Source organism: Aulonocara stuartgranti, assembly GCF_965226115.1.
Source record: "Aulonocara stuartgranti genome assembly, chromosome: 3".
NCBI lineage: Eukaryota > Metazoa > Chordata > Actinopteri > Cichliformes > Cichlidae > Aulonocara > Aulonocara stuartgranti.
Window position 1 is genome coordinate 50,285,744 of NC_138941.1, and position 121,896 is coordinate 50,407,639.

A 121,896-nucleotide genomic window follows, 5' to 3' on the forward strand; every position below is an offset into this window, starting at 1 on the left:
TAGTGTGTTAGCGCAGTTAGTTCATTAATGTGTTGGCCGTCCAGCCCCACGCACGGGGCGATCCGCGGTAGCTCGTTAACGGAGATTTGCCGTGTTGTGGCGTTAACGTCATTTCAGATTAACGCTGACAGCACTAGTGGGAACGCAACGAATATGACCGCACATTTACTCCGACATCATTCTAGTGCAAAGACAAGTGGAAGCAGTGGAAGCAGACTGGGATTAGCACACATGCTACAAACTTTACCCGAGTCATTTAGACAGCTGTTAGCACATGATTCTCCTTATGGGGACCTGATATGTTTAATATGCTGCTGAGAATATAGCCCAGAAGAAGCGTATAGTGTAGCTTTTATTTTGGAAAAAGCCATTTCTCTGTAATAAACTCTCTTTTCCAAAGATGAGTAATTTCTCGATCAGATAGATGTATTTTTTTATTACTTTGTTGTTTCAGCAACATTAAATTTAAAAACTGTACTTTTGAATTAAAATATATATTTATAATTTTAATAAATGACAAATTAAAAAAGCATGAACATTTTTTTTTGTATCGAAAAAATATCGAACCGTGACACCAAAGTATCGAACCGAAGCGTGAATTTTGTGTATCGTTGCACCCCTAGTAAATATGTATAATCTTTATTAATATGACATTTCCCAGAGTTTCCTTCCCTAAAAACCATCTTGTCCCTTTTTGTCTAACAGTGCAGTGGCTGGGTGGATGGGAGGGTGGAGAAAGAAATGGCTCAGAAAGTGACACAGATTTCTCATTTTTTTCATGATATTCTGCTCAAGCAACATAAATATATATATTTTATTACTTGTTATTTAGCAGAATATAAGCCTAGTTCAGATGTGGTAAGCACTCTTATGATCCAGCAGCGGTAGCACGCTGGCAGTCCGTGAATGGCCCTCTACCTGCACAGAGCATTTGTTGTTGATGGAGGTAGTGTACAAAGTGTGCATTACAAGCTGAGTGTGGGCCCCTCTTTCTTGTGCTGTTGTTGATTCGTCAGCCAGCCTCGGAGAAAAGCTGAAGTGAAAACAATAAAAAGTCTCGACTGCACCCCCTGTCTGTGCTTAACTTACTTTCATCTTAGAAATAGTAAATTAGCATGGCTTAGCTAGAATTTATTTGCAATACATCTGAAAGAAAATCTGCAAGGTATTCATATTCTTTGCTTGTAGTATGATCACACAGAGGAGGTGCATGGATATAATAAAGGAGGACATACAGAGTGTTGGTTTGACAGAGGAGCATAGTAGGGATAGGGATAGCTATTGCCGGTTACATGTTATTACACGTTATTACAGTTATCACATCAGTTATTACATCATGGTTAGTTACTTTAAATAAAATCCTGTCAGCAGACACACGGCAGAAGAGAGACATCTGCTTTACTGTCAGCTGTTTGTCGGAGTGCCAACCTATAACATTCCCAAGGAATATTATATCCGCTGTTATCCTGAATCCCTGACACTCCCAACTTTTTACATTTTAGGGACATCTCAAGTGGTGTAATTCAAAAAGAAAGACCATGCAATAAGGCCAGTCACAGTAATATATAGCATGTCTGTTCCTCTAACAGGGACACATTATTTTTCTTTATTATATTTCTTTTGCCAACATTAAAAAAAGGAGCAGTGCCATTAAATGGGCAGCTAGTGTTTGCTGAAGAGCTATGAGGGTAAACGAGCAGTTGAGTCACTGGGGTATCTAGGACAGAGTGGTGAATGCTGTGAGTTCTTGGAAAAGTCTGGCTTCCTCATGCTGTCCAAAGACTGTGGCTGTAGGTGTGAATGTGTCGGACTGGTGATCTGTGCAGTACACCCTATGATGGTATAGATAGGCTGAAATAGCTAAGTATTTTAGTAAAGGGATGCATGGGTAAAGCTGCTGTTGTATAAGTAAAGGAGCAAGCACGCTGACCAGCTAGCAACAATTTTCAGCTACTGGAAAGCTCAAGTTCATAAAACTAGTGTTCTATTTTGAGGCTGTGCAGCTACGTCCTTCGGGCACTTTGGGACAAGCTCAAAGGAGTGAAAGAAAACTGAAACATAATGCATTTCTCCATGCGGAGGTGTTTGTCAGATGAAAGCTACCTCCTGTGAGCTGGCTTAGTAGACTGTGCTTTGCTCACTAAGGCATCTATGCAGAAAAAATATTGACATTACCCACACTGCACTGGGAATGACAGGCAGCTGAGTCCCTTCAACTTAGCATCACGCTAGCTCCCGTCGTTGGCTAGCGTCTGGTAACCTTTGGCTTGCCTCTTGAGTCAGCTGGTGTATCCAGTTGGCTGAGAAGAGAAACCAAAAGAAATGTCTTCATTTTCGGTCTAATAGCTGTCTCTCTGCCTGCCAACTTCAGCTTCATCTAAACATCATCCAGATTCCCACTGTTTGTTCCTCGTCTTGGCTGTTATTCCAACCCTAATGAATCCTATCATGTGTTAAGCTTTCGGTTAAGTCTTACAAAAAAAATTTTAAGTACGCATTCATCCCAGTGCAATTGCACTGCTTCTAAACCCTGTATGACTGTATCTGGGTGTTATTTCAGCTTGTAGCAGCCTGACTCGAGCTGACCTTGGATGTAATGATGTATCTTGACAAATGGGGCCTGGTCAGCTTCCGACCCCCAAACTAACGGAGTCATTTAGAGATACGGTTTCACATAGATTCTGGCATGGCTGTACTGGGATAAATCTGCATCTGCATTGGATAGAAAACAGACTATTTCACTGTGGTCCTCCATCACAATCTATTTTGGTGAGGAAGAGCTGAAATCAGAGCAATTTTACAAATGAACACTAAACAGGCAGTTAATGATAGCATGGAATACAGGCCCTGGCTTATTGGTTGATTGAATTGTTTAATTGGCTCAACTGCTCTCAGAAGCACTACCTTAAGATTAGCACTCTTTGAGTGAAACTCTGTTGATAACATTTCCATTTCTGCAGCTGCTATTAAAACTTTAAAACACTAGTGAAGTTTTTGGAACAGTATTTTTTCATGGACAGATTTATCCAGAAGTCCATGTCGGTCAGTGTATTATTGAGCAGCAGAACTTCTTTAATCTATGACAATGTAATTGCACATTGGCATGGTGTAACTAGAGGATGAAAAAGTGCTACCTTGAGTCTCTAATAGCTGAACCATAGAGAGTAAAGGAGGCACAGCGCAATAAAGCAGAACAGAGCAAGCACGCATTGACCCTCCAATGTCCTCTTTTAGGCAGATGGACAAGTCATTAGAGCAAGTTTTTCATTTCTGTCTATTAGCCTGCCAGTAGTTTCCTTTCAACTGTGGCCAGTGGTATAAACTTTCAAAGGTACAAAAATATTGGTATGTTAAATTTATATTTGTCAATAAGAAAAATAATAACCCACGTCACAGTAAGTCCACAAGGTGAAAGATTATCGTGATTGCATAAATTTGGGTTTCTGTGGCATATGCCGCTCTAACCCTTCCTTGCCCTCTGTCTCACATGGACTAATCATCAGGGACATGGAGACATCTTCATATCTGTGTTTTATAGCCCGTGTCCTAGCCTGCCAATAGTTTCATCTCAACTAAAGCCAGCTTCCCACTGTGTCTTCTGGACGTTCCCCAGCAGCATGGTTTCCACCCCAGGGCCAAACCAGTCCTAACCAGGGCTTAGCTACTCACCATTTATCCCAAGTTACTCCCTTCAAAACAACATTTCTGGGATTCTCTTTGCCTCTGTTTGCCAAGATGTACATTTTGCCAGTTTGGCTTCAGTTTTAAACGACTGATAGTACAGAGTATGCTACATGATCTGCATTCTGCCATTTCAGCGCTTTGAATGTTTGGCAATGACAAGCATTTTGTCAGATTTCCCAATTCCCACTGTAATTTTCCAATAATGTTAGATCCAGAGACAAAGAGGAGTTGAAAAGGGTGCAGAGAGAGCTGAGGGGACTGATAAGGAATGGGAAGGAGAGCTACAGGCAGAAGATGGAGAACGAGCTTCAACAAAACAACGTTGGTGAAGTCTGGAGAGGCCTCAGAACCATCTCGGGCCACAAACAGCAGAACTCTCTGCCTGGGAGGGATGTGAGGTGGGCAAATGAACTGAATCATTTCTTCAACAGATTTGATTCAGCCATGAGGCAGTCTGCAACATCGGCTGCAGACTCACCCACCCCCACTGCTGCTGTTCCACCTCAGACACTTCACACCTCCTCTATTCACCCTGCTCACTCCCCCCCACCCCCAACTGCAGCATCCAATACACACTCAACACAAGGCTCCAGCCTGTCTCTCTCAACCACCCAGGTTAGGAGGGAACTGAGGAGGATTAATGGCAAGAAGGCAGCGGGTCCAGATGGCATCAGCTCGAGGGTCGTCAGGTCCTGCGCGGACCAACTGTGTGGGGTGGTGGAGCACCTCTTCAACCTGAGCCTGAGGTTGGGAAGAGTCCCACAGCTCTTAAAAACCTCCTGTGTTGTACCAGTGCCAAAGACTTCACGCCCCAAGGACCTCAACAGCTACAGGCCGGTGGCTCTGACATCCCACCTGATGAAGACCCTGGAGCGGTTGGTCCTGGCTCAGCTTCGGCGCCTAATAAGCTCATCACTGGACCCACTTCAGTTTGCCTACCAGCCTGGCATTGGAGCGGATGATGCCGTCATTCACCTCCTACATTGTTCCCTCGCTCACCTGGAGACCGCTGGAAGCACTGTGAGAATCATGTTCTTTGATTTCTCCAGTGCCTTCAACACTATTCTTCCCTCGGTTCTAAAGGACAAGCTGGTGAACTCTGGAGTGGACCATCACCTCACTACCTGGATCCTGGACTACCTCACCGACCGACCACAGTATGTGAGGACTCAGGGCTGTGTGTCGGACAGGGTCGTCTGCAGTACGGGGCCCCCACAGGGAACGGTTCTGGCTCCGTTCCTCTTCACCATCTACACTGCAGACTTCTCCCACAATTCCACCCAGTGCTTCCTGCAGAAGTTCTCTGATGACTCTGCAATAGTCGGCCTCATCACTGATGGGGACGACAAGGAGTACAGAGGTCTGACCCAAGACTTTGTGGACTGGTGCCAGCTGAACTACCTCCAGATCAACGCCAGTAAAACCAAGGAACTGGTGGTAGACTTCCGCAGGCACAAGCATTCTCCACTGCAACCACTGAACACCCAAGGTATGGACATTGAGGCTGTGGACAGCTACAGGTACCTTGGTGTTCATCTGAATGACAGACTGGACTGGACTCATAACTCAGACGCCCTCTACAGGAAAGGGCAGAGCAGGCTGTACCTGCTGCGGAGACTCAGGTCGTTTGGAGTGGAGGGCCCACTCCTGAAGACCTTCTATGACTCTGTTGTGGCTTCTGCTATCTTTTATGGCGTGGTCTGCTGGGGCGGCAGCATCTCTGCTGGGGACAGGAAGAGACTGAACAGGGTGATCCGAAGGGCCAGCTCTGTTCTAGGATGCCCTCTGGACCCAGTGGAGGTGGTGAGTGACAGGAGAACGGCGGCTAAGCTGTCATCCCTGATGGACAACATCTCCCACCCCATGCAGCAGACTGTGACAGCACTGAGCAGCTCCTTCAGTGGGAGACTGCGGCACCCACGGTGTGGGACGGAGAGATTTCGCAGGTCTTTCCTCCCCACTGCTGTCAGACTCCATAATAAAGACTTTAGCTGATCAAGCACACACATCCATACATATGCAATAATACTAAGTGCAATAATCCTTTCTGTCATCGTTGTATTTTTACTCAGTTGTATATAGTATTTGTATCTGTATTCTATTTTTATCTTATTGTATATTTATTTTATTTTATTCTACTGTATATAGTATTTTATTTTATTCTATTCTGTACAGTTGTGTACTGTATTTATTCTTATTGTATTCTAATTTTTGCCTCATAACTTTTGCACTGTCCACTCCTGCTGTGACAAAACAAATTTCCCACGTGTGGGACTAATAAAGGTTATCTTATCTTATCTTATGTTGTATTTATTAGGTATGTGAGCAAATACATAAGGGGCATTGTAGAAACTTCTCTTTCACCCTTGAATTTGAAAATGATTCATGCATAAAATACTAAAAGTACAGAACCTAGCCCTCAAAATGCCATTTTCCTCTTGTCTCAACTTCTTTATGACCAAATTAGATGTCAGATATACTGTTATAAAGCATTGGGAGTTTGCCTTGTAATCGGAAGGTTGCCGGTTCGAGCCCCGGCTTGGACAGTCTCGGCCGTTGTGTCCTTGGGCAAGACACTTCACCCGTTGCCTACTGGTGGTGGTCAGAGGGCCCGGTGGCGCCAGTGTCCGGCAGCCTCGCCTCTGTCAGTGCGCCCCAGGGTGGCTGTGACTACAATGTAGCTTGCCATCACCAGTGTGTGAATGTGTGTGTGAATGGGTGAATGACTGGATGTGTAAAGTGCTTTGGGGTCCTTAGGGACTAGTAAAACGCTATACAAATACAGGCCATTTACCATCATTTTTTTATATCAACATATTTTAAAGAACAGCAATTATGCACTGCAACTGATTTTACAACCGAAATCTATTTCACTTGCACATTTAGTCAAGAAAAGGAAGACACAGCTACAGTCTGCAGTCCTCAGATGTTTTAAATCAGCCCCAGTCTATGGTGGCTCTAAGTGTTCAAGTGTACTGCGACTCAATAAAACACCAGCAAATTGAAAAATGCTGCAAAAGCACACAAAGCACAATGGAAGTCACCTATTCCTCTGGGAAGAGATTTAGACTAAACAAGTCAAAAACCAACAGATTAAAAAACAGGTTCTTGTGAATGCGATTGTGTTTGATAGCTCGAAAAGGTTTAACAAATTCTGAAAAAAAAAAACTTGTAGGGCTGTTCATGTTAACAAACCATTCAAATTTGCCTGGCAATCACCGAGGTCTTCAAAGTCAACTTAATGATTTATTGGTTTAACATTGACAAAATGTATTTTAACAGTGTGATTCTTACAGGTGTGGTTTGTATTGTCAGCATATAGAAAGCATGAGATAAAGATTTAAAATATCATGTCATATTTGACCTCTGACCTCTCCTTCAAGCTCAGTAAATTGATCTGGAGAGCAAAGTGATAATAATGCTATATAAAGATATTTAGAGCTATATTGGATTTTTATGGTCACTGTTTGTATTGACAACATAGGCATAAAAAGAATGATATACGGGGATTTTAAATATCACATTATACTTTGCATTCAAATATCGTGTCACCTTTGACATCTGACCTCCCTTTTACAGTTCACATTTCATTCAGGCTAAAATGAAAATGTGTTGTTCAAACCTTTTAAAGAACATTTAGAAAGAACATAGAAAACATAGAAAATAAAACAGAGTTTATGCAAAAAAGAATACTAATCCCTTGAAAGTAAATACTGCAGAGAGAGTGCGCTGCCTTGGCGGATGTTTGCGCTCTCAGAGTGCTTGGAGTTCTGTATATACTATCTCACTGTGTTTAGTCTTTCGCCATCAAACATAGAGCTGCTTAATGGTTTTTCATTTTTTGTGAGCATTTACAATAAAAATGTCTTCTTTTCTAATTTACACTGATATGAATCCTTATTTGAGGACAGCCTTTGAAATATCACAAATCTGTGTATCTAATTATTTTTTGTAGTATTTCTCTTGTAGACTGAACAGCTTCTGCACTGAATGCAAATCTATAATGTACAGATACAAAACTCTACCATATGAAACCGTGTCAACACAACATTTCCTCTGTGGTTGAAAACGGTGAAAAAGTACAACCGTTCTTTCCATACACTGCCAATCTGTTGGAAAACAAAACTCTCTTGCCAGCAGCGTACTTTTGTTTTTTGCCACGAAAACCTGAAGCCCACATGCTAAAAAATGGGCCTTGTTCCAAAGAAAAGTTTATTTTGATGCCATACTCATGTAAAAATGTCACCACAAACCCAGTGAAGCTGAAAAAAGCTCCACAGAAATTTCAGTTCTGAATAAAATAGACATACTTCGAAAGTTTCCGTAGAACAGTGGAAAAGGCCTGGACTTCTCATTGTCCCCCCGTGCACCTCCCTGATCACCCTTGGTGGAGGCTGTGACCACGGGGATTAGCGGCTACCCCTTCTAAATGGGCTTCACAGTCAGAAACACTCCCTAGTCTGGGCCACACTCTGGCTAGACCATTCTGTCCACACTGTCTCCACCTCTTTTTATTCTCCATGTATTTATCTGTACTTGAATCATATTAAGTGTAATAACATTCAAACAACATAATTCAGTGTCCGTGTGTTTGGTATGAATGGCATTTTGCTGTGGTTGATGCTTCAGAGTCTGATGGGCCTGCTGTATATTACTTCCAATCAGTTTGGCTTTAGTTCAGTCATTTTGCAATCTGCCCACAACCTCTGAACTTCAGGTCCTCATCATGACTTGACTGCTTTAAAATATGCAGGAACCATGAGATGGTATGTTACACTAATATCTAAAATGTGGCGGCATCATGGTCACTTCCTTATTTGGATTGTTCTCCTTGCTCGCTGGATGACACTGCTGTTGGACTGTGACACCATCACAACCAATCAGTGACTGGAACAATATCAGACAGTCAATCAATTACTGAAACTTATAGGCTCTCGTGATTGGGGCCCGACCAATCACATATTTGGCAAATGTGTCCCGTCTGTATCACTATCTTGTATACTTCTCCCTTTCCCATTTACAATCAGTCTTCTTTGTTGTTGACATCTCTTTTTCATTCCACACTTTCATCAGCATCCTCACTGTGTTTATCTTTCTTTTGCTGGAAACAAAAAGAAATACCTGTGAAGAGAGAGAGATAGAAGAGGAGATATGAGGACAAATACTGGTCTAGCCTTTGGCTGACCTCCTGAGATTCCAGCACAGAAGTTTAAAGACACCATGGGATTATTATAGCACCCTCTTCCTCTGTATTGATGTCACTGGAAAGGAACACTCTCCCTCCTCTTTAAACATTTCAGTCCTGCACACAAACATACAGAGCTGTACACCTACACTTATCCTCTAAACACTAACTGCATGGCCCCTGTTAGTGTCTCTTCATCTGTCTTGACTCGAGAGCACCTACGGGCCAGTTTGAGGTCACTTGGGCCAGCAGCTTTTTTTGCCAGAAAGAAGTTTAGATATTCCCAAGTGAACTGCTGCACAGGGCTGGTGCATTAGCTTCTTCAAAGAACTGCTGACAACCAAAACTGAGGCAAAATTGGGTTTTGGGTCATTCTCTTTTCACGAAGAATGGTGTAACATTTTTTGTATTGTATAATTTCCATAAACTTGCAATTTTCTGTGCATATGTTCTCATTGTGCCTGCATAAGTATTCCAACTTCATTCCACAATTCAAAGGCAAGCATAGTATAAACAAACTATGCTTGCACTTTTATCTGCATCTCAGCGCTTTCTAACATTCACACGCTGATGTGACTCCAACAGTCTTCCCTCTCAACCACCTGAGCAACATGATTGAATGATGTTTCCATAGGTATGAATGTAAGTGTGCTTGGCTGTCTGTTTCTCTGATTTAGCCTTGTGATGAATTGGTGATCTTTCCAGGGTGTACACCAACCTTGACCCCATGATAGTTGGGGAATAGGCTAAAGCCTACTCCATGTATTGGATAATTGGCTAAGTGGATGGATGGATGAATGGATGGATGGATGGATGGATGGATGGATGGATGGATGGATGGATGGATGGATGAATGACTTGGAGTAAACAGAAAATAGTAATTTGGGTGACCACAGCATCGCATAAACTCTGTACATTTTCAGAGAGTGTTTTTTTTTAAGATACATTGCAGATAGACTTTGCACCAGTTCTTCTATGGATTAAGCTTTTCTGTCTTGTGTTTCATGAAGGTATACCATCAGCTAGGCTATGTAGGCTTTTGAACCAATATTTTAGAGTGTTTCTAATAAAGTCTTTGCTGGGAACCCAACATGATGGATTTCTAGCTTTCAGCTAAGTAATCTAAGACTGACTTTTATTTGGCACTATTCAACTTCATCTGTTTATGTTTGTTTTAACTTGGTGTTAATTTACCTTTAGCCACAAGGACAACCTTGTTAGGATTAGGAAAAGATTGTTCTTTGGTTTTTAAAAGGAAGCTTTTGCAATGTTAAACACATGTTAGAAAACAACACTTTCTAGGCTTCCCTGTAGGTGTACCTTAACTCTAAAATGAAACTATGTGCAACTTGTACAAACGACCTACTGTTGAGTCTTTTGGGGGCAGAAGGGCAGTCCACTCTAAATGGTAGTTCTTGTTTAGGGTCAAGCGCGCCTTATGAATGCTGATTGCTCAATCAGGAAACATATATATGACATATCATGTCATATATTGCATGACATGATGAGATGCCATATGACATGACAGCATCCTCTTTTAGTATGTTTGTCTTTCCATTTACCTTTCAGCCATCAGACTAATCCTTGTTCACTTTGTTATAGTTTGACACTGGTGCAGGAATCCTTCCGGTCTAGAGCCACCCCTATGACCAAAGCAGAATGAATGACAGTATTACATACTAAAATGACTGTGCGGAAGGGCAGCCAAAAGTCAGATGTCTTAGTTTACTTTGAGTTTATACAGTGACGTGTCATTGTGCCTCACAGCAAGCCCAAAGCAGACCTGTAATCTGCAGCGTGTCACACACACATGCCGAAAAACACGTAGGCTGAGTGGTGAATGACTACAGCGAACGCAGTGCCAGCAAAAGGTCACTGAAAACACACACACACAGACAAACATGGGATTTTACCCTGGATTCACACCATTCCCATCCCATAATAGACATGACACTATAACATTTGTGCTGCCATGGTAACAAGGCAAACCTGAGGTCAGTTAGCAGGATGTTTAGCTGGGGTTTCATTGACCACACAATTGCACACTATTGTGTGTGTGTGTGTGTGTGTGTGTGTGTGTGTGTGTGTGTGTGTGTGTGTGTGTGTGTGTGTGTGTGTGTGCACATGCATTCAAAAGCTCAAAATGAAATCAGGTGTAGTGGACTGAATGACTGAACTAAAGTTTACATGTTCATGTTTGTGTCTGTAGGAGTCATGGCTTGTTCATTTCACTGGTAAAATACACACCAAGACAAAGAAATAACAAACACTTCCAGGGAGCACAGTGATGCGGAACAGGAAAAAAGTCTGCACAACAGGTTTTAAACATCTTTCAGGAAACTTGTGTTAATTCGGAAATACAAAACAGAGAAGAGTTAGGGATAGCGCTTCTTTGAAGTCCAGGTTAGCCTAAACATTTCAGTTGGTTTGGTCCGCATCAACATTCAAGTTTCCTGAAATGACTCATTTGCGCCATCTATTAGAAATGTGACATATCAAAGTCACATTTCCATCAGTGAGTCACTGTGGCACATAAAAGTCATCATTGGAAGACCATCGTGTTCTGAAGCCACACTCAAGGACTCCATCTTGCTGTAACTTGTACATTTCTGTTATGTTTGGTATGAAATAATTAGGAGTACACATTTAAAAGAAAGAAGGGTGAAAAAAGTCAAGCAAAAGAAAAGGTTAGAAAATCAAAGATAAAAGGATGAAAACATGTTTTAGACAGACCAGGAAAGGTTTCTTACATTTATTTGAACAGAAATTAATATTTGAAATGACGAAATGTGTCTTCCTCAAAAAACATGAGGAAAATAAGGTTGGGATGAATGAACAAAAATATCTGACATTAATGTACCAGCAACCGCTATTCTTTTTGTTTATTTTCACTCTAAACTCTAATCATATTTGTTCTTCTTAAACATGACCATATCTTGACAAAACAATATAAACTTTTTTAAATCCTCTTTATTTTGGCACTGATAAATTAAGGACAGTACAAATGACAAAATTGCATCACTTTAGCAAAGTTAGCAAGCCACATGCAAAAACTTTGGGACTTTTCTGGACCACATACTGTATGTACTGTCATGTGAAAAATTAAGTAGACAGTTATTGCTTCTATAGGAATTAAGTGTATAAGTAAGTTGCAGCTAGAATCTAGTAATCAAATGCATGTAACTGCAAGTGTAAGCACCTCTGTAAAAGCTAACACAATGCCACAATCTTCCCATGAGTGGGAAATACACTGGAAATACATTCCAAGTTCAGACCAAAAAACACCCAAGAGCAATATCTCAGACTCTGGAGGTCATGACAGTACAATTAAAAAAATACTTAACAAGTAGGGCTTATTTGGATGGAGAAAGTCTTCTCTCTACAAAGAATATGGCAACACGCCTTAAGTTTGCAAAGTTACATATGTAGCAACATCAATTCTTCTGCAACAATGGCCTTTGTACAGACAAAATCGAAGCGGAGATGTATGACCACAATGTAGAGCACCACAAACCAAACACAGCATTGAGCACAAACACATCATACCAACTGTCAGCTCAGTATTGGAGGGGTGATGATTTGGGCTTGTTTTGCAGGACCTGTTGTAGTCACTGAGTCGACCATCAACTCGTCTGTATACCAAGGTGTTCTAGAGTCAAATGTGAGGCCATCTGTCTGAAAGCTAAAGCTTGGCCTAAAAAAGAAAAGAAAGTGTTGCAATGGCACCGTGTTAAGGTCTAGGTCTACTTTCAAGATTAGGCTTAAAACTTTCCTTTTTGCCAAAGCATATAGTTAGGGCTGGACCAGGTGACCCTGAATCATACAAGCTACTGAGAGGACTGCAGAGTTTCTTTCTTATATGACTGCAAAAAGATGTTGAATTATTATTTCTTTTACTAAAGAAATATATGTTTACTATATATGCTGTGAATTTTGAATGTCTTAAAACCCTGTGGTGCTAACTCATTCATGTTTTATTGCCAATTTAAAACTAAACTTTTTTATGCAATTGGAAAAAAAAAACTTTTTCAGATGTGAGGATTTGTGTCTCAGGGGCAAAATGGAAAAATCCTAAACCCTTCAGACTGTGTGGTGATGTTCATTACAGTTGTTGACAGTTATTATATGCTATTGATTGCCTCGTTTCTCAAAGTGTAGTGTATTTTATTAGTCTGTATGGAATATTATTCATTTGTCAGGTTGTAAAAGTGCATAATCATATTGCTAGGCCACTGCAGTGCATGAGTGTGTGTGCTCTTTTAATAAGTGCAAGCTAGTATGCTGGTTTTATTGGTCTGTGTGGAGTATAACCAATTGTCAGGTTGGTAAAAAAGCAGAAAAACATTCCAATTTGTGGTTTCCCATTATTAATAATGATAGAAGCAGTTGTTATGAATTATATAACGGCACTTCAGATGCCTTTAGGTTTTGGATGAATTCGTGTGTCTGTGGCTCTGATTTGGACATAGAGTTGGTAAACTCCACCTTCCTCTTGCAGCCTTATTTCTCAATAGCGCTCCTACTTTCTCTGATCTACTTTTTGCTTGACTCCATCTTTTCTTTCTCTTGGTTTTCACCCTACCTGGATTTTCTGTTTGAAATTCCTTTCTTGATTTTTATTGTCCACCTCTTGTCTTAGTAACCTCTGTTTTCCTGGTTGATATTCTATGGTTTTCCTTTCTTGTTGGTGTTTTCATAAACTATCAAACCCTTCTTTTTAAAATTGTTCCAGCCTTGATCCTTTTCCTCGTACTTCTCTCCCTCTTTTTCTCCCAGTTTCCATCCTCTTTTCCTCGGCTCCTTTCCTCATCTTCTCTTCATCCTTCTATCCCTCAATGTCTTTCCACAACCCCTGGCCATCAGCAGACTAGACAGACCACAGACATCATTACTGACATTCATGGTAATCAGCATTGGGAAAAATTACATTCATGATGGCGTTCCCAACATGCCTCCGTTAAATCACAAATTATTCTTGAAATTTCACTTTCCAGAATTCCCTCAGTTAACATGACGTGTTATTTCCTGACGGGAACACATGACGAAACTGACAGATATTTCCAAAACAGCTTTAAGAGCAAGCCTTCTGTGGTCACCGTATTGAAGGACATCAGGACTTTTCGTCCAAGGGGTTAGTGTGACACATAGTCAAGACACAAAAAAATTGGTGTGGTTACATTGGGGATCATTGACTCAGTAAGGAATGTTTAGGAGTGGTCAAAAACAAATACATAAACCTACTTTCTGCCTGTGACTTGGCACCATGAACAACATGGATCAATCAAAACATTTATTTATCTGGGCATGTGAAGGCATTTTGACTTTAAACACTTTTTTTAGTGTATGTAATTTAATGCAATCATTAATCTGTTTTCTTACAGCACATCTAATACTTGGTTCTAAAGTCCCTCAGCAAGATGCACCTTGATTAAATGCTTTTAGTAGCAGCCATATATAATATAATGGCATCATTCTTAATGGATATTTGATCAGTCTTCTAGGAAGACTTGGTAGAGTTCAGTCATTCCTCGGAGATTCGACTTCCAAGCATAGCTCACATATTTTGAATGGTTTTGTGGTTTTAAAAGGCCATTCCAAAAAGCATGAAAAGCATGTTTATCCACTCCACAACCAGCTTTTAATGGATGTTTGAGGTCATTGCCCTGTTGAAGCACCCACTGTGAGGTCATTTGAGGTTAGACGCCTTTCATTAGAACCTAAACTAAGTGGCAGCAGTCCAACCTTATCTCAACTGATCACCTTCCTCCCGATTGCATTTTATTTGTCCTTGAAGACAATTTCCCAATTTTAGTCAAGGTTTAAAGTGCTGATTTTGAACCATGGTTTCTATCTTGGTTAGCAGACTTTCAGTCTGTGGTAATGTAAAACGTGCTTGCTTGATAATAACCAGAAACACTGCAGCAGTGGTGAACTGCTAAAAGACATTTGTAACTTCCAGCAATGTTGAACTTATAATTTAATTCATTACATGTAAAATGCTGACTCTGTCTTGAATTTAGAAAAATCTAAAATAAATTCATAACTGTGAACCTCTTACCTGCCATGCTTTTCTTGGACATTCTTTGTAATATGTGCAGCAGTTTTAAAGGACACGCTGAGGGTGGCAAGTCTGTACAAGAGCTGGTACCAGCAGCAGCTGAGTCAAGTCTAGTACACAGGTTTGTGTGTATGTTTGAAAACGTCTCAGCAACAAGTGCATAAGTTAGGCAACAAAGTGAGAAAAGAAGAAAATTGGTCAATAAATGGTAAATGGCCTGTATTTATATAGCGCTTTACTAGTCCCTAGGGACCCCAAAGCACTTTACATATCCAGTCATCCACACACTGGTAATGGCACGCTACATTGTGGCCACAGCCACCCTGGGCCGCACTGACAGAGGCGAGGCTGCCGGACACTGGCGCCACCGGGCCCTCTGACCACCACCAGTAGGCAACGGGTGAAGTGTCGTGCCCAAGGACACAACGACCGAGACTGTCCAAGCCGGGGCTCGAACCGGCAACCTTCCGAGTACAGGGCGACCTCCCAACTCTTGAGCCACCATCGCCCATTAACCATCGCCCTTCAATAACATTATTGAAGTTGGATATAATTAATATAGCCATAAAATCATTCTGTAAAATATAAAAGCAGAAAATCTGAAAATTCGTCTTGTCAGAGAAGTGCCTCCATACGGCTGTTTTCTGGAGGCAGGGGTGCAGAGCCAATATGTTTTGAACTCTCCAATTTTATACGATTTGTTTGTTCATTTTCTAATTACAGTGTATGCTTGGGCATACCATTTGCTTGAGTTTGACATAATAGATCCCAGTTTCTGTTTCTTTTCTTACCAACAGTTGGTTTGTTGGTTTCTTTCACCCGAGACAGCCAAGTAGTTACAGTTTCCTTAGCCTTTAATGTGGCCTCAACTATTTAGGTGTGTCAGAAAACACTCACACAAGTTGTTTCTGGAACAAGGACATGAATGAAGTCACTGGATTTCAGTCTTCATTATATTATTTATGCATGTTTAAGTCATGCAGTATTATGTAAAACAAATGACTATAGCATGACTTTTCCAATATGGCAGTGACATCGATCCATCTTCTTTGAACTTTGCGAGACAGGTCTCTCAACAGTTTCATGGCCTCTTTTCCAATTTATGGCCTATGTACTTTGTTTTTCTTCACAAACGGCGAGGCTTATATAACCTCAACCTATATCTGAGCCCTAATATTCAAGCTTTCAAAAGTCACAAACACTTTCTGACATGTTATGTTGATTTAAAATGTGAAGTAATGCACCATGGTGAAGTGTTTCCCCCATACATGCTACCAAAAGATGAGCCAGGTTTATACACCCACTTTACCACTGGTATGTGGCGGTAGTTGACACACACAAAGAATAATAAGCATGGCCAGAGCTTCTCTGATTCACCATCCCCTCCCTTCCTGCTGCATTACTAGCTGCCACTCATCTTTAGCCCTTCAGTACTGAAGCACATCCAGAACAAGCAATTATTGGCCCGTTCTGTTGCTGTTCACCTCTATTGTTCAAAGATGGGCTTTTGCCCAGTTTAAATTTTGGCTGCATTTTGATTTCATACACTACCTGCTAATGGATGTCAAGTGGATATTAATGACACATTGTGGTCTGGAAACAGAAAAATAACAACTGTGACATGAGTTATGAGGATGGTGAATCATACGTTCTTTCTGTTCTGGTACACCACTTGCAATGGTCTCCACTGCTGACGTGTTCCTTCAGTATTTGTTCTTTGTTGTTTCCGCATCACCAATATTGACAAAAGTAAATTGTAATGTAAAGCAGAGCGCACGCTTTGCATTACTTTCTTGGTGAAGACAACTGGCGTCACTGGATGGAAGATTGTTCCAACAACTGTAATGTTTGGGATGTACTGAAACTCATCAAGGTTCTTTTTTATGACAGTGTGTAAAAAACCAAAAAAATAAGAATGCCTGAACTCTTTATAAGAATGAGTTCCAGAGCCGTATGTACGTTTCAGACTTTTGTCCACATAAAAATGTATAAAATAATAGCTAGCACAATGCAGTTCTTGAAATTCTGTTTTTTAGATGTTTGTTTTATTTGTTCCTGTATTTCATCCAGCAGTGTTGGGGATATTGTCAAAACTGATAGAATTATGAATGCAGGAAAGCACAGTCAGATTTTTATGCACCATGCGATGCCATTTGGAAACCATGTGATGGCCTGGCAATGATCCCAAACACACTGCCAATGCGGTAACACTACGAGTCATGGATTGGCCTCCCCAGAACCTGGACCTCAGTGTTATTGAAGCAGCATCGGATCAGCTCGGCAGAGAATAGAACAAAAGCACAGGCAGCATCCAAAGAAGAACTTTGAATGTCCTTCAAGAATCCTGGTTGTCAGGAGTAGTGTCGTGGATGAGAGAAGGAGGACCCAAATGCTGGACTCACAGGTAGGTAGGTGAAGGTTGGTCTTTATTGGCAACGGAGTGAACAAACAGAACAGGAGTAGGAAAGGGCTGGCTTGCTGGCTGGACGACTGACTGATTGACTGATTGAAGGACTGACCAACTGAAAGACTGAATGGCTAGCTGACTGAACGCAGGCGGAAACGACAACATAACATCAATGACACGACAAGGGCTGAAGGGAAGAGAGGGCTTAAATACATAGACTGATGAGGATGATAATGAGAGACCGGTGAGTACACAGCTGAACATAATCTGGCTAATGACACGAGACGAGCGGACACAGGAAAAGCAGGAAGTGAGAACATGGAAGTGGCAAAATAAACTGAACATGAACAAAACTGAAAACACTGGGTCACCGACCCAGGAACCCTGACACTGGTGAACTAATACTGAAGACTACTTAAAGAAATTACAATAAAGCTTAAAAGTTCAGGCTGTGTTGAAGAGTAAAATTGGTTTGTTATTTGGTATGACCAAACTGTTTTTGCCTTATTCACTGTATTTCCATGAATGCTGGATGGTTCAGTAAATTGCTGCACCTATTTCCCATTTCCCTAGCAAAATGTAAAGAAATGAAAGATTGACTCAAGACTTTTGCTCTGTACTGTTCATTTTACTTTGTGGTTCAAAATACCACAAATATTAATGTGACTCTTAAGTGATTATTAGTACAATATAATATATTAGTACAATATAGCCTATAAAAGTAATGAAGATGATGATGATGACAAAGTTTTAGAAATAATCAGCGTCATTCTCCACTTTTCGTGGGAGCGGTGAGGATCCGAATCTTACTACAGACCAGCTTCCTCCCGTTACACACTATGATGTCATTGACTAACACATTACCACTGGTGGATACATGTATATCACACATACCCACACTAACCAGATTTCATAAACACAAGCAAACAGAAGACAATCACAGTCTAAACCACCACATTCCTGATTCAGGGTCAGGGCTGCCTTTGGTGAGGACACACGAAGACTTTGGTGAAAACTCATTCTGGTCATTTTCTTGTCTGTGTGTGTGAGTGTGTGTGTGTGTATGCAGTGTGTCTGTCCCCAAGCTGTATATTTGAAATAGAAACCACTGCATATCCAGAGGACTACATCATTTGTATCTCATACCCACAATGAAAAGTTAACTGAAGTTTAAATAACCACTGCGGCTTCAGACATATGCACACACAACAATAGACAAAATACTGAGCGCTGTTCTTTTTTATACACAGGCGCACAAAAAACATTTAAACTGATATTTTAACATATTTTACAACCAAGAAGTAAAAGAAAGAAAATACAATATGATTTGTGATTCTGGGGAGGGATTTGTATGACTAAAGACACAAACTGAGGCTTTGGCACGCTACGATTTTCGTTCTCTGCAGAATTGTGAAGAAAAAACAGAAACACTGGAAAACATTCCCCGCACTGTAAAATGTAAATTTAATGCCTGTAATGTCTGCAGGGCCTGCATGTGTAATGACATATGCAACAATTATATTCTGTCCCAAGCATTCAATGTGCCGCATTAAATTCAGCTCAGAGTAAAGGCCTTTACACACTTGACGCGTAAAATTCAGACTCACCAATCAATCATCATGGCAAAACATGAAATGGACACGCCAGTCCACCGTGTACATGTCATGCTTTGCCACTCCAAAACGTGAAATGGACACGCATGCAGAAGTTGCATTACCAGCAGGGAAAGGTAATATACTGTATTTAAATTCACACTGTTGGTAGTGAGCAAAAAACGTATAAAGTAAATTCCAGGGTCCTTAATCACCTTAATCGAAAAAATTAAGCTCTAGGCATCTACATGTAAATGCGTTAATAATGTGTGTTTTAACATTTTCTGAAATTATTTCTCTGCCTCAGATGTGGTCCAAAGTCTGCCAACTAGACCTCAAACTGCCACAGAAATATGTGTGAAAGCAGCCGTGATCCCGTGACACAATCGCTTTTTCTTCCTTTTCTTGTATGATAAACATCAGGACCTGATCATCATAGCTTGATGTCTTGATGTTTGAGGACAAATTATTCACAAAACCACATCATTTCATTGTGTATACTTGACAACATTTTTGGAATTTGGTGTCACGTGCTCAATGTGTAAATGCTTTTAGTCCAAAATGGAGGATATTAACACAGTATACATAGTATATAAAGTATATATATATATATATATATATATATATATATATATATATATATATATATATATATATATATATATATATGCCATGCTATGCTATCTGAATATTATGTAATAACATGTTACTGTATGTACTTAATATTATATTAATGAAACCAAACATGAGATGATTCTCAATTGCATAACAAACATAGTTTCTGGGGGGATTTTTTTAGCGGTTACTTCATTATGTTATAAAAATCAAACGCAGGTTGGTAGAAGCTCCAACTGGAAATCCATCTAAAAAGCCTTCCTATGAGTAAGCATGACAAACTCTGGTGGTCAGTACACATCAGCACAGAAGTGCTAAGACAAATGATAGACTGAACACATTCACACACAGAAAATAAAGGTGTAGTAAAGGCGGGTCATAGAGGGGGATTTTTAGGTCGGTGAATCAGTCATTTGGATACAAGAAACTGGTTTTACGCAGTTTTTCCCATTACCCTGCAACTCTTACTGATGAGTGAAATAAGGGTTTGTCTCGCCCACCTTTTTCTCACTCTGCACTATGGTAAGATTAGAATCTTTAACAAAGAAATAGTTGTTCTTTTAGTTTTCTTTTTCTTCTTCCCTTTTAATTTCACGTAGCGAGAGCAGTGTCAGCAACACACACTGTGCTCTGACACCTGTATAAACGAGGCAGAGGTGCGTCGAGCGTGTGGTTAATCTGTGGCCGTTGTGGCAGACTATGTCAGTGAGGCGAGAGGTTAAGAAAACTACCCAGCTACGTCACAGACTCCAGTGAAGTGAAAAGAAAAGAATAATAGAGGTCAGAAGGGGTTTTTTGCTATCCGAGTAACCTTGTCGCATGACCTGATATTCTTGTGCTGGTATTGTTCTTACAATATAACTTACTTACAAAAGTTTGTTTTACTCCAGGACCACATCACGTTTTTTATTATTATTTTGATAATAAAGACTTGGATACTTCTGCAATCATTTACTTTGTAGGAGCTGTCAACACAATATGTCAAGAGGTACTGATTATGCTAACTGACAGATGGCTGACAGCAAGTAGTGAGCAAGCTTGGAAGTTTGTAAAGTTATATGTCCCACTTCCTTCCCAGCTGGACCAAGTGACAGCTTGTCTGGATGCATTCTAGATTTCCTCCAACCCTGAACCTCATAAGCCTAGAGGATGGATGGATGGATGGATGGATGGATGGATGGATGGATGGATTAACTGCATTACTAGTAGTAGTAAGTTCTTCTAGGAGTCCTGGTAATGACCCAGGTCAGTTATTTTAGTAGTTATTTTAAAGACTGAGCCTTAAAGATATATTGCAATGATCACAGAGACATCTGTCCACTATAATCGGAATCGCTCATTCCGAGTAAGCAATGACAGACCAGCAGGACTATGTGCACACAGGAGAGAGGAAACAGGCAGATAATTTCCCAGTAGGAGATGACTATAAACTAACTGCTATGTATAACAGCAGAAGTGGACAGAATCCCAGCTGTAACAGCAGTGATTTATGATTTAGCCTTAACTAGTATGTAAAATGGTATCAAGTCACAATATTTACCTGGCTCTTTACTTCCTTTTAAAACTTCTTTATGATTTTCTTTTACAAAAAAAATCCCTCAATTATTAAATCTGATCTTGTTCAGTGCACATATGATATAGAATGATTCACATATGTGTTTCATTTTTACATCTGGCCATAATATTTTGACTTTAAAATATACATATCCTTTACTTTTCTCTCCTCTCTCTCCCTCCCACTCACAGGAGCCACCCAGGTCGGCCTGAGGTGAAGTAAAAATCAACAGACAGAATAAGAGATTTTTCCATTTAAAAATTTATGGATGACTCCTGGTCATATATTTCAGTGGGTGAGTAGATGTGTTTTGGGGGTCAGTTAACAGAGTGACCCTGAAAAGTGCTGAGCTATAAATGTAACCCAGCATTTACTGTTTCCTTTTTCAAATTTGGTGTTTCTTTTTCTCTTCTTTTTTTTTCCTGCCTCACTTTTCTAAGTGTATTTCTCCATTTCTCTCCCCTGATTTCCTCCATTTTGTTTCTCTTTACCACTTTTTGACACTGACTGGATATGATATACACAAGTTTATATCTTTAAAAAACTCTTGAGGAATTAAACACTTGATGGCTTCTAATTAATAATTTAATTAACTGCAAAATGACATTGACACCCAGCAGTCTTGCTTTTATATGTGAATATAACCAACTTGCAACCAGTGAGTCCCTGTGACTGGGACCAATTGCAAGTGAGTTTCACTCATCAGTGGAGACTGCCCCAGATTGCAATATGTTGTCAGTTTTTCAGCCTTTTTGCAAACCTTCACCAATTTATCTAAGACTAATCCCATGCAAGAGAAGTTACATAATTGGCTGTCTACAGACTGCTTCCTATCAAGCAGCTGTTGCAGTATCTTTCCAATCAACTTGTTGCCCAGAGGCTGAGCTTGATGTATTTGTGCAGCGTCTGCAGTGATTGGATGCTGTACCAATCTACTATGGTGAGGAAAGAGCTAAGCATAAATGCAACGGCGTTAAAGTTGCTTACCGGTCACTTTAGGTTCCTGCTGTTACCTATAGTCACGAGCTCTGGGTAATACCTGAAAGAAATGAGGATTCTCCAAAATCTGGCTGGGCTCAGGCATGGAGACAGGGTGTGATGTTCGGTTATTAAAGAGGGACCGAGAGCAGAGCCACTACTCACACATCAGAAAAAAAGCCAGTCGAGGTGGCACCCAGAAGGGCCTTTGATCAGATGTCTCCTGGGAGAAGTGTTGTGGACATGTCCAACCAGGGAAAAAGCCCAGAGGTAGACCAGAACATGCCGGAGAGATTATATCTCAGTTTTCCTCTGGATCAGCTGTCCCCAACCCCCGGGCCTCGGCCCGGTACCGGTCCGTGAGTCGTTTGGTACCGGGCCGCAAGAGTTGAGGCTCAGGTATGAAATGTATGGTTTTCAGGGTTTTTATCGATTTTCAGCGTTATTTTGTTATCGTTTTTATCGTTAACTCTGTTTTCCTGGGTCTTTTCACGTGTGTTATGAATAAATCTTCTTTTTTTCAGTACCGGTACTAGTTTTATTTTGTTGTATTTATCCGCGACACCTTAAATACCGGTCCGTGAAAATATTGTGGGGCGCAAACCGGTCCGTAGCGCAAAAAAGGTTGGGGACCGTCAAGGTGGCTGGGGAGAGGGAGGTCTGGGCCTCTCTGCTTAGGCTGCTGCTCCCTGAGGATGTAGAGGATAGATGCATGGAGCTTTACCTTTTTAGCAGATCCAAAACAGAAAAGATAATTTCCTGCCTTCTCACCCTTATTCATATAAATGCAAGAGAAAAAGATAGTGAACCACCCATGTGTTGGGTGTGTAATGCTGTGGATCTATCAACACACTTTAAAGATCAACAAGACATCACTGGCCATTTATGTTGTCTTCACTGGATTTCTTGCATGAAATAAACTTAATGGATGACTGAATTTCAACAGGCTTATCTTAAAAGTGAACATTCTCTTTTGTCACTTTAAGAAAAAGTCGCTGAACATTGTTTCCAATCCCTCTGACAGCACCACACCTTTGTTTGTAACATGTCGATAAATGTCTGTGTGGTTACCATAGACTCCATGGGAAACTCTTTCTGCACTGTTTGGGCCTGCTTCTGTTCAGAGCTGCCGGGGTCAAGCAGAGAGTAAATGGAGATTTCAGCTTCTGATACAAACACAAACACACAACGGGGACAAGAGATCCAAAACACATGTGGGAGGAACTGAGAGTGTGCAATAACAAAGGACAACCTGTGCATTCTAGGAGTGACTTAGGCGACAAAAAGAGGGCAAAGACCACTTTCACATCATTAAAATCACATGTATCAAAGTTCTGCTTTTCCTGTACTAACATTTCATCTTTTTTTTGTATACAGCTGGATTGAAATCCCTGAATACATACACTCAGAATTCAACTAAATTCACTACACATGCTGATATTGTTGTGCACTGTGACCAATGGCCATCATATAACAGAATTAAGTGATTTCATATGCAGCTGGGACAGAAGCAATATCCACTGCTGTGCAGCTGAGATGGGACACAGCACATTAAATGTTAAGTTGCCTGTGTTACAGGAAATTAGGCACCAAAATAATGTGGACATGAAGTTGATGTGTTAATTTATGTCACAAGTTTGGAGATTATGCTCCCATTTTAATGTGGGTAAATTCTTTGCAGTGAGGTTGAAAAACATGCTTTGCCGTATTTTATTACTGTTAGATCATATTTTTCCATGAGTCTAATGCTGCTTCATATGCCTTTTCATTGAATACTTGTAATTTTGTGGTAGATTTTGGCATGAAAAGCATTTGGAGTGGACGTTTAAATTCAAAGATACTGTATTAGATATCGGCTGCTGGTGGCTGTAGGCCAAGAACATCAGTATCGGCCTTCAAAATCCCACAAGAGATCTGCAGAGACAGAGAGAGTAACTGATCTGTGTCTGTTTTCAGGTATTAGCCAAGCCCGAGGCCAAAGGGAATCCTCAGCCAGCTGCTGTGGTTTTGGATAAGGCTATATCCTGGAAAACAACACCGTGATACTGGCTGCGACGAAGCCCAGACAGATTTACATTGAGGGCAGAAAACTATTCTTGTCTTCAAACTGCCCGCATACAGCCACTGTTTTCACCAACATTTTTGTGATTTTTATCCCCCATGCACAGACAGAGTTTCACTATAATATGTTTGGTGACTGGTGGTAATTTCCTCTGCTTTCTTACCCTGACCTGGAAACAGACATCTTTTGTGCACTTTGTCTTCATTGGAACTAAAGAAGCACAGACAAAAAAATGAAGAAAAAAAATGTGAGAAAAAGAGACGAGCCAAAGGGAATCCTCAGCCAGCTGCTGCGGTTTTTGGAGAAGACTATTTCCTGGAATACAATACAGGGATATTAGCTGTTACAGAGCCCAGAGAGTCTTATACTCAGGGCAGGAAAACAAAACTTTATGCCTTTAGGCAAGCATGGGGACTGCTTTCTAGCAGCCACTTTGATTTTTGCAAAATATAAGATCTTGAGAATTATTATAGGTTGAGATAAGACATTAAGATTTTACAACTGATTGCTGATTGTAATTTCCTCCTCTGAGCTCTATTTGACTGTCTTGTTTTAATAAAATAACACTGGTGGCCGGCTGTGCAAAAGTACCTGATACATGTTTTTATTCCATGAATTAATCAACATCAAATCTGTAGCGAACTGTCAACAAGTTATGATCTTGGCTAAGTTTGTATTCTGGAATACAGTACAGAAACTTTTCCCACTGAAGCTGCATCATACATTGTGCAGAGAAGTCACTAAACGGATGAGCAGCAAAATTCACCAACACATATTTATGAATGATTAGTTTTAAGAGCTTGGTGACATAATAATTACTTACAGCTGTGCTAGCAAGGTAGTTGATTAAGATAATCTCTCTAAGATAGCTAGCTCTGTTGCTAACCTGAAAATTAGTTCACAAATTTAATGCAGTAGGTCTCCAGTTACTGGGAGAGTTGATGGTACAACTTAATTAATAATTAATTAATGTTGATTTTCATCATACCTGAAGGGTAGATGCTTTTATGTTTCAGTTAGTAGCTTTCGGTCTGGTGTTCCTCCAGGGTCTGTTATAGGTCCACTGCGTTTTACATTTTGCATGTTCCCACCTAGTGCTTACATAAAGAGACACACTATATCCTAACATTCCTATCTGGATGATAGAGAACTGTACCTGTTGTTTTCTTCTCATGATTTAACCACTGTTTAAATACTATCTGTATTGATAACATTAACTGCTGGATGTCTCAAAAGATTTTAGAAATGAATATTCATATTCATTGTTGTTCCATAAAGTCAGAGACTGATTGATCATATTTATCATAGTTTCAGATTCAGAAACCTTTGCATCATTTTGGACTGTGATCTTGTTTTTTTAATATCATATTAATAAGGTCACCATAACTGCTTTCAAGCTTTTAAAAAAAAATCAATAGTTCAAAAAAATTTTTATCTCAAACTGACTCTGAGAAATTGGTAAATGCATTTATATGAAGCATGTTGGACAATTGTAACAATCTATTTGAAGGATTATCAAAATCATCCAACAATTTCAGCCTGTTCTGAATGCAACATCCAGACTGCAGAAATTTGACCATGTAGCCACAGTACTGAAGCCATTTGATTGGCTCCCAGTTTACACAGAATTACCTGTAAAATCCTTCCTAATATTTCATAAGGATGACTTCCCCCTGCACCATTTTATCTCTCGGGCTATCAGGTACAGATCAATTATTCCCATGACTAGCTCTGAGTGTGCTAGGGATGCTTTCAGTTACTGTGTACTTGTTTTTTTTTGTTTTTTTTTTACTTTTTTTAATTATGTGTAATTATGAGTGTTAGCTCACAAGTGACCAAGTCTTCAGTCAGACAGGCCTAGAAAACATCAGCAACCCCTTGGCAACCTTGGGTTGATAGGGAAGTGATCTGTTCCAGATAACCATAGTTAAACATAACCATGGTCACCAGTAGTTTGCATGGAAGATGCTCTCGCCATCTACTCTCTGAGCTGTAGTGAAACTTGGAAAAATGTGGCACAACCTGGAAACGGAGAACATTTACCTTCTGGGTTATAGTTGTCCCTTGCTACTGCAACCAACACATTTCTAAACACACAGCTTTTACTTTGAAGGTACACATTCTCAGTTTTTGGCTCATTCTTCACAGTTTCCCTACCAATCAATCGTCATCTTCCGTGCAAACAACTGGCAACCAGGACAACCTCCTAGTGTCATATGAGGGCTGTGGGCGGGCAGCAGTGGTGTTATGGAGGACCCAAAGTGCAGACATTCTCAGGCAAACGTGAACTCAAACTTAGCTTTATTGCTGGATGGCAAGGCAGAACAGAAAACTAAACAAACTAAGAATACAGATAACTAACTGGCAGGCAGATGGCCAGACCACACAGCATAGGATGATGGTAGATCGCAACACAGTCAGAGGAAAACACAGAGCTTAAATACGCAGAGGGAGTAATCAGGGAATGAGAGACAGAAGGGAAACACAGCTGGGACAAATCAGTCCTAACGAGACAAGGGAAGCAAAACCAGATACATTAACATAGGACACAGACTTTCAAAGTAAAACAGGAAACATAACACAGAAACGCGGACTTGACAAGGGGATACAGTAGACAGAGGCGACAGAGCAACTAAGCAACACAGACAGAAACCAGAAGGCAGAACTCTAACAAAGAAACCAAAAGACTAGAAATGATAAATAATGGCAAAATCAAAATTACAATAATGAAAACTCAAAACTCTGGGTCGATGACCCAGGTCTCCTAACACGTGATGCAGCACTGTATGCCATGCTGTGACCAATTTTGTGCAAGCCTTCACCGGCCATTCTCATAATACACACTATTCCCTAGCAACCAATGACTGCCACAGGATCCCTGTTCGGTCTCTAGCCTGCGTGAGTAGCAATAGATTTCACAACAACTACTAAAGTCAAAGGAGCTTGCAAAGAAAAGTGTCTGGACTTCTTTAAGTTGCTTGAAGACGTTTCACCTCTCATCCGAGAAGCTTCTTCAGTTCTAAGGTCAAATGGTGGAGAGTCCCAGATTTAAACCTAGTGGGAGTGACCCCCCACAGAGGGACAAAAGGACCGCCTGATGATCCTCTAATCACCTGAGCCAAGGTGTGAAACTGGGTGTGGGTCCAAATCAGCCAGGGTTTCCTGTGAGTTCATTGTGAAACCTGGCCCCACCTTATCATGCGAATTTTGAGGTCTGTCGGTGTCGTAAACCACCGCCTCTGTTCAAAGATGGTCGCTCACAGTGGACATAGATGGCTTCTTTCACTCCTCTTTCAAACCATCTGTCCTCTCTGTCCAAAATGTGAACATTGGCATCCTCGAAAGAGTGTCCTTTATCCTTAAGATGCAGATGGACTGCTGAGTCTTGTCCTGTGGAGGTGGCTCTTCTATGTTGTGCCATGCGCTTGTGAAGTGGCTGTTTGGTCTCTCCAATATAGAGGTCTGGGCATTCCTCGCTACACTGTACAGCATACACCACATTGTTAAGTTAGTTGACCTTAGAACTGAAGAAGCTTCTCGGATGAGAGGTGAAACGTCTTCAAGCAACTTAAAGAAGTCCAAACGCTTTTCTTTGCAAGCTCCTTTGACTACGATGACCTGGATGACTGAGAACCTTCACAGACTGCTAAAAACCACTCACAACTGGTCAGGGATGACACGTTATTCCCAGATGGTCACCGTGGAGAGGCCGTAGCTCTAAATGTTATCAGCAGTGACCCTGATAAGTCAAGTGAATGATTTATTATATACTGGACACAATTACCGAATACTGCAATGAAGTCCAATAATGAAGTCTGCAGAAATTGTAGAGTTCACAATCTTCCCATGTTCCATCTAAAAAACCCATGCCGCTTTCATTGCCATTTCATTTCCAGATCATTCTAGAAATGGGACCTTCCCGGATCATTTTCATTTCTTTGGACACTCTTGAGAGGTCAGTGAGGTTTTGTGAACTTGACACTAGACATTTGGAAACACTGGAATCACGCTCATAAATTCTTGCAGCAATTTAATAGAAACAAATATGCTTCGCTATTTTTTTTTCATGAATTTACCACCAGGAATGTTATAATACTGAGACCTTAGTTTTCTCACAGAGGTATTTGGCATAATTGTCTAATTGCGTGTTATTTCCTTCGGTACAAAGCTACTTAATGAAACTAATTTGGACCCTTTTATGGAGCTTAGTACTAGTTTGGATGGCTTCTTTGTTAAATGTATTAATGTCACGTTGAAAATTTAAAATAACTGAAAAAACCAAGCAACAACAAAGACAGTTGAGAAAGTGGAAATATAATCCTGCCTCTGTAGGTAAAACCTCTTGTCTAATTAAACTACTTTACATCAATTGTTGCTATTAGGGGTAGTAAGGTTTAGTATAAATGATGTATAACAGTCTACATTCTTGAACCGGCTAAAGCACAAAGACGAATTTGCACAGTGGCTCACGGTAATTCCACATCTCCCTCCGGTCGCTGCTCTGTGCTCAGGAACGTCAGAGCAAAGCATCTGCAAGTTACAGATGTGTATTTGATTCCAGGTATTAGTCCCAACTAAATCCTAAGGGTCTACTGTGGGTTTGGATCAGGTTAAATCCCAGAATACAATACATCAATACTAGTGTGACCAACCCCAAAAAGCTGTACTAGTGAAACGTAAGATAATTTGATTTGATCACTGGCTCCAGCTCGAGATACAGGAGCTGTTGTAGTCATTTGTGATTTGAAGAATGAATAAAATACTGTGGAGGGAGGGTGTGTTTTGGCTGTGTTGTTTTTTTTTTTTTTTTTTTGGGGGGGGGGGGCTGCTTTTCCTTTCGACTCATATGTGTCCATCTCTGTATTTAACAGGTCCTAGATTCATAGGTACAATATGTCACATTGTATACTCGGTCAGACCGAATGTGTATTTTCTCATCGCTCATCAGGGTCAGTGCTGTCCTTGAAATACTCACAGTGAGTGGCAGTTGTTCGACAACTTTGCAAAAGCATTCACATGCTCTTTGCAGGAAATACAAAGTTTGCCTTCAGTCCAAACATCACATCATAATCCATCAGTTTTCTATGCGAGCTAGTGACGTAGCTGCTACCGTTCGCTCTGCAGTTGTGTTTTGTGATTGATGAGCTGCATTGTCACCGTGGTGCCGTTACCTCCCGAGTGTTAATGAAACGTGTGTACGTGTTAGAGAAAGGTGTGTACGCTTGCTTATCTGCATGTCGAGAGCAGTTTCTTCTTCTATAGACTGACATCACTTTGTTTGGGATGATGTTGTGTCTGTACACCCGGTGACCGTTGCTAGGGTCCTCTGCTTTGTCTGCCAGGCTGTGTATGTGAAGGAGATGGAGGGACAAACAGAGCAATATCACGCGTTTGTTAAATTTTGCGAGTAGTGATGCGTTTTTATGCAACGCAAGGTACAGGAACAGAATTGCGTGATATGTCTTGACGACTGAAAAACATTGCAAATAATTGACGTGCAGATAGGGGATAAATTCAGTTAAAAGCAGTGTTTAAAAATAGCAGCTATGGAAACTTACATTAAAATACTGATTGCAACCCTGTATATATTGGAATGTGCCAATTATGCACATTTATGACATTTACCTTAATAAAAGCTAAAAGAAAAAGTAAAGAGCAGATACATTTAATGTCATGAAAATACTAAAACAGAAAGCATATATAAATAAACAGAAAACTAAATATAGCCGTGAGTCTAGAACTTCACAGCTGGTGTGCCCTACACATGAGGGACAGTTTGATTTTAAAAAATTACTACCTTACTCTCACAGTTTTGCACACATATGCAAATATACAGTTACTTTAAACATTAAGTTGACGTCTCAACAGCTCCTTGAAGGGAGCTAAGAAAAGCACAAACATGGTGCTTTCCTATGAGGTGCCTGTTGAAATCCTTAATGCTTGTTCAATTCAGCTGCTCTGTTCCAGGTTTCACTCTTTATTTGCTCAGATTCATTTGGCGACGTTTCCACTGGTTCTCCACACATTTCTCATCCACTCTGCCTCAGCTCACCACCCAATCCCCAACTCTTTCAGCCCTGCAGTCATTATGATTTGTTTTAAATCTAACTGCAGTCACCTTTGTATTTAAAGTACTGTGAAAAAGCACTTGCCCACTACCTAATTTAATTTTTTTAAATATTTCCCATGCTTACATGTTTCAGATTATCAAACAAATTCCAATATTAATCAAAGATAACCTAAGTAAAGCCAAAATGCTGTTTTTAAGTGATGATTATTGGGGGGAAAAACTTTCCAAACCTACCTGACTCCTCTTGTTAAATCATAACGTAACTGCGATTGACCACATTTTTTCAAATGATCAGTCGCATCTAGCTAGCTATGTCTCATGACATTTGTGCAAACAGGATGTTGTCGCTGGGAAACAAGGTAAGCTGCCATTATTGCACTATTGTACATTGATTTCTACGGGGGTTAAAATGAAAGTTCTAGGTATAATGGTCTTCCTGCCCCCCACATCAGAATTCATTCCCTGATGAATAAATCCGTTTTAGTCAAATTCAACTGAGGGATCATTGTGTTTTATTTTAGAATTATTTTAAAAGGGGTCAAAATATCCACCCTCTGTGGTTCTAGTACTGAAGGTGGCTCTGGGAGCTCTTCACCCTCCACGTGTTTCTAGTTTTGGACAGCTAAAACAGCAAGACAACCAAGTTTTTATCTATAAGGTGATTTTAGGGCGATTTGCTCTACTTTTATTCACCTTTCTCCAATGGCTCTCCATTTTCTGTGTCCTACATAAAGTTGACAATGTTAATCTAACTTCTACTCGGTTGTTCTTTAGCCATATTTGTAGAAACATTTGAAAAGGTTTGCAAGTTTGTGTCTCCATATCTTTGCCTTCACCAATCTGGGTTGGGTTTTTTTGTTATGGCTATCTGAATGTGTTTTCATGCATTTATGGCTATCTGTTCTTAATTTAAATCATTGCTGTTATACAAATTTTTCCCTGAAGGGATCAAAAAGTTAAAGTGAAATGACAGGACCTAAACTTGTGTGTTTCTACACAGGCATCCGTATGCATTTATGTGTGTATGGGATGTGGTTTGTCTTTGCTAAATGTCATAGTTGAGTGACTGTGATAAAACATCTCTTAGCACAGCATTGATACTTATGACACATAGTCAAGACATCAGTAATCCATTTGTTACACACACACACACACACACACACACACACACACACAGATCTACTCACGGGTTTGTCATATTTTTCACATAAATTTTACTCACACAGTGACACAAATGTATTCGCACAGAGGTCCAAACTTGAGCACATGCACACACTCAAATACATGATGCATTTATTATGCAGGATGCATACACACATACTTTACTCACACACACACAGACACTCTTTCTGACCACAGAATGATAATTTGAAAAATACAAAACCAGAAAATCTTCTCTGCAAGGGGTTGTTCTTTTTTTCTGTCTGTAATCCTCTTTCTTTGATTTTTTTTCTTTCAGTTTTCTCAGCAGTCCTAATTAAAAGCACCTGCATCAGCTTCTTTCCTCTGTCTTTTCTCTCAGCGTTCACTCTCATGCCGTCTACTCCCTTTAAAAGTCAAAGAATGAGAATGAAAGAAAAATGGTTTAACTGTGTATGCATAACTGGGGAAATTGTATTTAACATATCCTGCACACACTGACACCTCGTCAGTTCTGAATAGAGATTACAGACCGAAAATAAAACCTAAAGATTAGTTTATTAGTTAAACTTTGAGTGAGAAGAATTAAAAAGTGATAAAGAAGAACTAACCCAAACCACACTTTGTGACAAAAGAATCAGAACAGTTTTATTATATGTATTCCAAACCACGCCGTAACATATGAAGGACTAACCTTTTTGTTGTGGATGGATCCTGCTGCCTGAACTTTTTTGTGTTTAGCATCTTCTTCCTTCTATGTTACGACATCTGTTTCTGGCCACTGCGGACCCTCACCTTTTATCGAGACCAATTTAATCCTCACTGTATATCTTCCTTGTGCTAATAAATTTGCATTTGCATAAACTTAAGTCTGTAGCTAGTCACAATGTAGCGGGCCGTTTTACATAAACAAACCCATTTAAACTAAACCTCCAAACAATGCTGATACTTGGTTTTCTTTTTTCATTTATGTATAAAGTTATAAAGATGCTGTTTCTTTTATAAACACATCAGGCAGAACATATATTACTGTAAGATTTCAACTAGCTTGCTAACGCTAATGCTAGCTTCTAACTCCGCTAAACTGTGCAAAATCCTTTTTTGTTATGGATGTCTGCACGTTATGTTTCATTGTAACACCCAGTAAAACAAACAGCCACACTGATTGTTTTACTGGACATACAATCATTAGGACCATTTTTAAAACTCAACATGTTCTGAAGGAACATTTAGCCCTTGAAAAGGCAAGAGACACCTTAGCATATGGACAGCAGAAACTATCACAAAAGTATCAGTATTTGGCAGTGGACATCAACTATGCAAGATATAGTCACAAAACTAGTGCAGTTCAGAGAGTGACAGGTCAAAATGAAGGTTGTGACTGGACCACATGAGTACTGAAGTAAATAGGGACAGCCAGTTAGCATTTAAATCACCCAAATGGGGTCCAAATAATACAGTGAAGATGGTTAAATAACAACCAATGGATGTATCTGAATTGAAGATTCAAGTCATATTTCAACTGAAAGACCTTAAAAAACTCAGCAGTTTTGTTGTGTTTTTCAATTCACAGTTGAAAAGTTCAACTTGGTGGATTCAACTAAACTCCTGAGTGAAACAATTGGTTCAAGATGTGACTAATACATTGCATATAGAGTACAGGAGATCAGTTGTTCTATGACTTCATGACCATGCAGGTTAGAATTGAAACTTGCATCATGTCAATATGCACCAACTCATCTGGTAAACTCTTATATAACTTTGTATTGTGCTATTTAGCATCTGGTAACCTTTGGCTGTCCTTCCCAGTCGAGCAGGGGGAATCTAAGTCACCGGAGGCAGAGATGGAAAGTGTGTTATAGATCACAAATGCAACAGGAACAACCTTGTTTACTTCTGCACTCCCATTAAATCTCGACCTTTCTGGTTCGTGACAAAGGTTTCCTCAGGATACCCAAACACACACAAAGCACCCAGGGACTGTTTTTGCAACGTGTCAGCGCACAGGATGCTCCCACTCTCAGAGTGTGTTTTCCAGCCAATGACAAATGAGCTTTTGATTGAATTCATCAACAACATGGCATCTGGATGAAAGATGATGAGATGGAGGGATGGAAAGAAGGGGGAGTGATTGAGGGGGAGGTCCAGTTTCTGAAGTCGGATGTTGCCCGAGTGAAGGTTGCGTGCCAAGGAAATAAAAAGAAAGAAAGAAAATTAGAGTGGGTGGAAGACAAATCTTCTGCCTGCCTCTCACTTTTCGATCCTGCTAACTTACGATCCAGCTACAACTCACTGATGTCCACTTAATTAATCGCCGCTGTTGAACTGACAATCGTACGATCAAACCAAGGATTAACTCTCTGACCTCGGCATGACTCGGGCTCCATCTCTGTGTTTGCGCAGCTTTTAGTTCCCGATTGTTTACAAGGAAACAAAAACTCCTGTTTTCGCTGTGCCATGTTGCATCTGTTTTGCGACCAACTTCAATGTTTGGATGAAGAGACGATTACTTCATTCATTGAATATGCATCCAGCATTTGTGTGTTCTGTACCTTTCAACATGATCCGTGGAGGCTGATTCATAGTTCAGAGTCATTGCATTCAATTAATTACACAAATAAGACGAACTTTTGATTCCTGGGGGAAACACAGGGGAAAGCAGAGAATGAAATGATGAATGTTATAAATTAGAAGTTAATTGGACAAGAGCATTCAAAGAGGCTGGTGAACTGCATAAGGACTGCTTTTCCTAAAGCTAACTTGGGGCCAGTGGTGATTTTACCTGTTTATAAAAAGTTGAAGTGCTCTGAAATCAATTTTAAGCATGTTCTCATTTCACTTCAGTGGATAACAATGAGTGCAACTGAGTTGTTTAAATCTTTTGAACAGAGTAGTGTAATTTTCTCCACCATTTCTCCTTGTGATAAACTTTAGTTTTTAGTGGTTTCTGGTATTATTTTCCGTCCATGCCTTCTGCTTCTGTCAGTATGTTTTGTGTTAGTCTTTTTAGTGAAAGAACTTTTCATTTCTTCTTGCTTTAAATCTGAAGGCTAGTTTTTACACGTGTGTGTGTGTGTGTGTATTTGTGTGATTTTACCTCCCAGCTATTGTATGCCACATTCCTTAGTAGTTTCCCCTGTCTTTGATTGTTTCTACTTTTACATTCATGGAGTATTACACGGTCTGATCTTGGGCTTAATTTGCTGGGATGTCCACTTCTGGTATCAACAGTAACTCTTGATCATTTTACACCTATGAATATTCTTTCTCACTGTAAAATGAAGGACTTTAAACTGTTTGGAAAAGTGCTTATAATTCAGATTAACAATCAGCAACAGTTGCTCCTCTAAGATCATTGATAAGATCTCTCCCTTTTCTTTGTGTTAACAAACACCTGAATGCTCCAAACCAGAAAAATGCCAAAACAGCTGCTTTTACAGAAGTGCTCACACTTGATGATCAGTCAGTCAAGAGCAGTCAAAACCCTCTTAATTCCAGTGGAAACAGCAGTGTTACACTTAGTTTTTCACACACTGCTTCTGCTTTTTGGCTTATTTGTCAAATAAGTAACAACATGATGTGATATATCATATTTTGTAGTTCATCTGAGATTGTATTTGTCTATTTCTCAGATTATTTCTGTTCTGTTATGACACATAAAACCTTTGCACTTAAAGACTGCGCACTTCCTTTTTAGCATGACTGTATGCAGGTAGGCCTTAAAGCTCAATTCCAGGTCATCCAACTCTGACTGCAGTGTTTGGTCCAGTGCATCTCAACACGCTTATATCACAGCACAGTGCATACATTAAAACTAGCGGATGTGTTCTGATGCGGTAGGGAATGAGCTAATGTGGAATATAGCTGCAGGGCTCATGGGAAAAATGTCAGATTTGTCCATCAACACATGATGATAATGACAATCCATCTGCAAACACTGAAAGGGTTCGAGTTAACCTACACCTGGAAAAGAAATTCCTGTATTGATATTCTATATTATATGTCAGCAACCAAATTTGTATTTATAAACCTCCCTGATAGAGAAGTAGTTCTCACTTTAAGCTTAGATTATTATTCTATTTATTTATTTATTTATTTATTTTAGCTTTAATGAATTGACACCACAATTAAAAAAAATAAGTAAAAAAAACATTCTTTGACAAATTTGGCTATATTCCACTCAACACAGTGAAGATGGTTTAAAACTAAAAATGAAAAAGACAATAAATGTCCTTAAGACCCTCCAAGGGTTTAAAGCAGTTAGACATCAGCTGCACTGGTCCTCTCTGCCTCTAAAAGTGCTCTATATTTAGCATGTGTGTGCCATTTATCTATTCTCTGTCCAGTTTGAACAGAGGTATCCTCACCTATTTCTCTAGCTGTTTCATCAGTAATGGGCTTTTTTGAACTATTTCAGAATAAGAGCCTCCCCCTGCTATAATGGAAACCTTAAAAGTGGGAATGTACTTGTTGGCGAGAATTCCCGCTTTCATCTAAACATGAAAGAAAAGAACTTGGGGTTATATGCTTCAGGGAAGCAGTAGCAGGCATATTTTACAGATCTTTCAGACATTTCCAAAGCCACATTTGATTTGTCTTGCAGTGGAGCATTTGCTGGGTCGATCATGGTAGGACCACAAATGGATTTCTATATCTATTAAGGGTATAATTTCTTCTCCATTCTTCACGCAGCTCAGAGAGATGTCCAGCACATGCATCCCTGTGAGGGCTCCTCATCACCAGGCGCACTGTTTATTTAGGAAGGCAGAGCGACTTCTTTAGTTATTTCAAGATATTTCCTTCTGATTAATATTAAATTCTGTCCTCTAATTTGATCTCCCTTAAATCATTGCCACATAAATCAGACAGAAAAAAATGCAAGTGTCGACAAGCACTGTTTTTTTTTTTCTTTAAAAAAATCGGTTTTCTAATTGAAAGTTTTAAGGTCTTCATGGAAAAGCTTGGATGAAAGCATATTCTCTATGTTTTAACTCATCTGAATTACATTTACATGTGTTCTGTTCAGTTTATCTATACGGGTATTTTCACTTTTCACAGACCAGAAGCGTTGAACCATGATCACATCGTTCATCAATATATTGTATTTAATAGAAAGAGAAAAAAATCCTCATCTACCACTTGCAACTGCTCTCTGCATACATTAGTAAAATCCTTCATGTATCCTCATCCAACTCCACAGGACTGACCTTGTTGGAATCGCATGCTGTTCCACATATGGTTTTCCACCAGTAGCAAAGTTCTACTTAGGGTGAGAGTGGAAAATTCCACCAGTAAAGCTCCACCGATAGGAGGAGTCTTCAGTAATCTCGACAGATGGAAGAGCCCAAAAAAATATCAACATTCATCAAATTCAAGACAAAAAAGACAAAGACAAAAAAGACAAAAATAAATCCTCAACCACAGATTACACAAATGCATCTTCAAAGACAAATAGTTTATGACCAAGAAGTAAAGTTTATTATTTTTAAAAAGAAGTAAAGAGCCAAATTCTTGATTAAGTGCGTATATTTAGCAGCCTGTAAAAGTTCCCTTTGCTTCCTTTGTCTGTTACCTCTTCATATTAAAGCTGTAATGAGATCAATTCCAAGGGCTTGTCATCTAGATGAGTTGCCATTATGAATGTCCATACCTATATATATGCCGTAATCCTAAAGGATCCTACAAGTGCAGTCATTCCAGTCATTGTTCAAATACAGACTAAGGAATTTGTTGATTCCAGTTCTTTAAACGAGTTTGATCTGAACTGATTTGTTTTTTGACAAAGAAAGAAACATCTCTGAGCTATTCCTAAGTTTCGCTGCAAATATTTCAAAAGTTCACACAGTTTATAAAAACTTAATTATACTATTGTGAGAGTGAATCCACAAGTGCCTACTGTCTCTTGTCTTCCCATGTCGCAATACTTCACCTCACAGCCCTATATTACTCTTGAGTTTGCGTTACACTGCTAGTTGAGGTGTCCATAAATTTAATACAGGGGACATTGTTCAGGTTAGGTGTAGCAGCTCGGTTCATAGACACTGAAAAATAAAAGATGGTTGTATGACAGCCAAGACAGCGAAGCAGGGATTGCTTCACCACTCCAGGAATCTACAGGGACACTGGCTTATGAGCTGCATGGATTTTGTGTCTCCTGACCAGCACATTGCAGTTCCTCTTTTTTTGGGAAATATGTCATAACATGAATTTCTAGATAGAAACTGAGATGAAAAGTTGAAAGTCAGATGTGACGTCCTTCACTAGAACAAGCTGTTGCTTGCGTTGGCACTGGTCGAACCACATGGCAGCCGTGTGTGTGTGGCTCATTTCTTGAACAAGAAGGCCATTCAGTTTCATGGGTTTTTTTTACATCAGTATTTCTCCACTTGTTGGATATTGATGGGCTGGTTTTGGAGCTGACTCATGGTCAGTCTCATTCTTATTTTTAGTCTATGAATTGACTGTGCTGCCATAGCTCCGGTGACCCATTTATTCATTTATTCAAGAGTCCCCACTGCAGGGTTTTTGAATTTGAGTCTGCCACATACACATGACAATGTGACATGACAATGACACACATCTTGTGTGTCATTCTTCCTCATTTTCTCCCTACCTTCCAGTCTGCTGTTTGCGCTATCCAATACAGACAAATGGTCTCATGTTCTAACTCCTCCTGGTCATCACTTCCAAATCTTCTTCTTGAAAATGCATCGTTTTTTCCTCCCGTCCACACTGAGACGGGGTTTTCCCCAAGGAAAATCGCAACTTTTGAAAACGCTCTCGAAAACGCATACATTTCAAAACGGAGCTGTCCCGTCGCAGTGTGGACAGTGAAAACAGAGACTTTCTAAAACAATGATGCATTTTAGTCATGTGATGCAGTCATGTGACCAATTAAACTAGCAGAGGGCTTTATACAGCACTTGTTTTGTTTGCTCTCAATTTTGACAGCCCTATTAAAGATTACTATCAGTCTGTACATGCTCCAGATAGCTTTTCTTCAAATTCTTTAATTCTCCCTCGCTTTTGCAACTTTGTACTTTTGTGTTACTCACAGCAACAACTCCACCTCATTGTTAGTCCATTTAAAAAACTCGGAGTTGGTTCGGGTTGGTGTAAACAGCATGTTTTGGATAATGATATGTCAAACCAGCATGAGCTCATCTTGTTAATGCTACATAAAAGCACTCTGGTGAGTTCACACTCTGAGAGAGGAGACTGAAAATAGATAATAAATAATAATAAAAATAAATTGATCTGATAAGCAGCATAAACTTGCTCGGTTTTGAACTGCAATTTGACAAAATAAAAATGCAATTCCTCTTCAGTGAGCTGCCTTGTGTGTGTGTGTGTGTGTGTGTGTGTGTGTGTGTGTGTGTGTGTGTGTGTGTGTGTGTGTGTGTGTGTGTGTGTGTCAGGTTCTTCTGACCTCCTTTTGTTCTTGGAATAGTCTAAGTACTTCTTCTCTGTTCATCCCCTCCTTTCACTTTCACTCTGTGATGTATGAAAAGACCCTATTGTGAAATTTGCAGACATATTAATTGCTGATTTGTTTTTGGACAAAAACTGAATGTCCACCTAAGCTTCAGTCTGTTTTGCAGGATGCTTCCAGCAGGCTGTGTGTGTTTGTGTACAGTTAAAGCTTTGTATTTATATGTGTCAGTTTGTCTATTCGTGCATTCCTCGTGTGTTTTTCAGGATAGTTTAGCATAATTGTGCAGAGGCCTCAGAATGCCAGCTTAGTAAAATGGTTGGGAACCTCTCGGCTCCTGGGAGTGTATGTGTGTGTTTGTGTATGACTGAGGCTCTGTTATACAGGAGCTGGAAGCTGAAGCCCATCAGGTGGAGCGGATCGAATATCGGAGTGCTGATTGGAAGTCTGTATGTGTGTGTTTGTGTGAGTTTGTGTCTGGAGACAGATCATAATTAGCTTAATAGTGAAATGGCTCAGCTAAATCCTGTTAGTATCCCTGTGAAAATAACAAAATTGAAGGCACACAAATGTGCAGTGATACAAGCATTACTTTCTAAATAATATCATGCTGTTTCCATTTAAAAATATAATGAGCAAGAGGCCAGTGGACAATCAGCTTTAATCACAGTCATCATCCTCATCATCATTATCTTATGCTTACCTGTTTTATATTTCTCCTTGCCTGCTTGTTACTTCATTCAGCCCCTTCTCTCTTGTTTCACTTAATATTCTGTGTATTTGTAGATGCTGCTGTAATGTTTTTGATTATTAATTCCTGATCAAATTCCAAACCATAGTCAGCATAAAAGATGGACGTATTGTAAGCCTTAAGATGAGTATTTGTGCTATCACCAAGCAAGGACTGTGAAACCACACACTCACTGGCTAGCGAGTTGTCAGGTACAAGTGAATAGCTAATAAATTTATACTGGATAATCCTCCTTTTTGAAGTTCTGATTGTGAAAAAATTACAAAATTGATTTGTTCCTTTGTTAATTAGGACTTGAAATGAAGGACAAAGGCCATAAGCATACTAAAGATAATCATGGAGTTCCACTGGGTTCCGTGCTGGGACCAATAATATTTACATTGCAAAGGCTTTGTTGAATTTTTATTAGCAAGTATCACATACATTTTCCATGCCATGGAGACCCAGCTTTCCAACTAAACCCGTCTTCCAGAAAAATGGTAGGACAGAGGGAGGAAAGAAAAGATGAGATATTGTCTGGGCCATTACAGACTCTGTGTATGGAAACTCCACCAGTTTGTAATTTTAGTCACATTTTGCACAGCAGAACGTTGCCCTTTAGCTACATGCCAACTTACTCAGATTTACAAAAATTAAAGATGTATGCATTAAAAGAGATTTTATGCCTTTAGTATTTCTTTTGTAGAAACACTGGACTTTTTTCCAATTGATATTAATTCTTATCTTTATTTCCAGAAATGCATCTGTGGAACATTTCCCATTTAACCTTTTTACACTGTTTTCTTCTCATTGTTTAAATGGGCCTGTGTTCCGACAAATGTGTCATCAGCAGTGTTGGTCAAGTTACTTGAAAAAAGTAATCAGTAACTAATTACTGATTACTTCCCCAAAAAAGTCATCCCGTTACTTTACTGATTACTTATTTTCAAGAGTAATTAATTACTTAGTTACTTAGTTACTTTTTAAAAACACGATTTACAACCTGAATAGGTGATAAAGCGATAGATCTTTCAGCCCAATTCTACTTTATCTACATAATCCATCATACAAAATGTAATCAAATGGAAAAGTCCTTTTTTAAATCTTGTTTTATTAGTTTTAATCTTTTAACTTTATGCATCAAGCAAAAATTTAATTATATGCAACATTCTCTGACTGGAAGAAATTTGTTTTAAACCTATTTTCTGCACATTCCAGCACATGAAATATATATATATTTTTGGTGTTTACACTCAGTCTTTCAAATAGATGCAAGTAAAACACAGCAGAAAATAAATAAAGTCAAAGACTAGCTGTCCTGTTGCTCTATTTTCACCTGTAAAGCAGGAGTGGCGTAGGCGGAGGTTTACCCTGGTGCAGGTGTGCCGCAGCAGTCAGTGGAAGAATCCGCGAGTTTCTCTGTGAGTTTCCCATTACGTCGTAGCGCACTCAGTGCTTGCTCGGAAGTTTAGGGATTTTTTTCGCTGTAAAAAGAAGTTTTCTTCCCACGCACGATGGACGCTAATGTTTTTGTCACTTTTTATGGAATCAAACTCAAAGTAAGGTCAGTACTTCCACACTTTAAACGCTGCAAGCTCATACTCTCTCCCAGCACTCGATATATTGTTGATCTGCACACAGCTGTTGTCACGAACGTCGCACTTGCTTACGTCACTGTCATGAGACATTCTCGCAAAAAAATCACAGTTTTAGTAACGCAGCATTCCTACGGGAAAGTAACGGTAATCTAATTACCGTTTTTGCAAAAGTAATCCCTTACTTTACTCGTTACTTGAAAAAAGTAATCAGATTACAGTAACGCGTTACAAGTAACGCGTTGCTGCCCATCTCTGGTCATCAGCCTCCTTAAATATTTAACATGCTTCCCTCATATCACACACACACACACGTACTGTAAACACACACCTCTTAGCAGTTTGCTTTGAACACTCGCTCCTCTCTCCGTCATCTTGTAGCAATTAGCGTAAATTGAAAACTTACATCGTCAGGGTTTGTTGTAGAGCACGGCTTCCAACATTCAGGTCATACCCTCTTCAACACTTTCATTTTCTCTATCTCTGTCATTTTATCCTCCCGTCATTTCATTCCATTCATTTTCCCATGTGCTTTTTAATGGCACAACATGTCTCAACACCAAGTGCTCCTTCTACAAATTGTAAACACATTCAGCTTGAACAAAGGAGCTGCTATTAATGGCATGGCTTCTCTCATCTTTTAGTTGAAAAAATAAAGTCTATGTCATATGTTATTAGTGCATGATGTTCTTCGAGTTCCTTTAGACTTGGACATTGTTTCCACCACCAACCTAGCCATTTCACTTGTGAAGGTAAATAGATACCTGCTTCATGCTTACAGTAGATTCTGTGAGAATCTGTGAAGGGAGAGACACCAGTTTCAACTTCTTTGAAGCCAGGTTCAAAGAAAAAGAAGATAATTTACACAGAAAAGTAAAAGTTCCAAAATAAATGTGATGTATTTTGTGGTTAGTCTTGCACAAAAGTGTCCATTCCACATTAGCTACACCCATGGCAAATGGTTCTTGCATATCAAATGTGTTTTAGGGCATCTTCAAATGGCCAGCTGTTTCCGCATTAAGTCACATCATTCATAGGGACGCAGTAGAGTTTAAAGAAAACTGGAAACGAGCCACTGGATCTGGTCGACAACAAGTTGGCGCCTGTTAAAAGCTTCTCGTCTGAAGGCACCTTAAGAGTGACGGATCACGCTGGCGTTTTGTGTGCGGAACACAGGAGCTCTTCTCTGGAGAAACACTTGCTCAGAAACTTAGTTTAGATGGTCTGACAAAGATAAACTATGGCTGGCACACAGTAAGTCTTCAGATGTTCAGTCAACATCATCATCTTACAACCCTGATTCCAAAAACAGTGTGATGCTGAGCAAAATGTAAATAGCAGAATGCGAGAATTTGCACATCATTTAACCCTCTAAGCCCCAAAGGAATTCTTCTGGAAAGGAGAATCTCATGAACTTACACAGATTTAACTGTAAAACTACAGAAACATGTCAAAAATAGGTTAGTATCAGTTGTTGTGTCACTTTAGCTCTCCTTATTTTGAAGAGCTAGACTTTAAAAATACTTGAGAATAAATATTAGTGAGTTGAGCCATGATGTGTGCAACACAGAGTCTTTCCCCTTCGTAAAGATGGAGCTTCCACAAAAACAGGCAATGCCTCTTTCCAGCCATTGTCGAGTTTAAGGAAAAATAACTTTTGTTTACTGCAAACTTTGAGAGTGCAGGGATCTTCTACAAAGAGTAACAATCTAAAAAAAAAAATGAGATACTGCAAAATAAAAAAATATTTTATGCAAAATTATATCAAATCATTTCACACATTACTAGTCTGGTTAACCAGTTTCCTATTTTTTCTTTTATCTTTAGAGCCCTGAAGCTACATTGTCTGGATGCCCCTGGTAGGATTTCAGAAGGCAAAGTGGTTTTGGGCAAGGATGATTAAAAGCCCAGGGGGCCTAGTTACCCTGCTCATGACAGTGTGCCTCAGTCAGGTCTGAGTTAGAGGTGTGAGGGCACGTGCCCGGTGGGCGGGCCCTGCCTAGAAGAGACACCCTACCTGCCCTCCTGTAGGAGGGGTCGAAGAATGGGTTAAATCTGTTGTTACTTTGCCCAAGTGGTGTTTCTATCATTGAACGTCTGTGCAAATCATAGTTTTTCCCTAATAAAATACCATTTTAAGTCATAAGGGTGTTCATAAGTGACGCTTAGGCAGGTACATGTACTTCTTTAAAGTAAAACAAAAACAGAGACTGGACAATCCTGAAGTAAGCTCTAAACAGATAAGCACCTTGACAGCAAGTCAGCTTTTAAAACAAAAAGCACTTGGTGCACTTTATTTTGTAGAAACTGTCTTCACAACATAAATACTCTGTATTATAGTTCACCCTAAAAATTACACAGTGGTTCGTCTTGGTTTCATATCAAGCAGCCAGACTTTGAAAATTTCTGTAAAAAAAACAAAACAAAAAAAGCATCTTCAGTGTTTTTACTGCATATTCAAAATGACAGATTGAAATAAAGCTACTGTTGACTTCAGGTGACCTTTGTGCCGACCACCTCTCAAAACACTTTTAATGCTGTGGTCACTGAAGCAACACTGATGTCATAAAAGCCACACATGGAATCAACTTTTCCTCACTCAAACATTTAAGTTCCCATAAAACTGAGCGGATGGAAGCGCAGTTCTTTTCTCTCATTCTGTCCATCCCTCTTGTTTAGTCTTTGATTGCATCTTTGATTATTGTGGAAAAATACACATGCACACACAAACACACACAAATACACACTCGTCTCTGGGGAAGGGACCACAGCCTTGTTTGTCTCTGCATATGGACGGGGGAGCAAACTGGAACGTACATTGTTTTCAGACCAGCCGCTCCCCACAAATATCTCCCCCTCAGAGCTCAATGGGTGGGAGTTGATGTATTTTAGAATTTGGGGGATGTGTGTGTGTGTGTGTGTGTGTGTGTGTGTGTGTGTGTGTGTGTGTGTGTGTAGTTTCAGGGTCACTGGGGTGGAGAAGAAGGAGGATCGCTTGGTTTTGGTCACATTGATGGGTTTGCCATCAACCGAAACCAAAGCTCAGCTGCACTGATTCTTGTTTTGTTGTTGGCCTTCTCACTTTCTCTCTTTTTTTTGTTTTCCTCGGTTTCTTCCAGAGATCCTGCTGTTCCTTTCTATCTTCTTTAACCTGTACTACCTCATTAACTATATTTATGCTTTTATTTTGGATTTCTTTTTTTCTCTATATAATCTTCTTACAGTGAAGTGAAAAAGTATTTTCCCACTTCCTCCCCTCCCTGATTTCTTAGTTTGTCTGCATATTTGTCACACTTCCATGTTTCACATCAACAAACAAATTTCAATATTGGACAAAAATAACCTGAATGAAATTAAAACATCATTAAAATCCTAAAGGAAAAAGGAAACTCTTCTAAGGACGTTAATGTTCACACTTTGGACTGATAGTTTGAGAGACGAGTAACAGGGTGATCTAGATCCACTGTGAAGAACCATCGCTGAACCTTCACACAACTTGGCCCCTTTGACCCTTAATAACTCACATGTGGGTCAACGACTCTCAGGAGGACCTTTCCCTTCTTCAACATAAAAGTTATTTATTTAACTATACCGAGTTAAATACCCAGGGTTCAGTTTCTGGAAATGAAGAAGAATCCGAGATTGGAAGTAAAATGTCTTCTTGAACCAAAAAGAAAGCAAACTTGGTCCATTTTCAGAAGTGAAATATGCTGTATCAATGTATCAATCTAAACCAACAACCCCCAACAAATGAAAATAAAAAACAAAGGGAGGTGGATGCATATTGCTTTTATTTGATTAATTTGAAATCTTGTTGTGAAAACATCTACCACGCCTGAATTGAACTCATGCAATTGTGTGAAAAAAAGGTTAAAATGGTCAGATATCTGCACTGCTGTAAGTCTGCAGTGCTTAAAGAGCTTAAAAACCTACCTGATATGGTGAAAGCACAATGCAAAGTTACTCTCTGCTCTCTGGGAGTCTTTTAGCCTTTGTAACTTGATCTGTCCTCTACTACTCTTTTTCCTTTTTTGCCCTCTGATTCTTTGCATCTGTATGAGCGCTCCTTTCTTAAATTTTTTGTGCTTCTTCTATCTTCCTTGCTCGCTTCACCTCAGCCACAGTGTGTCATTATTACATCTTCAACTGTACTAATGGCCTAGTAACAGAGCAGCCTCCCTCCTTTCCACATTGCTAGTTTGCATTACTGGTCAGCCTGCAGAAAGATCGATGATTTTGCACCCGTGCCCCCCCCCCCTTCTACACCAAAAATTGTCTGCGTGTACATATGTGAGTCTTCACACATGTGCTGGTATGTCAGTGTGTATAATTGTGTCTGCGTGTGCGTCTCTACCATTTCTGCCAGTTTTCCAGCATCTTAAGCCCCCCACCCCCAGTCCCCTGTGGCATGAGATGAACTTCAGCAGAGGTCTGGGACACAACCCAACATCCCAGTTGCTACATTAAAGATCATCATACCCACTGCTCTCCCCAGCCAACAATCTGACAACAATAATATTTTACCCTCTTGGTTTCTTCTCCAGCAATCCATGGAGAAGATTTGGGACTGTAGATTTAGACTGTAGAAATTTAATGACAGCAGGAATGAGAAATTATGAGATTTAAAAGGTTGGCTGAGACCTGTTCAAGCTCAGTTGGTACGTAGCATTTTTTAAAAAGTGAAGACTCTGTGGAATCTGGATCAAGTCTTTCCTGTGTGTCAGTTAGCAGGATTATGCAAGAACTACCAGGCCCGACTTTGTGTAGCTTAGCAGAGTGGAGGATGATGAACTTTATGTTTCATCATCCACCTTTATGTTAAGTTTATGTTCTTCTGTAATCCTTTAATGGCATTCCTATTCAGAACAGTTGACACTTTGCTGGTATTGTGGATTTCCAGCACAAAGCAAACCAAGCTTGAAGTAAACAGGGAGTTAACTTTAAATAAATTCACAATGTACTAAAAAAGAGGAGCAAAAAAAGGTTTTATAGATTAAACGGATACAAATAAATGCACTGGGCATTTAAATTTGTAGCTGGTGTCTCCAAAATTCACAGACATGGAAGAAAAAAACTTGTGTGTGCAGTAAACTTTGCACTTGTGGAAGATTTTTAAGCTGATTATTTAGAGCAAACAAGTAGCCAGTCCAGTAGGATTCCTGCCTCCTGGAATCAATGTTGGGGAGAGCCTTGGGCAGACCGTGGTTCAGCACCCTGGACAGCGGTCATCATATAAACTAAATATTTTGGAAGGTTTGGAAGGATTTCCTGCTTTATTTGTATTTTTTATTTGTATTTTATTTTATGCTGTCCAATCTATGCTTTTACACACACAAACCTGCATGTTATATTTAAATACCCTCTACCCTCAGCCGGTCACCGCAGACAGCCGCCTCACCCTGGAGCCTGGTTCTGCTGGAGGTTTCTTCCTGTTTAAAGGGAGTTTTTCCTTCCCACTGTTGCCAAAGCAAGTGCCCATAGGGGATCATCTGATTGTTGGGGTATCTCTGTATTATTACCTTACAATATAAAGCACCTTGAGGGGACTGTTGTGAATTGTGATTTAGCACTATATAAACAATAGTTTAATTAATTGGAAATGAATTGGAAGAATTGCTTGACTTAGCACAGGAACAAGATCCACTTAAAACATGAAGATTAATGCTTAAAATGTTAACTAATAAGCTTGTGCCAATGTAGTAGGCCACAGTGTTGTTTGTTTGTTTGTTGGGTTGTTGGGCATGCTACACTAAGCTAACCAGATGCTGACTGTCCAGTCTTATTGAACAACGTGAAATACAAAAATGAGAGAGAAGAACTTCATGACTGAACACATCATTAAAATCCTTTAATTGCTGTTATCAACACTACAAGAAAGAAAGAAAAAAGCCTTACTGTAATAGTTCTGCTAATGGCAGTTAAACATTAGCTAACTACTTCCTTCTCATTACAGAGGCTTCCATTCAAGCTGTCTCTCTGCTCTGTTTGTGTTGGCACGGATGCCAGAGGCAGCACAGATGCAGTGAAATAAATTATGAACATGTACCTCAGTGACAAGCTTTCAACACTTGGCAGTGTTAAGATCTTGACTGCCTGAAATCTACATCAGTGAGAATTGTCAGTTTCATCCATTATAGGGTTCAAATTGATTTTTTTTTTTCTTAAAACTTACTTGGCTTGTTTTAATTTACCTGGGCTGCCCGCCTGGATATTAGCCCTGTATGGGAAGCCCTGGTTTTGTAACTGAACTCTTTAAATGTCAGCACATGACAAGCTTACACATGAGGGTGAGATTTGTCTTGGCATAAAGTCAGATAAAGTTAAAAGACAAAGACTCTTCTTTTTGTAACAATGACACAGTTTGTAGATTTTTGTAATCTTCTTTAATAACTGGCACAAATTTGAGGTATGATACAAAACTATGGAAAACCACTTGGCACTAAAAGTTAAGTGAAGTTGTTTTAAGAAACTTGCACTAGCTTACATCATTATTTGGTATCGCAAACCTTATCTTTTGAAACAGTCTCCTCAGAGCTTGCCAGATTCCTTCTTGGCAGAGTCACTCACTGTGGTGTTTACACCAGTAATACACTTCCGTGATTTTTCCCTTTGAGAATCCTAAACATCTACATTAAATATAGTTTTTGCACAGAAATGTACATCTTTGAATCAATCTTAATGCCATGTGGGACTTCACCAGGAAAATGACAGTGGTGGTAAATTTTTCACTAGCAGCTGCTGTTTATGTAGGCCACCATTCGCTGTTGTGTGAGTAGGTGTATGTAAAATGTTTGACCTTTTCAAAAAGAAGGCGGTATCGCCAATATGTCAACCAGGAAAGTGAAGGAAAAGCTTTCTGCAGATGGGGGAGGTTTTGCTAAGTAATATATTTTAACTTAAACCATGATATTCTCCTAACCTAAATGAGGAGTTGTATTGCCCGAATCTAAGTAAACAAAAGCTGAGATTCGCAGTAAACCATCTGGAAAAATCAAGAAAACTGAGGAAAAAAAGTGAGCACTCTATCCACAAGTCAAATAATAGAAACTCATTGTTTGAGGATGCTGACAAAAACAGAGCAACACTTCAACGGAAAATCTTTGTCATAACTTACAGCGTAACTGGAAACTCCTGACGCTGTAACCTTCCATGTAACGAGATGTGCCCCTCCTGAAAAATTCAGCTGGGGGTTTCCAGTTACTGTATAAGTTCCTCCAGAAGTCTAAATCAAGCTTAAGTCTTCATGTGGGTCTGAGATCTGATTATTGTTTAGCGTAACACTAGATATTAAGAAACATTTTGTTTTTTACATTCATGTTTGTCGTAGGGGCAGCACGGTGGAACGGTAGCTACTACGGTGGTACTGTTGCCGCACAGCAAGAAGGTCCTGAGTTCATTCCACCATCAGGCCGGGGTCTTTCTGTGTGGAGTTGCATGTTCTCCCCGTGTTTGCGTGGATTCCCTCCCGGTGCTCTGGCTTCCTCCCACCGTCCAAAGACATGCAGTTAGTGGAGATAGGTTAATTGGTTAATCCAAATTGCCCATAGGTGTGAATGAGAGCGCGAATGGTTGTCTGTCCCTGTGTGTTAGCCCTGACTCTCCATACTTGGCGTTATTTGGTCAGATAGTCAACATTTACATTTACCTGGCAATGAATGCCATTAAAGAAAGGTCATTCCAGATCAAATATGACAACATTTGGTGAGTGCTAAAAAATCACAGCTAGAGGATGATCCTGGTAAGAAAGAAATGAGACATTTTAAATGTTATAACTTGTTCTGAGTGCTCTCCTGTCCCACGTGGTGATATGGCTTTTTTCTCCCATAATCACATTTTTCTCGTTTTCTCTAGTGAATTCTCAGGACATAGATAAGCATCCAGAGACTGTGATGCTTCTTTCCATTACTCTGCATTAACTTTATTAACTTTTTATACTGATGCCTACAGTTAGTCATAAAAAATGCTTTGGAAAAAAAGAGAAGAAAGATTTTGGCTTTAGATTGTGACACGTTGAGTGGGTTTTCAATTGATTTAGTTGCTGGTTTAAAGTAGGGTTAAATGTGGTTTGCAGCCCTTAAAATTTGATTTGGCTATAGCCCCAGTACTTCAGGGATCACGAGTGCTCAAAAATGTGCCAAATTTCAACCCACCACTATATATTTGAGGGCCTGTTACTTGGCACAGCTTCATTATATATACTAAAGTTATTATACAAAAAGAGCAGCGGATTTGAAGGGGCTCAGGTGAGAAGTGTTCACTGATTTCTGTGGTATGATCACTTTTTATGCCACTCGTACTTTCCTCCCTTGCGAATCTAGGTTCCTCTTGATTCATTTCAGAAATCGCTTATTAAACATAGGCTTGTTTAATATTCTAAGTCCATGCTATTAACTAAAAGTAGAAAACTCTTCAAGTTCAAACCCTTAAGAGTCATAAAACTGAAACTGTGGAATAGTGAGCAGTTAAGATTTTGGCTGAATACTAAGCTCATTGTTAAGATAAATGTGGAACACATGTAAAAAATAAATAAAGTAAAAACTCTGCTGCTAGTCATAGCAGCCCGTTTCTATACATGTTTCCCCTTCCACCATGAAGTGGAGAATTTACATGGCTGTGCTTCAAAAATTGCCCAATTACCAATTAGCGTTGCTCTTTTTTAACTTACACAGTACTACAGCATAAATTCTTAATTACTTCAAAATGCAAGAATTTGATGCACAAGTTTGAATTTATTTTAGATTTTCTCGTATCCATACATGGTCAAAAGTATAAATACAGACTCAAGCATATACATACACCCCCTCTTATATTTGGTTAAATATCCTTTAGTCAGTTGCAACTTGACCAAATGCTTTTGGTATCCATCAACAAGCTTCTGGCAGTATTCTGGCTGAATATTTAACCACTTTTCTTGGCAGAATTGGTGGAGTTCTTTTAAACTAGTTAGTTTCCTGGCACAGACCTGGCTTTTCAGTAGGGTTGAGGTCTGAACTTTGGGAAGTCCATTCCAGAAACCTAGTGGGCCATTTCTAAACAACTGCACATTCCGATGTCATCAGTTCAAAGAGTTATTCGAATGTGTCACCACTTTGCCATGGTCTGCTAGAAGACCCAAACTGTCACCCTCAGATGATAGAAAATTGGTTAGAGTGTTCAGAAACCACCAAGGCTTAAGCCTGTCATGAAGTGGAAAGTGCTGGAAAACAGTACTTTCCAGCATCACTGTCCACAGTAAAGCCAGTTTTGCATCATTGTGGACCAAGAGGGTTCCAACCAAGAAATTTTAAGTGACATTTGTAGCTGCCCACATGGACAAGGCAAATATAGAATATTTAAATATGAAAAATGTTAAAATCAAGATTAAAGTATTTGGCCACCATCATAAGAAGATAGAACTTCTTATGAACTACTTCAAATTCTTCAACTTCACCTCAAATCATTAGCAAAATGGTTGAAACAATTGGGTGTCCCAGCAAACATCTGGGATGACTATCATCCCAAAGCCCTGACCTCAACCTCATTGAAAATTTGTTGATTATGTTTGAAACCTGGGTTTGTGTTAGTAAACCAAACAATTTAAATGAACTCTGCTGATTCTGCCAATTAGAGTCAATTATATTCAGCCACAATTATCCCAGGAGCTTATTGATGGCTACTAAAAGGGTCTGGACCAGGTGCAACTTGCTAATTTAACCAAATATCAGTATGTACAGTATATACTTGGACCTATATGCATACTTTTGACCCAGTCTGGACTAGAGAAATCTTTTAAAAAATTCAAGTTGTGCACCCAGTTCTTGTTTTGTAAAGTCATTAAAAGAAATGAAAGCAGTTCAGCTACTTTCTGTCATTCTTTTTTTTAGCCATGACAGGACACGTGGCTGTCAAAAAGTGCATTCAATCATTGGGAGTTTGCCCATTTTAGTAATCCTCTTTGTCCTCAGAGGATTACTCAGTAATTACTTTTGTAATTTTACTTTTTTCGTAGAACCAAAATAAGATTCTTAATTTATTTTTTTTTAAATTGTCTGATTATGTGTGGTTAAATGGGAGAGGAAGACGAAAACATGAATAAATCTCCTAAAGGTTGCCAAGTTTGTCCAGCTGTCAGAAGGGCAATGTTGCGAGTCCAGACCAGAGCTTGATTCATTCTCCATCCATCATCGTAGTATTTTCTTGTTGGGTAAGACTGAGGTTAAACCGTGTGGGAACCACAAATGAACCGCTCCAAAGTTTGTTTATGACTGCACAGAGACCACTTCTTTTAAAGGTTCTTGAAGCACTTGTTTAGGTCCGCACCCAACTCTGAGACAGCAAGACTAAACAATGCTGGTTTAAAAATACCCTTAACCTGGTTGTAGTCCAAACCGTGTCCTTCCCTTTGGGGTCTACGGTAGCATAGTGGCTAGTACTAACTCTTGATGTTAATTATTTTGTCAACACAGACAGGTACAGGTGGATCTCAACCATATTTACTGCCCTGTATGTATGCTGGACTATGCAACAGTTGCTCTTCAGCCCTCGAAAAGACAAAGTGTGGGAATTAAACATTTTTTTCTTTTATTCGTCATTTTTCTTCTAATGAACAACAGTGCTGCTCTTCTCCTTTTCTCCCCTTCTGCATTTGTCTTTCTCCCTCCTCCTTCTACTCATTTTCTATCTCTTTTTCCTCCCTCTGTGTCTTGTTCTCTTTTCCATAATAATTAGCTCCCCTCCAGCCTGACTTCAAACCCTGTGGTCGGAAATCTGCATTCCGAGGCTGAGGAAGACGAGAGGAGAAGGAGAGAATTGGACAGAGAGAGAGAGAGAGGGCTGAGGGCTGAAAGAGGCCATTGTTTCTTCATAAAAGCAGATAAGAACCCAGGAACTAGAGGGCAAGTGTAGTCAAAATAGTCCATGTGTGTGCATGATGGCACTGATAAAGAAACTGACTTTTCCTCAACAATTTAGATGTTAATGGGTTGATGTGGAGGTTGCTGACAGGGCCAAGACACAAATTTGATACACACCTCCTGTTTCCTGTATTTTTGGTCATCTTTTCCCTCTTTTTCTTATTATTGTACTCCTGTTTTATTTTTTCTTCGTGTCTCTTCTTGCTTTGCCCACATTATTCCCTTTCTTTTGCCAGTTTACGCGACTCTTTTTTGCTACTCTAGTTTCCTTCCCTCTTGATTCTATTTTCTCTGGTGTGTGTGGACTTATATAAGATATCTGTAGCTGTCATGGCATCAAAAATTGAGTTTGACATTTTGGCCATTGCCAGCATGCAATACGATATTTGGGAGAAAGGTGAAGCCACAGTATCTGTAATCTACAGTGGTATTAATTAGGATGTTAACTACGACTTTCAAAATAGAAGTTTAAAACAAGACATGCATGGCTCCGACTGAGAAACCAGGGGCACTCAAACATTACAGTAAATCATACCCTACTTTGTCATGTGTTTCACTCTAATGAGACCACAGTTTAATAAAATGTTCCATGTGCTGTATAAAGAATACATGAAATTTGTTGTTTTAAACCCAAACTATGATCATTGTGTCATTAAATATCTGATGTTTATGCTCACAGTGGGTATTGACACTTCTTAGAGATAGAGTCACATACTGGATGCTTAAAAGCTTTAAATATTTAACCACAATAGAATCAATCTCACTCATAACCGTGGTTTGTGTTCACTCTGCAGTTTTCTCCGCCTTCCTTTTTGTACTTTCTTACAACCTGTTTTCTATATCATGCGTCATCATGTGTTCTTTTTATTATCTTGTTATATCCCCTTCTCATCAACCTTCTCTTCTCCCTCTCTTTCATTTCCCTCTTTTCTAAATCCTTCTTTTTTTTGTCATCTTTTTGTCATCTTTTGCCGTATCGTTTGCTTCTTCTTGCTTCTTAATTTTCTTTGACGTTTTCTTTTTCTCTCTGTAATTTATAACCAAACTACTGTTCCCCCGGCTTCATCTCTTCTCTCACTCCTCCATAAAAGAATAGTTTATTAAACATTTAATCTATTTTATCTTTAATCTAGGATGCATTTTAAAATTTCAGTGCTTATTTGTTTTACAGCATGTATTACATGATATAGAGTATTAACCAGCAGCTTTCATTGATCGGTGCTACAGTCGTCTCCCTGGTGATATCTTAGTGGTAAAACAATACCAGATTCAGCATTTTATTACTAACTTGCTCTATTGATTATGGATACATTTGACTTCTCTCTCATCCTTTGGGGTTCCAGTAAGACTGTAAAACAAATCGTTAAGAATATTTAGAAAGGGATCATGTTTCTTTTAATGGGTGGCAATCAGTCATCACTCATCATACAGCTATGAACCGAGACCATCCAAAGATTAACTTCTTTATATTCAGTCCATGTCAACCCATATTAAATTGAATTAAAAATGAAAACATCAACACTACCTCCTGCTCTGTCATGAGTATCAAATGGATATCTTGTTTGGTAAATGGTAAATAGCCTGTATTTGTATAGCGCTTTACATAGCGTGCGAAGCTGGTGATCATCAGGCAGGCCTCAGGATTTGGAAGGTTTTAAATTAACCTACATATCTTCATAGAGTCAAGGTTTTATGATTAAAGAGGTGACAACCCCTATCCCAGCAACCAGTTTCACCAACCTAGGATTGATTCACCAAGGCCTGCAGATGCACTCCAGACTCCTATGTGGCTCTTCCTGAGCTTGGCCAAGTCCCATGAGCCAAGGCCTGGATATGAAGTGCTTCCCAGCAAACCCCTTCCTGGTGCCTGACAACACTGATCCAGACCAGGTAACTTGTTATAGCTTTTTGTCAAAGCAGTCTTTTTGTCAGGGTCCTGGGTCATTTGACCCAGCTTTTTTGTGTTTATCATTATTATGATATTATGTTCTGGTTTATTCTGATTATGTATTTGGATTTAGACTTAGAGTTCTTGGGGTTTTGGTTCTGTGCTTCCTTTGTGTGCCCGTGTGTCCCCTCCCTGTTGCTATGTCTGAGGTCTTCTGTCAAACTCGTGTCTGTGCATACCTGTTGTTGTTTTTCCTGTTTTACTTTGATAGTCTCTGTCCTGTGTGTAGTGTGTCTGGTTTTGCTTCCCCTTGTCTCATCAGCTTTGGTTAGTCCCAGCTGTGCTCTCCTTCTGTGTCTCATGCCCTCGTTATCCCGTTTTTTGAACAATAATTTTTAAAAATATTTCGTCACGTCATTATTCGGGCCGCAAGTAGAGGTGACATGGTCCACGAGATTGAGATACAGGCATTAGAGCCTCTTAATGTGTGTTTTGTTTGGGTTTCCACTAGTGTGGAATTATTAAAAATAGAGAGGGGACAGCCTAACATATGAAATAGTAAAATGTGTAATCCATTTATTTCAACAAAGTAACTGTATTCTGAATACCACCTTTTTAAAAGGTAACTGTAACGGAATACAGTTACTCATATTTTGTATTTTAAATACGTAACGGCGGTACATGTATTCCATTACTCCCCAACACTGGTTATAGTTACTAGTTACTTCTTCAAAAAAAGTAGTTGAGTTAGTAACTGAGTTACAATATTATAAAAGTAACTAATTACTAGGAAAAGTAACTATTTTGTTACTTTAAAAAATGTTTAACCCCTTAACCAATCATACCCTTCGACTACTTTTGATTTTACCACTTCACCCTTAAAAACTGTTTATCTTACCTTGTTTGGTATCATTCTCTTCAGCACAACCTCACATGTCTGAAGTTATGGTTATTTTTTCATTTTGACACATTGTATTAACACAATTGATCTAAAATCAGACAAAAAAAACATAAAATCAGAGTAGAAGAAAGTTATATTTTTTACTGTAAAAACCACAAACATTAGCAAATCATATTTCATAAGTTGAAATGCAAATATAAATTTTACATTTTAAATACCTATGCACAAGTTTTGCAAACAACAAATTTATATGCAGCTATTTACCCAAAAAGGCAACCAAGGCATTTTTTAATAAACATTTCAAACTATGTACAGAACAATCAGGCATTCTGCATCAAATAAGATGCCAAAAACTAATTTCTGGCCACTATAAGATAAAGGAGCACATCACAAGCCTGATACCTGCAGGCCTTAGTAACTTTTTGGCAGCAACTGCAACATTCACTATTAGAGTTTTCTTAGAAACCGCAGTTTTTACCATTTCTTTCTGCAGTAAACATGATGATAGTATTCAGGAGAAACACTGCATATATTTTTAATCAAAACTCTGGTTTTACGTAGCCTATCAATACAATTTAAACATAGTTAAACATAGTTTGAAGTTCACCCTTTTAACACAAAAATGGAGACTCGGGGTTGTCTTGGGTTGACATAACATCTTGTTGCTATGTCATTTTAAATTGGTCATGGGATTGGTTCACCATAACTACTTTATTCTTCCTCAGCCTAAGGTCCCAGTAAGCTGAAGACAGTCTGTGTGTTGAAAAATAAAAACGCACCCTTAACCGCATTTTCTTGTTAGCAAAGGTAATGGCGTTGTAAAGATCGAAACTGTAATTTATTAGATTACTAATTACTGTAAAAAGTACAGGCATTAGTAACGTCATTACTTTTAACACTGTTATTCCCATCACTGGTTAAGATGCCTATAAAAAAACCTTTTCTCCATATAGTTTATCTATGGATTCACTACACATAAACCTGTAAACAGATATGCATCCATATAGCAGATTTTTTTTTCCACTGATCAATAGTGTGATGACATAAAACTTGATACTGACTCCATTACCACCTTCATCAATAATTCATCATCCACTTCGACCAGCAGTTTCTTGGTGAAACCGTCCATGTGTCTCTTTTTGTCTTGCAGATGTCCAAGATTAATATACAGTAGACTGATGCTTATAAAATAAACTTCTTCAGGAGTTCAGGAGTTTTTGTCATTATATAAAACCTGTTTTGGTTTTTTTTGTTTGTTTTGTTTTTTTCTTTCGCCTGTCCCGTTTGGTTCTTTTGCCATCAGAATTCTTGTCTAAAGGCAAAGAAAGATGCTCTTACTTTACCAAGTGGACCATCCCGGCCTTGCCGTATCAGTCCATTTGATTGACCTTTGTTTTTATTGTTTATTTTATTTTATTTTCAGTTGTTACATACGGGACAGACGTGACTGGGGGAAGGGAAAGGGGGGAAGAAAGAGAGGAAGGGAAAGAAAAACAGCAGAGAAGAGGAACAGTGATAAAGGGCATAAAACAAAAATAGAATAGAATAGAATTCAACTTTATTGTCATTGCACATGCACAGGTACAGGGCAACGAAATGCAGTTTGCATCCATCCAGAAGTGCTTTAGTGATATAGATATATTACAATATATATTAGCAATAATATAGATATGTAAGTATATTACAGAAATGGGTCTATTATGGTATGTTATAATGTACACGGTATGAAGTATGTTGTGAATATTCTATAACTATAGGTATGTACAGGCTGTAGTGAGTACAAGCTATGTACAGGATATGAACAGGATATAAATATGAAAAACTATACAGAATATGAAATAAATAACTTTACAGACATCTGAGATATGCAGCTATACAGAAATGGGAACTATGCAAGTTGTAAACAGTTGTAGGGTTAAAAATTATCGAATGTACACAATGATTATTTACACAGAGCTATACAGTAGTGCAGTTAAGATAAGTGAGATATAATTCCTACAGAGGCTATATAAAGTGCTAGTGGTTGTGAGTGGTGGTTCAGTCCATGTTATTATTGTGTGTTTGAGGGTACAGTTGTCCATTGTGGGTGTGTGTATGTTCAGTTCATGTGTTAACGTGGGTCAGGTGTCAGGAGGCAGAGTTCAGGAGTCTGACAGCTGTGGGGAAGAAGCTGTTCCGGTACCTGGTGGTCTTAGTCCGGATGCTCCTGTAGCGCCTCCCAGAGGGCAGGAGGGTGAAGAGTCCATGTGATGGGTGACTGGGGTCTTTGATGATTTTCCCAGCCTTTTTCAGACACTGCTTCCTGTAGATGTCTTTTATGGCAGGAAGTGGTGCTCCGACGATGCGCTGGGCAGTTTTCACGACCCTCTGCAACGCCTTCCGGTCCGAGGCAGAGCAGTTCCCGTACCAGACTGTTATACAGTTGGTCAGGATGCTCTCGATGGTGCAGCGATAGAAGTTTACCAGGATGTCTGAGGACAGGTGGTTCTTCCTCAGAGTCCTCAAGAAGAAGAGGCGCTGGTGAGCCTTCTTGACCAGCTTGGAGCAGTTGGTCGTCCAGGTGAGATCCTCGGAGATGTGGACTCCCAGGAACTTGAAGCTGCTCACACGCTCCACAGCCATCCCCTTAATGTGGATGGGTGGATGTGGGTCAGCATTCCTCCTGTAGTCTACGATGAGCTCCTTAGTCTTCTCGGTGTTAAGCAGCAGGTTGTTTGTGTCGCACCACTCAGCCAGACGATCCACCTCCTCCCTGTAGGCGGCCTCATCGTTGTCACTGATGAGGCCAATCACCGTGGTGTCATCTGCAAACTTAATGATGGTGTTGGGTGGACTGTCCCGGGCTCTGTGGGGCCGGGAGGCGCTGCTGCACTGGGCCCCGGTCTGGATGGGCCTGGGCCCCCTTTCCCTGGCGGGTCGCGGAGTGTGGGAGTGCCTACTGGGGTCAGCGGGGGAGCTGGCCCCAGGGAGGGGTTACCTGCCCCTCCCTTCCTTCCCTCCCCATCTCCAGCTGCCTCCCTCTTCCCGCTCCACCACAACCACCCACACATGCAGGGCCTTGGAGTAGGGGTATGTCACCAGGGTGCAGAGGAGGCTACTCCCCCTCTGTCCCCTTCTGGCTGCCTCTGCCTCAATTTTATCCCACAACTTAGACATTCACATTATTCACACTCTCATTACACATACATATAGGATCTTGGGGGTGGGCACAATCACGGAGTCCAAATTACCATCAGGGTGTACACCTCACCCCTGGCGTCGTTGCCCACCTCTCAATTTTAAATACACGTAGACATTGAGGGCTATCAGGAGGGACCATGCGCATACTTACTTGGCTCTCGGCGAAGGCGGTCGCACTTTTCTCCTCTCCTCCTTCCCCTTATCTTCCCTGCTTAGCCTCTTGTGTCCTGTCTTGTCTCGTGTGCACTACTTTTCCCTGGAACAGTCTCTCACTGTCGTTCTCTAAAACCTAATAGAGAATTATGGATTTGATCAACTGGTCTCTGAACGCTATTGACACCCTCTTCTCAACGAGAAGTCTGGGCTCGGGAGAGCCCGAGTGCCCTGGAGGGACTTTCCCTGCCGGATACACGATGGATGGGTGGCAAACCTGGAGGATCTTGTGCCTGGCGGGACTGTCTATCGAGGACGCTGAGGATATTTACCTATTCGGAACCATGATAACAGGGTTCTTGCTGATCGGAGCTGGCTTGGCCCTGACTTATCGGAGAAATAAGAGAGCGGAACCGGCTGTTCAAACTCCCCCTAAGCTGACCGCTGGAATTGAAGCGATGGGGCGAGGCGCGGCCTCCCACACCGAACGCAGCATGGTTAACACCTTGGAGACGCTTACAGCTGCCGTGAAGACTCAAACTAACACCATTGAGCGTATGATGGGATACATCAGAGAGGGGCCTGCTCACAATAACACCCTTGAGCGAAAGTTGGATAACATCGCAGAACGGCTCACTGCAGCTGTGGGGTCTCAGAACCAAAAGAATGACAACACCACGGAACAGAAGCTTGATACCATCATGGGGAGGCTCGCAGCGCTCCAACGGGAAATCGAGGCCCCAGTGTCAGAGTGCTAAATTCGCTGCTCGCATAAAAGAGAAATCAACAATATTCTACATTTGGACACCACGGCGCCAGCTGCTAGGCCCAAGGCTGGAGCCCACCAAAACAACTCCCTGATAACGACTGTGTGATGACTATTCTTCCCATCCCATGAAGGACACCTGGATCGGCTGGAGGACTGTTTACTTAGCCTGATACGGCGAAGGACACTGTCTCAGCTGAACTATGGACACGCACACACATACACTTACACTGATAAGCACGCACTCATCCCCCTCCCTTCCAAACGCCTTCGATGCTTGTTCCTGTGGGGGAAGGCAGCGGGTCTGCGTGCCGCGCTGAAATGATAGCATGGTGCAGGACGACTGCTGTGTTCCTTCGAATCACCCCCCACCCCCTATCCATCCCCTGTGGCTTGTCATGTGCTCTGATGTTGTGATGTGGACATTAATGTGCTCTCTGTGCAGAGGAGTTTTTTTGTTTCCTGTTCTCATGCTGTCCTCCCATAGGCTGCCCAGCGTGTGAAGGGGTCTCTTTTTTTCCTCTTGTACTTTTCCCAATGTTGTGTAATTTTTTCAGTGTTATTCTCTCAACGCTGCCGGTCTCCGACTGTATTCCCATGTGATGTCTTGTTGTTGTGTGTGTAAGTCGGGGGGGGTCCTATTCCTCTGTGGGGCAACCTGCATATGGCCAATAAAGCATTCATTCATTCATTCATTCATTCATTACCTGCTGCTCCTTGGCAGGTAGCTCCATGCCCTCCTGGGTTTTAATTGCACCTTAGAACACACATGCATCAACACTACAATGAGCGGGTGGAGGGAGGTTTGGAGTCTTCTCCCACCCCCATTCTCTGCGGCCTGCTGGAGCGGGAGGGCTAGGTGGAGTTGGCCGTCCGACTGCGGTCTGGAGTGTGGGGCCTCCCTGCTGCGGAGTCGGGGCGGTCTGCCTCTCCCCACCGCAGGGAAAAGGGTAACACCACCTGGGTCTGGGTGCAGTTCCCCCCTCCAGGGGCAAGGGTACCTAGACCCGGTTTGTAGAGTACGCTTGGGGAGTGTGATCGTGTGTACAGCGTCTCTTTATGTCTGTCTCCACGTTGGTTGAGTGTGGAGTGAGTGCATATGAGAGCATGAGGGGGGGAATGGATGTTTGTGTCTGTGTGTGCCTGTATGTCTGTGTCTATATGTCAGGCTGGGTATCAGACGCCACCTCTCTGGGGACACCTCAGGCCCTCCAAGGTTTGGAGGCCTATCTCCACCTACCACCACTTCCCCTGCCGGTGGCGGACTCCCTCAGGTGTCGGTGCGTTGGTGGTTCTTTGTGTCTGGGGGTGGGCGTCCGGGTACACACCGGCTTACTCCTTGGCGGCCGCTTATCGGGGCCTGGAGCCTGGGGCTCGCTCGGGCCCCTTCGGGGGTGGGGTGCCCCCGGCCTCTTGGCCTGGGGCTCGGTCACTCAGGCACAGCTGGCGGCCGGCGGAGCTCACGGGCGCGTCACTGCAACTCCCCCTGGCTTCTGCTCCGCGGCTGCTGAGTGAGCCCTCATCTGGGACTCTCCTCAGCTCTTACTGGAACAGTGGCGCGGCTGCCCCTCTGTTAGTCTTCCATGGTCTCTTGTGTTCTGGGGGCCTCTGGATGTCTGGAGTTTTGATCTCCTCCATACCTGCTTCACACCCTGGAGGACGGGGCTGTGGCCCCCCCACACTCCCTAGCAGATCGTTACATGGAGAAACCTTTGGAATACAAGCGCGCTGATCCACACAGGTATGCACACGGGTGTTCACTGCTCGTAGACCCAAATTACACCTTTCTTGGCTGCTACTTCGAAGCACATCTGTCCTGCGTGCTGCACAACAACATTGAATATTTAGTATTTACTGCTGTTTACACTTAGCTAGATTAATGCGATGGTGTTGTGTTTAGTATGTTGCTTTGTTTTTTTTTTTGGTCCTTTTTTGCTTGTTTTCTATTCTTCTCTCAACAGGTGATCCAGGAGATTTTTATTTTTTTTCTCACCCCCTTTCTCACTGTCCCTCTCCCCTTCTGTTTTTCCTTTCCTTCCTCTTTCTTTCTCCCTTTCCTATCTCTCACTCATGTCTGTCCCGTCTGTAACATCTGAAAATAAAATATAATAAATAATAAAAACAAAGATCGACCAAATGGACCAATACGGCAATGCCACGATGATCCATTTGGCAAAGTAAATCCATTGGGTATCCTTGTTGGTCTTCAGACAACAATTCTGATGGCTAAAGAACCAAATGGGACAGGCAAAAACAAAAACAAAAAAATGATGGTGTTGGAACCATCAGCAGGTCTGCAGTCGTGGGTGAAGAGGGAGTAGAGGAAAGGGCTCATCACACAGCCTTGTGGTACACCGGTGTTCATTGTGATGGTAGATGAGCAGCGGTTATCCAGCCGGACATGTTGGGGGCGGTTGGTCAGGAAGTCCAGTTACCATTTGCAGATGAGGCAACTGATGCCCAGGTCTGTCAGTTTCCTGATGAGTTGTGAGGGGTGGATTGTATTGAATGCTGAACTGAAGTCTATAAACAGCATTCTGGCGTAGGTGTTGTTGTTGTCCAGGTGTGAGAGGACAGAGTGCAGTGCGATGGAGACTGCATCCTCTGTGCTCCTGTTCTGGCGGTATGCGAATTGGTGGGGGTCCAGGGTGGGGGGGAGACAGGATTTGAAGTGTGCTAGGACCAGCTGCTCTAAGCACTTAGTGATGATGGGGGTGAGTGCTACTGGGCGGTAGTCATTGAGGCAAGATGGGTTGGAGTTTTTGAGTATCGGGACGATGGAGGTGGATTTGAAGCAGGCCGGTACCACAGCGTGGGCCAAGGACAGATTGAATATGTCTGTGAGCACTCCTGCAAGCTCCTCAGAACATGCTCTGAGAACATGCCCGGGGATGCCATCAGGACCTGCAGCCTTGTGGACATTGATCCTGCTCTCTCCCCCACATCGCACAGTGTGCTTTGAGGTGTAGTTTGTGTCTGTGAGCACCCGTGTGTACACCTGTGAGCATGAGTGCGCTTGTATTTAAAAGGTTCCTTCATGTAATGATCTGCTAGGGGCCACAGCCCCGTCCTCCAGGGCATGAAGCAGGCATGGAGGAGATCCAGGCTCCAGACATCCAGAGACTGTCAGAGCACAAGAGTCCAACACAGGGACCAACAGAGGGACAACTGTGCCACTCTCCCAGAAAGAGCTGAGGAGAGCCCCAGATGAGGGGTCATACAGCAGCAGCAGAGCAGAAGCCAGGGGGGGTTGCAGTGACATGCCCGTGACCTCCACCAGCATCCAGCTGTGCCAGAGTGGACCGAACCCCAGGCCCAGAGGCCCCGAGCCACAGGCGCCGGGCCCTGACAAGCAGCCACCGGGAGTGAGCCGGTGCATACCTGAGCTCCCAGCCCCGGACACCAAGAACCACCAATGCACCGATGTCTCAGGGTGTCAGCCACTGGCAGGTGGAGTGTTGTTTTGGGGGGGGGGGGGGGGGGGGTCCATACCTTGGTCCATACCTTGGAAGGCCTAAGATGTCCCCAGAGAGGTGGCGTCTAATACCCGACCTGAGGTGGCGTCTAATACCCGACCTGACATATAGACACAGACAAACGGGCACACACAGATACAAACATCCACCCATGCACACATATGCAAATACTCAGCACTCACCCAACGTGGAGACAGACGTAAGTAGACACTGTACACACAATCACACTCCTCTGTTTTCTGAAGTTTTACATAAAATAGAGTTACATGGCACTGTTCATAACATTTGAAAGGAAGCCTGCATTATGTCAGTAGTCTGAAGTGTATTACCCACTGTGAGATGATGGATCACAGTTGGCTTTCATGTCAGGTCAAAGGGTTTTTTATATGAAAGTGTCATCAAATCTTGAATACAGGGAGTGCAGAATTATTAGGCAAATGAGTATTTTGTCCACATCATCCTCTTCATGCATGTTGTCTTACTCCAAGCTGTATAGGCTCGAAAGCCTACTACCAATTAAGCATATTAGGTGATGTGCATCTCTGTAATGAGAAGGGGTGTGGTCTAATGACATCAACACCCTATATCAGGTGTGCATAATTATTAGGCAACGTCCTTTCCTTTGGCAAAATGGGTCAAAAGAAGGACTTGACAGGCTCAGAAAAGTCAAAAATAGTGAGATATCTTGCAGAGGGATGCAGCAGTCTCAAAATTGCAAAGCTTTCATCGAACATCGATCATCGAACAATCAAGCGTTTCATTCAAAATAGTCAACAGGGTCGCAAGAAAAACCAAGGCACAAAATAACTGCCCATGAACTGAGAAAAGTCAAGCGTGTAGCTGCCAAGATGCCACTTGCCACCAGTTTGGCCATGTTTCAGAGCTGCAACATCACTGGAGTGCCCAAAAGCACAAGGTGTGCAATACTCAGAGACATGGCCAAGGTAAGAAAGGCTGAAAGACGACCACCACTGAACAAGACACACAAGCTGAAACGTCAAGACTGGGCCAAGAAATATCTCAAGACTGGTTTTTCTAAGGTTTTATGGACTGATGAAATGAGAGTGAGTCTCGATGGGCCAGATGGATGGGCCCGTGGCTGGATTGGTAAAGGGCAGAGAGCTCCAGTCCGACTCAGACGCCAGCAAGGTGGAGGTGGAGTACTGGTTTGGGCTGGTATCATCAAAGATGAGCTTGTGGGGCCTTTTTGGGTTGAGGATGGAGTCAAGCTCAACTCCCAGTCCTACTGCCAGTTTCTGGAAGACACCTTCTTCAAGCAGTGGTACAGGAAGAAGTCTGCATCCTTCAAGAAAAACATGATTTTCATGCAGGACAATGCTCCATCACACGCGTCCAAGTACTCCACAGCGTGGCTGGCAAGAAAGGGTATAAAAGAAGAAAAACTAATGACATGGCCTCCTTGTTCACCTGATCTGAACCCCATTGAGAACCTGTGGTCCATCATCAAATGTGAGATTTACAAGGAGGGAAAACAGTACACCTCTCTGAACAGTGTCTGGGAGGCTGTGGTTGCTGCTGCACGCAATGTTGATGGTGAACAGATCAAAACACTGACAGAATCCATGGATGGCAGGCTTTTGAGTGTCCTTGCAAAGAAAGGTGGCTATATTGGTCGCTGATTTGTTTTTGTTTTGTTTTTGAATGTCAGAAATGTATATTTGTGAATGTGGAGATGTTATATTGGTTTCACTGGTAAAAATAAATAATTGAAATGGGTATATATTTGTTTTTTGTTAAGTTGCCTAATAATTATGCACAGTAATAGTCACCTGCACACACAGATATCCCCCTAAAATAGCTAAAACTAAAAACAAACTAAAAACTACTTCCAAAAACATTCAGCTTTGATATTAATGAGTTTTTTGGGTTCATTGAGAACATGGTTGTTGTTCAATAATAAAATTATTCCTCAAATATACAACTTGCCTAATAATTCTGCACTCCCTGTAATCTTCTGAGCCAAAGTGAATATGCTATATGTGCAGTCAAGCTACTGTACTGCACATGAGTGCCGCTGTGTGTGTGCGCCTGTGTTTTGCTTCTATCTTTCTGAGGTCCAATTTGTGTTTTAGATCCTTTTAGGACATTTTACTTGCTTTTGTTTTCGAGGATTAAGACTTAGTTTTACAGTGACAGACGTGATGTTCATCTAGGGGGATGTTTTCTATAATCACGGGTCCCCACGAGTGTATAAAGCCAAAGATAGCTGTGTGCCTGAGCTTGTTCTTTGAACTCAGTTTGACTCTGACACCTGCTGAGCATTAGACGCATCATCACGAGTTCACCTGGAGTGCATGACCCCACACATGTGTACACACCTGCAGTAATCCCCACAGTTTATCTCCCGTTTGATCTTCCCATCAGCACCCACGCCGCTTATCGCATTCTCTTTCACATTTTCTTTTCATTCATTAAATATTTACTTCCTTCTCATTCCTTATTTTCTATTTCTAAATCTATCTCTCCGCTTTGTTATACTTACTGTACCAGTCGATCACGTTATGCAACAATTTCGTCTTTCTGTCATTGTTTTGTTTCTCGATGAGTCACACCTCTTCTCTCACTTTCTCTTTTTCCACGACAGTAAAAAAACGGATTAAATAAACCAGGGAATTTAACAGAACCCTACTGTAGTATGTGACCAATGTCAAAGTGAAAGTAGCTTCTTGATGATATGTGTGGCCAGTTTCGACACACTGGAACTTTCTAGAAGTCAGCGGCCGGGCTTCCTGTGGTCCACTGTAAAATGGCACACAGGAGTATCATTTTAGGAGCCTATGAAAAACAAATGTTATTGTATTGCAGACAGGAATAAAATTGTTGTTTAGTTTAATGTTGACCACACAGAATGTGACTCTCACTGGTCAGTTTCTTTTTTTAATCAACCCACCACAAATATTTGAATGACTAGTGGATGAACTCCCCTGACTTAGTGCAAATTCACTGCTCAGTAAAATTAAGAAACCCTTGATCATCCCAGTGTAACGCAGAGTCAGTTAAATTTCAGGGCTATAAATCTGTCTCTTCAGGAAGCATAAATCACAAAAACATCAATTTCAGCTGACATGTCAGCAGGTTCACTCGAGTGCCAACAGCAAGACAAACCTATGTCCAGTCAAGATTGCTCTCTTCTTAGCTTGCAGCCCATTCAGACCACTTTTTTGACCAAACTGTCAGAAACAGACTCTATGGGGTCAGCGCAAGATCCCAACATCCTTCACTAGGACCTCTGCTCAAACTCCAGAACTGACTTGTCTGTGATTGGTGCCCATTCTCTTCACAGATGAGAGCAGGTTCACACTGAGCACATGGACAGATGTCACAGCCACCTGCAGACTCTTTCACCTGTGCGAGTTTCTTCAGTGAACGTTTGAAACGTGGCACTATGTTGTGTTTTATTCCCGTAAAGCCTGAACCATGAAATCATTTTCTCTGTTTATTTTAAACAAACAAAAATATATACAGCAGGTTGGATTAAGGTTCAAAAACACAGATAATTACACTGATGATGTACAGGTATCAGATATTATACACTTGGCATTACAGGCTTGATAATGCATTTAGCATCAATGAAGGGAAAGCATTAAACTCAGTGAATTCAGTCTTTATTATAATCAGTCATATGCCTTTTTAAATTCTTTATATTTTAAATAGCTGGCATGAAATGCATCATTTAAATTTGAATACAGTGCATTACTATCAGGACTGAGTCAATATTCCAACATATCCATGGAAATGACTAACCGTCTGAGGTCAAAGTGGCAACCCTATTCATTCTTAAGGCTAACTCTAACTCTAACCGTAGGCATTGAGAATATGAACTTTTTTTTATTGTTATTAACTTGCTCTCCCAATTCTGGGTATTTTGGGAACAAAACGTATGATGACTTAGACATCAGAGGGTTAAAACATTAAGAGGAAAGTGAGGAATTCTACCAAATTTTCTGAAACCATCACATATAAATTGGTGTTTATGGGCGAAGGAACTTGACCTCTATTTTTAAAAGTTTCTTTGATTTAACTTGATTAGAAATTCTCATTACAACCATGGGTATAATCCATATTTTATGCAGTGGAACTGGAAAAGAAAATGAAGTGAGGGAGTTCTGGCCCGTGTACACAGAGCTGATGAATAGAAAAACACTGGGTGCAGCCTTCTCAGATGGGAATTTCTGAAGAAAAAAATTACGCGAATAAACCTGAAAGTACAAGACGTGCAGAACCCCAGGCTGAATAGGGCGAACTGCCAAATAACTTCCTCCTCATTTCCTTCTACACCATTTACAGAAAGAGCTTCACCTTCATGATAAAAACAAAGGGAAAACCGCAACGTGTCAAATCTATAAATAGTCTGATGAGGTACCAGTGTTCAGTTGCAAGAAGCAAGTTTCTCTGGAAGCTCTTCCCACTCCAGCTGGATGTGCAGGACTTGCTTTGCCAGCCCAAACTCTTGGCTCGCTGTGGACAGTTTAAAAAAGAAGTGACAAAGCAGGAGCAGTTCTCACATGTTTGACAGGCCATCACGCAGGGAAACCCCACATTCAAGCAAGGAGGAAAAACTCACACACCTCATACATACCAGAATACATGCCAACTGACAATTCAGCCTGCCAGGAAATATTGACACTTGTTCAAACGCACGTGCCCGCACAAGCAGAATCACATGCCTAGAATTAAAGAGAGGCCTAAAGTGTAATTACACCCATAATTTCTTGTTCACCTTATTTTCCACCAAAATGTCATTATTCGCTTTTTGTCACCAACCACCAATTTAATTAAATCTCAGTCACTACAGATGTCAGTATTTGATTAGCTCTTACATTTCCTCTTACCAGCCAGCAGTCCCGTACAAACAAGTCCTGCAGCTTCCAGCTGCAGACTCATTTAGTTTCTAGTGAAAAACCCCTGAAGTTTACTGGAAGCATTGCTTGCAAGAAACTGGATAAGCTAAATGTGATTTTTCTTAACCCCCTACAGGATGTGTCACTTTATAAACTTTGACAAGCAGTTTTGCCCTGGGCTGTACCTTCTCACTTGAAGCTGCTGATACCTGCTTAAGCTTATGTGTGTTTCCTGCAAATTAACATAGTGATACTAAAGTAATGCTCATAGGCTACAATCTCTTTGCTGGGCCACATCAACTCGTTTAAAACCATTGCTGAGCAACATTAAAACATTAAAAATTAACCCATTATCTATTAAAATAAGCCTCCACTTTGCGTAGTTTAACTCTGTGCTCTTCGTCATCCTCCCAACACAACAAAGTGTGTAACAGACATGCCGGTCCACCTTGTCCTTTTAATGCTTTGTGTCTCCAAAGGTGAAATGTACACGCATGCAGAAGTTGCAGTAACAACCAAGGCAGATATTTTATTTCAAGCCAACATGAAAATGGTCACAGGAAAGTGTTTAAACAGAGTGTTTATTAACACATTTACATCTATATACATATTAGCCACTTAGCTTAATCCAGTGGTTCCCAAACTTCTTTTGCTTGGCCCCCTTTGTTTTACAAGAAAATCTTCGTACCTTTGTTGTTGTAATTGTTGTTGTTGTTTTGACTGTGTAAGAATATTCGACATTGCTATCAATACATTTTTTTTAAAAATGCCTCTCTGTGCAAAATGGGTTTAAAAACATAAACAACTGTGGGATACTGTTTGTCTGTGACTTAAACAGGGGGAACAAATTGTGGCAGGATCAGCCTGATATTATTTGTATGCCACTGTAGCTTTGCTGTATAAAGAGCAACAATCGCCAAACTTTCATTATAGGAAGTGTTTGTGAACTAAAAATCAAGAATGTGGGGTACTGTTTCCCAGTGATTTAAGCAGCCCAGCGCGTGCTCCTGACGCAGGGGAAACAAATTCTGTCGGGGGATACCTACCTTGGCACCACCGTTGTGCAGGTGAAGCCAATTGCAAGATATGCTTCGTCATGTTTTCTAGTCTTTGGTTTGGATGAAGTTGGTTTGGAAGCATATTTGGCGATAATTCATCTTCTGCTTTGCATTTGTGTGGCAGCCCCGTTCATTATGCTAGCACTGTTCAAGCATTCTTTTTTTTCATTCATACCGCACCCTCCCTGCAATGGCTCTGCGTCACCCACTTTCGGAACCACTGGCTTAGTCGATTCTGACGAAAAAGACTCTGGAATGTACTTCATACGTTCTTAGTTCACTACTAACTTTGTGGCTTTAAATATATTATCTCCCCCTACTGGAAATGTACACAGTGGACCAGTATGTCTATTACACATTTGGCCATGATACTGGATTGCATTTGATCTGACAGCCTACACTCATATGACAAACGCCGGTCAGAGTGTCTGAGGACAATTGCAAAGTTTCCCAAATTATTTACTTGTCACCTGTCCACTTTTTGGACCTACGATGAAGCAAAGGATTCAACTACAAGTCCAGTTCCAACCATACAGTAAGTTATGATCTGTTAAGTTACTTTGCTTTGTCAATCTTTCCATCCACCCCTGCATCGTTTCTAAGCAAACTTTATGCTGCTGTATGTATGTTAACTGATGCTCACATCTAAAGGCAAAATAGAAAATTTGCAAATTACTACCACAAACCATAAATGATGGGGAGGTCAATATGCATTATGTTTGATCAGAAACAAAAGTAAACATTGAAATGTGCATAAGACAGCCCGGCACGAAAAGTCATTCAGTCACAAACTTTGTCTTTATCTTCAACTTTGTTTGTGGATTGTCTTAAAAATTTCATCATCCAACCTACAGAATCAGGATTTGTCTTAAAGTCCTGCGTGAAGTTCATCATTGCTGTTATTCAGTTGTTTTAGCACATGATCCAGTCTTGACATGGGCGGTCACTCTTTCACTTTCACAGCACTCCCACTCTGTTTACTCAGGCTATGCACTAGCTGGTTGTTGCCCGTTGTTAGTATTTGTGATGATCCGTCATACCTGCAGCTAAGGATTCAGCTGTGTGCTGCCACATCCTGTCCACTGGATAATAGCTGAGGTTTAATCCTCAAGAAAAGATGAGAGTCACAGCTAAGAGAAGTCTCCCTTTCACCCTGAATTTTCCGTATTCTGCCGTTCCCTCTGTTGCTTTCTCTCCAACTTGCCTTTTAGTTTGCTGTTTCTTTTACCCAGCAAGAGACAGAACAGACACACATTTTATTCAGGAAACCAGACACAGGGGAGGTGCAGCTGTGTTATTGCAAATCCAACCAAACCAAATCTTTTCCATTGAGGTGTGTAATATCAAAAAATTGCTCATATCATAAGTTTTGATGATTATTAAGTTATTTTTAAATGTAATAATAGCTATAAATGTAAAGAAAATATATAATTTCCATCCTGGTTTAGCCCCATTTTAAATTATTATTTTTTATTTAAATAAATTTCTTTACACACCAGTCATGGTAATTAGTCAGAAAAATTCCCAGCCAGGGGATTGCAGTTTGTGTGCCATTTGGAATTATTTTTTTTACTTGCTCATTAGGCTTTGCTCACTTTTTACTTTTGGTTTTACAGGATCAGTGGGTTTAAGCACAAAAACATTCAGTCACAAACTTTGTCTTTATCCAGGATAAAACAGGATTATTGTTGTTTATGGACCATTAGCATTATACTCGGATTGTACCATAAAGTGGCACAAATGTCCAAAATAAGGCTGTGCCACAATCGTATCATCCATGAAGACACCCATAATAATGTTTGCACAATAGGAGAGTGTCATAGTGTTGCTATAGTAATGCCATGGGTTTGTACACCTCTGCCTCCAGAACCGAGTTTCAACCTCTGATGAAGATTTATTTGGCAAAAACGCACCATGCAGTACAATCAGGCTATGTAGGCACATCAGGAGGAGATGAGAGGAGCTCCTGATGTGCGGCCCACGAATAAACAAGTGGTTTAACCAGGCATCACTGGAGCATCAGCAGCCAGCACGGGGAGTGCTAAGACATGGGAGCGGGGAGCACAAAGACACGGACTTTTCAGGGAGGACACGACATGGGAGTCAGGGGAGAGCACGGGGATTTATTGTTGTTTTTCCATTCACTGTGAATAAACGCACTGCTGATATTCAGAGCTCCGCGCCTGGGTCCTCCTTCCTCACTTCCCCACGGTTGGCCATCGTCAACTGTGACAGCATCTGGTAGTTAGACTCTGTAACACAGGAAGAGCAAATGATGGATACAAATAAATGATGCAGGTGCATAATGGACAAGCAGGACTTCAGGCTGCTTGACCCAAGATATAACACCACAGGTGTCTATAAATGGTAAAATTCAATGCATGGTAAAAATACGGAAAAACATCCGTAAATAACCGATAGGGAAAATTCTTTCTTTTTAAAAACGGTACATTGTACTGTGTTTTCTTCTATTTGAAATCAAGATCAGAAAAGTCCAGTTTAAAAATATGTATCTCAAAGTATTTATCAGATATTTGTACTGAGCCGGTACAACTCCCAAGACGTTCTGAATGGATATTATTGTCATTGGTCGTAGTCATGTTGAAGAGCAGGTGTGCTCGAAACGCCTTACGCTACTCCTCAGTCTCTCAGAACCAATGAGACATGGGGAGTGGTTGCTCCATGATCGGAAGGTCGGGGGTTTGACTCCACTGAATGGGTATCCTGAGGTTCCCCTGACCAAGATACCGTCCCTACAGCTCCCCGGTCGCTGCATTGGTGGCTGCCCACTGCTTCACTGGGTGAATGGGTTAAATGCAGAGGAGTTATTTCCCTACGGGGACCAACACACACACTTGCATCCTCGCAGATCCACAAAGTGTAATGCTTCCTTTTGATCTATGTTTTTGCCTCTTTGCACATCTTTTTACATCTTAATGTCCCCAGAAATAAATCTTAAAATGAATATTACCTACAGGTCGCAGCACACGACGAGCACATGGCCCTTCCACGAGCCTTTTTATGCTGGAGGTTTCTTCGTGTAAAAAGGGAGTTTTTCCTTCCCACTTTCACCAAATGCTTACTCATAGGGGGTCGCCTGATTGTTGGGGCTTTTTCTTGGTCTCTACCTTACAATATAAAAAGGCTTGAGGTGGCTGATGTTCTGATTTGGTGCTATGTGAATAAAACTTAGTTGAACTGATACAACACACAAAACCCATGTGGTTAGGTTCAAAAACAATATTATGGTTTGCACATTCGAAAAATGACGCTGCCCAGTACATTTTAATGGGACGTCACTAGTACCTTGTGTATTACACAAGTCTAGTCACCTTGTGTATTACAGCACTGATGCCAAAGGACACCTTGTGCGAGACGCTAGGGGTTTTGACACAACAACAGGATCTGACGCCCTGGGAAACTGTGCAGTTTTGGAAACTGAAGGAGAATGGCTTCCAGGTGGTGCAGAAGACTGGAGAAAAAGGTTTTAATGTTCGCAAGCTGATTTTTTTCTTTTCTTTCTGTTGGAAGCATTTTTCAAAAACACTTTACCTTTTAAGCACCGCATTCACAACACTGTGTAATGGTATAAAGACAATAAAATGAAAAACAAATACAGATCACAGAACTTTCCTCCATTCATGAAAGCCATCAAATTATGTCCACACAGTCTGACCAACAGGACACAGGGAAACACAAACACAAACACACACACACACACACACACACACACACACACACACACACACACACACACACACACACTGTTCCCTTGAAGTGGTTCATCTTGGACTACTTACTGTGGCAAACAGACTCTCCTGGCAGCAAAACTACAAACAAACAGAACCAAACTCCTTGTTCTTCCCACAAGCTGTGTGTGATTTGATGCGTGTATCCCAACTGTAAAGCCGGTGTTACTTTCAGTCATATGTCATGTTGTTTGTGAACATTATCATTTTTTTCCAAAACTTCCTCGTACACTTGTGTGTTCTTCTTTGGTGACCATGTAAGTGTGTGTAGCTTGCATCTCTCCAACCCTAATGTCTTTGAAGTGGGTGTAGGTTTTTACATGTGGACTTATTGTAGTAGCTTTCTCCTTGTCTTCCTCTCTCTTTCTCTCTTCTGTCTTCCATCAAGCCAGAGAAAAACTCTGGTTTTTTCTTGATGTTCACAAACCACAGTGATCTGCTGGCAGGGGAATAAAAACAGATATGGAAGCAGTGAGACGTCACTCAATCACACAATCACAGTGCTGAGACCCTGAACCAGATCATCGTTTTCTGTGTGTTCCCCAACATAACAGTTCTCAGTCCCACTGTTAGGCCCTCTTTGAAGAGTCCAGTACTGAAGTTGAATATTCACAACAGAAGACACACAAGAGATTACAAAAAGCTTTACTATTTAATCTAGTGTGCAGCTAAGCATTGCTTCCCTGTGGCTTTTCAAATGAGAGTCAGCTTTTCATGGAGCATGTTTACATGTACGCGGGAGATCTGACTCTGTTTTCTAGTTCCAGTAACAGTTCCAAGAACAATGTTCAAGGAAAGAGCCACCATTCATCTCTGCATCAAGAAAGCGAGGCTGCTTAAGGGAACGTTCGAGTAGGGTTTAATCAAGTCTGCGGTCTTTTTAATGTTGGGCGTCATTTATTTATGAAAGCATCCAGCTTGTTGACGATTTGTTACCAACAGTATCGCGTTTCACCCATTAAGCTGCTCATTGCTGCTTTCACAATGCTTACTTAGCTAAAATCAAATGAATCTTTCCTCTAAATAACACTGCGGTCCCACACTACACCCAAATTTGATTTTTATTTAGATCTGACAGATGTGAACACCAAAAAGGTTCCTGATGGAAAGGCTAATCCCCTCTTTCTAATCACTATCACTTATGCTGCCTTCTTCTTTCTCAAGTTCAAGTTCAAGTTCAACTTTATTGTCACTTCAACCATATACAGTTTAAAAATACACAGTGAGGCGAAACAACGTTCCTCCAGGAACCAAGGTGCTACAAGACAAGTTAGTGCAAAAAAAAAATAATAATATATAATATATCTAGTAATAATATTGTGCAAAAGAGCATTTACAGGTTGGTGTGTGCGATGGTTTGGTGGTGTAGGTCAGTGTGTTTGCGCTTGTGTTGGTTAGTCAGTCCAGTCTCAATGTTTTGAGGTATTTGAGTTAAGCTGAGTGATAATGTTAGTGTATGTGTGTGTGTGCGTGTTTATCAGTCAGTCCCTTTTTGCTGAGGAGACGGATGGCTTGTGGAAAAAAGCTGTTGCACAGTCTGGATGTGCGTGCCCGAATGCTTCGGTACCTTTTTCCAGATGGCAGGAGTGTAAAGAGTGTGTGAGAGGGGTGTGTCCGATCAGCCACAATGCTGGTGGCTTTGCGAATGCAGCGTGTGGTGTAGATGTCCTCAATAGAGGGTAGAGAGACCCCGATGATCTTCTCTGCTGTTCCCACTATCCGCTGTAGGGTCTTGCGGTCTGATATGGCACAGCTCCCAAACCAGACAGTGATGCAGCCGCTCAGGATGCTCTCAATAGTTCCTCTATAGAAGGTGGTCAGGATCGGTGGTGGAAGCCGGGCCTTTCTCAGTCTTCTCAGAAAGAAGAGACGCTGTTGGGCTTTCTTGTGCAGGGAGCTGGTGTTGAGGGACCAGCCGAGGTCCTTCTCCAGGTGTACGCCCAGGAATTTGGTGCTGTCAACGATCTCCACAGAGGAGCCGTTGATGCTCAGCGCCTCGTGTCCTCCTAAAGTCAACAACCATCTCTTTTGTCTTGTCAACATTCAGAGACAGGTTGTTGTCCTTACACCAGTCCGTTAGTCTCTGCACTTCCTCTCTGTACGCTGACTCGTCGTTCTTGCTAATGAGACCCACCACGGTCGTGTCATCAGCGAATTTAATGATGTGATTTGAACTGTGTGTTGCTACACAGTCATGAGTCAGCAGTGTGAACAGCAGAGGACTGAGCACACAGCCTTGTGGGGCCCCAGTGCTCAGTGTGGTGGTGCTGGAGGTGCAGTTCCCGATCCGTACTGACTGAGGCCTTCCGGTCAGAAAGTCCAGGATCCAGTTGCAGAGGGAGGTGTTCAGGCCTAACAGGCTCAGCTTTCCGATCAGTTGTTGGGGGATGATCGTGTTAAATGCTGAGCTGAAATCTATGTACAGCATTCGGACGTGTGAGTCCTTCTTGTCCAAGTGTGTCAGGGCAAGATGGAGTGCAGTGGAGATGGCGTCGTCCGTTGAGCGGTTATGGCGGTATGCAAATTGCATTGGGTCCAGTGAGGGGGGCAGCAGGGTCTTGATGTGTCTCATGACGAGCCGTTCGAAGCACTTCATGATGGTGGGTGTAAGTGCGATAGGGCGGTAGTCATTGAGACAGGACACAGAAGACTTCTTGGGCACGGGGACGATGGTGGTGGCCTTGAAGCACGTGGGGACAACGGCACTGCTCAGAGAGATGTTGAAGATGTCGGTGAGAACATTTGCCAGCTGATCAGCACATTCTCTGAGCACTCTGCCTGGGATGTTGTCTGGTCCAGCAGCTTTACGTGGATTGACTCTGCGTAGAGTTTTCCTCACCTCAGCTGTAGTGAGACACAGGACCTGGTCGTTCGGAGGAGGGGTGGTCTTCCTCGCCGCCACGTCGTTCTGCCTGTCGAACCGAGCATAGAAGTTGTTAAGCACATCTGGGAGGGAGCCGTCACTGTCACAGGCAGGTGGTGTCGTCCTGTAGTTAGCGATGGCTTGTAAGCCCTGCCACATGCGTCGTGTGTTGCCGCTGTCCTTGAAGTGGTTGTGGATTCTCTGGGCGTGTGCGCGCTTCGCCTCTCTGATGGCCCGACAAAATTCAGCCCTCGCTCTTCTAAGCGCCACCTTATCTCCCTCTTTGAAGGCAGAGTCTCGGGTCCTTAGAAGTGCACGCACTTCCGCAGTAATCCACGGTTTCTGGTTGGGTCGTGAGATGATGATCTTGGAGACAGTGACGTCATCGGTGCACTTGTTGATATAGCTGGACACTGATGATGTGTACTCCTCCAAGTCAGTGAAGTCGCCGTAAGTTGCAGCCTCTCTAAACATGTTCCAGTCAGTGCTCTCAAAACAGTCCTGAAGACCAGAGATGGCTCCTGCTGGCCAGGTTTTCACCTGCTTCAGAACCGGTTTTGATCGCCTGATGAGTGGTCTGTATGCTGGAATTAGCATAACAGAGATGTGGTCTGAGTAGCCGAGGTGGGGGCGGGGCTCTGCCCGATATGCGCCGGGGATGTTTGTGTAAACAAGATCCAGCGTGTTTTCTCCCCTCGTTGCAAAGTCCACATACTGATGGAATCTAGGAAGCACTGACTTGAGATTTGCATGGTTGAAGTCCCCAGCAATAATAAACAGTCCATCCGGGTGTGTATTTTGCAGTTCACTGATCTTTGTATACAATTCCCATAGCGCTTCCTTAGCATTAGCGCTAGGTGGAATGTACACTCCGATAATGAAAACAGTGGTGAATTCCCGTGGTAAGTAAAAAGGTCTGCATCTAACAGTCACAAACTCTGTTTGCCACAGCGGATCATCTGCTTCTGTCTTTCTCCGGCTCTAGCATCTAACTTTGTCACAGCAACCCTTTTGCATGACTTCCTTCACTACATCCATGCTCTAGATATGTCCAAACCATCCCAGCCATCCCTCTTTGTCTTCGAGCTGCTCAACCTCTGATGTATTCCTGTCCATCGTGGACACTCCCAATGAAAATCTTCAAACCTGCTACCTTCAGCTCAGCCTCCTGTCTCTCTTCATTACTTTGAATGGTTGGCCCTAGGTATTAAAACTCATCTTTTACTACTGCTACTCCTTGCACCTATACCTTTCCACCTCCCTCCATTTCATTCTTTCTCAATTTAAATCAGTTTTCAAATCTGTTTGATGAACTCAAATAAGTAACAAAGTGTAACAAATATGCTAAAAAGGGGCAAATATTGTTTCCCAGCTCTGTATCAGCATTGATAAGGGTGTATTAGACATCCTAAAATTAACAGAAATATGCTGAATGGTTAAAATTAGGTTGCCGTGCTGATGTCTAAGGAATGGTGATGCTTTAGACCTCAGAGGAATAAATTCAGGTGTCTCTAATGCCTTGAAAAGATTACCATTCACTTTTACACACTTGAATGTTAGCTGGAGTTAGATTATGGGAAACAAATGTGTATTAATTAATCAACTAAAATGAACTCAATCCCCCAAATCAATCAACAATTGAGTTTCTTATGCGAATGGTGCAAGGTTTAGCACTGCTTGCCAAAAATAATTTTCCCATGTAGGACAATACCGTTTTTTTATGGAAGCCCGTTTCCTCCACAAAAAAACCAATAGAATTAGATCAGGTCAGCTGTTACGCTCACTAAGAAATTACTAGAGAAAACCCAGAGGGATCGGGTGACTTCTTGAGGCCTTGTAAATAATTGCTTTTAAAATCTTAAACCTTCTAACCTAAAAAACTGAGCTTTCTAAAACGTGTTTAACATTGTAATGAGGGTGTATTTACGAAGTGAAAATGAAATGGTCTATTAAAATGAAAGTAAATGGCATGTAAAAACAAAGGTCAAAACATAATATGAAACTAAGATAACATGGGAGTTTAACTCTGCTGAGTGAAACTGTTGTATTGATGTATAACACTCCCATAGTCATGTATAACAGTCCCATAACGTCCTGATGTGAACTATTGTTGTTCTTTCAAAGGGGAAACAATGACTGGTTTTATTTAAATGACAAAAGCCATCCCAGCAGGTGGGCGTATTTTCAAAAAAGTGTCACTGATGGGATTGTGAGCGTAAAAACAAAACTTAACTCAAAATATAATATGAAACTATGATTACATGAGGGTTGAACTCCAGTGTCATGGGTGAACTTGCTGTACTGACGTGTGACACTGCCACTCCTACAACCTTTTTACATAGACTTCTTTTGTGCTTTCAAAGTGGAAACACTCACGGGTTTCTTTTTTAGTGGACAGAAGCCACTTGAGCAGATGGGTGAATATGTCATTCATGGAGCTGGGATTCATCACAGAAACCACTACTATAAATAGTTAACTTAAACTGACAGAGAGCACCTGGTCCTGCTTGTTACCCTTCCGCAAGATTTCCAACCTTTCTGATTTACAAGTTCGTGCTTTCAGTACTTCAAGCTTGTTAGCATGCACAATACAGGCGGCCTACCATCTGTCTGACTTGCTTGCTGGTTGCACTTTTGCACATACATTTGTTTTTGTTTGTGTGCCGGTTTCATGTGGCTTCCAAAAAACTAACAAAGTTCTCATGCATGCTCTTCAGAGTCTGGATGTAATTTGGTTATCTAGATTGTCACTGCATTAACACCTTATATAAAGATTTAACTTCATCTGAATACAATACACAGCAATGCTGCATGGCAAAGCTGAGTGTAGGGTAGAAGTTGTTAATGGTTGATCTTTGAATCGGTCAAAAAGCTGGTTCACAGATGTAACCAAGTCTAGGTTTTTTCTTTTCCACACAGCTTTTTTAGTTAGGATTTATTTACTTTAGTATTCTGGCTAAGAGGTTAGGGTTATCCCAGCTGTCATGGAGGGTTGGGCGATATGACCTCTAATCACAATAGCAAATAACTGAAGATTTTACCTTGTTTGCTCTGCAAGCGCTACCACACACACGCATAACAAATTTATAAGACCACCACCTATTATATTTTAGAAATCTGCCAAAACATGTTTAAGACTAAAAATTCTAAAATTTGCAAAGTTTTTATACCTAAATTTGAGCCAGTACAGTGGACTGAAAACTCGGAAAGTAATAAAGTACAATGTTCAACCATTAAATGTTTTTTTTCTCTTCAGGAATGCAAATAAATAACTGTAATTATTTACTTATAAATCTGAAAATTAATGGATAGGGACCAGTGTTGTTCAAGTTATTTGAAAAAAGTCATTAGTTACTTATTACTGATTACTTCTCCAAAAAAGTAACCCCGTTACATTACTGAGTACTTATTTTCAAAAGTAATTAATTACTTATTACTTAGTTACTTTTTAAAAACATGATACACAACCTGAATACTTAATAAAGCAATAGACCTTTCAGCCCAATTCTATTTTTTATGCATAATCTATCATATAAAACTGAATCAAATGGAAAAGTCTCTTTGTAAAATTGTTTTATTAGTTTTAATCTTTTAAATTTATGCACATCAAGCAAAAAATTTAATTATAAGCAACAGTCTTTCATTTGAATACACTTTTTTAATATTTAAACCCATTTTCTGCATATTCCAGCATGTAAAATGAAATATTTTTTTGTGTTTCACTCACTCTTTCAAATAGATGCAAGTAAAACAGCAAAAAATAAACAAAATCCAAGATTTAGCTACACTAAGTCCTGACTCTCTTAAATCTGTTTTCACCTGTTTAGCAGGAGTGGGGCAGGTGGAGGTTTGCCCAGTGCCGCAGCGGTCATGTCAGTGGAGGGATCCGGGGGTTTCTCTGTCAATTTCACATTCCCGTGGCGGCTTGCTCGGTGCTTGCTCAGATTTGAAGTTTAACTTTTCTTCCCACGTAGAGTGTACAGCGGACGCTAATGTTTCTGTCACTTTTTACAGAATAAAACTTGAAGTAGAGTAAGCACTTCCACGCTTTTAGCGCTACATGGTTGTACTCTCTCCATTGTTGATCTACACGTCTGTTGCTGCCACAGACGTTGCACGCGCTTACATCATTGTCGTGAGACACTTCACAAACAAAATCACGGTTTAGTAACACAGTAACGCAGCATGCTTACGGGAAAGTAGCAGTAATCTAATTGCTTTTTTGCATTAGTAATCCGTTACATTACTCATTACTTGAAAAAAGGAATCAGATTAACGCGTTACTGCCCATCTCTGATAGGGACAATGATTGTATTTTAGCTTTAAAATATCAAAATTTACTGGGAGAGTACATACTGTAGGTTGTATTGAGAGAATTTAAAAGCAAAATGTCAGTTCTCATTCATTTAAATTACTGCCCAACCCTACACCTTGATGAGGTTGTCAGGTTAGCATGGGCCTAACACAGAGACCCAGCCAGCCATTTACTTGCACAGTCACACCCATTAAGCTAACATGCATGTCTGGACTATGAGGGAATATCGAGTATCCAGAAAGAGCACGTGCAAGGACCAGTGAAGGAGACCCCAGCCAGGATTAAAAACCAGGACCGTCTTGTTGTGAAGGTAACACAGTGCTGTCCAATAAAAACTGCAGTTTCTCTTTGCTAGTCAAAAGAAAGAGTGGTCAAAAAATTCACTTTTCAGATATCTTTTTCACTTTATATTTTATTACAGGAGTATATTTAACAATCATAGTAACAAAAAGAAAACAAGGAAAGTAGCACACGACATTCATATTTAACCTAAATGATTTTTTTTTCCGTATAAAGAAAGGCAAATATGTACAGAATGACGTAAGACAGGTTCAGAAACCAACAGGTGAGAGAAAAAGGAAGTGTAGTCGCATGGCACTTAAAAAATAAAACATACCTCACAAGTGCTTTTTTGTTTCCCATAATTAATATCAAATAAAATGCAGTGATAATAAGTCTGAATAACAAAACAAATAATAATTATTACAGTAATCAAATCATCAATATTAACATTTTAAACACTGTTTACAATATAATTGAAATACATAACATTCTAAATACATCCAATATTTACCAAAGACCTTCTCATTTAGCCTAAAAACTCTAAATCTGTAATAGAATAAAAATAGCATTTCAAATATCTTATAACAACAATATTAATTGTACAATAACATTAATATTAGGTTATTAGTTGATGTAAATAGCTGATTTTCCCCAATGGCTTGCTAATGAAAGGAATATTGTACAAATTAATATACACTATAACCTGTTAATGCTCTTTCTGCTTTCACAAAATATTTTAATCAGCTAAATCATTATATATATATATATATATATATATATATATATATATATATACATATATACATATATATATATACATATATATATATATATATATATACACATATATATATATATATATATATACACATATATATATATATATATATACACATATATATATATATATATGTATGAAGGAAAGAAATAGCAAATCTCACTCGATACAAACTATTGCAATCTAGAACTCTCAATTAGAAAATGTACACAAGAAAAGCAGCAAAACCAAAAACAAAAATATCTACGTTCATATTTTTTCATCATGACGAGATCAGTGGTGTGGTTGGCAGAAAGAGTGAACAACATCTGGCACAGGCAGGATCCATCTGGAATGTTAGTGGACAACAGGATGGTCCAATTAGATATCAAATTTTATTTAAAAATAAACAAAAAAACTCTGAGTGCCACCCTGTCCTCCCCTAAAACCTCATTGGTCCTTCTCTCCCAAGCTCAAAACATAGAACTCTGTCCAAGGAGCTCAGAATGTCCCAAACAAGTCCCAGATTTCCACTGTTAGAAGCTTTCCATATATGGGAAAAAGAACTGGATGTTCCTTTCCAATTATGGAACACAAAAATCTCCAAGAGTTCTGATTGTGCAATCACCTCGAGCAATAAATCTCTTTCAGCTCATAAAGTTGCTTAAACCGTGGAATTACTTTTGTTTTTGCATTCTTAGTGTTGATTGGAGGAGCAGCAAGACAGAGCGTCAATTTTTTCCGCAGAGCTCAAAATGGCCGCCCCAGGGAGCCACGCAAATAAAAACAGCACACAAATAAACAAACGCAGAATGACAAAGCAACATTCAAGCAGCATGTATGTAGGACTTCTCTCCACCTCCGCCTTACCCTTCTTTTTTTCACTGCTCTCTCTCTCTCGGAGCAAGTCCTTAAAGTTACTTGTTTCCTTGTTAGCGGGACAAAGTGTCCACCCGAGAGAGAGTACAATCTCAATGCAACTTGGTAGTGTGGTATATAAAAAATCAAATCAAATCAAAGCACAGGTTCAGAGAATTTACAAAGCAGACCTGGACCACGTTACTTTTGACCTGGATTCCATTGCTTTTATCTTGTGTGATGCCGAATGGGAATTCCTGTCGGTTGTTTGTGCTTCCACCAACAAAATTGTTTGCTTTGGGGGATGCAAAATGGTTGCAGAAGGGTAACATGTCAAGTAGAAAAAGAATTGCTGTTTGAAGTTGCTCACCCTCACCCCATGATTCATCTTCTTTTTTTCTTCTTTTTGATTTGGGCAAAAAACATCAATCCAGCTCTGAAGTTACGGCGGCAAGTAAGGGATAGTCCTGTTATGTGCAGTCATAGTTAAATATTAAAGAAGGCTTCTCAGTTCTACACCATAGTGCCTAATCTGCACCTGAGTTTATTCACTTTTTAGATAATTGAGGATTTGTATATATGGGCAAGATTCTGACTTAATGCAGACGGGCAACCTGAAAACAATCTCAAGGTTCAAAGTGGAATTAAGGAAGTAAGGCTGTCTTTGAGCTTCTCTTGAACTCAGTTCCCATTTTTAGGGCTTTTTAAGTGGAATGTTAGAGCCAGAAAGCACATTGTCCTTCCAGCATGATTTTATTCTTTCAAGATATATCTCAAAGAGTTTGAGGCTCCCTAGTTCCTCTCTTTGCTGTGATTGCAGCTGCACTTTGCATTAAAATCCCCCCTCCCTCCTGGATAAAAGCTCTGCAGCTCTTAGCCTTTATGTATGTGTTTCTTTGCGATGCTAGTACTTTGAGAAGCTTATTTTACTTTATGGTGCACGAGTGGAGGTAATATGGAAACTGTTAGAGGCAGATAGGAAAGGCAATGTTGTCATAAGAAACAAATTGCCCATTTACATCACTTCAGTGTGGTTTGAGTACTGCCCCTCAACTTAGCCATCCAGCGTATCTTCCCCATTAAAATACATTCTTCATTGATACTTGACACTAATTAGCAGTACAAGTTTAAACCACTCAAAAGTATATACTGCATCATCATACAGTTAATGGTATAGAGCTAAAGTGATGCACAACCTGCTACCCAGTGTGCAACGATCCTTTAGGGTGCATCCGAGTGCTAGTAAAGAACTTGAATTGGAAAGAACCCAAAAAAAGCTACCACTACCATACACTAAAAAGACATGGATTAAATTTGGAGGGCACCACTAAGAAGGAAATGAAAAAGACTAAAGGATCATGAAACCTGAAATGTTTAAGTCTATATATCCATCTCTCTTACCCTGCTATACAACTGAAATGGTTCACTCATTTTTTGATTAAGCACAAGCATAAATGCTAGAATATCATATTTGTTCGTCCTTTACCCTGTTTCATCCATCTCGCCTCCCATTGACAACCATCTTTAACTTTTCTACACTTCATTTCACCAAAAGTACCACCACAACTCTTTCTCCCTTTGTGCACTACCCACATTCTTTTTCAAATTATATTACATAGCTTTTTTGTTTTCTTTTTTTTGTACATACTTTTTGTGTTATAGTTCTTTGTATAGTATAGAACTCTAGAACTTTTTTTGGCAGCTTCTTTCTTTCTTAAAGGAAAGTCCAAATCATCAGCTGTAGCATAACATTAAGACTTCTCCTTCTTGGCTGAAAAAAAAGGTGGAAAGGAAAAGATAACTCTAAAATGTATTCCTTCCTTTCTCAAATCTTCTCCCTTACAAATCTGCTCTCCTCCCCTACCCCCACTCATCAACCCCTCCACCCTTTTAAACTGTCGCTCCCAGGAGCTCTTCGGACTTGGCCATGATCTCATTTTGGTTGGAGTCCAATCCGTAGAACTTAACCTTCAGCCCATCGACCGGGTGGACAACGGGCACCGTGATCACGCGGGGGAAGTTCCGCGTAGCCAGCTCGAAGCGGCTGGTGCAGGCCAGCTCAATCGCCAGGATGCGAAGGAAGAGGGTGGCGAGCTGCTTTCCCAGACAGGACCTGACGCCGCCACCAAAAGGCAGATAGTGGAAGCGTCCTTCTTTGTCTTCACTCCGCTCCTGACTGAAGCGGTCAGGGTCAAAGGCATCCACATCTTTGAAGACGGCAGCAGTGTCGTGGGTGTCCCGAATGCTGTACATCACACTCCAGCCTTTGGGAATCTGGACTCCCTGGAGACAAAAGACCAGAATTCATAACAATGAACACACATAAAAATAATTGTTCACTTAGCCACCATAAGCACATATGACCAATTAATTTGGATAACAATCTGATTTCTGTTGTTGTATCCCCAAGAAGTAATTGTGAACTTTTCTGCTAATATGTGTTCTTCCATATTCAAACCATCTTTTCTCTGTTCATACCAGAATACAGCAATATGAGAAGCATTTAGGGTCCTTGATCAATCCAGGAACCCATTGGAATAGAATAGAATAGAATAGAATAGCCCATTACTGTCATTGTACGTGTACAATGGAAAGAGTCTGTTGATTTAACATCTGGCTGCAACACCCATTTTTTTCAGGCGTGCAGAGTATCAGAAGATATGTGGGCTAGGACCTTCTTTTTCTATCCAGTGGTCATTGTTAATGAATGCAAATACATTAAAGAAGCAAATAAAGTCAAAATCATCATAAATAGTTTCACTGCTGAATTCATCTGTGATGGTGATCAGGACATTGGAACACTTTTTGTACCAAAATTCGTTTCCATTGCCAGTGGTTCTCTCTTCTTTAAATACAGATAGCTATTTAAAGAGGTCCATCCTTGGTAATTTTCCTCTAAACCTCCCCTTCCCTCCTTTTGTGTGATGAGACTCTTGGTACTCTTGTAATGATTCTTGTAGTGTCTGCAGGTTGTGAACCAACACCTACACCATTCATTTGAATGGTAACTCGATGGTTCTTCTAGTTGAGTCTCTGACCTTTTGGGTAGATTTGATATGACAGAACTACCACTGCACAAAAATATAACGGGAAATAAAAGCTGACATTGAGTAGCATTGATTTAAAAAAGAAAATTCATGTTAATGCAAGCATGCTGCACAACAAGAGGTACATGAAGATGTGAAGGATGTACTGTTCTAGGGACACTTACGTCCAGTTCGAAGGTCTGCATGGCGGTTCGGTAGGCCCCAGAAACAGGAGTAAAGAGTCTCAGCACCTCCTTGATGACACAGTCCAGGTACTTCAGGCTGATAATGGTGTCGAGCCTCAGTTCTGCTTCTGGGCAGAGGCAGCCGTTGTGAAGGAGACCCCTGGATCTCAGTTCCTCCCTCAGGCGCTCAAGGACTTGCGGGTGGCGGAGGAGCTGCATGATAAGGGAGGTGCTTGCGCTGGCAGTGGTGGCAAAGGCAGCAAAGATCAGCTCAATGGTTGATTCCTGTGGGTCAGTAAACAGATACGATGGTGTATTAGTGCGCTACTTGGGTCTTGTTTGGTTAACAGTTTTGCAGAAAAACACATTTATCTTGCAACCCCTTGGAGGTCCCGAGCTCCCAGGGTATCAGTCGACCCTATACATTTTTCATCTTCTCCCATGGGGGAAAAACTTTTATGGATTTATAGAATAGCAAACAGCTTTGAAAAAGAGTTCCTATCACTATTTACAACAATAACTAGGAAAGTAAAGACTCATTCTTGAATGATCACAAGCATTCATTGAGTACTTGGCAGTACTGAGGGTGTATCAGTTGACTTGTCTTTACTTTGAGAGCAAGCCAACTATAGCCTCATTTCATCTCTGATTGGTTAATTACTTGTTGTTTTAATAAACAGTTTGCAGAGTGGAAATAAAGAAGGCTGAGGGTGAGCATCAGCCAAATGCTCAACCAGTAGTCTTTCATAGTCTTTTTGAGCTAGAAGTAAACCCAGAAACTGCTTGTTTAACAGCGGCATGTAGGAATATTATTCTAAAAAATGTAAAATTGTTCTTTCCACTGAGTAAAAACAGAGCTATGTGCAAACTCAACCAAAATTTGGACACAAATCCATTACCCCACACCTCAAGCTTGCCATTTGTTTTGGAACAATGTTGGACCAAAAGAGAGAGAGGAGTCAAAAGTCAATACATAATAAAAGAATGGTGTTTTTAATTCCTGAAAAGTAGTGTGTTTGGAAATATGAAGGTAACATCCAATAACAAACTCAGTGTGCACTATGCCGGGCCCCTTAAGGCCTTAAGTCAGTGGAATAAATAATAGTGAGGTCCTCCTCGCATCTACCAGCATATATATATATATATATATATATATATATATATATATATATATATATATATATATATATATATATATATATATATATATATATATATATATATATATATATATATATATATATATATATATATATATACATACACACACACACGTGTGTGTGTGTGTGTGTGTGTGTGTGTGTGTGTGTGTGTGTGTGTGTGTGTGTGTGTGCTATAAATGCATGCGTCAGAAAACTGCAGGAGAAAGCGACAGGGCCTCCCCAGTTCACTTTGTGTGTGTATTTAAATATTTGTGTGTGAGTGTGTGCGTACAGGAGGCCTCTTTCAGACCCCTAGCAGGGGGGGAGTGTTGACTTATTTTTGGCCCTGGACTTAACCCAGAAACCACAAAGTCCGAGAGAGAAGCAGAGAGTCGAGTTTCCACAGAATTCCTCTGAATTACTTTAATAGGTAAACAGAGGGTGTGCCTGACCATGAGTGTGTGTGTATGTGTGTGTTATGCTGTTCCTGTCAGCCGATAGGTATTAACGCAGCTTGCTTTCATATTTCACATTAGGGTGTGTATCATTAACCCCATTTGGTACTTATGATCACTGGCTGATTTGTCAGAGAATTATGATGACTGTTTGTGTTTTCAGTCAGCCCAGACTGGTTCCCTTTGGCAGCTCTCTGCTAGGTAAATAGAGATTTCTATGTGTGTTTGCACCCATACGAATCAGTGTGTATCCACGTGCTTCTACATGCGATTGAGTGACTTCTTGTGGTTCTGGCTTCTTTTCAGCGCATGCTTGCACTACCCTACCCTCTTTCCCAGGTGGCTGTTTTTTTGTGCTTAGGTATGTTACCTTGAGTTCTTGCATGGTGAGCTCGCTGCCATTCTCTTTGGAACTCTCCATTAGGACATCCAACGCGTCACTGTAATCTTTGCCTTGGGTGCACATGGGCTTCTCCCTGATGGCTTTCTCTATGCTCTTCTGAAGGGTGTCTCGTGCACGGATACCCTGCAACAATGCACAAATTAAGTCCTTTTACCCTTAAAATGTCCTCTTTGATGGAAATTCAGTTTAGCTGAGCAACAAGCACCCCAAAATGCTTTGTATTGTAAGGTAAAGATCCTACAATATTAGAAAGAAACCTAAACAGTTGCACAACGCCCTATGAGCAAACACTTGATGACAGTAGGAAAGAAAAACTCCCTTTTAACAGGAAGTACCGTTGAACAGAACCAGGCTCAGGGAGGTGCAGCCATCTGCAGTGACCAGTTGGGAAAACACTTTTATTTTTGGGGACATTAAGATGTAAAAAGATATACTAAGCTCCAAAAATACCAATGAGAAGGAAGTGGTCATATGATACACTTACCCTTCTGTAGCCACTAAATGGCAGGTCTATGGGCAGACTGAAGAGGTTGTTAACAAAGTCCTGGAAGGTTGAGAACAAATGCTTCATTTCCTCCTCCGTCACCCTGAAGCCCAGCAGCACCCTGACAGCCATGGTGAAGGACAGCCTCTGGCTCTCCCTACAGAAAAATGACAGATGACAGAATATTAATTTAGTAGCCCATTGAAGCAGCCTGTGTTTTTGAACTGTTGTATATTCTGAGTTTCTACCACTGCTGATAACGACTCTGTGTTGTCAGCGATACTCATCATAAATACCTTTCTACCTGCATTCACCTAGGATAGGAGCGCTGTTTTAGTCTTGCTCCCAGATTTTAGCTACATTAACAACTGTCTCCACTGTCCTTTCCTGGCCGTACCTGTAGACGTTGATGGGCTCAGGCGTAGAGCTCCACACTCTGAGACTCTCCTGGATGACCTGCTGGATTTTAGGGAGGTACGACTCTAAGGCCTCATGGCTGAACACTTTGGCAAACACCTGGAGGGACAGAGAAATGAGCAAATAACATCAGTCTCAAATGCAGAATGCAACAGCGCCCAGCTGTTGGAGAAGTGCAAGTCAAAACAGAGGACAAATGTCCACAGATTATATGTTGTAATCCCCTCGGTAAATCCTGACTGACAGGTATGTGGAAAGACAACAGGAAGCACAAGTTTATTCTGCAGTAATGCTGGTATTCACTGGGAATTTATTGGGGTGTTTTGTGTCTGTCTCTTGGTTTGCAGGGCATCTAAAAATGTGCACTTTACAAGTGAAATTTGGTACAAAGTTCTACAGTTGACCATGAAAGAGACAACTGGTTTTTGGTAAAGGATAAAACATCTGGCTGTATTTTTGTAGCCATTGTCTTGGCCTCTCATATTTCTCTAAATTGTCTAACCATTGATCTCCTCTCTTCTAAATTCTACCTAGGCTGGACTTTCCATCACGTGTTCATTCATTTTTTCATTTTCTATGATTCCCGTTCCTTATTTATCCCCAAGTTCTCCCTCTCTCTGTCTCTCCCCCCTTATTGCTCTTGCTTGGTCTTTACAGAGACTTATACATTGTGGAGGTTTTTCCCCTGTAGTCAGCAGAACTAGAATGACAGACAGAAAGAGCACGAACAGAAAGAGGGGGAAGAGCTAAGTTCTTTCCTGGCTGCACAGAGTATTTCTTAGTATGAATCAGTCACCAGTCGTCAGTGTTGTTTGGACAAATAATATTCCATCAGATTTAAAGTGCAAAACTGCCCATGAAAGAGTCTTGGGAATGATTTAGAGGGGAGAACACCGAAGAGGAGAAAAAGGAGAGGGAAATGGACTAGAATAGAGCTTTTATATTAAAATGAGTCAACTACCCATGCTTAGTTTTATTTGAACTAATACGTTTCTTGTTCCTTTAACGGTCGGACATTTTCCTAATTATGTAGATGAGTGAAGAAGAAAAAACAAAGTTAGAACCAGATGAACTGTAGCCGTTAACAGCCTTAATTGTTTTCTCAAAACACTGAGTGAAATCAAATTTTGTAGCTGTGTTTAGGATTTCACCTAAAAAGAATATGCCAGAAGTGAGGTGCAGTTCCTTCAGTGGCCACTTGAGGCTGATTCCAAAAGTTGGTAAATGCCCATAGAGCCCCATATTAAAATGCTCCTACTTTACAACAAAAATAAACATGTTCACAGGCTACTACAAAAATTTCTCTCTTAATAGCTGTACACAGTTACTATTTTTAATATTGTTCCCTAATCTAACCAAGGCATGGCTGACTTGTTGGGGCTTTTTATCCTTTACATCCACTGATGCAAGTAACTAAAGTGGACACTTCAAACATATTTGGAGTATTTTAAAGCAAATATTGTTTGTTTGTCCGACATGTCTGCGCTCTAGTATTGTTATACTATTTAAAAATACTAATAAAAAAAATAATAATGAAACACTGTTCTGCCTAGTAGTAACTAACTGTGTCTATGCACTCAACAATCACACCTGGCTCCAAAACAAGACAATGATATTAGAATGGTCACACTGAGACTTCAAAAAAAGACTGTCATATTTAATTTGGACCACCCTCTAATCAATACATCTTATAGGTTTTACTGAATCAGAAATCAAAGCTGAATGAGCTGAGTTTCCATTAGAAGTGGAAAACTTCTAATAAATAGTGGTCATTGAAGCCTTACAGTTGTTTTGGAAATGTCTCCAATCCAGCAGACGTTAAGTGGATTTTTATTATTTTTTAATGGCTTTCGTTTTTATTATCTAAAATACACATACAAAACTTCCAACTGCTACTTGTCTGTGGTTTTTCTCTGCTTTATTTAATCACTGTGGTTTCTTTTTATGACTTTCTCCTTTATTAGACCCTGCAGAGAAACTAATCTATGCTAAAAAAAAAAAATCCTGTATAGGTATTGTTTCTAATAGCAGCATGTTGTAAAAGAAAATATATGCTTAATCTCTTTGATAATGGCTTTTGTCTGCAATCATCCTTAATTCGTTACCACCTGAAAGCTGATGAGGAGTAACCTTTGAAACCCTTTTCTTAACTGAGTGGTTTCTGTCATATTTCAGGGCTTTTTACATAACAAAATGACTGGTTGTTCATCAAAAGTTGGTGAGGTTGGTCTCTGCTTATGCAGCTATCCTTGGAGAAACCCGGAAACTATTCTAATGGTGGTCAAAACACCTCTTTATTGATATTGTGAAGTGTCAAAACTCATCATTAAGGGTACAGGGGAGGCTGTCAAATGTTGTCTGTATGGGGGAAAGAGTTTTTTTTTTTTAAAGTATAACAGTATATGCTCGTAAAAACTGTATTGTGTCCAGATTCTTAGTTTTACTGAAATATGCACAAACAAAGTGCCTTTATTGTTTATTTTGGAATATATTTCCCATATGTTAACACACCGGAGGAGCCAGTGGAGTGTTTCTGCTTCTCTTCATTGACTTATTGAGAGGGAAGAAAGCAGCTTCTAGTGGGATCTGAACCAAGGCCAGAGAGGGTACATGTGGTTCTTGAGGTTGATGTTTCAGCCACCAAAACATCAGTTGGGCGCTCATACTCTTATTTTGCTCTCTACTTCATTTCCCTCTTATTTTCTGCCGCTCTTCTCATTCCTCCAAAGTCTGCTTCCCTCCCTACGCCCTCCTGAAAATGAATGAACAATAGTCCACTGAGCTGGTGCCGAGTGCACGAGTGCGTGCATGCGTTACATGTGCGCACTGTACGGGTACATACGTATGTGCTGTGCGTTAGGGAGTGGTTAGTGCAGATCACAGAGCCCTCTAAGACCTTAGTAGCACTACATTTCCTCTGCTGCCGCACCCTGGGACTGCTGGTCACAGATCAGCTTACACGACCTGCTGCCCAACCCCAACCACAGGAGATTACACACAATATCTGAACTCAAAAGAGCCTGAGATACTGAAACTGCAGTGACGTCTTTTGTTCGTCTGCTACTTTGAGGGCTGTCAATGTTGGATTAATCAGTCATTTGTTTGTCTGTTGCCCAGGAAACAGTGGACACCACTGATTGGATTTGGATGAAATTCGAAGGATTGCGCATCTTTAAACTGCTTTCCACTCTTTTCATAATGACATCGATTGTCCCGTGAGGGTTGCTGAGGTTGTGTGGTAAAACAGGGTTGTGGTCAGCCTGTTCCCATTCCCATGGTGTCGAGCGCTGCCAAAGTCAAATTTGTCAAAGCTGTCAGTGTCGCACCAATCATGGCGATAATGAGACGAGTGTTACGCACGTATCAATGCTTGTTCAAGACAACTCGGTGTCACATTGAGTGCCATGTACCCTGCTTATGTGCAGGGCTGCTGTTGTGAAGGGGCATATTATAACAGAGCCATTTTGTCTTACATCGAACAAAGTCCTTTTTGTGCTAACCAATCAGTGAATGAAAACAGAGCAAAACAAATCACAAAACACAAAGCTCCCCAAGGGGATGCAACAGTCTTCTGGCTGGCAGCTTTGTGCCTTATACTTCCACCAGCCCTCATCATGTCTCCTCATGCTGAGGTTTTGCTTATAAAAACTAGGTTGTTAGTTTTCAGCATACCTTCAGATAAGAATGTGTTTCAGGTGGTTCAGGCATCTGATTACGATACCTCCCGGACACCTCCTGGTAAGACGAGGTGTTCCAAGTATGTCCTACCAGGGTGAAGCCCCAGGTAGGACCAGGACAAACTAGAGAGATTACATCTCTGAGCTGTCCTGGAAATATCTTAATGTAGAGAAGTATGGATGGATACGACCACAGTTTACAATTTAAACATCACATTGCGCTCAGTCAGTCTGAAAGCTAAAGTCTGAGACCTTAAAGAATATGAAAAGTGTTGACTATGAGTCGGAGATAAAATAATTTTCCAATAACCTTCAACGCTACCCGAAATCTCTTCACAACCAGTGGAATCTCCCTCTGCTGGCCGTTCAAAAGAATTCAGGTTTAAGGCACTTTTTAAATCAAGAAGCTCCATTTATCTTTTATATACAATATCCAGTACATGCAACGCAAATATGTTTGTGAATCATCATGAAAAATCAGCAATAAAAACCATGCAAACACACACACACACCAAGCAGAGACTGAACGCCAGAAACACTAGTTAGGCCAAATAAGGCTGTGTAACATTGTGAATTTAGCCATTTAACCCGTCTGCACTGGATTATGCATAATTGGTCAATCTGGTTGAGCACTTTGTCTCTTCCAACACACACACACACACACTCACTCACACACACACACACACACACACACACTTTTAAGTACAGACAGAGCAGAAAGGTTGAGCTACTGTAGGACCCGTGAGTCAGGCAGTCAGTGTGTGAGCAGGCAGACGGGAGACTCTGAAAGGTAACTACAGGTCAGACAAACACACACACGTTGAGAAACACACACACACAGTTTCTCTGGCTGCCAATCAAACACAGTTTTTTATGTAGTGTCACTCTGGGACGTTCCAAGTTCCACACAAGACGGGAGTTTGTGTGTGTGTGTGTGTTTTAGTGGGGGATTGTTCAATACAACAGTCATTTTGCTGCACCACAAAAACGTGACTGTCTTCTGTAGCCTGCAGCGCAAAGACACATGCTTAAAGACACACTCACTCCTGTGCTCTCTCTCTCTCACACACAGATATAGTCAGACACACACTCGCACACACAGTTGTCCTAATAACGTCCATATGTCTTAAATTATGTGAAAGTGCTGCGAGCTGCTGGTTCCACAGACATGTAAAGACTCCTTTATTCTTTTCTCTGCCCTCCTTTCCCTCCCTCTTTCTCTCTCTCTCTCTCTGCTCCCACCTCTTCCTGGCTCTCCCTGCCCCTTCATCCATCCTTTTTTTCTAAACCATACTATTTATTCCTTTTTACTCATTTCTCCTACTTACAAAAGCAGTCCCTGTGTTTTTCCCTGCTTGTATTGTCACGTTGAATCACAAAGTGATTGCTTTGCTGATGAGGGTTAAGGTCAATATTAAGCTTAATATTTCACCCCGTCATTTACTTTTAGGAGGAAGGCACGTAATAATTTAACTTTTAATTATTTAACAGAATTTGGAAATATAGAGCGGAAAATCTAACAGCAGTGCACATGTTTAACGTGCAGCTACAGCACTGTATTCAGGAACACATCTCTATCTAATTCAGGGTAATGGGGTGGCTGGAGCCCCTCCCAGCTGTCACTGGGTGGAAGTCAGGGTACACGCTGGTTGCACAAAGAGATTCACACCTTCGGCTGATTTAGAATCACAGATGAACCCAACATACACGTCTTGGACTGTGGGTGGAAGCTATCCTGCAGGAAACCACGCAGGCACAAGGAGAAAATGCAAACTCCACACAGAAGAAGCTCCTAGACTCAAACCCAGGACCTTCTTGCTGTGTTGCAATAGCTCTAACCATTGTACCACTGTGCTACTGTGTATTCATGTCAAGTAATACAGTGGTACAATGCTGGACTGCTGGATTTTTACTTTCTGGGTATTGTTGAGTATTACTTTTCTCAAAACTAAATTATCTTTCTTGCATGCAGTATTTCTAAGACAGTATAGTACTGTACTGATTTTAAACTTCCACTGGATCTTTAGAAAATATGTATATACACTTTTGAAATTTTTAAGAGGTCAATTTGATCTTAGCAATGATAAAACCTGGATTTAAAAAAAAGGGACGCACAGAGTGGGCTTCACCTCAGTCCCACTTTGCAGTGCCCTCTACTGGTGATGAGCAGAAGCACAGGATGCTGAGACAAACATACAAGGGCTCCATGCAAAGAATCATCACCATCGCAGCACTTTCACAGACATCACATCTCTCTGATTTCACTGTACGCTTATTTAAAGCAAGCGTTTATGGAGTTCCTCGAGAAAACCCCGGCAGCAACCGAGAAAAGGTGTTAGATCGAGTCAGATTCTTGTCCATTCTTCTCTCTACATCTCTATTTTTTCTTTGTCCAAGTTTGGTTTTTTCTAAATGTAAGGATCGGGCAATGTTTCCAAAAGAAAGAATAACAAAGGGGGAAGGAAAATGTGGAGAAAAACTGGAAAAGAAAGGGATGGTATGAGGGAATGTGCGGGCGGCTGTGGGCTTAAATTGAAGAAGTGAGAAGTATCTCCTGAAGCTGAAAATAAAAGTAGTGGCTGCCACAGTCAACAGAGTGTTTGCACAGTGTTGTTCCATCACAGAGGGAAACATTTCCACTGAGAGCCAAGTAGGACTCTCTAAAGAAGCATGTTTATAACCATAGCCTGCTTCTTTAATCTAGCCCCAACCAGCTGCCTCCTTCCCACTGTCACCAAGTTCTTGCTTATAGGGGCGTTACCTGATTGTTGGGGTTTTGTCTGTATTACTGTGCGGTCTTTACTTTACAATATGAAGCACCTTGAGGAAACTGTTGTTATGATTTGTTCAATATAAATAGAACCAAATTGAATTGAATTTAAAACACTGATGAATGCAATGTGTCCAAAAAAAGGGGGGGAAAGTGGTCAAAGCTAACAAATTGTGTAGCATCTTCCCTGATGTGACAGTGGAGACCAAAAACAGAGTTACAACCTCTAATTATTGAACTTCAGTTTTTTTAAGCTGGAAATAAAAGAGATATATCTCTAAACTCTGATTTTTGATTCTGGCCAAGAGTCATTAACCTAATCGAATACCTTCGTGGAGTTTAAGCAGTCTTGCCGTGCCTCTAGTGTTTGCACAGATCTGAAAAAGACATATTTCATTGGAAAGTCTGATGTCTACATGAGAACAAACACTACGCTCAAACCCATCTAGTTGTTCATCCAGCAGGAGCAAAGATCTTAGCCTACACAACTAAAACCCACCAAAATAAAAAAAGTCCTTCAGTTCGCAGCAGAAATGCAAACGGTATGTTCGATGTTGTTTTCAGTCAAGGATGATGTGTAAGTCCTGGCTGCCCTTGTTAGGCTCTGATTGGCCCGTAGTGGAAAACCAGTCTACTGTGGTTCTTTGATGGAGTTAGTTTCCTAGCTTAACACGGGGTTATATGGAAACTGGCTGGCTCTGTTGATCCACCAAAAAGGCTAATGTGCTGTGTGCAGATTGTTTTTCCATATGAAAACCACAGACACACACACAGAGGAGACACTCTGGTCCAGCTGGTCAGACAGTAAACCAGTTTCTTATTTTTCTCTCAGCTGATGGTGTTTCGCTTCTTTCTGTTGACTTAGCTTTATTATCGAGAAAAACAGGAGGGAGCCCACGCGCACGCGCGCGCGCACACACACACACACACACACACACACACACACACTCTTGTTTAAGCTGCTGAAAAATGGCTAGCTGACCTCTGGCTCTCCTTATAATATCATTCATTCTGTCGGCCCTCCTTATATTGAAGTGATGTGTCTGTAAATACCACAGCAAGCTGAAAGTCAAAGTGTAAACACGCGTATATTTGAAGGAAACTGCAAGCCACCCGCCTCTCTGCACCTGCCACAAGCTCAGTCTATTGGTTTTCTGATGGCTCTTTAAACCTACATGTTCACTAATAGCTCTCTTGAAGTCTTTCTAGTTCTGTATCTGCAACAAGGTTTAAACAATCCCATAAAATGTTGTTTTTTTTCAGGGGTAGCTGACTTAAGTGCTCATATATCCATATATATTTATCTAGCTAGAAAGTGACTAACTTGGCAGCAGTGGTGGGTACTGATCCATGATGGGATTGGTCCGCACTGAAGCTAAGACGATGTACGAGGTGGCGTGGAGGCCCACAAAAATCAAAAGTCTTACCTGAACTTGGCTGATTTTCTAGGGCAGGGGTGCCCAATCCCGGTCCTCGAGAGCTACCGTCCTGCAGCTTTTAGATGCATCCCTACTCCAACACAGCTGAATCAAATGGTTTGATTACCTCTTCAGCATGCCATCGTGTTTGGCAAAGGCCTGATAACAAGCCATTCATTTGATTCAGCTGTGTTGGAGTAGGGATGCATCTAAAAGCTGCAGGATAGTAGCTCTCGAGGACTGGGATTGGGCAGCCCTGTTCTAGGGCATGTCATGACAGTTTCCAGGCTGCTTTTAGATCTCCCTGAAAGTCCTGAAAGTTTTGACCACTTGTGCTCTGTGATCTTACCACAGGCTCGAAACTTGTGCAGAGAGAGCAAACATCCTCTGCTGTTTCATGTAGAAGAGCATAACCGGTGACCAGAACCGGGTCTGCCGCCACGACTGAAGTTTTTAGCTCATCCCTCAGAATGAGACTGACACTGCAGAGAAAAAAATACTGTCTCACCCCAGAAAAAACACAGCCAGGACTGAGATGCTTGTGTGCCATTTTTTTCCCTCATCACTATGCTCCACGTGACTTCATCAACTTGAGGAGACTCAAAAAGGCAAAGGGGAAGGACCATTAAGAGATCTAAACATATCAGTCGTGCTAAAAATGATCCAGAACTGCGGGTTTCCCGATCATAAACAGGACAGTAGACAAGTTGAAATCAGGTTAGATGCAACAGTCGAACATTCGGGGACAGCTTGGCTGGAGTCGAGGCCATGATAATTTTCCGTTCTTTCCCTAAATAAGTTAAAGAAATTGTGGAATTTTGTTGTTTTAATCGTTTTTTCTTCATGATTTATTTCTATCAGAGAAAAGGCTTCAAAGACAAGGATTTTCCTCTTTGCATTCAGGTCAAAATTCTCTCTGAACTCGACAGTTTGACACCACATTGGCTGATCTACTTAGGAAGGATCTCTTTTTTTTGCCTATTATGGAGGCCAGAGGTCACGAGTTTGAGTTTTGAGTCTTGCTCAGAGGCACTTCAGCTTAAACCTATGAGGCTAAGCAACTTTACTGTGTGTGTATCCATCCAAGGCAGCGTTCAGGTGTGTGTGTGTGTATGTTGGGCCCCCACAGAAAGCCCCTCTTTGTGCCGTGTCGGAGGCAGCCTTCCTAATCAGGGGTCATTACATGAGGTTAGTGCGGGGGTCTCCAGGGAGAGGAGAGGGGATCAGAGCTCAGATTAGACCCGACCAACCCCTCGCCTGTCCCGGGGCACGGCAGCAAGGAAACCCGACCCCGCCTCCAAACCCCTCCAAAAAAAACCTAACTGTGTCTGCAGAGAGAAAATGAGAGACTGATTTACAGGAAAACACAGGGAGCTCTACTTCTTGTTTTTCTCGTTCCGATTCTTTGTGCGTGATGTTGCGTGTGCATTAAATGTGTGTGTGTGTGTGTGTGTGTGTGTGTGTGTGTGTGTGTGTGTGTGTGTGTGTGTGGAAGAGAGAGAGAGAAAAGAAGGTTTGTGCCCTGGGGATAAGGGGATAATAGGAGGGAGAGGTAAGTGGCTGATTACCTGAAATGGTCTTGGCACAGAAATGAGAGAGCCAGAGAGGAAGCAAGAGACAGAAAAGAAGAGAGAAAGTGCACGAGCGAGAGAGAGATAATAATAATAGTCAGGGGGAGAAATGACAGAAAATTTAAAAAAAAAAAACGGAAACATGAGGGCTGTCTCTCGCTCTCTCACTCGCTCTGTCCGAAGGCAGATGAGAGGAGGAGCAGGAGAAGATGGAATGATGGAGGGGTCGTTCTCACGCTTCAGCAGCCAGGATGCTGCTGATAAGAGCGAGCGGACAGGATCAGCTTTACACCGATACTCTGTCTGTTTGCGCGTCCTGCCTCACCCTTTGTGCAGAGGACTCCGAATGTGTGCACGTCACTGTCTGCCACTTATTCCACAGCATGAATATTGATGAGCGTTTCTGCATGCAGTTGCAGCTGCTGCAGGTTGATGTGCACATAGTGTGCAAAGAGATGAAGAAATCAACAGAAAATAGGCTGAAAACTTGTTTGGGACTCGATCAAAGATGCTCGTCACTCCCGAGTCCGATGGTTGCCTTTGCAAACAAAAATAATGTGCACATCCCAATTCCCAATTTTGTTTTCACTCAATCATTAGGAATTAAAAAGTTGATGTTCCATCTATTAATTGTTTGCATTTAAATTAGGTCTGCTTTTTATTTTCTTCATCGATTAAAGCGCAGTGGTTCTGCCCTTGCTCCAGACTCCTTGTTTTAAGACGTTGTGCTTGATGACGGGTGGATTTTTCACTGTTCTCTGGCAGCTTATAAATGAAATGACTAACAGATTAATATAGAAATCCTATAGGTCTTAAGAATTAAGTAATTTTTAGACATGAAATTCAGAGTTTATTTTTGTTTGCATGTGGAGACAGATCTTCATCTTTGGTAAAAGTAAAAGCCGACTATTTAAGATGTCCTGGTGATTTTATATGTTTTTACTGCCTCACGTTTCTTTTGCCTCCGAGAAATGTATTCAAGCATTGTCTCAGGGTGAGCATTTGATATTCTCGTGCATGCTGCTGCATGAAGATGCAGTTCATATGATTACATTCAATTCCACACTTCAGCCTCGTGTGTTACAAAAACAAGGTACAAAAGAAAAGCCGGTAAAAGTTGGGACCATTAAACCTCATCAGGCCAAACAAGACAAGAGTTGAATTATCTTTATAACTTGTGTAATTAATCTTATGTCTCTTTTGTGTTGTATTTTGTGTTCTGGGTTTATATTTGTGAATCCAGGTGGGTTTAGCCGCAGACATTTCGAGGGAGACAGATCCTTTGCTGTTTGAACCATCCAGCGGTGAGTCTTTCTTTCAGAGTGCTGCTTTTAGTTCATACTGAAGCTTTGTAAGAAAGCTGGTACGCCCTGATACGATAGCAAGCGTATGCTTCCTACTTCATTCTTTTCAGTGCTCTCAAGGTTGTCCCCTTAAAGCGTCATGTGACGAGATGATCAGTTTCTACCTAACATAACGTAAAAGGGAATAAAGGACCTAACTCAGCGTTTCTGTCGATATTGAGTCAGGGCTGGAGTTTATCGTCAGAGTGCAGTTTTATCATTTGTTGCTAATTATTTCGAGGAACTGTTGACGATGTGTTGCAGGCAGCTAGATTTCTGAAGCCAAATATAAGCCGTACTTACAAAAAAAAAAAACAAAAAACAGTTGTGCAGATTCAGGAAACACTTGAAGGTATATTTTCATTTAACTTTTTTTTCTATTGTGTCAGGTGAGTACTCTGGTCTCCAAAAAGTTCAAATATTATGCCTCAGTTTAAAACGGTCTTTTTAGCTCCTTCTACTATCGTGTTAGAATATCAAAATAAAGTTGGCAGCTGGTGTTAACCTTCTCACATTGAAGGGAGTAGTTAGTTGTATCCAAGGGCAGAGTCATTAATAATGATTGCATTTAAATTAAATCAGTAGTTGCATTGTTATATTTAAGTCCGTATCTTTCCTCTGCCTGAAGTATTGAAATTATAGTGCTGCCTTTTTTTTTGTGCTGCTAAAAATATAAGACAGAGACTGAGATGTCTTACTAAACACTTTGTATAGTCAAATGGCTTAAAATCAAAATATCTACATCCTGAAAATATTTTACTTTTGATTGGTTTAGGATGTAAATTTTCCTTGGTCAAGTTGAGTCTTTGCAGTTAGCACAAAGTGAAGCATTAAAAGTAAAGATGAACACACAAATACATGCGTTCGGTATCTCTGTATAGTTGTGTGTGTTTGCGAACTTAAATTAACACGTGTCCTGACCTTTCTCCTCTTGCGGTGGATGTCTCCGATGCTGTTGGCCAGTGAGTTTGGTCCCAGCAGCGTGGACGTGCTCTGAGGCCAGTCCACCGCCACCAGAGTGTGCTCGCCCATCAGCACCTTGCGCACGTTCTCTGCGCCCGTAACCCGAATCACAGGACGGCCTAGCAGGTGGGTCTTGAACACGTTGCCGTACTTCTGTCTCCGTGATGCATGAAAGCTCGATCCCTGGACAAAGAAAAAGAGAGTAAGCACAGAGATCAATCACAGATCTAACTTGTAATGCTGAAGACACAACTCACGAGAGTCGTTTTAAGATATTTTTTACAGTAGAATGAGCGACAGTTCTTTAGTCGTGCTGGAGGATTAATTATATGAGGCAGTATGTCAAAAATCCATATTAAAGAAACTAGTTTTGCTCATAGAAAAATAAACCTGGTGCTTTTCCATTCTTCCTCCTTCAACATCTATAAGAAAGTCGAAATTCTATTAAGAAAGGAAGAAGAGAAAGATGGGTAGTTTTAGAGAACACTGTTGGGACTGAATGCTGGAGTTCCCCTTTGAGAGAAGCAGGTGTGAGGAGACGGTAACAGAAGGAATTCCCCAAACACTCCTCACCCTGTTTCACGGAAATCAGAGGAACCTTTTCAAATCCTGCTAATGGAGATTGCCCCCATCTCCACTTCTAAATCTTTCTTAATATCTGCACTCAAAGAAATCTTTTATATTGTCAGCAGTTTAAGGGTTAGTGTATTCTTAACATGAAATTCCTTAAAATTTAGTGATTCTAGCCATCATCATCACTGTCACGGAAACATTGTGAGACGAGGTTTTAATCATGCAGAAATCATTTTAAAAACTGATGAAATATTACAATAGACAGCCAGCAGTTGCTGTCCTCAAACAGAAGATGGTCAGATCCAAAAAGGCTCCTCAAAACAGTGATACCTCACCGAACTGATGGGGCCTACTCTGAAAAACGCTCTCCTTGCCCTCGACCACCGTTAGCAAAACATGCTAGTTCTTCATGCTTTTTGCACTTTCTAATAATTTAAAACAGTCTTTAGGATCCAACCTTCACCCCAGCTTTTGATCTTCATCTCTAAAAGGTTTCAGTAAGTACTTTCTACTCTCTCTGTGGCTCGGGGCCCAAACAGACTGGTGAGTTCTCCACATGCTAAAAGTTACTGAGGTTTCCATCATCTCAGCTCTCAGAGAAAAAAGTAAACTTAAACCAACTGAAAGCAGAAGACTGCAGATGTTTAAGGAGCCTGTATACATCAGGTTAATGCAATGAAAACTGATTCAAGTTGCCTTTAGGGCACAGGCAGAGATCAGTTTTAACATCGGCCCACGAGCGGTGAGGTTAAAGGTTCTCAAAACATTTGCAGTTCAGGCTTAAAATACAGTAAATGAAATTTCTCATCCTGATGAAGAAGACTGACAGGAGACTGCTCGAGGATATAAGAAGTTTCAGCCTCAGACTGCTCATTTTTGGCCACTGCCACTTCAAATCTTTTTCTCCTCGTTCATCAACTGAGGTGGAGCTCCAAGTTGTCAGGCCTGGGAAACCCAAGCCCTAAGATGAATGGACTATGCCGGCAACCTCTGACGAATGGTCATGGGAATCTACATATTACAGTTTTTGCTCGTTGCTTGAACACTACAAACCCATGCTTAGACTAAAGTAACACAACTTGAAGCTTTTGTTACCATACCCCAAACACATGTACCCATACCTTAAACAAAAGTGCTGCTTTGCACTCTGGTTGCAATTATGCAACACACTTACTCCTTTATGCAACACACATGGTCCTGCATACTACACTCTATTTCATACATAAGACACTTCGTTCAAAAATGAAATTTCAGGGTGCCATTTGGAAAACACATGTATCCAAAATACAAAACACATCGGGTAATTGCAACCACTCAAATATACACCTGAAGGCACTTACTTGCAAAACTGAACACCAATTAGCCAACCACAAAAAGCCCTCAGTTTAGCCAATTCAAGAACTTTGCAAGCATGGATGGAGGGAGAGCAAGAGGAAGAGGAGGAGGAGGTCAAAGAGGCCATGCACGGACCCATATTTCTGATGATATAAGAGCAACTTTGGTGGACCATGTCATCAACCACGGCCTGACTATGAGGGAAGCTGGGCAGAGAGTCCACCCACATCTAAGCCGCTTCACAGTGGCATCTGTAATAAGAAAATTCCGACTAGAAAACAGGTCTGTCTTCATCTCACTGCCTTCTACTCTACTCAGATGGTTTTATAGTACTGTTCTACAGTATATCACCATATCAAGTGTACAGCGTACTGCAGGGTGCTAATGCTCCTTTTGCAGCCAAAGTGGTAGTTTCTGTGAAACATAGCATGATTACTTATATTGAAGTACAGTGTTGTACAGTGGATGATACAGTATATACAGTGAAGTACTGTAAGAAAAATAAGCAAACCGATGACAATATGTGGTTGTATTTCTCTAGAATGACTCGAAGACGTTCTGGGGGAGGACGCCAACGCCTGTTCACACAACGGCAGGAACTTGCTGTTGTGGACCTAGTGAGGGCAGACAATGCCATCCGTCTCCACCAGCTACGACGGAAAATACTTGCAGACAGGCGAGTGTTCAGCAACATAGACCATGTGAGCATCACCACCATCAGACGCATCTTGGGTAAACTCAGCATCACCATGAAGCAGCTCTACAGAGTCCCATTCGAGAGGAACAGTGACAGGGTCAAAGGACTTCGAGCTGAATATGTACGGGTACGTGTAACTGTCCCTTACATTTACAATAGAGTATTGGTGAAGTCCAGTAGCAGCTGAATATGTACCATATCAGTACCACATGGATCCATTCTGAGAGCTACACAGGTACCTGTGTGATGGGGTGAGGGTGCTGTATGTGTAGCACTGTAGTACAGTGATATGTTCCCCTTTTTTTCAGAGAATCTTGGCCATGGATGGAGCTGCACAGCCTCATGAATACATTTTCATTGATGAAGCTGGATTCGACCTGAGCAAAACAAGACGACGGGGTCGTAATGTAATTGGCCAAAGGGCAATTGTGCACGTCCCAGGGCAGCGCGGGGGAAACATCACATTATGTGCCGCCATATGCCTTCGAGGACTTCTGCACCATCATGCAATACTGGGTCCATACAATAGCCAACACATACTCACATTTCTAGATGCTCTCCATGATATAGTTGTACAGAACAGACCAGATCAGCCCAGGTTTGTGGTGATATGGGATAATGTCAGTTTCCATCGGGCTGCTCTGGTCCAGGCCTGGTTCTCCAACCAAAGTCAACTTGAAGTGGTATGCTTGCCCCCTTACTCACCATTTTTAAACCCTATAGAGGAATTTTTTTCGGCTTGGAGATGGCGTGTATATGACCGCCAACTACATGCCTGCATGCCTCTTCTGCAGGCAATGGAACAGGCCTGCGGCGACATTCAGGTGACAGCAATCCATGGATGGTTTTGACATGGAAGAGGATATTTTCCCCGGTGCCCAGCGGGAGAAGACATTGCTTGCGATGTTGATGAGGTCCTGTGGCCAGACCCCAACAGACAGCGGGATCCATGAGCCCACTTATGCACAATTGTCATGATTTTTTGTTTACAGTATAGTGTTTTTTCTATTACTGTATTATGGGGGTTTTTTTGTTTTGGTTTTTTTTGCTTTATCTGAATTCATGGTACTGCAATGTACAATATTGAGTAGGTCTATTTGCTTTTTTGGTTGTTTGCAAATGTGTCTCCTGAAAATATGCCTTCTGAATGAACAATGGAAATCAAAGACTGCAGTGCTTTATATAAAGTAGACTACTGTGTTCCTCCTGCTCTGTAAGTGTTTGCATATGATGCAAGTATGTGTCATTTTGTCAACAGAGTTACATTTTGACAAAGGAATGTTAGGTTTTGATAGCAGAGTTTAGGTTTTGAGAGTAGAGTTTCAATTTGGTGCAGATGTGAATGGTATATTTCCCAGTGTTGTGTCATGTTTACTTGTGTTTAGGGTTTTGGCACAATGAGCAAAGTTTTGCAAAATGTGTTCAGGCAACGGGCAAAAACTGTAACAATCATGCAACTGAGCTCATGGCTCATTGTTAGGCAATGTTGCTAGTGTCAGTCATGTTTATAAGGTTAGGGAAACCCGCAGTCACTTGGAAAACTGACGAAATGTTTCGCCAGTTGAAAACGTCCAGATGAACGGGATCAGTTTACCTGGATTATTGAGGAGGTCCAAACGTCCAAGATGTAGTTTAACATGTAGCACATTAAACTACGTCTTTCTTTACAGGGTTGTCACTATTTAAATCACAGAGGGGATTCCTCCTTCTCAGATTGTTTTATTTGAAGGCAATCAGAGAAAGTGAATTTTCCCTTTTTCTATAAGAAGCATAGTGCTTGCTAGAATTACAGGTAGAGCTTCCGGTTTAACTCGAAAATAGTTCTTAGAAAAAGTGCAAAATAATTTTTTTAGTGACAGGTGTGTGATTTATTTAAAAAAAAAGAGAGATTAAGTGCATGTTTTATTCCTATAAGCATCTAGATAAGCGTTGTTACACCCCATACCTGCAAAACTGGGCAGTTAACACCAAAACAATGTAGGTGCATGAGCAATACTACGAGCCACGGAGAAAAATTAGAATTTCTTGCTGGAGAATAAAAAAATAAACATTTGTCCCTGTTTTATGTTTCGACCCATCACGAGGAGCCACATCGCCACATTTCAGGGCCCCTGTCCCACAGTTTGGACAACCCAAGTTGCAAGCACAACCCCCAGAGGACCAAAGCTGGAGTCAGTTAGCGAGCTGACCTGAGTTCAGCTTTGACGTTGACCTCTAAACGGTCTGGGTCACAGCAGAGTGAGAGGGAGCCGACCCCAGAACTGTAAATGGGCTGTTTGAGTGAAAAGAATATATAGCCGCCTGAGAGGCTGCTTACTGTGTTACACACACAGACACACACACACACACGTACACGGGACATACACACTGAGTCTAACAAGGCATTATTCAAATGCAAGTATTAACACACATGTGCATATAGACTTAAAAACACACTCTCACTCAAGATTACTAAAATAAAACGATCTTTAAAAACTCAGAAACATGGAAAGCAAACAAACATGCGGAGGCCCAACTGCAAATTGCCGTGACAACACTAACTGGTTTGACCCCGGTTTACTCAAGGGAAAAGAGATATTTATGACTGTGAGGCACACAGACACACACACACAAATATATATGTACGCATATATATTTGTGTGTGTGTGTAAACATGAAGGCAAAAGGACAGCCTGTAAGGCAGTTTATTCACACATCAACACAAAACAGACAAGGAGAGCATTTTTATTGTGATTTTTGTTTAAAAAAAATCAGAATAACTTCAAACCTTCCTGACACGAGCCAACATTAAGATCAGCTGTAACACCCGACACTACAAAACAGTCAGCATGTGTATGAGTGCAGTTATAGGCCGCATGTTTGTGTTTGAATGCGGAGCTCAGAAACTAATTTTAGCAAGTAGTTTGTTTCCTGGTCGAGGGCACACCTCTGGCAGCGGCGGCGGTGCTTTTTGTTTGTGTGCGAGGGCTCAAAATGTGTCCGCTCACTGATTCCGGTCAGCGGTGTGATTACTGGCTCACAGCCCTACAGTGAAGCCTCGATAGATTTACTAAACTCCCAATCAAAAACACCCCGCTTGGCCAAGAGGTTTCAAAGCTGAGGAGGAGCTTATGGTCTAAATTAGGAGTGACTTTAAAAAGTGTGTGTGTCTCTGGTTGGGTGTAAATAAGTGTTTTACATTCGGTGCATAGATGTTTGTAAAGGGGAACTCAGTGGAATTAGTAGTGCATGTTTATAAAGTCACACATTTTAAGAGAATAAATTACCAGAGGCTGAGATATTCCTGCTTTTAGTCCCTATGAAAGGTTCAGCTCCAAACACACTGGTACATGTTAAAGACATGTCTAATTATCAGAGACATATTGCTCACTTGTGTTTGAGCAGCGTGCGGGGGACAACCATGGGAATAGATAAAGACTTTGAAGGGGGCTAAAAGAGGCAATGTAATAAATGCAATCTCAAAACTTTATATGGTCTTTCACGTATTTAGAAGAATGAGCCGGATAAAACTGAACCCCTCCAAAATTACCATCAACTAATAAGAGGGATATCGGTTTTTAATTAGCTGGTTCTTTTGTATTACCTCTCACAACTAGCAAAAAACTGGTGGACTCCACCTTCAACCACGAATGAAATATATCTTGAAGGCGGAGACACCAAATCATATTAAACAGCTTGAAGCGAAGGTGGGTAAAATAACCACTGGTGACATGAAGTGGGTCAATTGATGGAATAGAATTCAAGTGAAGTATGCCGTCGATAGCCATGTGGCAGGGTTTGTAAAAATATTAGAGGGTTACCTAGGCAACCAGAAGGCTACCAACCATCAGCACCAAAGTGATGCACTTTGTGTATGGAGCCCCTTTGAAAAAAGCAGCTACTGTCAGCTGCTCTGTTATGCTGCTCTATTCCATAGTGTGCTGTATTCAGCATGCTTTTGCCAGTACTCCTTGGATTTACATCTTTGCAGGAAAACCCACGACCCTAAACGAACACAGCTGACACGCAGGTGAAGCTCCTACTCCTAAAGACTGGTAACAGACCAGTTTCAATCCCAGTTTCCACCCACGATGAAGTTGCTGCAGTAAAACTGAGTCATTTTTGCAGAAACTAACAGCCATGTCATTTTGATTCCTACAGCTCAGCACGGTGTTAGTTCAGGCAGGCCAAGAAGCTAAGCTGAGCCTTTTACACGATGTCCTTGTACACATCCAGACGTGCTATGTATCAATGCTCCTTCTGCAAGCCACATTTCAACCCACCTCCACCCCCAGCACCTCCTTTTCATACCACCTCTTACATCTCCGTTGTGTAATTGGTTCCTGCTGCTGCTTTCCATTACCATATCACCAAATATAAGCTGGAAATAAGAGTTGTAATTAAATCGTTTTTTGACATCAGAAAGACAAACAAGACTCAAACGGTTTCTGTGGCAGAGGATAAAGATGCGACGCAAAGCACCTGCTGAACAGCAACCAATGACGATCAAGAGGTGATTGAAGCTTCCTTCTTCCTTCATGACTGCTTATTAATATCAGTCATTCATTTCTTTCTCTCGTCATCGCAACGTAGCTGACATGCTAAGGTTTCTCTGTGTGAAGTCGACCTAAATTGAGCACAGATGCTTTTGCCCTCTCTGTACGTCTGGCTGCTGTTTTCGTGCTGCTTTGAAAACTCTGATTGCCAGACTGCTTTTATAGATGAAAAATCCTGTTAATTAGCATTCAAGCTCCTCACGCCCCACTGTCCCACCCTGCCGTGTTTCAGAGTGTTCACTCGAGCTCGAGGTGCTGGCGTTATTTTATTCACACTGGGTTTTATCCTGCAAAGCTGTCCGACAGCTGCCTGATTCCTGGTCGATGTCGTCCACCTGATAGTCGGCTGAAAACTGTAGAAACCATCCAGTTTCAGTGTAGCTGGGACTGAGTTGTCTTTAAAGAGTCTATTTTTGAAGCCGCATCCATTCATTCATTCATGCACCTTTGCAAATTTTGGGGGTTTCTTTTTCTCTCTGTCGATGTGTCTGGGTACAAACCGTTGGCCCGAGCTGTTTTCACAGCTCCTGTACACTTCCTGTTTTCACTGCAGCACACACACATTAACAAACACACACCAGGTCGACCGGCTGGCCTCTAGAGCCCTCAGGGTGTGTGTGTGTGTGTGTGTTTGAGTGCGTAAATGTGTGTGTTAGAGCAGGGTTGTTTTCCAAGCTACATTTTGCTGCCACATGGATGTAGAGTGGTTTAGTATGTCTGCCTGGCAGGCCTGCTGACACACACACACACGCACACACAGTCCAATTCAAAGGGAGTTCCTCAGGCAGCCAGACAAGGCTCCCTTTCACCCTCCGAGATACAGCATCAGATTGGGACGATTGTGTACTTTTTTTGTGCGTTCTGTGCGTTACGACTTCTCTTTCCATTTCTCTGTGTTTTCTTTTTAGAAACTCGCACACATTTTGGCAAATGCTGAAGGTTTTCTTCTGTCAGATTCTCTGCAAGAAAAAAGTGTGTGTGTGCTTGAGTGTGAGCATGCGCCAGGGGTGTGGTCTGGGTGACATTTAGCTTAAAAGGTGAGAAGTGTACAGCCCCCGTACCCCCACCCCATCCCTCCCTAACCCCACAACCTCCCCGCCGCTCTCAAAACTGGCCCAACACACACACACAGGGAGCAAGCATGGAAAGTTGTGATGTAATGACGCCACAGTTCTTCTGCAGGAGAACACGTACATAACTGTGCACACGCACACACAGATTTGTAAACGTAGCCGTCGCGTCTGCAATCACCCTGATTGGTTCAAACACTCTTTCCCTCCAAACTCTGGCGAGGCGAAGCAGCCGTCGCTGTAAACACTCACACACAAAAAACCCCAAACCAAAATTGGTCCCACAACATAACGGCTGATTTTACCATCGAGGTCACAGGCAACAAACTCTGATGTGAGCTGAAAACCATAAAGAGGTTTCTCTTAATGACAGTGGGCATAAAGTTTTTTTTTCTTGTTACATAGCAACTGGGGGAAGTACAAGCTGGCTATGGGAGCCGAAAACGGGTTTTATTTAATTTTATTTTTATTTTCCAGCACCGTGCAGTCAGAAGCTGTGAATAACACTGGAATCAAGCCAGAGAGCTCAGGGTGCAATCACACCCCTGCCGCCGCTTCACTGTTGAACCGCGGCCGACTTTGTGAAGGTTTTCCTGCACAAGCTGAAAGAAATTCCTGCAATTACCTGCAACGCCGTACGCCAGTTGGATGCTTTATGAAAAGCAACAAAACTGACGACATGTAGATTTTATTTTGGATCTGCTATAAGTAGCCTGCTGTGATTAGATAACACAGCTAATACCAGCGAGCATGGCCTCGAAAACATTCACAGTTGATTTTAACAAGTATAAATAACCACTGGCCACTTTTTCTTTTTTTTAGGTATTTAAAATAAATTCAGGTCCTTTATTTGACTTCTCGCAGATCATTTTAAGTGGGTTAAATTTGTTTCTTTTGGTTTAAATTAATTCCTATTTGAACTTTACTGCATATTAGCTCCATGCATTTAGCAAATGGACAACAAATAAAGGTGCATGTGTGTGTGTGGCTTCACTTAATTCTGCAAAATGTCTGAAGTGCATTCTACTCTGACTCTTAAGAACAAAATAACGGCGCTTTTGCTGTTGTTCGTTGTATATAATAATATGGAATAAACAGCAGCGGTGGGGCCTGGACCCAAACTGGTTCACAGTGTCATTAATAATTCTAATTTATTACTGTTGCCATGGCGATGCAAGCAGTTTAAAATATTTCTAGACCTTGACAAGCTGTTTGAATCCAAAACTCTCGATATGAAGGTTTCGTGACTTTTGCGGTTTGGTGGCAGCGGGCTGATTGCATTTTGTTACAGACATTTATCATGTGGATCGATTATTTCAGGGGAACATCTTTTCTAAAAAGAAGGGAATCTGGCGGAGGTGTTTTTATCATAATAATCAACAAAATTTTATGCACACTAGTCTGTGTGTGTGGTCAGTGAAATTCCCGTCGATCTTCTCGTTGTAACAACCTGTACACCGACATTTTCAGCCATTCTCCCTGTTCTGGATTTGAAAGGAAGAAGTGGGTTTCCTTCAAAAACAAAACTTTTCTCGACTTAAAAGAATTTAAAAATTGATGCTTTTTTCCACACGCTTTTTTCCATCGGTCTCACCCATAAACTCCCCGTTCACTTTAAGATAAGAACAAAAACGCTGTCGACAGGCGAACACAGCTTCAAGCTGGACCCTGAGGTGTGGTTAAAGGAGGGTTAAAATAGGAGGGTTAAAGGTTTTATACACACAATGGGAAGGGGACAGACTAAAGGAATGGCCTTGAAAGATTGTCTGTGCGTGACTACAGTCTGGACAGCGTTCTCGTAGCCGTCAGTGTCCGCTTCTCTAGAGTGCTTTTATCAGATTTTTTTCTCAATAAAGGAGAGCTACACACTCACATTTCAACAGAATTTCTCACAAAAACCAGCACAATCACAAAAGATGTCAAAAAATCTCAGTTTCTCTTCTTTTCTCTCTCTCTTACACACACACACACTCACTCACACACACTGTCCCGGCAAACCCTGCTAGCACGCCGGCCGTGCTAAAAATACCCCCGTCTGTTCTGTTGGGGTTGGCCTGGGGGCGAACCTGGGCCCGGGCTTATAAATGTCCTCTTTGTAGTGCAGTGGAAATGCCTAACAAATGAGTCTTTTATTAGGGCAAGACAAAAAAACACAGCTAATTATGTTTACTCAGATCAATCCACACACACACACACAGACACACACTGGCTCGCTGACCAGAGACAGTGAGAGTAAGTGTGTCTGTGTATAAGTGTGTATATTTAGAGCGTCTATGAAATATAAATATTGGGGTGATGGTTAGACGGAGTAGAGAAACAGACAGTTGTAGGAAATTCACCAACAAACCCGGGGAAGATTTTTTACCAGCTGCAGAAAAAAATGAGGGAGATGGAAGCTTTACTGTGTAAAGAGAGAAAGCAGCTGATATAACAACAGCAAATATTTCAAATTAACTTCAGGGAGTGAACCCAAACTTGATGTTTTGGGGGATCTATCAAATATATAAATTACATCTATCTTTTTCAAGGCATTCCCAGAGCAGTTGAAGGTTTCCTTGAATGAAAATGTTTGACTTATTAACTCGGTGTAAAGTGCACACGATGCAGTCGACATACACAGACGCTATACTCCGATTTAGACGTGCTCGTAAGAGTGTTGTTTTCTGACATTTCCTGCTAAATTACCAGGAAGAAAGAGTGCATCCTGAAGACTTTGGTCTAAATTCTTGCTTTGCATTTATTTTCTGTGATTTAAACGCATCCGCGTTTTAAAAAAATCTTTATAGTTTCTAAATTAATGGTTAAAAAGTCGTTTTTTTCACATCAAACTCCAGTCACTTTACAGCTTTGTGTGAATTAGCAGGCTCACACTTTAAAATGCTTTAAACGTTTTCTTTAATCGAGGTGCGTGCACTAACATTTTACAAGAAAGCCGAGTATGAGCCCCAAAATATTATATTTTACACAGTGACATTGACAGAAAACATTTTACTTCGGAAAAAACAATTTGTAGTAAAGCAGTACATTTACCAACGCGAGTCGTTATTTTAAATACTTATCAAAAGAAGCTGTTTGGCTTTTGTTTTTAATTTAAAAATGTAAGTTAAATATAATAACTTGAATATTAACCTTACATCTAACAAACTTAAGAAAGCTCAGATTGAACTTGTTGACCACATCCGGCTTCAGCCTCGCCTCCTTTTTACCGTATTCTGGTTTTGCGGTTGCTCGGTTGTTTTGTTTGTTTGACGCTTTTAATCACGGCTCCTTTCAACACATTCGAGGCGGCTGGTTTCCAACAAAGAGTATGTTTGTATGGGACGTGAGACACGTCAGTAATAATATAGTCAGAAATTTCAGTATCGATATTTCTTAAAAATGAAAGCAAACTGTACATGTTAGGTTTGTCACAGCATCGATCGTGTGATGGACAGAGCTACGATTGTTCTCATTGTCTTCGTGCATTCACGAATTACCGTTTTCTGCCCTTGTAGCTTTTTTTTGTAACCCCAAAATCCCTGTGAAACGTGCATGTGTGTTCACTTTGCTAAAATGGAGCCAATCAAAATGTAGGACATTACCTCGGTGGTGTAGCGCTGGGGAGGGACGGGTCACGCTTTCTGAGGTGCGTGCGTGCTGCTGTCATTGTGTTGGACTCTGTCGGTGGCGTTTCTCGTTAAAATGTAAATGTGTGGTTGTCTTAAGCGTTGCGCTTGCATTTATCTGTGCTGTAATTTCTGAGAGGAATGGATATCCATCAGACTTTAACTCTTTATTGTCTTTGCACATGTTTGTACACAGGCACAGTGAAACTGCAGTACGGTTGTACATCGGTGCTAAAGAGGAAGCAAGCGAAACAAATGTACGAGGAAACAACGAGTTTAATTCCCTCTAACTGAAGAAATGACAGGTACTGAGTGCCGGCCTTCACCCTCCTCTTCAAGTCTTTGCAGTTTGTTAAAAGGCAACCTTTAAGACGCAAATGACGACATGAAGCGATGTGAGGTAGCTCACGGTTAGCTTGATGCGCTAACGTTACTAGAAGTGAGAAAAAGAGAATCTAAAACCCACAAAAGTCACAGGCGAAGAAGCAAAAACATCCACAAGATCTCTGTCCGTATGATGCTTGACTGATAGGAAGGGGAGAATATATAGTCTGGAAACACACAGACACATACAAAAAACCCACTTTTATCTAAATCAAAGGTTAAAAAATGAAAAGTGAAAATGCTACGAGAATAACTGTGGAAGTGCGAGGCAGAGGAAACGAGGTCAAAGGCTGCAAGGGAATTCCTTCTCTCTTTTCAACTGTCAATCATTCAGCTGGTGCCAGAGATACCAAGGAGCCAGTGTGTGTGTGCGAGGGGGGGTTTGTGCGTTTGAATGGTGCGATAGGTCCTCAACTTGACAATGAACCCCCGTCCCTTTGCAGTCACGCCACCACATCAGAGAGAGACACCGAGAGGAGGAGGAGGAGAAGAAGAAGGGTTAGGAATGAGGGGAGTGGGGTGGAAGAAAGAAGAGAAGGAAGGAAACTAAGGTAAGAGGAGAGGAGGAAAGATAAAGAATGAAGGTGGGGGGGTTAAAGAAGGAGGGAGAAAGTGTGAAAGGGGACTGAGCGTGGCGGAGGAGGCGGGGAGATCGGGATGGGTGCTCGTTTCAGAAAGGACGGATTAAGGAAAAAAGGGCTACGGATAGTTCAGCCAAAAAACGAGGAGAATAGAGCGAGCGAGCAGGAGAGAGAGGGAGCGGGTGGGAGAGAGAGGGAGAGGCTTGGCCCCTGACCCGGGGACATTATAGAAAGGGAGATTATGGTTGTTTAAAACTCTCTAAGCGCTAACCCCGGGGACCCGAGCTAATACCCTGACACACAGACGCACCCCAACTACAAGCCAACACAGACACCGTGTGAAAGTCCACCAATATCCTTCAGCTGATATTCCCTCTTTTTCCTTCTAAATGACCAAAACCAACAAGGACTTGATCCTCCTAGCAGCTGCCATCTGACACGTCCTGTTCCTCCATTGTGGTCCAGAGAGTTAACTCTCATTTCGCTGAGTAATGGAAGGTTTTTACAGGAGGCATCAGGCCACTTTTCTCCTGCAACCTCTGCGACCTCTGAGCCTGAACTTGACTTCGGATGCTGCGACTGGAACCCAAACAGGATCTTGTTTGCACTGCTTCTCTATCTTCTTCTGGAAAGATCTGCTTGACTTGGTCCCATTTACAAGCACCAAATAGTCATTATAGCACCAACTGTAGATCAAGCCGCTGCTGAAAATAGTTCCTAACACTTTTAGCGTTTGCTACAATGCCGTGCTCGTCTGTTTTTTAGGAGCAACTTCCTGATTTCTTCCGTGACGCTTGACAAAAAGTGGGGAAAGCGTTGTGAAAAATGCAGCAAGCATTGAGCTCTTTGGTGGGAGTTGTGCAGCCAATTTTTTAACAATGAGAAAATAAGAGAATGAAAAAACTTCCTGATCTTTTAAAAACTCGAGCTCTCTGTGACACACACACACACGCACACTCATTGAGAAAGGGAGATTAACACTGGCCTCTATACTCGGCCCAGGACAAGAGTGTTGAAGGAGGGAGCAGTGTGTTCTCGGGGTGAAAGAAGGGGCAAGGGACCTGCTGCCAGTACCTCCTGCTAATCTGTACAAGAGGAGGGAGGAGGAGGGCATGGATGGATGGATGGATGGATGTAAGAGTGAGGGGGGAAAAGGGAAGAAGAAAAATAGTGATGAAAAATGTCATTATTGACTGGGGGAAAACAAGAAAATGGCAAGACGTAGAGAAGCAAAGGCTCGAGGAGACAGCAGAGAAAGAGTGGGGAAAAAATTAGGTGAGGCTATTTTTGAAAAACTGAAATCCAGAAAGTTAGAAATGCCTCAGATATTTGAAGAAGATAAAAAACAGAAGGCTGCAGGGAAGCAGCACTACGGGTCTGAAAAGCTGGGGGGGGGAATTATATAACGAATCACGCAGAGGATCATTAAATGCACTTAAAATGTAAAGTCGACTATATTTACACTAGACGGTGACAGGAGGTTTTTTTTCATTGTTAAATTTAAGAAAATTGAAAAAACGGGGAAAAAATACAACGGAAAACAGAGAGGAGCTTGAACACAGTTTAGCGGGGTGTGAGAAGAAGAAGCGTCCTCGGCGGTTCAAGGGTCCTGCCTTGAATGTTAACACTTTTACCCCCTGTGTCCGCTCAGTGAACTATGTATCTCTTACCCAGTGAACATGCACTTGCCAGCTCCCTGCCACGCCACACAAGAAAGACAGAGAGAAAGAGTGGGTTTATGATCTGTGTGTGCTCACACACTGCTGTGCATGTGTGGCCAATTAATTGTGTCTTTGCATGTGTGCTACATCATCGTACTCTATATGTGCGCCTGCTGCATGTTATATGACTTTATGCACACACAGACCAACACAGCAAATGGAAAGACTCTGTGTGTGTGTGTGTGTGTGTGTGTGTGTGTGTGTGTGTGTGTGTGTGTGTGTGTGTGTGTGTGTGTGCGCCTCAGGACTGTGTAACCACAGCTATGCAGCACACAGCGGGCTGGACCGCAGTAATGGAACCTACTATAGATGAAGCCACCAGTCCTCACAATCCCCCCTCTGTCTGAGCTGCTTAAAGGAGCAATTCGGCTAAAAAACAAAAGGCCTCACATGCACTACGAGGCAGAGGAGCTTCGAGGTGGTCGTCTGCTGTCGGCATGAGAGAATCTTGCGTCGTATACGACTGAATTTAGAGTTTTATGATGACAATTTGTCAAGATCTGTGAATCTCTGTTAAAATTTGTACAATTGTTCCCAATTTTAAAAAAGTTTAGGAAACATTGTTTTTTTAACAACAATCTTTTTTTAAGTTTCATTGCATTTGATTTTTTTTAAATCCAGTGTTTTTTCTAGCATGTTGTGCGTCCTCACTTCCAGCTCCTTACATGCTGACGTTCGGTCAGGAGCCAGAAGCTTCATGTATTGCTCCAGACAACATGACACATCCCCCCACATGCCTGGCACAGCCGTGAATAGATAGCATGGTTGCTGGTACACACACCGTGAAATGACCACCATGCCGATTAGGCAAATGAAGAATAAGCTTATTGAAGAGGAGATACGTAAGTTTTGTTCAACGCTGAGAAAAGAGGCGTCTAAACCCAAACACTGACCTTTTCCCTAACGCCAGCGACAAAGCAACAAAAGGAGCCGTATTTATATAATTCTTTTCTGCTCTGTTTGGGATTGGCTGCAGCTCAGGAGGTAAAACCAGGTCATCTGCTAATTGGAAGGTTGGCGGTTCGATCCATGTCTAGATATGCTGAAACATCCTTAAGTAAGGTAACAGGTTGCTCTAGAAAAAAATGAAAAAAGTGCTTGTACGAATTGGTGAATAAGGCATGTTGTACAAAGGGCTTTGAGTGCTCAGGTAGAACAGAGAAGCACTGCATATGAATCAGTCCATTTACCAAAGCGCTTTCTTACTACAGCCTTCATTCATCCTTTCACACTCACATTCTGATGAATGCATCAGTGGAAACTCAGTATCTTGCCCAGTGATGCTTCGTCATGCTGAAGGTTTTCCTCCACATCCACCTCCTACTTCAGACTTCTGTATTTACTTATTTGTCCTCACCAAGCCAAAGGGTATGCTGGCACACTGAAAAACGCTGCACAGCGGGCTGCAGTGAGACAATATGGACCTGACCGAGCATCAGTGTCATCCATGTAGCTTCTTAAGCACTTATCCAGGTGAGGATTGCCAGACGAAGCCAAAGCGAGATAAACCCCAGATAAGTCGCCAGTCCGTCGCAGGGCCAACATTTAGGACCATTTAGGAATGACCGGTAAACCCAAACGTGCACGTGTTTGGGCTGTGAGGAAGAAACTAAAGTAGCCTTGTTAGTCAAACCTTCCAACTTTGCACGGCTGATGAACACTTCTCAATTTTGGTGGCTTTTTCCTGCATTTATCTGCAAACAAGAATTAAAAGTTGCTTTTAAAGGCTGCTTGGGATGTTGTAAAAGTTGACTATATGAAAAGGTTGGGTTCAAGTCATCAAAGAACACAAACACCTGATGACACCAAATACCATCAACAGAAACAGCCATCACCTGCCGAGGATCTGTAGCCGTACCACCATAGAAGAAGACAACAGTGCAGGTGCAGAAGAAGAAGAAGGCGCAAGCTGTAAAAGGAGGGAGGCTGTCGTCACTGTGAGCCGCGAGAGAGTGTTTGGGCTGCAGGATTGTCATTACTCTGGCCACCGTCATTTACACTTCATCACAGCCGAATAGACAGAAGGCAGGCAGGCAGAGGGTACCTCATTAGTGTGTGTGTGTGTGTGTGTGTGTGTGAGTTGATGTAGCTCCATCTGAGCTGCTGGTTGCTATTTTTGACCAATTATGCAAGCCAAAAATGACGACACAAAACATTTGGACCTTCCACTCTGTGTGTGCGAGCCTCATGTTCATTTCTTCTCATCTGACCCAGATTCAGTCCAGTGAGGCTGCTCCATGTACATGTTTGTGTGGTTTGTTTGTGTGTGTGTGAAAAAGTTATGAGGCTCTGACCCAAAGAAACTGCATGAAAAAAAGGAGAAAGGTTTACCTGGTTACCTAGCAACAGTAGATTTGTTTTGTCAAAGGAGGAAAAAAATGTATTTAAAAAACTTCATTGGTTCGACTTATCGGTGTTTCCGATGTTTTTGAATTCACTTCTTAGCTACCAAAATATTTTCTTGGGATCCTTGTGGTGTGGTGACCCCTAGTGGTCGTGGAAGGTAACTGTTAACGAACTTCAACCAAGTAGAAACCCAGCAACATGCGTACAATATTTCAGAAAAAACTTTAAAAGATGAAATGGGATCATTTGCATCCAGCAAAAATTGTGAGGAGTGGAGTGATTAAAACAAAGTATCCAGATCATCTAACGTGAGACAAAAATGCTACAAGTCTACGGCCGTACAGCTTCACTCAAAAATAAAAGTTTGTTATAAATTATATGTTTAAAGGTAACTCAGAATCAACATGCACTTATGGTTTTTGTACCATATTTTCTCTTCATATATGTGTGTGCACAGAAAAACATTTATGTCGATGTGCAAAAAGATTAGTACATTATTTCTGTGTGCCTGTATGTGTGTTTGTGTGTGTGTGAAGCCTCAGTAGCGCTCCTGCTTGGCACCGTAGCTCCAGAAAGCTCAGGCTCCTAATGAGAGCAGACAGGGCTCTGGCAGAGTGACCACAGAACTATTTCTAACTGCAGATTGCTTTAAAATGGATCCGTCACAGAAATGTGCTGCGTGTGTGTGCAGGGTAAAAATATACCATGTGTATATGTGTGTATGCGCATAACTTCACTGTTTTTACGCTCTCATAGTGAGAAAAAAAAATCAGCAGCAGACAGGCAGATTTACCAAATGGTGACTGTGTGTGTAGCTAAAGTGTGAGGAGTGGGCAGCGACTGACGACAGAGCTAACACAGAATGCTCAGAACCTCCAAATGCTGCTTCTGCTCTGCATGAATTGGTTCTTATGATCCCAAGTGATCAAAAAAAAGAAAGTTGAGTCTTTAAAAAGAAACCAAACATTGAAACAGGAAGGAAGTTCTGGATGATGATGCCTCACATAGCTCAAACTCTGATTGGTAGAAGGAAGATGACCACAACAAGTATGGTTGATCTCTAGGAGGAAGAAGAGCAAAACAAAAAACTACATCGCAGTAACGCAGTCCCCCAAAAATGTTCTAAGTAGCACAAAGTCAACCTCCGCAAGCCAGCTTTATGTCTGATGGCCAGCAGGGGGCAAAGTCAGTTTTAATTAAACCTATAGGAAAACAGTGCTAGTGCTTCTTCACTAAGCGCTTTCCTGGGCAGTTTATGACCTCATTGTTCATTTCAAATCATCGTCAGTGCAGCCTTTGTTGTGTTGTTATGCTCCCATTTAGAGAAAAATATGCTTGGGGGCGTGGCTTCCTTAGCGCATGGGTGTGGTATAGTCTCCTGTGGCTTGGAGACGGGCAAAGTACTCAACCTGAGGCTTCCAGACAGGATTTCACCAGCCAGTGAGTGATGTCACAGACATCCATCCTCTATCTACAGTCTTTGGACTGGACACGGGACACACACAGACTGTAGTGCATGCACCTTCTTTCTTTTTCTTATAATCAAAAAGATGTCTGTAATGGCTCCTGGTACACTGGCTGCTACTGTAAACACAGGACACGTATTACTGATACCAGTGCTGATACTACTACTTGATGAAGGCAGCTCACGTAGAGGAGAGCAGCGAGTCATGATTTACGAGATGAATAGTAAAAAATTTGCAAATTCCGAACACTTGTTACCAACCAAAAAATCACTCTGATTCTTACTCTCCACAATAGTTAGTTAACACAACAAAACACAACTTTCAGCATTTGGTGTTTCTTGAATGTAAATGTGCCTGCCTATGAAGCACTTTGGCTCAACTTCTGTTCTTTAAATGTGCTATAAGCTATAAATGAAACGGGCATGACAGGCAACACAAGAATGATCCTAAACCAATACCAGCATACGATTGATATTAGGATCGACCCGCCCACCTCTCCTGACTGCGCTGTTCTAAAACTTCACTTTAAGGTTATAAATCAGGTCTGAGCCCTGCTTGTGGGGACGCGGGGTCCTCATAAGTACAGACAGCCTCTTATTCCTCCTTCTGACTGACATGCCTCCCCCCTCCCCTCACCATAAACTTGGCCGTGGTTCCCGCTTGCATTCCGGGAACGCGTCTCGCTCGGTGTCAGATGTAACGCAGAGGAGCACCGCGAGTTCAAGCCCCGCACGCGGCCAACGTGCCTCCGCTCGTCGAGCCTTGCTTCCCTTTCCCTCCTGTCTCTCTTCTTCTTCTCTCTGTTTTATTAGCTGTCCCCTCAGCTGGCGCGCTCCCGGGAGTCCTCAGTAGCGGCACTCATGTGCACCCTGATCTCCTATCACTCACTGGTCCAAGTGTCTCGTTTTTAGCCTCAAACATTAAGATTATCTGCAAATTTTATTGATAAGGGTGGATGCTGGGGGGGGGGGGGGGTTAGACTGTGAAGCATCTCACCGATTAAGCGAACCTTCGGTAAGCTGGATCAATACTACGCATGGTGCAGGGCTTTCCTTTTTTCTGCAGGAATCTCTGACCAATCTACTGAAAACGCGGCGTGTCGGGAACCTTTCTGAATGCAACCAAGATTTTAAAAAAGAAGAAGAAAAGGAGGAGGAGGAGAGCGTGTCCAGAGACTGCACTTTACCCTCGATTTAACCCTTTCACACAGAACTTCCCTTTTCTCATTCCTTCTCCGAACAATCAGCACAAAACACAATCTCTTTGTGGACACGAGTGTCCTCCTTCTCCGTCAGAGACATGAGTCCCCACGGCTCAGCCTGGACTCGCCACCGTATCAGATGTGATCAATAGACTGTGACGTCGCGCCGCGACTGGCTGATGCGCTCCTGTGTGAGATAATGAGGGGAAAGAAGAGTCTGTGCGAGCCACCGCTGGAGTGCGGGGAGAGATATTACAGGGCTGTAAACTAATAAAAGATGAAGCGAAACTCTTTGATTCTCCTCTGTGTGTGCGTGTTCACTGTGCATCCCATTCACGCAGGATGGAGATGAAGCAGCAGATCAGTTTTGTGGGTTTTTTTGTTTTAGAATCTCGATATTTATGAGTTTCTGAGTTAATGTAACATTGTGCATTATGGGATATGGAGTCCAATTAACAAAGGCTATAAAAGAACGAGTGTGAGGCTTTAAAAACAAAACAAAAAAGTTGCGTTCTGGTGTTTTTTAAATGAGTTTTCTCCTTTTGCAAACAACAAAAATGTGGCTGGTAAAAAAAAGGCGCAGATGTTTGCACAAATTACTAAAGATGTCAATAAAAAAGCGCAAAACGATCTTTGGGGAGGAATAAATAATTAGATGAGACTGATATCACCTCACAGACACGGAGACCGGCGCTGACCCAGATTCTGTCTCCCTCCACCAAACTCATCCCCTCTCCCTCCCTCCCTCGCTCCCTGCCCAGAGTGCGCTCTTACCTGCAGGAGCCAGTGGCAGGTCTCGCCGATGAAGGGGAAGCCCATGGATCCTTTCGGCATGGGCAGCTTGCAGTTTTTATCCCGCGTGGCCGTCCAACGGAGCTGCCACAGTTGCTGGGACACGGCGAGGAGCAGGGCCATGGACACCAGGCAAGCGGCCAGAGTGGCCAGAGCGGAGACGATGTCGAAAGTGTCGAACAGCATGGTGATGGAGAGCCCGGTGATCTCTGCGGAACTGGGGTCGACTTTCAGAAACTTTGGAGAAAGATGCGCTGAAACTTTTGTGCTCCAAAAAGGGGGCAAAGTAAATCTTCGTCAAACTTTCAAAGTTCTTTTTTGCGTAAAATAGCGCAGCGCTCTTTTTACGCGCGCTGGAGGTGTCAGGAGGCAGCGGCTGCTCTGCTCTGAGAATGAATGAAGTGTGTAAAGTTCCTTTCTGATTTCGTGGGTCTGTGTTTTAAAACAGTCACAAAGTGGCGTCTCTGTGCCTCAGAGGTGCGAATCAGGCTCGGCTGAACTGGGCAGAGACGCTACAGGTGAGCTCCCCGCGTCTTCAGGATCACGCCTCAGCTTATGAAGTGTGGGGGGGAAAGTGAAACTATTAAAACTCGCTTTGTTTTAATGATTGAAACATTTAGGACACGGAATTCTCTTGGCTGGGGTCTGTCCTGATGTTTGAAATATCATTTTTAGTCTCGTTTGTGAATTACTGATTAAAAATAAAAATAAAAAAGGGAGATGGAAAAAATTGCTGAAGAAAGAAAAAGAAAAAAATTATCTCTAAGGTGACACGTGTATTTCAAACGCCGGGACTCCCGGGGAAACGTGGAAAAAGTGAAGCCGAGCCCTGGAACTGACGAGGGCTTTTTACTTTTTAAAACTTCTCGAGGGATGGAAAGAGTTGGTTTAAGGTGAGAGAGGAAAAAAATAAACGAAAACTCTTCCAGGAATCGCGTCTCCTTCAAATAATTTTTAAAGAGAAAATCAAAAGGCGTCTTTGCATTAAAAAGTCACGTCTCTGTGGCGCAAACACGAGGAGTAGAAATGTTTAAGATCCGTGAGCGTACAGGGATGCGTGGGTGCGCAGGAGATGCTCAGGAGCTGCCGTCCTCCTTCTCCTTCTCTTACTTTCTGACGTCCACTCTCCTCTCTGTGTACCTTTCTGTTTCTCAGAGCGCTCTCTCTCCTCTCTCTCTCGCTCTCTGGCTGCCTATACAAGTCACCCTCAGTGTGTGTATTGTGCATGCGTGCGCAAGGAGTGTGTGTGCGTCAAGCCAGAGGCACCAATGAGTGTTTATATAGTGTGGAGGCAACTGGAAGGCGAATAGGCGGCCAAGGGCTCCCGTCGCCCCCCTCCAACCCAACTCTACCTCACTCCAGCGTCGGCAGAGAGACTCCCCTGCTCCCTCCCTCCGCTCGGCTCCACCTCTTTCGGGGGCACCCCCTTCTCCATCCTCCCTCCCACTCTCTCTCTCTCCCCTCTCAGGAGAAGGGGTGGTGTAAAGTGAGCAGCAAGCGGCGCAAGAGGAGAAGAGGCTCGGAGCGTGCTGGACCTGGCGGGGTGCCAACGGGAGGAAAAGTGAGAGAGAGGGGGAACAAGGCTCGCAGTTCTGACTTGTGTCTCCGTGCAGGACGTGCGCACTATAGTACGAGTCACCTGCATCAGGACTGATGAGACCTCTTTGTGTTTCTGCAGAGGCGATAGAGTCCAAACTGTTAACAGATCATGTCGCGTTTGTTTTAAAACGTGATTCTCAGCTGCGTGTTTACTCTGAGACGCGTCTTTACGCGCAGGCTGTCTGGAGCGAGCTTCTTGTTTCTTTCTGTTGCGCATGTCAAAACTTGAATCACTGAGCTCGCAGGTGTTTTAGTGTCAAACAGAACTGATGTAAACAGCGTGGATCTGATGTATGCTGACTTTATTTACAGAACATCCCTTTATCCATCCCATATTCTACGCACATCCCGCGCGCTTCATCAGAGTGACAGATTAGGTTCTGTCTGTTTCTTCCCTGATATTTTTTTTTTTATTAAACTCGTTCCCTCACTTTCTCTGATTTCTCTCAGTGTTTGTAAAGAAATGAGTTCAAGTTTAGGACTGGGAATACTGGGAATGTTCGCACTCCAACTAAACCCTTATTCTCCTCGCGTCTCTCTCCGTGTTGTGTCCTTTTCTTGCCTCATCTCAGAGTTAAAGTTGCTGCACATCTTCCCAACACGCACCTCATCTAGTCTCATGTCTCCCGCGTAACAATGATTTAATCCCGCTCACTCAGCTGACCTTTTAAAATTGAGCGCCGGGTGGTTTATCTCTTTCTTGAGCCCCCAGAATACAGTTTCATCAATGACACGCAGGAGCGCGAGGATTGGGGGGGGGGGGGGGGGTTGCGGGAGCTGCTTCATTCCAAAGAAAATGACTGGCTTCAATTAGGTCCGCAGACATTACCTGTTACATAACACGGAGGCAGAGTGGAGACCCTGACCCGCAGCACGGATGCAAAAGGTCATTCGTACATTGAGGGGGCGCGTTTTGCTCTGCGGTCTCATTGTTTCATGTCATTTATCAAACCACATTTAAACTCTGTTTTCTGTCTTTGCATCTTTAACCACACTTGTGTCTTTTTTTCACGAATCCTCTTTTCTCTTCACCC

The 121,896-nt window shown here is 41.5% G+C and overlaps 2 protein-coding genes across 4 annotated transcripts; one reads left to right on the top strand and one right to left on the bottom strand.

The window, feature by feature from the left end:
• The first annotated feature begins 40,961 nt into the window (after positions 1-40,961).
• LOC309703804 (uncharacterized protein) lies at positions 40,962-102,491 on the top strand. 3 transcript variants are annotated; one of them, XM_082528719.1, is made up of 4 exons: positions 40,962-41,072; positions 101,407-101,689; positions 101,871-102,245; positions 102,357-102,491. In XM_082528719.1, the coding sequence occupies exons 1-4, from the start codon at positions 41,023-41,025 to the stop codon at positions 102,411-102,413; spliced, it is 765 nt and encodes a 254-aa protein (XP_082384845.1). In that variant the 5' UTR covers positions 40,962-41,022; the 3' UTR covers positions 102,414-102,491. The 3 variants fall into 3 exon arrangements, with proteins under 3 accessions (XP_082384845.1, XP_082384846.1, XP_082384844.1); XM_082528720.1 differs by having other exon boundaries at positions 101,871-101,969; XM_082528718.1 differs by having other exon boundaries at positions 101,871-102,491.
• On the bottom strand, positions 80,385-120,606 carry cyp26b1 (cytochrome P450, family 26, subfamily b, polypeptide 1). The gene is made up of 7 exons (XM_082528706.1): positions 119,246-120,606; positions 98,916-99,140; positions 87,196-87,314; positions 86,799-86,955; positions 86,282-86,437; positions 84,315-84,599; positions 80,385-83,386 (listed from the first exon to the last, which is right to left on the bottom strand). The coding sequence occupies exons 1-7, from the start codon at positions 119,447-119,449 to the stop codon at positions 82,994-82,996; spliced, it is 1,539 nt and encodes a 512-aa protein (XP_082384832.1). The 5' UTR covers positions 119,450-120,606; the 3' UTR covers positions 80,385-82,993.
• Positions 120,607-121,896: the final 1,290 nt, after the last annotated feature.

Excerpts from the sequence above, each read along its gene's own strand:
- cyp26b1 (XM_082528706.1), bottom strand. The coding sequence starts at position 119,449 with ATGCTGTTCGACACTTTCGACATCGTCTCCGCTCTGGCCACTCTGGCC. Across the intron at positions 87,315-98,915 it reads TCCACCGCAAGAGGAGAAAG|GTGTTTGCCAAAGTGTTCAG; the intron begins GTCAGGACACGT and ends CTGTCCCTCCAG. Across the intron at positions 84,600-86,281 it reads TCACCATGCAAGAACTCAAG|GAATCAACCATTGAGCTGAT; the intron begins GTAACATACCTA and ends ACTGACCCACAG.
- LOC309703804 (XM_082528718.1), top strand. The coding sequence starts at position 41,023 with ATGGACGCTAATGTTTTTGTCACTTTTTATGGAATCAAACTCAAAGTA. Across the intron at positions 41,073-101,406 it reads GGAATCAAACTCAAAGTAAG|AATGACTCGAAGACGTTCTG; the intron begins GTCAGTACTTCC and ends GTATTTCTCTAG. Across the intron at positions 101,690-101,870 it reads TTCGAGCTGAATATGTACGG|AGAATCTTGGCCATGGATGG; the intron begins GTACGTGTAACT and ends CCTTTTTTTCAG.